Source organism: Magnolia sinica, chromosome 14 (genome assembly GCF_029962835.1).
Source record: "Magnolia sinica isolate HGM2019 chromosome 14, MsV1, whole genome shotgun sequence".
NCBI lineage: Eukaryota > Viridiplantae > Streptophyta > Magnoliopsida > Magnoliales > Magnoliaceae > Magnolia > Magnolia sinica.
Genome location: NC_080586.1, coordinates 76,725,408 through 76,869,586, shown reverse-complemented (window position 1 = coordinate 76,869,586; position 144,179 = coordinate 76,725,408). Strand labels below are relative to the sequence as shown.

The window sequence follows — 144,179 nt, the reverse complement described above, 5'->3', positions numbered from 1 at the left end:
CTCCCTACGGCCATTATCGCGTTTGTTAGAGAGCAGATGTCGCTCAGTAAGCGTGGTGCTCCTGTGTCGCCTGATCGGGTGCAGGTTTCGGAGCTCTCGACATGCGTCCTTCGACCGGACGTGATTTGTCCAAGTGGTGAGCGCCTTTTCCCCATTGCCGAGGCTGCAGGCCCTCATCATGACGGCTGCAGGTTCTCTGGCATGAGTGCCCCCCCTCGTGAGACGCGTGGCGCTTTCTCAGTGGTCCATCGGGATCGCGCCAGTGCTGCTCTTCCATGTGGCATTTCTCCGTCCGAGTTAAGGCCAGCTGATCGCCCCGCTATCGGCGATAGCCGGTCTCCCGTCATGATCGAGGCCTTTCCCTCGACACGTGTCGGTCCCTCTTCTGATCTTGTTGGAGCAGCGGCCACGTGTGTAGCCCAGTTGCCGATGATAGAACCACGTGTTCACAGAGTTTCTTCCCATCACTTTGCTTCTGGCCGTTCATTCTCAGGGGGTCCCTCCCCTCGGTCATGTGGCAACTCTGGATCTGATCGGATACCATTCAGACCCGACTCCCCCTCGTCGATGGGGGTCGAATCCAATATCGGGCATCTTAATGTTTCATATTGGCCGTCCATTTCAGACCTTCTCGAGTCCGGGTCTCGGGTCCTACGCCTTCCAGATCCAGACCCATGCAATTTAAATCTTTCACTTCTTACAAATTCGAATGCTAATTGCAAGATAGGTATATCTTCCAGAGAGACGTCCGATCTTCCCCCTTCCGCTTTGGTTTCCCCCGTCCGATCTTTGACGAATTGAGGTTGTGTGGAATCCCCCCTTAAGAAGGAATCTCCAAGATTGGGAGATATCAGAATATGCGGCCCTCATGGAGTGCATTAGTAAGGTTATTCCCATCCAGGGAGATTGAAAAATTGGTGTGGATCCAAGATAAATCGGGCCTCTTCTCGGTTAAATCAGCCTATAATTTTTGTGCCGGGAACTCTCAGACGATAGAAGAAGTGTGGACTGAAAAGCTGTGGAAATACAAGATTCCCCCGAAGATTGTTGTTTTTGCGTGGTTGGTAGGTAAGGGCAAAGTGTTGACGGTAGATAATTTGAGGAAAAAGGGTATGATTCTTCCCAACATTTGTCTTTGCTGCATGGTGGAGGAAGAGTCAGTTAATCACTTGTTTATTCTGCCCTCTCATAGGTCAGATTTGGTCTTGCTTCCTTTCTTGGTTCAATCTTTCGTGGGCCCTCCCCAACTCGACGGGTCAGTTGCTTATGGCCTGGCATTGGGTTTCCTTTTGTAAGCAGAAATCTATTATATGGAGATTATCGCTTGCGGCTATTTGGTGGGCGGTGTGGGAAGAGAGGAATGGGAGATGTTTTAGAGGGGAGTCTAAAGGGCGGGAGTCCATTATGCAAAGGGTTCAGTTCTATATTTTCGAATGGGCTTCTATTGATATTCCTCTAAAAGATCGTAATGTTCTTCTGAATGGAGCTAACTGACTCGCTATCTCAGCGGGCTGGTTACTCCCTATTTCTCTTTTAATGAAAGTTTCTGTTATCTCTCAAAAAATAAATAAAAATCCAAGTTGTTGACCAGTCGGATGGTTTGCAACAAAATATCAGGTCGTTTTTAGCGTTTAAGTATGACAGTAGACAAAAGTCGCGGTCCACCTCCACCCCTCTGCGGTTCGCCCATTCTTCCAGGAATCCCCCGGAACCAGAATGCTCAGAGCTCGACCAGGGCTCTTACCAGTCAGACAACCCATCCTCCCCATCATTCATGCCCTCTTCCCCGGAATCTTCTCTTTGCAACTGGACCGAGCATAGCCTTCTGACGTTATTTCAAGAACAACCAAACACCGACGTTATTGAAGCGGAACCTCTGCAGGTCTGCCTCAGAGTCACTTCTGAACCTGCTCAGGTTGCAGACAACCTTATTGAAGACGATCCGATTAGAGCTAAACTCATTGACACCATTCACAAGAAAAAGTGGATCAGAGATGCCATGGGGCATGTTGGGAGGTATCTAGGTCTCTCTTTTGGCGACTGCCCAGAAGACTTTTTAGCTCTCCTTCTCTGCGTTGAGAACCGTGGTAGGCCTCTATCAGCCTTGAAGCCTCCAAGAACTCGTCGTGCCAGATCTGGGAGCAGCAGAGAGTTGCTAAGTCTTGCGAATGGTCTTTCACACTGAGAGGTCTCCTTCGGTAGGGGGAGGAGCTAGGGCAACCGGGGAAGTTTGTTTGATTAATGAAGTTGCTTTCTTGGAATGTCAAAGACATCGGATCCAAGCAGAAATGATGCCTTATCAAGGACATCTGCGATCGCTCCAATCCAGATGTGGTCTGTTTTCAGGAGTTGAAGGTTTCTAGTTGCGACGAGCGGCTCCTGAGTACCCTATGGAAGTGCAGAGACTTCAAGTGGATCTCTCTGGATGTTATTGGTAGCGCAGGAGGTATAATTGTTGCCTGGAAGTTCTCCATTTGGTCCCTCCTCTCCAGTTGGACCGGTTCCTTCTCAGTCTCGGTGATTCTTCAACACACATCTTTGGGCTTCTCGTGTCTTCTCTCCTCTATTTATGGCCTGAATCTTGATTCCTGCAGGCCTCAGTTTTGGGAAGAGGTGTCGGATTCCATCCTCAGATTTTCAGGGCCCTGCTGCATCATGGGCGATTTCAATATTATCAGATACCCGGACGAAAAGTCCCATGGTCATGGCGTCGCTCCTGCGATGGTTGCCTTCTCTCGGTGGATTGAAGATCATGACCTGATGGACCTCCCGCTGCTTAGCGTTAGATTCACCTGGTCCAATGGTCGGGCCACTCCAACCTCTCCAGACTTGACAGGTTCCTCGTATCTACTGCTTGGCTCGACTCGCACCCCTCTTCCTCCCAATCCGCCCTTCCCAGAGTTACCTTGGATCACTGCCCTATCCTCCTAGATGTGGAGGATCAAAACTGGGGTCCCCAAGCCTTTTCGGTTCAACTGCTCGTGGTTAAAGATAAACGGCTTCAAGAAGATGGTCGAGGATTGGTGGTCGACATCCTTGGTTGAAGGTTATGCAGGGCTCAAGCTTAGCTCCAAACTGAAACGTCTGAAGGCCGCGCTGAAGGAATGGAGTTTCAATGAATTTTGTGGTAAAGAGCAGGAAGCCGACGCTTTACTTGCTGAATTGCAAAGAATTGATTCTCAGGCTGAAAGGATTCCCATGTCTACAAACATTATTGCTAGAAGAATTTTGATTATTCAAGACTTGGCAGGTAGGGCGTTGCAAAAGGAAATTTCGTGGAAGCAAAAGGCTAGAGTTTCTTGACTAAAGGAAGGGGACCATAAAACTGGGTTCTTCCATAGTGTGGCTAGTATGAACCCCAGGAACAACTGGATCAGCAGTCTCTTCGTCAATGGTACCTGGATTGAAGACAAAGCCAGAATAGTCGATGAATTTGTCCGTTATTTCGCGACTCTCCTCAAAAGTGATGAAAGGCGCAAACCAATTCTTGGTAATATCTTTTTTGAGAGGCTTTTGGACACTGATGTCGATCTTCCAGAGGCCCCTTTCTCAGTCGAGGAAGTCAGCCGCGCTCTAGCCTCTATGGCTGGGGACAAGGTCCCTGGCCCGGATGGCTTCCCCATCCTTTTTTTCCAACATTTTTAGGAGGTAGTCCAAGGTGACGTGATGGAGTTCTTCACTGAGTTTCATGACAGAGGCAGGTTATCCAACAGCTTGGGGGCATCCTTCATCGCCCTCATTCCAAAGATGTCAGGGGCAACATCTCTTAAAGAGTTTCGGCCGATCAGTCTTCTGGGAGCCCCCAACAAAATCTTAGCTAAAGTGTTGGCTAATCGTCTCAGTAGAGTGATCGGAAGCATTTTATCTGGCAACCAAAATGCCTTCATTGCTAGCAGACAGATAGTGGATGCAGCCCTCATCGCTAACGAGTGCCTAGACTCCGCTTCCAAATCAGGAAAGAAGCACATCATCTATAAGTTGGACATCGAAAAGGCTTATGACCACGTGGACTGGGCTTTTCTTCAGTATCTTTTGAATCGGATGGGGTTCGGCAAGAAGTGGAGAGGCTGGATGGAGGAATGCATCGGGTCCGCTCATTTTTCTATTCTTCTTAACGGATCCCCTAAAGGTTTTTTCAAGAGCTCGAGGGGCCTTAGGCAAGGCGATCCGTTATCCCTATTTTTGTTTCTCATTGTGATGGAGTCCTTATCCAGAATGTTGCAACAAGGTCGGGCCGAAGACGTCCTCCTCGGGATCTCTATACTAGGCATGCGTGACCCGATCACTCATATCCAATATGCGGACGACTCCCTAATTTTTTTAGATGCTAGTACCGATAAGGTAGAAAATCTTCGGACTGCTATTCGATGCTTCGAAGTTGTTTCGGGGCTGCAAGTCAATTTGGTGAAATCCAAGCTATTCGGTATCAACATGGATAGCAACGAGATCGTGGGCATGGCGGCTATTGTCGGTTGCACTGCGGCTGCTTTCCCTACTTCCTTCGTTGGTCTCCCCTTCTGTGTTGGTAAGCCCCCCCTTAAGGATGTGGGAGAAAGTCACTTCCAGATGCGAGAAGCTGCTGGCGAGATGGAAATGTCGATATCTTTCATTAGGTGGGCACATTACCCTGATTAAAGCCTCCTTGTCCAACCTCCCCACCTACTTTATGTCTCTTCTCAAATGCCTGTGCGCGGTGCTGGCCTCGTTGGAAAGATTAAGGTGTGACTTCTTATGGCACGGAAGGGAGGTCAAGCAAAAATTCCATTTGCTCAAGTGGAAGGAAGTCTGCTGTTGCATGGTTGACGGGGGGGGGCTGGGATTAGAGTGCTCAAAGATATGTATCGTGCGCTGATGGGAAAGTGGATTTGGCATTTGGGAGCGGAATCAGGGAGCTTTTGGAACTCTGTTATCAAGCTCAAAAATGGGGAATCTGACGGTGGTTGGTGGACCAAGGAGTCATCCTCTTACAAGGCGTCCCCCATTTGGAAGGACATCCTCAAGTTGAAAAGGGAGGTGGTTAGAGGTATTGGCTTCCATCTTGGCAATGGGGCAAACATTTGTTTCTAGGAAGATAATTGGATTGGGGACAATTCCCTTAGAGTTCGCTTTCCAACCATCTTCTCTCTCGCCTCACAAAAATCAGCCTCTATTTCTGACTGCTACGAGATTATAAGAGGAAAGCCTGTTTGGAGTATCGGTTGCAGAAGAAATCTCCACGACTGGGAAATTGCCGAATACGCTGAATTATTGGAATGCCTTTCAGCCATCCTGCCTTCTTCTTTTGCTGCTGACGGTTTGAGATGGAACCCTGACAAGAAAGGATCCTTCTCTGTCAGATCTCTATACAGCTTCCTGACGGCCATCTGCCCCACATCTCAGCCCAGTCATGCCCCATGTTTGTGGAATATGATGCTCCTCCTAGGAAAGTGGCTTTCAGCTGGCTTGCAGGAAGAAAGAAGATTCTCACTATTGACAACCTTCAGCGCAGAGGGATGATCATTCCGAATATTTGCCTTTGTTGCATGCGGGAAGCAGAAACGGTTGATCACCTTCTTGTCAACTGTCCTTTCATTCAACCTGTTTGGGTGGGTTTACTTCGCTCTTTCCATGTTAGTTGGTGTCTGCCGGAGATGACCGACACCCTGCTTTTATTGTGGCATGGTGTATAAATAGGCAAGTCCAAAACTAAGCTTTGGAGGATGGTGCTCCTTGCGGTTTGGTGGTTCGTGTGGGAAGAGCGAAACAATCGTTGTTTTCGGGACATCGCTAATTCTGCCGACTTTGTGCTGTCTAAGGCTAAAAGAGCCTTAATCGAATGGGCTGCCCATGTTGCTTCTTTTAAAGACACTGATGATCTTTTTCTAGGATTTTAGTTTTGATCTGCTATCTCAGCGGATCTTCCTTGTTTCTGTTTTCTGTTTTTTCTTTTATGAAATCGTCATCTTTCAAAAAAAAACTTTCTTCTCTAAACTGGGTGCAAAACCTTTAGAGACTTCAAATCTATGATTTTATCACTCTGGAGATTGAATGCCTGTTGTCATTTGTAACATGCTGTACTTCTTCCCATTGTATTCATGATGGGACCTAAATGTTGAATAGTTCTGATCATCCACACACTGGCCTAACTGACAGATTACAAATACTCTCCAGTAGTCCATGAACCACCAAATTAAGTCTCTTTACAATTTGAATCGATCCAGCTCTCTTAAATTTTATAATGGTCCAATTTGAAGGAACATTAATGCATGTACGCATGCATGCATGCATGAATGAATGTGCCTGTTTGTTTTTTCTCTTCTTATTCTTCTTCTTCTTCTTCTTCTTCTTTTTTTCCTTCCATTCTTGCATTATTTGTTTTTGTGGAAGTCTTATTGTACCTGTGCTCACAGATTCCATCAAATGGCTTTCAATCTCTTTCCAAGCTTCAAATTCTGGATTTGAGCGGCAATGCGGCTTCCTTACCAGTGCCTTCTCCTCTCTCTAGTTTGCCACAGTTGCAGGAGCTATACCTCAGGTCTGAATCTAAAACTGTTGTTTTTGGTGGTTTCTTCAACATGAAAGAATTTGGCCATTGCTTAAGATTTTAACTCCACAGGCGCATGCTGTTGAAAGAAGTCCCATTGGATATCCCAAGCTTACTACAACTACGGATTCTTGACTTGAGCCAGAATTCCATTCTATCGGTACCTAAGGTAACAATATGCTTGATTGAAAGCTCAAACTCTGCTAAAAAACTGTTTTGTTGATTTCGAATTTGATGACTGAGGGTCCACCTTGGCGAATGTCTGGTGCTGAGGAGGTTGGATCCAGTGCATTGGTTACCATTTAGTATATTGACACTGCCAATTGGCTGGGTTCTGACCAGACTGAGGTTAGCCTGAGTTAGGACGGCCCAACCTGGGGTCCTGAAAGTTAGGTCCAAGATTAAAGGTCTTAGATTGGGCTCAAGTGGGTAAGAATAGAAAATGTTGCTAAAATCTCTTTACCACTCCTGGACCATTGATAACCCTACTAATATATGATATCAACTCTACATGAGACAGGAGTGGCAAACGTTCCACGAATGTGGATCATAGCTATAAAAAAATTGAAAACTCGACTTGACTCGATGTCTAGCCAGGTCGAGTTGAGTCGAAGACCTAAACAAGTCTTTACTTGACTCGAATCGAATCAATATTTAGTAATTCAATTAATATTTTTTTGAATAATTTAAATAGTTATATATAGATAAATATTGCCGACTCAATTAATTGGGACAAGGCCTAGATGTTTATGATGATTGATTTTTTTTAAAGGATAATGGTGATCATTGATTGATTGACTGACTGATAAATATCAAAATAATGAAGTGATAAGCAAACAATTGATAGTTGGCTTATTGTTTAGAGTGTCAGTCCTGCTGCTTGAGGTCTTCGGTTCAAAAGCCAGTTATTGAAGGGTTGATACAGTTACTTAATAGTAGGCAATGCACACCAGATCCAGTAGTGAGACCAAAATCTTATTTTACCAACAATAAGAGCAAGCTGATTTTCCACTGGTTCTTCTGAGACAAGAATGCAAGTATGTGGACTCTTGGATAGGGTTTAAATTGGGCTTGGGCAGAGCTGATGCATGTTTATGACCAACCCACTAGTAAGGACCCAAGTCCAAGATCATCTGGAGAGAATGAATCGAGCAGGGCCAGGTGTCAATCGTGTTCAAGTCACATTCAATAAGTCTGGTCATGGCCAGGCCAAGCGAGCTATTGGGCCTAGAGACAGACCTATCCCTTCACCCATCCTGATTATTTGTCAGGCCTGAGAATTTACAAGCCCAAACCCATTCTGTGGTCCTACCGATTCAGATGCTCAGCCAAAGCCTGCTCCAAAGTGGGCTGGGCCTCGTTGTTGCCCTAGTGGACTAGTTTGGAAGACTTGCCGGTAAGAGCTTTTCTAAGCCCACACACATGTATAAGTCAGCTAATGCACATGCCAGCACATATGCCAGTGTCATGGTGCAATATCCAAGCCATCCATCAGGTGGACCTCACCATGCAGATGCTACGGTCCACGGGTAAATGTGGTCCATTCAGTAGGTGAACCATGGTATTAGAAATCAGTTGATGGGATAGAAAACTTGGGCTGGTTTTTTTTCTTTTTGCAACCATACGTTTGTTCAGTTAATTGTGGCCCAGATGACCAGTGGACTGACCTGGTTCTTGGGATAGGGAATCTACATAATGGTACCTTCTGATGGATGCTTGAATATTGCACCTGTCTGCCGTGCTGGCATATTTGGTGGCGTGTACATTAGCTGACTCGTACGCGCATGTGGGCTTAGCAAAGCTGTGCCCATAATGAAAATGTTCTTCTTTTCTTCATGTATTGTATATTCACATTCAATTCTCATAAAAAGTATATTCTCACTCACTAGAGACTGAAAATTGTGTTCTGATTCTTGGAAACAGGAACTCAAGAATTTAACCTCTCTCACTGAGCTTTATCTGTCTGACAACAACATCGCAGTACTTCCTCTGGAGCTGGTCAGATTACTATGCCTTCGTTTACTTTTCTTTACTGTAACTTAGACAAGGGCATGCCACTACAGGAGGGTTCACCTTCTGATAATCTAAACTGACCATCTGCTGAGCTCCATCATGGGATGTGATGGGCCATGCCCCAATATCTAACCTATTAGTTGATTTCAACCATCTGGTCAGAAATGGATGATTACAATCCGGCAGTCAGTGTAGTCGGGTGGGGGAGATTTTCTCCCTTTCTCCATGGCTGGCATCATATGAACGATTTGGATCACCAAAAGGTGGGCCCAGCATGTACAGTTTGTTGGGCAAAGGCAATGATCATTTGAACATTGTGCATGTTCTCTAAATATGATTATTCCGGCTTTCTACTTTACATGGATTTAAGATGGGAAGTTTGTTGATCAGGGATTACTCGAGCCCAGCCTACAGGTCTTGAAACTTGACGGGAATCCTTTGAGAAGGTATGCTACGAACTTTTGCTATTATATTTAGTGAGGTCTCAAGTCCAACTGGTTGGACTATAAGTTATGGTCCACCCAGCAGATAACATCCAACCTTTCATGTTTGTGTGACATCCTACCTGTCGAATAGGTTGAGCTTATCACGAGGATTAACTGGTACAAAAGTCAGCCACATCCGATCATCCAATGGACCACACTTCTATTTTGCTATTTACCCATTGCTATAAATTTTTTTCTATGGTGTGGCCCATCTCATGAGTAGATGGGGGATATTTTGCATTTGGAAATCCTTATGGTGGGGCTGCCAACCTATTGGAAGGTTTTGATGTCTCATGAACTTAACATGTTGGAAGCTCTCCTCTGGGTGGACTATAACTTGTTTTTTAGCCATTTGGACTTGTGACGTCATATTTATTTATTCAAGGCAGAGTTGATAAGCCTTACCCTATCTATCTGCCTATGTTCATAAGGTCACAGTCAAACTATAAATAAATGCATCTTGAGTGTCTGATTTCCTGGTTTTGGTCGGCCTAGGTTGGTTTATCGAAATTAGAGTTCCATGTCTAAGTTCACAGCCCTGCAAGCTGAATCAATCAGCAAACTTTATTTTATTTTATTTTTACTTGGACTTTGTTTTCATTGATATCCGTTAGGCTTGTAAGTGCCACCATGTGCCTCTACACATGGTCTCCTAGCTCATGTATGAGAAATCTGAGCCTTGGATCAGGTGCACTCCCCATGTAGATGACCTGGCCTAAAATCAGGTTGTTCTGATAATGATGTGAACCTCATTCGTATGTTCAATGTGGACCATTCGTGTTGTTTTTAAACCATCCATTCTTTTTTTACATGTGCGACTCATTTAATAAGTTTGCTGGCCTGATTTCTTGGCCAGGTCATCTGCATGGGGGGCAGGGGCGCCTGTTGTAGCTTGATGGATGAATTCTGAGTTGAGTGGGTGCATGTTTTTGACATGTGCCTCTCACACATGGCATTTGCATGAGATCCAAGCCACTCGTCCTTCGGCCACACAGTCAGGTTGATCTGACCATCGGGTGGGCCATAAGAGTACAGTGAATGTGGACTGTTGGTTTATTTCTCTGAACCATCCATTTCTTCTGTCCATGTTAGCCTACCTGATGATAAGATCAGCTTGATTTTTAGACAAGGCATCTTTGCAGTGAGGCCTGTCTGGCGAGCAGCTTGGATCTTTCACATGACAAGTTGCCCTTACCAATAGTTCAAGTGCTGAAAAAATGCACTAGCTTGAGTGCTCTCAGCAATCCTCCCTCAGATTTCCCACACATGGCCTTGTGTAGAGTTGCAAGCAGGCTTAGCAAAGCTCCAACATCCACCAACCCTTCTTTGTTAGGTAAGCCATGGTTAATCCAAACCAAAGCTAGACTCTACTAGGTGCTACCTAAGTCAATTCATCCTTCTAGGTGAGGAATTATATGACACTCAATCTGCATCTTTGGGCTGTTCTGACAAGTCGGGCCCATGGTTCGGTAATTTAACCATTGTTCTGTTGATTCTCACCGGGGTGGAGAATGCTTCCCAAAACTCCATATTGTAAGATCCCAGCAACCAATCTCAGGAATTTATTCAGTTGAATGTAGACTGATGTTGTATAGGGTGGCAATGGGCTGCGTTTGGGTTGGGCCAGGTTAGGCCTGGGCCTGGCTAGACAATTAAGATCCCTGGTCCAAGCCTGAGCTTGCAAAATTAGTTGGGCCCAGGCCTGACCCTTCCAGATCCAAAAATTAATCAAATCCCTATTTGCCACTTGAATGTTCCTAATCTATTTGTTGATCAAGTGGGCCACACATGACATTTTAGAGAATGAAACCAACAGTCTACGTTAAAAATGGATGAGCTGCCCAACTAAGGATTGGATTGGCATATTTGTGGGCTAAAATGACCTGAACCCAAGCCCAACCTGAAAATTGATTGGGCTGTGCTTATGATGCCCAAGACCGGCCCATTGCCGAGTTAGAGCCTTGCTCAAAGTTGGGTCAGGCGAGCTACCCAGCCCATTGCCACCCTTTCTTTTAATCGCCTGCCTTCTGGCCATCAATTGAGAGGTTAAGATTGTCCTGTCAAGGAGATTTCTAAGGCATGATCCATCAACAGTGGGACAAAACAGACCAATCATCTGGATCAATGAAACATGGGCTCCACTTGTCAGAAACAAGTTAACTAGTGACTTTTCAACATTGATATCCGTTCCCGTGGGAGTTTGGCTACCGTTCATACATTCCAAAACTAGATGGCTTTTAATGCAGGGGCATTTTCACACCGGGCTTGAGTGGGGTGGCCTGTGGGATGCGGGGGCACACTCTGGGTGAGTTGATCATGTGTAGCGGGTGGCTCGTGTGAGGCGGAAACCATGTGATGTGGGGCCCACGAGGGGGTTCAGCCGAGGACCTAACTCATGGGATGTAGGGCCTGGGCTATGAGATAAATGGATTGATTTGCCACGCTCCATCAGTTTGAGCTTTTAGAGCAAGTGGTTAGTTGTTCTATATTAAAATGGTATCAGAGCAGGATGTTTCCTATTCGAGACTTCTCACCCGTGATGATTAATGTAGAGACATTTTCACACTCGGCTCGAGCGAGGTGGCCCCTGGGATGTAGGGGCACACTCAGGGTGGGCCGCTCGTGTGAGGCGGAAACCATATGATGTGGGCCCATGAGGGGGGTTCCGCCATGGACCTAACCCATGGGATGTGAGGCCTAGGCTATGAGATAAAGGGATTGATTAGCCATGCTCTATCAGTTCGAGCTTTTAGAGCAAGTGGTTAGTTGTCCTGCATCACCTGTGGTCAATTGCAACTCCACTTGCATTCTTACTCAATTGAGGGTTCCCTGCTGTTATTTAGGGCCTAACGCCACCATCTTTTCAAGATGTACAAAACCTGGTCCAAACTAGTTGCATCTGTTGTTGTGTAGGCTAGTATCATGTATAGATGGAGACCCAAACCCTTTATTTGGTGGCCACCACTATGGGTGAGTGATGCTGTGAGAAGCAACCCTCCCAGGAAAGTTAGTTGTCCAGTTGTTGGCCTGAAATGGGAGGCTAAAAATGAAATACACCCAAAACTTCAATTGCATGTGGAACAAGTCCACACCATTCGGATGGCTCGATTCATCAATGTAGGGGATTGTTTTGTCATTTGTGCGGCTTGTGCCTTCTAGTAAAATTCCATCTTTCATCAGAAGAAAAGGAAAAAGGTCCACCGCCCGTCCATGGTGAGGCCCACCAGATGATCAATTCAATCCCTGAAAAGGGGTGGCAGCTTTATGTAATGCCAGATGATATGATGCATCTTTTTTTAGAGATTTTGAAACATAAACCCGTCTTTCAATCCATTGCCATAAAAGCCCCTCCCTTATTGGTAGTCCCTAATAAACCCTTATCTTATATTCTGTTAGTAAAAAAAAAAGTCCCTACCGTTAATCTGCCATACGGACTGTTTACCATTATCTTGTATATGACTTAAATGTCCGGAATTACTTACCTTAACAGTCCTGGCCCCACCATTATGTTTATATGCAATCCAATTTGTTCATAAGGTTATTCCCTGCAGGATGAAGGGAACATAAAGATCAACCCAATCCAAAACTTTTGCGGGCCCCAAAAAGTTTAGGTGTCCAATTCCCCACATCTCGTGTGCCCTGCTTGAGATTTGAATTTGCCTAATTTTTGGCTCACGTCCTAGCGTGTGTTGATTCAGTGGATTGACAGTGTATGCCATACAGATGACACTGTGGGCCATGTCATTTCCATGCCCTAAGAGTCATTTCCTTAAGGGCAAAATAGTCATTTCCATCTGTCAAACTAAAAAAAATTATGCTTTTTATTATTATTTTTTATTTTTTAACCCTATGTAGAAAAGGTAGGAGTTTTTGGCAATGGGCCAAAACATAGGGTTTTATATGTCAAAATCCTTGTTTTTTAGTTTTTATTACTCTGGTTTGCCTTGTACCTTGTATAGAGGTTGAGTTCCCTATTCATTCCAAACTTGGTTTCTGATGTGGGGCCTATGGATGGTCTATCCAAGCCATTGATCTGATCGCCCCCATCATGGATGGATCCTTCCGCCAAAATATCCTGAACTGGAAGATCCTAGCCATCAAATCTTTGGTCTTTCCTTCATTGAATGTAGTTTGTTCATTCATTTCTTTTTAACTATGTATTTGCATGCCAACAATAGGAAGGTTAAAGTTGACCAATTGAGAGGATACTCTAGAAACAGTCCATCCATGATGGGCCCATCAGATCAATGGCCTAGATTAGACCAACCATGGGCCCCACATCTACTTCAGTTTGAATAGGGAGCCCTTTATATTACTCATATTATTATCAAATGAAACAAGTGAATTGGATATGAAGATGTTTTTTAAGCTCTAAAAGCACATTTTCTTCAATTGTTTTGCAGCATTCGGCGGGCTATTTTAGATCGAGGAACCAAAGCCATAGTGAAATATCTGAAAGACAAAATTCCAGAACAGTAGTTGGGTTGCCATTTTCTCGTGAGTGCTTTGCTTTCCTGCGTCATTTGCTTTCTCCTTTTTCTGGATTGGAGGAAATGTGTGATCTTCCATGTGAGCCTTTGCAGTGTCCTCAGGCCCTAAGTTCATGGGGTCTGGGGTTCAGTGGCCCAGACCGTTGAGCTGATGGATCGCCATGGATGGGCCAGGACCCAAAAATCCAACCATTGGTTTTCTTTTTTCCCATTGGCTGTGGTTCATTGTTGTATTTTCTTGTTTAACTATATGTTTGTGGCCTTCAATGGTTAGGATTGTCCCGTCAGTGAGACTTTTGGGCCCATCCATTGACTGGGGTCCATCAGATCTGGATGACGGAATCATGGGCCATGCTTTGCACAAGTTCGAGGCCAGGAGATGATATAATTCCTCATTTTGTTATGATGGTGTTTGATGATTAAAAAGAGAAAAAAAGAAAAAAAGTGAAGAGTGTTTGTAATTGTATTAATGTGTGAAACGATTTGAGAAAGAAAACAAATTGTATTAATGTGAGAATTTATGGGTTTGCTTGTCCATGTACCAGTGCATTGCATTTGATTTCTTAGAGCTTGTTTGGCATGTTCATTTTTCCATGGAATCAAGTTGACAGTTATGATTCTATAACTAAGATCATGAAACATGTATATATGCAATGATATTAACTAGAAAACCATAAACTAAAAAAGAGATTGGCCACATACCTCATGCTATGCTGATCCAACGATCCACGACATTCCTTCAAGCAGTTGGATTTGATAATGGATCACTCCCTTGTCCATGCACGTACGGAGGCCCTTGGCTTACCTTTATCCCAATTTTCCTTCAAGTGTGTCTGAGGGATGGGTGGCATTATATGTTTTAATCTTTGGTTGGAGAGGGGTTAGGAGTCTCTCTTGTTTATTGGCTTGGATCCTCTTCGAGTATAGAAATGAAGTTCAGCATAGTCTCTCTTTCCTTATACATGTTAGCTTGTCTTAATGTGAAGTTTCTTTTTATAATTGGGCTTTGAAAGTGATCGTATGCATGTGCGTGCGCATGAAGAGCTGTGGAGCAATTCTAATTCCTAGAAGCACTTGATGATCGTTGAATGCATTTAATTCATGCCCACATTAGTTAGCAAGTTGCTAATGATAGGGCATGCACGTGGAGAGCACTTGGTGAGAGATTAGTGAAGTAGTATGGCACATCTAATGGGTAAGAGGAAGAGAGAAACAAGGAGGGAAATGATGTGAACTAAAAGGATAATAAGAGGAAGAGAGACCGAGAAGAGGGAAAGGATGAGGAAATGGTGCAAACTGACGCGGAGAGGGAAAGGATGTGAGCTATATGTGATAGGAAATGGTGCAAGCTATCAGGAAGCAGAAAAGGATGTAAGCTATATGTAGAAGGAATCGGTGTAAGCAACGGAGGCTCTTTATAGTTATTGAGTTGCTTTTTGCGAGTAAAATCTGAATAATGTAATGTTGGTTTGTAGTTATACTTTTAAAATTTTCATGGTTCATAGGCTTGATAAGACTAATTGCAATTGTAAAAATTGTCACCAGGTAACCGCTTTTGTTGTATATAGCAGAGATTAAAAGGCATTTTTATATGCTACCTCATTGATTTTACATCATGGCCCCTTAAAAAGCTTTCTTTAAGATGCTTCATCAATTTGGGTAATTTATTTTCATTCAGGTGCATTCTGTTAGATCCCATGAATGGAAGTTAGATTAAGTAGGTTATTTTTTTAAATAATAAAAATGTAGTTCCAACCAAAGTGCCTTTTTAGCAAACAAGTGTTGGAAAATCAAAGGTTAGGATTGTTTATTGATTGTACGGTCATTGATGTAGAGGTTAGATGATGGGCTCCTCGGTGTGATCTGATCTGTCCATGCACCTAGATGGAACCTAGATGGAACCCATGGTGTGTATAGCTTGAAATTTGCTTGATATGGAGCAACTGAAAATACTTGTAAATCTTAGAGGGACCCACACCATCCCATGGTTGAATTTAATAAAAAAAGAAAAAAAAAGAACCCTTTCGGGTTAAAAAGTTAAAATTTAATAAGAAACTTTTCCACCTACTATCAATTTAGGAAATGTGTTACTTTTTTAAATAATCAGTGAAAATTTAAATTTAGTTGATCATCCTTGTATCCAAACAAACAATCCTTTAATTTTATGAATGCAGATTACTTGCTGACTTAGTGGTGATCCGACGTGGCAAGATTTGATTGGGTCATATGTTGCTGTCAGAGATGGGCCTAGTTTGCATGGGTCTCATATCTTATAGCAGCATGCGGTTATCACTTCGGTACTGCTTGCCTTTTTCAAAGGTTGCCATTTATGTAACTTGTACACATGACATAGTTTTGGCTCTGATACTAATTATTAAGAACTTAAACAATATGTCAAAAGTACAATGACCAATATAATGTGTAAAGTTAGACTATTAAACCATTGGGATTATAACAATTGCCAATAGAACCTGCTACCAACAAATATCTTTGGTGGCAAGCCGTGGTAAAAGTTATGTGGAGCCTACCTTGATGTATGTGTTTTATCCTCGTTGTTTATGTGCTTCGTCAGCTCATTCTAGGGCATGAGCCCATAAATGAGGCAAATCCAAATCATAAATGAACTCCACCATAGGAAATAATGGGGATGATGATGCACACCTTTGAAACCTTTTTAGATTGCACCCTGATGTTTAAGAGAGATTATTCTTTCTATCTCCATCACACAACCTAAGGACTGAGACATAAAGGGTTTAGATCATCGAAAAATTGTCCTCTCCTTGCAACAACGTGATTGGTGGCTTACTTTGTTACGATAGGGCATAATGTATTGTATCATTTCCCACTTCGAGATTTACACGGCTCTTCATTTTGCATAAAGTGGGGCCATGGTTTGATTGTCCAGATCAATTAATTTGTTGGGCCCGCCGTGGATGAAAGATGCAAAAAAATAAAATGGACACAGATCACCACTATCTTCAACTCCAAGTTCCTGTAGTGGGAAGCTAGGTGGGGCTATCTTGATGTTAGTGAGAAATCAACTTTACCCATCCATATTGGTTGCTTATGTTAGGGCATGAGACCAAAAAATGAGGTGGATTCAAAACTCAAGTGGGCCACATAAGAGGAAACAATAGGGATGGAATGCCAACATTTTGAAATAAATGTTTTCCCTTAGTTTGGATGTCTCTCTCTCTCTCTCTCTCTCTCTCTTGGTTGAATTTAGTTTCACATTGAAAAGTAGTTAAGAAAATTAAACTTTTATATTAAAACCCTCTACTAAGTCTTTGTAATGGAAAATAAGAGTATGTCGTGGGTGCAACATCACATATGCAGCCGCAAGGACCGCGGCCGTGGTTGTGGTGAGGAGAGGCGATGTGGTGTCTACAAAGAGCCGTCGCACACCAATTCAAAATTAATGAGCAAGCATGTGCGGACATATATTAGATATGTAGCTCGCATGCGCTTCAAACCCAAAATGCTTTCTATATTTTCTTCATAAAGGCTCGTCATCTCTTTCGTTTTATCATATGGAAGAATTCTGTCACCTTTCCTTAGTTTTTTCATTGGGTACTCTCCCTCCAATTTCTTTTGGAGCAAATCAGCAAGGGCAACTTGGTTCATTTAGCTAGGATTACTTGTGCACCTGATCAAAGCCGTTGATCTTAAATGAGAGCTGTTGTACCTTAGAAGCTGACTTTGATAGGACCGAGTGTATTAGGAATCTTCCATTTGAGGGTAAATCTGTCTTTATGACTGCGATTATAACATGCCTTAGCTCTTCAGAACATTCTTTCTATTACTTATTTTTGTTTTTCTAATTTTCTGCTATCTCTACATTTTAGAGCCAACAAACTTTGGGATGGTTTTAACGGTTAGCATTCCCTTTCTCACTTCTCCCATTTTGTGGCCCACCTAAGTTTTGGATCAATCTAATTTTTGCACTCATGGCCTAAAATGAGCAGGCAAAGGAAGAGACATGGTTGATTTCTCACGGACATTATGGTGGGCACCACCTAACTTCTCAGCACATAAACTTTTTATACCACCTAACTTCTTAGCACATAATCTTTTTATAGAACCCAAGCAATCCAAGAAAATTCCTTAATATGATTATCTTATTTTTAATGGGTTTTACTTATGTCCATACTTTTAGTGGACAACTTTTAAATGACACATGGAATGCCCATCATCAATTAGGATAGTTCATTTAAACAGAACAATTGAGATGAAAGAATCACGCCGATCAAATGATCCTAACCTTATAAATAAGGTCAATTTATTACAACCGTATACTTTTTATGGTCCATGGATTGGATGGTTGAAATCATTAAACCAAGGTTTTACTTTAGAATCATAATCAGCAGAGAGTGGGATCTATCGAATAGATGGTTCAAGATGATGATCGGACCTATTTTTCTTTATCAACTCAATCTTAACCGTACATCTTCCATGCCATCGATTGGATATTTAGGATCATTCATCTGGCTTGATTTTTACACGATGGCTTTGTCTCTACTTGTATGAAAGAATGGACGGTTGAAATTGATGATTGAGTGTCCCATGCGCGATTCAAAAGGCTCAGGAAGGTTATCAAGGCCCATTTATGAAATGAGCTTGCTCTAAAATACAGGTGGGTCACACCAGAGGGATTGGTTGGGATAGAGATGCCCAACGTTAAAATCTTCCAGATCAAGTGTGGGGCCCACCATAATTTCCATATGCTATCCTGTCCATTCAAAAGATAGGCACACCAGAATTAACGGACATCCTTACCATCATGCCATTCCAAAACTCAGCTGGGCCACACTGTGTGATTATTGGGTATGATTTAAGATAGTGTGGCCCACCTGAGATTTGTACGTGTGTGATTCTTAGTCTACAACAAGGAAATTATGGGGAACACCTGATAGATGGATTAGATGTTATGAAAATTGTAGGATTCTACGTGCATTGCAGAGGTAACGGCCTCATGTTAAAGAGGAGAGTAACAGAGAACAGATTTCATCTCAATCGTCCATCACTTGGACCATGGCCCGACTTGTAGAAATTGAAAACTCCAGAAAACGTTCGATATCAGAACTTAAGATCCTTCGTATGGAAGCGGATTTCGTTGTGACCCTGCCACAAGGGCTGTGGGGCCCGCAGTGATGTCTGTGTTTTATATCCATGCCGTCCATCCATACTTCTAGATCATTTTAGGGAATAGACCCAAAAACGAAGCAGATCCAAGGCTCAAGTGGACCACATCACAGAAACAGTGGGGAAAATGATACCCACCGTTGAAACCTTCCTGGTGGCCCGTAAGAATTTTTTAACGGTGAGCGTTCAATCTCCACTGTTTCCTGTGGTGTGGTCCACTTGAGATTTGGATCTGCTATAATTTTGGGCTCATGTCCTGAAATTAGCTGTAAAAACGGATGGACGGTGTGGATATAAACAAACATACATCAAGATGGGCCCCACAGCGCAGGTCACCAGGCAATCCACTTCCACTTCATATAATCTGATTTGACGGTTGTGATAAAAAAACATTGTGTCCCATAATTTGGACGGCTAATCTGATCTGGTACGTGCCACGAACACAGTTCCTGAGTGGCCACGTATCAACTATCACACACTACAGGAGTATTGGTAGGAAAACGCTTGCGTGCACAGGGCAGGTATAGCTACTAAGGTCACTTTCCCTGACCTGGATAAATGACCTAACGTGCATGAAATCCACACCGTCCACCAGGTGAATCATCGGCTTCTTTTCTTGATTCCAAAATTACAAGGTTGATTCAACACTCAGGTGGGCCATCCCATGAAATTATACATAAAAATACCTATAGATTCTCGTTGTATTTCCCACCGGAGTTTTAGATACATACAGTAAATTTTGGGTCGTTATTTCATCCTGACGAGGCACATCAGCTGAATGGATTGGATGGTATATAAACGGAAACGGATTGGCTACTCCCCCTGCCACCAGCCCCGTGGCTGATGGTCGGTGCGCTGTGGGCCCCACCATGATGTATGTTTTTCATCCATTCCGTTCATCCACTTTTAAAGTTATTTTAGTGCTTGATCCCAAAAATAATATAGATTATAAATCTTATGTGGACCACACCACATGAAAACAATAATTATTGGATATCCACCATTAAAATCCTCCTAAGGCCTACTGTACTTTTTATTTGACATCCAATCTGTTGATTAGGTCATACAGGCCCAGATAAAGGGAAAAAACAAAAATCAGCTTGAACCAAGGCTTTTATGGCCCCCAAAATGTTTGTAATGGTCGATGCTCATTCAACACTGTTTCCTGTAATGTGATCCACTTGAGATTGATATATATCTCATCTTTGGTCTCATATATTAAAATGATCTTTAAAAATAGATGGACGGCGTGGATGAAACAAATACATCATGGTGGGTCCGATAGAGCACGACCATCAGTCATTCGCTGGTGTAAGGGGGAGTAGCCAATCCGTTTCCTGTATAAACACCATGATGGGCCCTACACAAAACTGATATTAGGCGTACCATCCCAACTTTTTTCCTAGGGTTATGACCTATCTGAATTCTGGACGGTCATGATTTTTGGCTCCAAGGTGATGATGGGGCAATGTACCTGATGGACGGTGTGGATCTCATGACAGTTCCACCCACGTTGCTCTCGGACGTACGTAGAGGGAATTATTTCCATTCCCTAAAATTGATAGTTTGATAGGCAATGTAGTGTCCCGATGATCCTATTGCTTACAATATGGACCATGTTTCGTTTGATCCAGACCGTCAATATGATGGGACCCACTTTTAATTGGGTACACTCCAAAATTTTTCTAGATTAGAATGTTCCAGGCAGTCAAATACTGAACCTTTCATCAAGACCGTTGAAATACTGTAGCCAAATGATTGACGGTTTAGGATCAATCAACCACAGATTTTTCTTCTTCTTCACCGATACAGTACCCATCAAATAAACGGTCTAGATCACTGAAAAATGGGTCCCACATGTACGAATTGGGGTGCCTGATGCATCCCAACCCTAAGCGGTGGTGTCCGAATCGGGACGATTATGACCAACTTTAGAGGTGGGAATGTCCCTTCTCTTCAAACTACGCGGGCTAATCTGGAAATTGTTTTGCGCGACAGACGATTTCTACTATAAATCTTTTTCCATAAAGCCTATAAGAAGATATTTCAAGTTATCAAAACCGTTCATCTGACGAAAAATTCTTTACAAAATTTACTCCAGAAAATTCACCCTGAATAGATAATATGGACCGTTGATTCATGGTTTCTAATTTGAACCCGTTGAAATTAATCAACGGTCCCAGTTCAACTCAATTAAAATGTGTAAAATATCATCCATAGTGTGAGATACCTTTTTTCGTGTTCCTTTATTCAAAAATAAATAATGATCGGTTTGTTTTTGTGAAAATATTTATTTGTGGGACCCATTGGGCGGTGGACGGTGGATGTCCGTGAGTCGCGATACACGAAGAGAAGTCCTTCGGGTATTTATTGCTCGGCTCTGCATTTCTGCGGGACAGAGAACCCGCCAACTCTCTCTCTCTCTCTCTTCAGCGCTTTCTCTGTCCCTCTCGCTCACGTTAGCCGAGACCCGAAGACAGCAGAGGCAGCTCTGAAAATAGAAAGAGAAAGACGGATTTAAATAGCCTTCTCTCTCTCTATCTAGAAAACGGAGTTCCCGTGCTTGGAATCTCCTTTTTTCCTCCATCTCTATCTCTTTCCAACTTCCAACGAATCCAAACGGACGTTCCGTTTTCCTCTTGTTTTCATCCAAACGCTTGCATTTTCCCTTTTCCAACATCAGATCCTGATGTTTGGACGGAATCGCCGATTTTCTGGTTGTTTTCTTAGAGATTTTAAAGGAACTGCTGAAAGTTCTTCATTTTGGGCATCGGATCTTGTTCTTACGCCCTGATCGGCGGTTTTTGGTTCGTTTTCAACTATTTTACAGAAATTGCTGTGATTTTTTCATTTTCGGCATCAGATCTTGTTATTTTATTTAGATTCCGGTTTTTTGAGTCATTTTTCATGGATTTTTATGAAGGACTCGCTGCAATATGATCATCACTGGTCTCAGATCCTGCTCTTTTGCTGTAGTTTGTTGATTTTTATTCGTTTTTCATGGATTTGATAGAAATTTCTGTGATTTTTTGCTCCTCTGGTCTCAGATGCTGCTCTTTTTCAGTTGATTCCTGCTTTCAACTCATTTTTTAAGGCATTTTAGAGAAAGTTTAATAATATTTAGTTTCTGTCAGCAGATCTTCTTCAGACAATTGGTTTTGGTTGTGTTTTTGAAACATCTTACATTCATTTCGTTTTCGTTTTTGGCAGCGGATCCCACCTTCGATTCTAAACTGCTAGTTTTTACTTCTTTTTCTCTGAATTTATTACATTCTTTCCATGTCTGGATTCAGATCCTGTTCATTTTAGAGCTGAAATTGTTGCATTTTTTAATGTAACTTCTCATATACTTTTTAAAACCGGTGCTAGTCTATATAATTCCAAGGCAATATTTGAAGCTTTAACAGGCAATTTGATCAATCTTTGTTCTGGAAGCTGCTGATCTGATTGTGCGATGCGCCGGGTTGCATTTGGAGCTGCTGCTGCTGCATTTGCAGTGAAATTAGGGGTTTACGATGTTGATGCATTTGCAAAAGAAAGTACTGGGTTGGAAGCTGTGAAGGAGAGAATCCTATCGAAGAATGGAATTGTTCCGAGCCGAGCAGAGCAGGAGTCTGCATTGTCAGGAAGCAGCTCAGATCGGCCTCTCGATCTGCTTGTAATAGGCGGTGGTGCAACTGGTTCAGGAGTTGCACTTGATGCTGCAACCCGTGGGCTTCGTGTGGGGCTTGTGGAGAGAGATGACTTCTCGTCTGGTACATCGTCGAGATCTACCAAGCTACTTCATGGAGGTGTGTGAGATTTTTGCTCCATCTTGATTTGTTTGGTTCTTGTGGGGCTTAGTGATGACACACACACACACACACTAGTAATGCGTGAGCGTTGCCTGTGGGAGGCAATTCAATTTTAAGTTGGGCATACCTGATGGGCAAACCCTGGCCTAATTCTATGAAAGATAACACCTGCACTGTGTGACCCCACTTGGACTGATCACTTACAAATTAAATTGCATACATGGTGGCATATAAGTATTCAAATTAGACTCTCCAAATTATAGGTCCCACATGGATGCTTTACGAACCAAACAGTAGAAATATTGATTATGTGACTATTTTTTTTTTTGAAAGGTTATGGAACTTTTATTAAAAGAAACACTGAGCTAGAGCGACAGCTACTACCAAAAGCAAAAAAATAAAAAATAAAAAATAAAAAATTACAATCCTCTAGGAATTTTATTCAAGATTCCCAATCCACATAAAAAAGCTTAGCTTTACAAAAAACTTCCATCGTCGATCTAGATTCATTTCGAAAACATCTCCCATTTCTTTCCTGCAAAAATTGCCCAGAGGGTGGCCAACAAAACCAGCCTCCAAATAGCATTTACTTGTCTCCCAAGCGCCACACCGTGCCAAGCCAAAAAGAGATCTCCAATCGAACTTGGCATCACCCATGACATTTCAGATAGCCTAAGGAAGCCGCTCCACCCCATTGTGCAATGAATAAAAAAGATGATAAACTGATTTTGCATCCGCCATATACATCACACACATTGGGGAGCACCATTGATCTTCTTTGAAGGTTGTCCCCCTCTACGGTTGTCCATGGTTAGCACCATTGATCCGACCAGCTAATTGAAACCCACCACTTTCGTGGGATCACCATAGTGCCACATGTGAAGAGAGTATTTACAAGACTCACCCCCCTACAGAGACCACAGCGTATCATAGAAGGATCAGATTGAAAAGCCACTTGACCTATCCTTCAACCATACCATCCGGTCTTGATCATCTCCCACCAGACAACAGTGATGGAGGCGATCCATGAGGGCCACAAAGTTCTCCACTTCCTCATCCGTTAGGTCTCTTCGACAAGAAGACTGGATGGCAATATTATTGTTGACGGAAAAGCATCTATAGACCGGAACACTTTCCTGGTGAGAGAGGTGCTAGTCTTGGGAACACATACTCGAGGGGGATCTCCCCAAATGACACGTCTTCCCAAATCGGATTCTTTCTCCATTACCAAGGGAGAAGCTATCCCCCTCACTAATCTTTGCCTCAAACTGGAGACTCCCTTCCAAATCTCGAAATCTCTATATAAAGAAGAATGTTTGATCACCATCCTCCTCCTTGGCATCAATGCTTGTCTGCAATAACCTTCCTCCACAAGGACTCCTCTCCTGACCCAAATCTCCATAGCCATTTGCTAAGAAGAGCTAAGTTCACCTTCTTCAAATCCCCAATGCTAGCCCCCCTCCCTCTTATTTTACACTTTACATGTCTCTTCCTGTAGACACCCCACTTGGGATAACACAACTGATTTGTTCATCTTTGAACCTTAAAACCTAGCCCAAAACCAAAGCCTAGTTCGAAGCTCAATCTAAGGCCAAACACAGGCCCATTTGGCCTTAGGACCTTAATAAACCAAGAGTGAAAAGCGTAAAGGAGTGCCTAGGTCTCACCAGAGCTCCTAGTGAAAAATGGGCCCCATCCACGTGGCGCCTGATGCTTCGCTTGCCACATGGATTGCTTTGAAATTTGAAATGTGGGTAGGTGGAGGAGAGAGAATTCTAACCCCCGCCTTGATCGTATCGCTCGGGCTGCAATGACTACTCTAACCCTAGTTTTTTTTCCCGAAAACTACATCCTTTACCATCCCTTCAACCAATAACAAGATGCCACATGGCACACTCATCCCCATAAGCCAATTTTATCAAATTGCATATGCGATTATGTGCGACCGCATATGCCTGTGCGCATATGCGACTGCACAATTGCATATGTGACCACATTTTTTATTTTTTATTTTTTGAAAAAAAAGAACTTAGGAGAAAATTTCCATTAAGTTAATAGATAACTAATTTAGTAATTTTTCATATATAAAATTTATTTGTGAGAAATAAAATCAATTATACAATGAATGAAGTACATCAATATTCAACAATATAGTTAACAAAACAATCAGTAAGCCATTTATTGTACATATGCAATTTACAAGTTACATCTTAATGTTTATACACTAACAAAATAATACTAATAGTCTAAATGTCTAATACTATATACATTGATCTAGTTGCAATTATGGCATTTGATCACCACCATCGTCATAATTGTTGTCATCTCTTTCTTCTATGTATACTTCATCCTCTTTTGTTTGTTCAACATCTACACGCATTAGTAGTTCATCAACATCCAATGGTTGATCTTCAACTTAATCATCTTCTTCCATCTCCTCAATCTTTTTTACCGATTCGAATGCAACTTCTTCAACTTGGGCCCATGTCAGCTCCTCGCTAGTAAAGATTGAGTCTTCCATCTCTACGAGCCACTCATTATCTGCATCCAGCTCGTCTAAGCAGATAAGGTCATAGAAATCAGACTTTTTTCGCCTAGCCTGGAATCGTTCTCGCATCTTCTGATTGTATTGGACAGAGACCAAGTCGTTAAGCTTTTTTCGTTTAAGACGATTCCTTTTCTTGGCGTGAATTTGCATGAAAGAAAGTGTGTTAACTTATTTATAACTTATAAGTTATAAATTTTAACTCCTTAACTATAACATTTTCCAAACTTACTGCATCAAACGTGCTTCAGTTGTGCTATCACAACTGCGAACAGAACACGTGAGTCCAAGAAGCTTCATGGCCAACTTCTTTATAGTTGGATACTTCCTGTTTGGGTTCACTTCATGGGCAGCTCGCCAGTCAGCTGAGAAAAATAGTTTAAGTAGGTTGGACTTTGTATATTAGATTGTTAAAAACTATTTGTAAGAGTCTAAGATGCTCACACTTGGTAATTTCATTGTTCTATACCTGATGACTATATCTCTTGAGAATATGCCCTCATTTTTCGTATAGAAGTCTAGTAGAACTGAGATCCCGTCATGTTTCTTTTTATCTGGAACCATTCTTTCCAACACATCAATAAATCCCACCATATGCGTCGTCTGTAATTCTACCGGATCAGGCGAAGCGAATACATATGTTGGATTAAGGATGTAGGCAGCCGAATATAATGGAGATGACATTGCCTGCCCTATCTTCTATCTATAATATTTTAAATGAGCATGTAATCACGCTCTTTATAGTTAAAATAATTTATAATTTTATTTCTTACCATCTCGATCGCATTATATATGTAACTCATTGGTGGCTTCTCATCTCCGTTCACCAATCACTACACAATGACTAAGGGTTCAGAAGCTTTTAGTGCCTTTATCACTTGTGTCAATTTTTTTTTTGCTAAAGGATGGTTTGTTGGATTAGCTTCTCTCTAGCTTTCTTTGACTAAGGCCCATTTGTCCAATTGGCTGACACTACAAAGCTTCGAAATTCAGATTTTTTTTAATGCAATCTTTGTAATATTAAGAAGGCTATAGCGAAATGGGTGATTGCTGGACGTAACAAGTTACACCCAATGTGTTTTCTCGTTTGATAGAGAAGAAGGGCACCTTTTTACATAAAGACCAAGATTCTTCTAGCTATTACAATCACTTTTAAGTATAACCTACATATATCTTCTAACATAAGATCAATATAATTGGTTGCACAAGGAGTCCAAAATAAACGACGCGTCTTCTCCAGAAGTAGATGACCGATAGTTACATACGAGGCTATGTTGTCTGTGATTACCTGGACAATGTATTCCTCTCCTACTTCCTCATCAACACCATTTAGTAATTTAAACAAATAAGCTATTGTATGAGGATGGCTTGATGCATCCACGAATTTCACGAACATTGTCCTTGTTGGACAATTCACCATAAAGTTTGCTAGATTCCGATCGAATTTATCAGTCCATTCGTCGTCCATGAGTTAGGTTTTCCACGAGTCCTTATATTTGGCTATGAAAGATCATGTATAATCAACCTCGACTTTGAGGCATGTCTCCCTCACTTCGTGATATGAAGGAGGTTTAAGGCGTGATATGAAGGAGGTTTAAAGTCAAGTCCAGATTGACCTATTGCCTTAACCATAACCTTGAAGCTTTTCAACTCAACAGTGTTGAAAGCAACACCGACTTGGCATAACCACTTAGCGATATATTGAATCAATGTTTTCCTATCTTTTTGTTTGTATCAGTTTTCTAATGAGGTATGAGCGAGTCCTTTGCCCCGACCCCTTTGGTTGACTACATCTTTGGGGTGTTGTCTACACCATCTATCCATGTGCCCATGCGCACGAACACTTTTTGAGGCCGATGGTCTAGACGGGCCTGTTGACGTGGGGGGATAGGGCTACATTCATCCACATCAACTAAATGTATATTCTCATATGCTTCTTATTCCATAAATTCCTCTTGAAGTACGACACTATTGTATTTCTTTTTTTCTGTTTATCCATGTACTCCATGATTTTCCTTCAGATTTTTGGAGTAATATTGGGACATGCACTTGCATTTGATCCAGTGTATGTGCAAGGTGTTGCTTACCCCAATGCCATTGACACTTATAAACATGCATCAGTCACATCATGTGGGTCTTTTCAATAGCACTACGATAGTCCACACACTTTTAACCCGAGTCATTCGACTTGGGTTTCAAAGAAGAAGACATGGTGACACTTGTTGTCAGTTGTAAAGATTAGAGAACAACACTTGTAGAGTTGTAGTTGAAACGAGAGAGAGAGAGAGAGTAGAATGTATGTATGTATATTCTACAATCTATAGATTAGAATGAATGAAGAGAAATATAATGTATTAATGAAGAGAAATATAAAGTAGACTGAAGATTGTATGTATGTAGAATTGTAGATTCTAGAATTTAGAGAATGAATGAATGAAGAAGAGAAATAGGATTAGGATGTAAGAGAGAGAGAAATGTAGAATGAGAGTGCTTGGTTGATCTTCCTTGAATCTTGACTGATCTTCTAAGAAAGAGAAAATTTCTTCTTGATTGATCTTCCTTGAATCTTGTAGAGATTAGGATTTAAGCTTGGAAGTTGGAACTTGGAAGTAGGAGATAGGAATGTAAGAGAGAGAGATTATAATATTGGAACTTGAAAGTAGGAATGTAAAAGAGAGAGAGATTATAATATTGGAACTTGAAATCAGGAATGTAAGGAGCAGAAGAGAGTAAGAGAGAGTTTGGAATGATAATGTTGCAAATGGAGGGGGTTTGGGTGCCTTTTTATAGGCAAAAGTTGATTTCGACAAAGGGATATGCTAATTTGATGTTCTATGATTCGGTCAGTCTATTACATTTGTTGTTTGTTAGTCTATTATTGCCTAATTTTGACAAAGGGATTTACTTCATTCCATAATGTGATTGTCACCTGTGGGATCGAGTTCCAAAACTGTTGAGAACAACTGACCGCCACATTTCTCTTACAAATCCTTATTGAGGGCTTTGATCAATTGAAAGTTTGAATAGTGATGTTGGTGTGCAATTTTGCTAGCCTATGAAATGACCCTAGCTGCATCGAATGGTGCCCTAGCTTCTATCTGGGACAACTTCAGATGCTCTACGCCTAAAATCAGCCCTCCGTGACTACTCTGCAAGAGGACTCTTCTATAAGTCTCTGTGCTAAGTGCAAAACACCCAGTGCCAATCTGTCAAGGTACAGGCGCTAACGCCTAAGTGCCAAATGCTTAGCTTCCTCTACCACAGGAACCGGACTGCATGATTCTCAAGATTTAACGAAATGCAGTCCCTCTTGTCCAATGGGAAACTGACATGTATCTACAATCGTGTAACAAACTTTTGGAGGGAAATCAAGACCCCTAAGAACTATAAATATCCTGTAATGCATCATTCGCAGGACTTCTTCGACATCTCTTGCCTCTCTAGACTTCAAACATTGACGTTCATCTTCCAGTTGAGGTGAGCCTGATTAGTCTAAACACTCCTACTCTTGCTCGGAATATGCCAGATGTGGACCTCCCAAGGGAAGCCTAAGCAACATGTGCTAGACTTCTTGAGGAGAGGGCTCTGCGCTTAGGCGCAGACCTACTACAACATCTATGCCAGGCGCAAAGCACCATTCTCTTAGTCATTGTTTAAGGATAATAGGCACTATGATAGGAGATTGGTTTTTCTTAGCTCTTCTCCCTGCGCCGGGTGCAGACCCCCAAGCGCTAGGCGCCGAGGATCCTATTACCAAATGGCAGGTGCTAACATGCAATTTGATGCGTTCCCTTATCATTTTTGGCATATGAGATCCCTGGCATTGTTGGAATGATCATGCTTGTCTATGCCACAACGCTGCATGGCTATTTGAAGCTGATGCCTCTCAGGATATGTGATATGCATCATTTGTTAGTATCCCGATGCCCAACTGACTATACGAGACGCCTATGGGCCGAAGGCTATCGCTGGTACCTCGGCTTGATTGTTGATTTGGATATTCTAAAGACGAAGGACTATGGATTAGGACTGTATCATTTTCATTGGTTATTTTGTACCATGTAACATATTAGTTTTCTCTGGTTTTTACCTTTTATTAAGGGTTTTTTTTTTTCCAATGAATGTAATTAAGGGCCTGTGCTAGACCACAGCTTGGAATGTATTATGTTCCTAGATCAATAAAAAATTCTTGACAGGGCATGATTGGGTGCATATCCTTACAGTGAAGTTAATAATATCAATCCTAAATTAGACAATTCTTGTAAACAAGTGATTATTGCCCTTCTAAGCCAAGTTCTGCATCTTCTTTGTAACTCTTCCTTACTATGCTGATAATTTTTTGCTAGTTTGTTCCATCGTTCCTTTTTAAAAAAAATTGAAAAAGAAAAGCCAGGGAAATAATAGTTCTGACTAGTAAATTTATTTCATGCAATCAAGTCGTATTCTGGCCTTTTGTGAAGTTTGTGTTTAAACAGGTGTACGTTATTTGGAGAAGGCTGTATTCAATCTTGACTATGGGCAGCTGAAGTTGGTCTTCCATGCCCTTGAAGAGCGCAATCGTGTTATTCAAAATGCTCCTCACATATGCCGTGCTCTGCCAACCATGACTCCATGTTTTAGTTGGTTTGAAGTAGTCTACTATTGGGTGGGACTGAAAGCTTATGATCTGGTTGCTGGGCCACGTATCCTGCATCTATCGCAATATTACTCTGTGCATGAGGCTGTCAGTATCTTTCCAACTCTCTCAAGAGAATGTAATGGGCGGAAACTGAAAGGTGCAGTTGTCTATTATGACGGGCAAATGGATGATTCACGTCTTAATATTGGATTAGCTTGCACAGCTGCATTGGCAGGTGCAGCAGTGCTTAACCATGCAGAAGTAATCTCTGTCCTAAAAGATGATAATTCTGGTCAGGTCATTGGTGCCCATGTACGAGACAATTTGACAGGTATGATTCTTGTTTTCACTTTTAGTGCTGGTTTCCTATTAGCTGATAGCTAGTCCTTTGGTGCTTGCATATTCACATAATTTTTCTTAACGAGAATGAGGGCTAGGCTTCTATGTTAGTTTTTCACCATTTGAAAATGGCTGTTACTCATCATCCCCACATGCAGCACTGATACACGGTACAACTATCTAGACCATCCAAATTGTGGGTCCCATTGTGTATGGAGCATATCTCTAAAATCACACAAAATTAAGCACTCCTAACTATCCAATTAATGGTTAGGACGTTGGTGGGGTCGTGGCTGGATCCTTGGATACCACTGGTATTGGGGGGATTCTCAAGGATTTTGATGGCCATATTTTACTGCTGTGTTCCGGGCCCTTTCATCCTTGGTCATCACACCGGGTGGAAGCTACATCTTAGAGAGAAGCCCTTTGCATTTTGATTACATAACCTTCCGAGGAGATTATTGTCGAAGGTCATGCTGCTAACGTCATCGGCTGCACACAATCTGGGTCTGAACTGCAGGGGCGTTGTTCCTTCTTTAATGAAATTATAATTCTAGCCTCCAGGTTAAACATTTCATTGCCCATGTGAGGAGAGAGTTAAATGATGTAGCATATCTTTCTTGACTTTTTGGCTAGATCCAACTGTTGTATCTGTTCTTATCAGTTTAAAATCTGATACATGGGCCATTGGCTCACATGACATTTAATTAATTTCTTGTGGGGGAAGGCCCACTGTAGTAGCTTGATACTGGGGCCCTCGAGCATCGCCCCTGTGTTGCACTACTGCGTTGGGATGCTGCACCCCTATAAAAAAGAAAAAGAAAAGTCAAATGATCTAGCTGAAGCTCTAGTGATAGAATGATCAAGCTGATTGGCGCCATGTATTGGGAATTTTATTCCTTTATGCTAAGTTAATACATACTTTAGTTGCTTGTTCCAAAAATAAATAAATAAAATAAAATAAAAAAATTCTGAGGATGGTTAAAAGCAAAGTAGTTGGCTGTCCCAATTTAAAGTGAAAAATCAAACGGTTAGTATTATCATCTCATTGTAGTTTTTTGGTTATGTTCAGTATGTAGTTGGATCAGGGATTGGGATGGTTTGCCTCACAACTATGCCACATTTACGTATGAATTAATGTCACGACCATTTTTTAAGTGGTGCAAAACTAACATAGGAGTCTTGTAGTCATTTTGGCGTTTGGTTAAATTGATGCTTTTGCACAATTGTGATTTTCAAAATCACTTAGGCATTAATTATGTTTGGTTAGGGGGTGCATTAATTAATTATTAATAAAAATATTTAAAACAACGATTATTTTCCTAGTGCTGGGGAGGTGTTCCGCTCTCTCAATAGAGTTGTGATCCAATGCGAAGCCACTCATGTGGGGGATGAACAAATGTCAGAGATCCATGCGTACAGTGTGGGTTTGGGCCATTAATCAGGTAGGAGGCACTGTGGACGTGCCATAAGAAAAAAATCAGGGTTTTAAACGCATCACGTGAGCCAAGAGCGACACATGTCCACTGAATCTGGACTGTTAGACTCCTCTCTAATAGTCCATTTTTTCCCTACAAGTTTGACCTGCTGGATCACAGACCAACATTATCTTTGGTCCATGGTGTGTTTATGGTGTACCCTACCTGACGAATGGCTCAGATCTCTGACAAATATTCCATATGCACAAATCTTTGGACGCATGTTCTGCAGATGATCAGAATTTAATGACAAACAGAATTCTGATCATCTGGTTGCAAATGGAATATCTGTCGGTTAGGTTGCATACGGAATATTTGTCAGTTACCCTGCTTAAAATGCCAACCACAGTTACTCTGCCATGGTAGGCCCCACCAACTGCAATTTGGCTGTACACCTAAATGCACCCTAAAGTAAATGCTTGTAAATGATACTAATGATAGCATTAACATATGGAGTACTTGGGATAGTGAGAGCAGAATTTTAGAGCTTCAATGCTCATTATAGTATTTGAATGTATTTTATTTGATCCAGTGCTTAAGCCCCGTCTGATTCTGTTGCAGGAAATGAATTCAACGTATATGCAAAGGTAGTTGTCAATGCTGCTGGTCCTTTTTGTGATGCTTTAAGAAAGATGGCTGACAGTACCACTCCAAACATTATCTGTCCAAGCAGTGGTGCACACGTGGTTCTTCCAGATTATTACACACCTGAAGGCATGGGGTTAATCGTTCCTAAAACCAAAGATGGCCGCGTGGTGTTTATGTTACCATGGCAGGGCAAAACGTTGGCTGGAACTACAGATTCTGGCTCTGAAATAACCAGCCTCCCGCAGCCACGCGAAGAGGAGATTGATTTTATCATGCATGCCATCAGTGACTACCTGAACATTAAGGTATGCATCCATGCATGTTGTGACAAGCTCACGAGTTAATATTAACTGATGCAGATGGGCCACCAAAATGTAGTTTTTGATTGCTTTTTATTCCGTGGGCATCTGCGAACCAACATATAAAGAATCAGTACTCAGGCTTTTAGCTTGGCCAAGTTAATCAGTTTATCAGAATCCAGCAACAAGTTTCAAATATGTGGCATGTTGATAGTTTGAAAATTCTACCAATTCTTTGATATACTTGGATCCATTTACGGATGGAAGGTGCTGAAACTACCTCTGTTCTGCTTTTCATTTACAAGGAATTATATGATCCTCTGCCTGAGGATATTTTAATATCCACGGACCTTAGTTCATGCAACAGTACAAGTGGGGACCACAATTCTCTGATCCGGGCTGTTGATCTAATGGGTCCCACCAGTGATTTACTGTACACCAAAAACCTTCCATGGTGAAATCCTAACCTTCAATTTGTGGCCTACAAATAGGCAATTAATAAAGAAGTACAGTAGTGGTCCATATTCAATGGAAAAGCAACCAAAGGTTGGTCATCTAGGATCTACACGTCTGGGAATTTTTTTAGACATGTTCCACCATAGTGGGACCCATAAGATCAATGGCCTGGATGGCTGGATCACCAATGTAGGTCTCTCTTCTGAGAACCTGCAGCCTGAGATACCATACATCTCCTCGGGCCAAGGATCACAGGATTCATTTTATGCACTCTGGAAACACTCCCTTCTCAACCACTCAGAAGATCGTCATCAACCATCTAAATTACCAAGAGACACTTTCCTTCCCAATTATCTCTAAACCTAACCCTTGCCCTCTCTAGGGATAATTGACTTTTTCTTTCTTCACTCATTCATCTTCCATCTCTGCAAGTCATGGTTCCTAACCTCACCCCAAAATGCTGAAGCCACCTATCAAATTTATAAATTCAAACTGGAGTTGAACTTGGGAATCACAAGGCCAGTTTCGTAATCAATTTCGACTTCTTTAATTCCTTGTATCTTGTCATCCTCATGCATTTTCATGTCTTTGAAATACCAATCTGGTCATGCATTTAATTTAGTCTTTCAAAGATTATGCAACCCAAATGCTATGGGTTCTAAGTCTTTTGAATTTCAGGTCCGTCGCTCAGACATTCTCTCTGCATGGAGCGGAATACGTCCACTGGCCACTGATCCTTCAGCCAAGGACACTGCAAGCATTTCCAGGGATCATATTGTTGATGTTGATCGCCATGGTTTGATCACAATCATGGGCGGTAAATGGACTACTTATCGGAGGTATTCTTCGTCTGAACCAACCAAAGTAGTATCAAACATACAAGCTTGAGAATTGGTCTCATTTTTTGAGTTGAACTCAGCTGAGTCAATTGATTTTAGAGAATCTTGGCTTCTGTCTGTTCCAGATTGACTGAAGTCAGCTTCAAGTTAGCCCATGGATTCTTTTGAACATTATGAAAAAAGTAAAGAAAGTTGAAGTCAGCCCCAATTTTATGCAGTGGAATGAGTTGAGCACTTGAGCTCAATATTCGAAATCACTTTGGTTGATTCATAACTCGATTTTGTTTGTCCAGGTTTTGGGTGCAGATTCCAACTTAAGGTCTATGAAAAACTCAGTCAACTTTGGTGGCCCAAATTGTTCAAATGGTGTTGGATCACACATTTACTCTACCCAACTGTAAATGTCTGGCTGACTTTGGTGATCAAAATTATTCTAATGGTGTTGGATCACACATTTACTTTGCCCAGCTGTCCATGTGGGCCCAACTTTGGTGACCCAAAATTGTTTTAATGTTGTTAGTCCTCATTGTGAGTGGGTGATGCCTAGGGGTGTACATCGAGTCGAACCGAGTCGAGCTAGGTCACTGGCTGACCTCAGCTCGAACTCGGCTTGGCTCGGTCCTCGAGCCTGACTGGCCAGCTCGGCTCAGTTCGGTCAGCAGCTTGGGCCAGCTCGGGTCGAGTTCGCCATTGAGGCATTTCCACAAACACCTGAACTGCAACTTCAAAATCCTACTGTTTTACAAACAGAGGCAATGGTTTTACAGGTATTTTATCAAACACCTTCTGAGTAACATAAAAACCAAGAAAAACAAAGAGAAAAAGGGTATTTGTTTCATGTACATACCTTCCTTGCCACCAGCCACATTTCGTTGAGTCATTTTATCAAACAGTTGGTGAGCAACATCAATGGCAAAGTAACCGAGTCACCGAACTGGTTCGATCCGGGCTGGATTCGAGTCGAGCTGGGGCCTGCTCAAACTCAGCTTCGAACCGAGTCGAATCGAGCTAGCTCGGTTCGTGTACACCCCTAGTGATGCCTCAAAAATCTCTCTGGATGTACCTCATTGTTGGGCTGGGCCCATTTAAAGGAGGACATTAGGTGGTTTATTTATTTTCATCTGTGACCTTTTGACAGGGGAGATATCAGGGCATGGCCTGTTTACTTGTTGGGCCCCAACGTGTCAGCGGTTTAAATTTCCAAATTTATACTCTGCTTGTGCCGTCTCTAGGTCAAAAATGAAAAACATGGTAATCTTTTGATTGAGCATGATACAGTAACTCCTTTTATAAAGGCCATCACCTCTTCATTAACCAGCGGAGTGGGAGTTTGGATATAGAAAGGACTGAATGTTGAAGTTCCATATTTTTTCTTCATACGTTCTAGAAGAATAACCAGATGCCAAAAGGGAATTTAAACAAAAGGAATTTGGCAATTCAGAATATTGCTCGTGTAGGAACTTGGAAGAATCGGAGACCACCTTTTTGTCAGCATGGTCAGTTTGGGCATCTGTGAGAATCCAACTGGCGATCAATCAAGATATTCAGTAACAGTAATGGTGGCCATTTTGGACCTATAATGATCAACATTTTTTAAAGGAAGAAAATGTATCAGTCCCATCTTAGACCATTACAGGCCATTTTTCAGAATGGGCGTTACAACCCCGTATTGTGTAATGGGTCCACCATTACTGTTACGTAACTCTTTTTGAATACCATGTGTTCAGTAGATTTGTGTCTGAGGCTGTTGCTGGATGTCATAATGGTCCATTCTCTAAGCGCGACAACCTTTTATGGAAAGTAGTCCCTTTTGCAATTTTATGGGTTATCTGGAGTGAAAGAATGCTAGAATTTTCGATGGCAAAGGATTGGCTTTGGAGTCCTTAGGATCGATCATCTCCTTGGTTCAGGAATGGGCATTAGATGCCACGATTCTCTAGGATCTCTCCAATTTCCGCTCTTCAGAGAGTGGGAGCCTGTTGTGTTTCGCTGATTTGTTCTGGTGAATTGTTTTCTTTTCCTTTGGTGGTTTTGTATTAGATCTTTTTTTCTTCTTTTCTGGCGCTTGTTGCTCCCATGTTGGGCTGGGGTGATGAGAGGGGTCACGTGCCGGCGCTGCATGTGTTTTGTGGTGCTTTCTATGCTGTTTTGGTTTTAATGAATTTTGTCATCTTTTTGAGATAAAAAAGAAAAAAAAAACATTACTTTAATGTGTGCCATGCCTACTACTGACATTTGTCCATCTATTCTCCAGGTCCAGGTTATAGAGCCTTGAGTCCTAAATTGATATTTGCTACTCATTGTTTTCAGCATGGCAGAAGACACGGTGGATGCTGCGATCAAGCATGGCAAGCTGGAGCCCTCAAACAGCTGTGTAACCGCTCATCTTCCCATTGTTGGTGCTTATGGATGGGAACCGTTATTTTTCACGATGCTGGTACAATCATTCGTGCGTTTAAAGAGAACCCATGATGGAAGGGTAGTGCCCAGGACAACCGACACTGCTACTGCCAAACATCTTTCTTGCACATATGGGAGCATGGCAGAACATGTAACTGCTATAGCACAGGTTAGAAGAAATACCCAAAGAGCAACTATCGGGGTGTTGCTGAGACAAAATTCCATATGTTTGGGGCCCATGGATTGGTAATCAGGACCTGTCGTGCTTGAGGGATTGCTCTAAAAATCTTCTTTGGCTTATTTTCTGTCAAATGTGGACTGTTGCTGTTACTTTTTTCATTAACTGTCTATTTTCAGGCCAAATATTGGGGGTTTAGGAACTTCTTTTGTGGGAAATTATTGGGCCTGTTGATGGGGGCCATATCAGATCAGTTGTCTGAATCATTGAGCCATGGGTCCCATGTGTACAGCATCATTTCGACTCCCTATATTTTAAAAAAAATTGGCTTGACTCAAGAAATTGAAATTTCAATATGAGTTCAGTCTAGCACACGGTAGTAAAAAATGGTTACATAGCAGATATTATACAATGGTAACGGCGGGACCTGTTACTTGATATATGTTTTTCCTTTTAAATTTTTTTGACTGTCATAGGGCCGTAACGGCCATTATGGCTTGTATCATAACAGATATGGCTGGCCATTAGTTACTGAATACCTTGGTCTAGCACGGCCTACATCACCTGCTTTGGAATCGATCTGTTGTCTGTACTTGTATTCTTCGTGTCCTAAAATAGGTTGTTTTCTAGTTACTGTTATTGTCTATGCTGCCTCATCTGATTTTTAATGCCCCATTTGAACTGCAGAATGAAAATCTCGGGAAAAGGTTGGTCCATGGCCATGTGTACCTAGAGGCAGAGGTGGCATACTGCGCGAGGAACGAATATTGTGAATCCGTTGTCGATTTCCTCGCTAGGAGGACGAGGCTTGCCTTCCTCGATGCTGATGCGGCTTCATGGGCGATCCCGCGAGTCATTGAGATACTCGCTGCCGAGCACGGGTGGGACAAAGTGAGGCAGGACCGGGAACGGCAGGATGCCGAAGCCTTTCTCCGCACCTTTAAAATCGCTGCAGTGGGTTCACCATCATGACCCGGTTTGATGCGGGTAAGGTCACAGAAAGAAAATTATAATTTCTTTTTGAAATTTCCTTTACTGATAGAAAAATAAGAGGAAGTTAGTGAGTAGATGTGGAACGGTTAATAAATTTACAGATGATGAAGAAACAAAACCACAGAAAGAAAAATAAACCAGCAAAGCAAATTTATGGAGAGAAAATGCAACAGGAATTCATTTGCATTATAATCATGAAATATCAAACATTCAGGTTTTCTTTTATTTCTTTTATTCCAACAAAAGGTATTGTAAAAGCTGATATGTTATTTTCTGTTCACAATATGTGCGTCGTCGTGTGGTGATCCATACCGTAGTTTAAGAACTCTACTCAACTCGCTATCCAGCCTGGTTGGGTTGACTCGATGACTCAATTTGACTTGACTAGATATTCAATAATTAGTCTAGGTAGAACATTTGACAAATAATAGAAGTTTAGTATTATTATGTGAGTCTAAGAATTGGCTAACAAAATCTAGTGCATGGCCTACTGGTGGATGCAGTGTGGAATGTAGTTTAAAAATCTGAAAACTCAACTTGACTCAATGTTCATCTGGGTCAGGTCGACTTGAAGACTCGACTTGTATTATAAATAGAAAAAAGTTAGGAATAGGAAAGAATATTTAAAGTTATTAGATATGTATTACTATTGAAAAAACTCTTTATGGGCTACCATGCAAAAATCATGCTGATCACATAGCCAATCTGTCCTTTTTCCAAGCCATGTATGGGATGGTTAGGATTGCCTAACAAAAGCGACTCGTTAGAATCATAAGCAATCTATGATGATCCCAACAAATGGATTGATCAAATTGTTGATTGGATCATATCAAACCATGTATTATATGAGATCTATTTCCTACCCAATGGACCGTCTAGATTGATCTATTGGATTTTCCAAGTGTCCCAATGCAACGAGGAGTGCTATAAGTTTAGGAGCCATAACTTTGTAAGTTATAATGCTCATGGTTGCTTCAGTCCACTTGGACAGTGTATTTGATCGATCTGAACTCTCCATTTAGGCTAGAACACATTTCTTAGGGTGTCATACAAAAATTGTTCTGATCAGATGATCCAACCTACATTTGATTTGGCCTTATCTTCTACAGCCATCCACTTTTGAAGCCATCCATGGGATGGTTACAATTGCTGAAAAGTGTTTCTTTAGAAGCATAAGCAAACCATGATAGGACCTAACACTAGATGTATCAAATTGTTGATTGGACTTATTTTTTGTGTAAATTATCTTGACCGTGAATATTAAAGACCATTGATCAAATGGTTTATATTTGTTAGAAATTTATGATGTTTGCATGGAAACCCATAAAATATGTGCTGAACCTAATAAACAGTCTAGATCAATGGATTGGACTGCCTAAGTGCCCCAATGCAACTAGGAACACTATAACTTACACGGGAGCATCTCTACTCATTAAAAAATTTGAAAATAAACAAAGTAACGAGTAGCTTGTTGATAGAGAGCAGTTTGTTCATGTTGTGGAGTTCATGTTTGACTTCCTCCGCTTCTTTTCCATTTTATAGAAAGATGGTCTGACAAGGCGAGTGACTCAGCCAGGGTTACAGCGAGTTGTGTTGAGTGAGTTAGGGGGTTGACTCAACGAGTCTTACCGAATCAGGGCCTAGTCACTCTCAGAACCAATTTTATAATGGTTCAGCTTGAGATTTGAGTCAAGTCAGCAAGTTTTAGAACTTGGTGTGGATGCAGTTGTTGTAGGTTTCAATCTCATCATCCACACTCTCCTTTCCCTTCAGAAATGTATGACTCAGTGGATGACCTGGTTTGAGTCATGCCGAGTCGTGTCAAATTGGCCAAGCTGGCAAGCTGATTTGACAAGGCCTTCAGTCGAGCTTGGCAACAAGTTTGTAAGTGATTTAGCTCAATTTCTCACCCAGTCGAGTTGACATGGTTGAGTTTTGAGTCCAATCGCCGAGTTTTAGAACTATGATCCAGACCAAATGCTTTAAAGCCTTATTCACCTTTTTTTATTGGACAAAATGGTCTGACCTGGTCCGACTGCCACTCCAACTGCTTGGCCCTATTTGGCCTATTTCGGCAAGGTTGTCTACCCATTACACGTTATGGAGTCGGAAAGGCCATAACAGCTGTTACGAGAAAAATGACCCGTAAAGGCTGTTATAGCCCCTGTAATGGCCTGTTACGCTTCCCGTAAAGGTTGTAATGGCCCATGTAGATACAGGTTTTTTGTGTTTTTTTTTCAATAAAAAAAGACTGTAACAGCCGTTACGGCCCCTATAACAGCTGTTATACCCGTATCATAAAGGTAACAGTAGTGGCTGATATGGCCACAGTTGCTGTTACAAAATACCTTGATGTGGACAAAAGAAAAACACGGGTAGGATATCTTCAGCATGGACGGGTACAAACCATGCTTCACATTTCAACACCTTTCGATAGATGGGGTTTTATTAAAATCATGCTGTCTTAGTATGTGCAGAATCCACGGTGGTTGTGAATTTTCTACTGCCGCATGATTAGGACTCTTAAGACCAGCCCAGCCTGCGAATAAAACCTAGGTTAGAGCTCTGCCTGGGCCTGTGACAGGCTACAACGAGTAGGCCTGAGCCTGGTCTATGGTGATTGCCCCCTGCCAAATTCTGACCTGACCCCAGCACGTTTACCTCTGTTCATAATTGGAAAACCCAGAAAACTCAACTCGATATATTTCCGGGTCTGGTCAACTCATAGACTCGAGCGAGTCATCAATCAACTTTACTTGATATTGTTAATTATCATATGATGGTTGGATTGGTCTGCTTCGTGATAAGACAGGCAGCCTTCATGCTGGATGCTATAAACAGGACTAGTGGGCCCGATGCTATTCTACAAGGACTTGCAAAACAGTCCTGAGTTCTTTGGTGAGGATTGCGTGAATCAACTACTATTATTCCATGCAAATGGTTCCGCTTGTATTTCAACGAACAATGACATTCTGCTATTTAATAAACTGTGACCATAGCTCTAAAACTCGGTAACTCAGCTTGAAACTTGACTGAGTCAAATTTAACTTGGTGCGAACTCACTGGAAAACTTGCGGGTAAGAGTGCCTCAGTCCCAACTCCAGAAGTTTCATTGAGCTGACTCGATGCTGTTCAAGCTGGCTTGAGCTGGGTAACTCACCTGGTCAAGCGGTTTTTCAAACTCAAAACTGTGAAATAGAGTGCAACCTAGGCGGGTTGGGTCGGGTTGACTGGCTTGAGTTGTGTAACTCACCTGGTCAAGTGGTTTTTCAAACTCCGAACTGTGGAATTAGGAGTGCAACTTAGGCTGGTCTGGGCAGGTTGAGGGTCAACCTGAGCCCAACCCAAGCTGGTCCAAATTCCAACCTGAACCTAACCCCAAATCCTCTATACTCGAGACAACCCAGTCCAACCCAACCTCAGCCCGACCTAACTTGACACGAATTTGCTCAACCTGAACTCGTCCCAAATTCAAATCGGGCAGGCGTTTTCAAAGCAAACCCAACCTGGTCAATCGGGTTCGGGTTGACCCGAAATCTAAATTGCAGCCTTATGTGGAATTGAGTATTTGAGCTATTTTATACACGTAATCTTAACTAAAACGAGGCCGAATTCCCTCTTTTGAACTACATTTGTAGATGTGGAGCTCATGGTTACTCCATCCAACCCATTGATCTGACAGCCCCTGTCATGGATGGGCCATTCCCCCAAAGTTATACAAATCAGAAGATCCTTGCCATTGAAGCTTTGGCCTTTCTTCCATTGAACGTGGTTTGTTTGTGCGTTGCTTTTTAATCATGTATTTACATGCCAACGATGGGGAAGTTGGAGTTGATCAATTGAGAGAATTTTGAGCGAATGGTCCTTACATCATGGGGCCTATCAGATCAATGGCTTGGATAGGCCACCCATGAGGCCCACATCAACAAACTAAGGAAGTTTCCTGTTGGGAACGAATAGGGAGCTTGGCTTCAGCAAATGTATACTCCACTGCTGTCAGAGCACTATACAGTACAATGCATTGATCTTGACTGTTAATTAGGCCCAAGGCATACTACATGGCCAACCATGCAAATATTGCACTTGTTTAACAAACACTAACATTTGATTAATGGCCTTTAGATATGAATGGTCAAGATCTTTTATACGAAAATAGGTCAAATCAACAATCTGATCTATTTGGTAGGGGCCATCAGGAGTTTTGTTATGATTTTAGTTAGGCAATCGTAACCATCCATCCATGGTGTCGTAAAAGGACGGCTACAGAAAAGGGGATATGGGCACGTGTAACATAAAAACTCTGGGGGGCCCTACTGCGATGTCCGTGTGACATCCACTCCATCCATTAGTTCTGGCAGCTCATGTTAGGATGAATCATGAATGAGGTAGATCTAAAACTCAATTGGGCCACACCTCAAGAAACAGTGGCAATTGAATGACTTGGGGCCCACAAGTTTTTGATGAGGCTGATATTTTTATTTTCCCTTCATCCTGGTGGGAATCACCGTATGAACGGGTCGGATGGCAGATAGACATCATGGTGGGCCCCAATAACATTTCTTGTGGTATAGCCCACTTGATTTTTTGATCTTCCTTGTTTTAGGATCACATAGATGTCACACAGTTATCATCGTGGGCCCCACTGAGTTTTGTACCACAAGGGCTGTCTGTCCAAATTTATGATGGGTTGGATCATCTGATTAGTTTTGTTCTTTTTTCTTTTTCTTTTTTTTGCATAATAGCCCTTGAAAATTGAAATGTCCATGAACTTAGTGGACGGTTAAGATCGATCTATTTGACTGTAAATGTGAACATATGCAACTAAGAGCACTATAACTTATAATGATAGTAAAGGACCGGAGCATCTCTATTTATTGCTACTGTAATTTTATTTTTAAAAATATTTAATTAGCTAAATATATGTCGAGTCAAACGAAAGACTCGTTTGAGTATCCGACTTGACTCCGGGTCTTTAAACAATGATGGGAAATGAGTTGTTTGGGGCCCACGAATGATGTGTATGGAGAATCCAAACCATTCATCTGGTGAGCCTCCTCATGTTCACCTTATATTCCAAGATTTATCTCAATCCAAAATTTAAGTGGGGTACAAAGCAGGGAACAATGTACTATCACACATAAAACCTGTATATTTGAAGTCCACCTAAGCTTTTGAATGGCTTGAGTTTCAGCTTGTACCATCATCCTAATGGAGCTCAGCCAGCCCACTGAATCGTATGTGATCATTCTCATTGTGTGTATTAATGAGTTGGATGTGATTCATTTCGTCACAAGAAAGAAATTTTCATCGCACAAGTATTTCTGTTAAAAAAGAAACAAATGTGCTATTTATGCTTGGAAAAAAAAGGATGTCGCTTAGATGACTTTAAAATTCTTTAGTTAAGAGTTTATAGGTAAAAGATGTTATAGGGATTGTTTGGATCCCAATAATCGTCTGTCAATTCTTAGTAGGATGTAAACACTCTAAGGGTCATAGGGGTTTTTACCATCCTGATAATTTACTAGTAATCCGATTATAGGTCTATTAGTCTTATTATTATATATATTTTTAGATTTTGTTAGAGAGGCTTACAGCTAGTCAGCTCCTCCATTTTCTCTCCCTCAACTTCTTATAACTACTTTATAGCTTAAAGCTAAACAAGATAGATGGTAAACACTTTAACTTGAAACTCCTATGTAATTTGTTTACAACTTAAAATTTTATAGGCATTCAAATGATGAATGCTTAATATATTTAAGGGTAAAAATAAAAACAAAATTTGAAGCATAGAGAAACGGATTATACTATCCATCATTTCTAGGAGATTAATTCTCTTATTTCAATATTAATGGAAAGTATCTGCAGAGTTTCTTATCTTTTGATTATTATAATGCCATTATTTTTTAAAAATTAACAAAGGTCATAAATGAATTTTCTAAAATTTAATTTTTGTATCCAATTTGTACATACTTGAATTTCCCCTTTTGTAGACTAGGAAAGCACATTTTGAAAGGAAATTTTTTACATATATAATTGTTAGCTTAATTAAAATATATTATATTGGTGTGAAATATTTGAAGTAAGCTTTTTTCCAACTGTTTTCAGAACTTATTTCTTCATGTTTCAGGATCATGGTAGGAAATTTCAAGTGCACAATAATGAAATATTGGGGGAAATTGAAAATGTAAGTGAACTTTAGGAATTTTTTCTAAAACATTTATTATTTACTTACACTTTTCTTGTATTAGAGGAATGTGTTTTCATTTTATATTGCATTTTGATCACAAGATTTTTGTGCTTTGCTAATTAAACACTATCAAAACTAGGAAGTTGGAATTATGACTCGGACAAGTCAAATTTGCAACTTGGCCTAGTATTGTCGATTTTGACAAGTTTAATTAAAGGAAATAATTAAACTTGGAATTAGACCATAATCATTCCTGGGAGCCGTAATTGCACCATAATAGTTTTTGGGACTTGTAATCGCAAATTAGTAATTTTCGAGACTAATAATCGCACCGTAATCATTCCTATAACTTGTAATCACATTGTCATCATTCCCAGGGCCTGGAATCAAACCGTTATTAATATCGGGACCTATAATCACTCTGGAATCGTTATGGGACCTAAAATCAGACCTTAATTGTTTCGGGACCTGAAATCGGACCGTAATCGTTACCCAGACCAGTCATTTGTGTCAAAAAGAGTAAAACCTTATTGTGTAGTTTTAAGCTAAGATACAAACAGTTGTAAAATTGACAGTTCAGAAAAGGATAATAGACTGCATTACAATAACTTGAGAAATTATGTTCTTGATGCGTTAGGAGTGTTATGGTGGCACACTTTGTGCAAGTGGAGGCCATGATTCATACATCTAAGAGTGTTGGCTTGATTCTCCCACATGGTGTTTTCTGAATTTTAAGATTCTAGATATCCAACCTTCAATATGTTTTTCTATACCATGGTTGTACCTATTTTAGGCCACTCGCTAGGCCTTCAATTATGGGAGAAATTTCTTGGTAGCCCCATACATATTGGGGCCCATCGAATCAATGCTCTAGGTAGTCAAACATCTCCTCCTTCACTTGCATCAATGGGTAAATTAGGACATATCCAAGGCGCCTATGAACATTGGTCTAGGATAGTTCCAACTTTCGGTAATTAAATGTGGCTATTGAACATTTTCCTGATCAACTATTCTTTAATACTCCATTGCTTGCAACCAATGCAGTGGCTAAGATTAGTTGTATATGTTTTTAAGGCTATAATTCATCTAGTAGCAACATGATAAATATCCTTGTTTATTTTTAATTGTCTCCCGCTGGGTATTGGCTTATGTGGTCAGAGTCATTGGTTGCTGGTCTGCTCTCCTATTTAGAAGAAATCTTACTCTCTTCTCTGTCATCCTTACAGGTTTCTCAGCATCCTTGCAAGCTTTTTCATTGTCTTTTAAGGCCTTAACCACACCAGAAATACCATATCTACTAGAATTGGTGTCACCATTCATTTACATTGAGTGCGTTTTCAAAGGTTTGGAGATTTGAATCCTAAACATATCACAAGTACTGCATTAATGGAACTGACATCATCACTCTAATGGCTGAATTGAGCGTCCAACGTTTTCAATGGATTAGAGATTTAGAATCCAGTTATAACTGAATAATTACTTGTACTTTTTTAAATTTCCACAATTGGCACGATGACTGATATGATGTAAGTGCTTATATGGATCATACCATTAAGGTTGAGACTAAAGCGAAAGGGTGTGAACTTTACTCTGCAGAATAAGCAAGCACGACAAGCATAGAGCACTATTTAAACAAATCTAATTTCAATTGTGTACTGCAATTCTCAATTTCTATTACTTTTTTCTAATATTTATGTTCTTTAGTTGGCTATTCTTCATGTGGATGCCATCCCTAATGACATTATAGACTTTTAAATGAAAAAAAAAGAAAGAAGAGAAATAATATAAATGAGTATCCTAATGTGGTTGCATGAAATTCATCTTTTCATAAACATTTTTTTTTTTTTTTTGCAGTTGTAAAATATTATATTAGAACTAAAAATGATCTATACATAGTATTCCTTGGTCATATGGTAGAGATGGCAGGTCTCTGCTATGCATTTTACTAAACTTTACTAATGTAAAAAAAACTTGTCAGATTGTCATAGTAATTGCAAACTGTGTTGAGTTGAGGAAAAATTTTCCAACCCTGAGTTATAAAGGTTAGCTAATTCCCGTGACATGTTGGGTTTTTATTTTTATTTTTATTTTATTTTTTTAAACAATGCATTGCATTGCGTTTAAAAATCTAGTATGGTTTGGAAAGATGTTATAATGCCATGAGGAGAATTACTCAATGGTTTAGAAATATCTTCTCAGGTACAGTCACTCTATACTAGTTTTGAAAAGATGTCCTAATGCCTATTATAACAAGAATGGTCTCTCTCTACCATCTTATGTAAAAAATAAAAAATAAAAAACCTGTTGACTGAAAAATGTTAATTAAAAAATAATTTTCACTGTACAACTAAATAATGACTTCTAGTTATTTAGCATGTTTTTTTGATCTATCATATGCAAGTTCTCAACAGTCTCTGCCTATGGCTGCTCAAGGTCAGCTCAAGCATGACTAAAATGCAAATCTAAAGCTTGAGCTTCACCCAAACCAAAATGATCCAAGTTCCATCGAGCAATTTCTGTGAATCTTAATGATAATGAAATATCTATTATTATGAGTTATCTGATCTTGGCCTAGTTAATAATCAGGACTGACTTTTGGACCGAACCCAACCTGACATGCTTAATGGTCTAGGTTCGAGCCTAATCTATAATGGGTCAGGCCCAAATACACTATAGGCTAACGGGAGTACTTCACAGACAAAAATTCCACTTTTTCATCTATCCTAATTGATGGTTGGAGGATTATGAGGATTAAAATATAAGTAGAATTAGGATCATTTGCAACTGTATGTATGCAAATTAGGATCTTCTGGCTGATGTGATTTCTGAGGTATGACCAATCCACAGGACATTAGATGAATAATATGGTTCCAGTACATGGGAAAACAAAATTCAGATACAAAGGGAGGAGAGAATTAAAATAGTGTTGTAAATGAGAACGGATTTAGTGTGATCGGAGGCATGAATATTTTGTGCCTCGACATGTAGCACCATCCATTTGAATTCGTTGGTGAATTTTAGACCATCGAAAAGGAGTCATTTGAATGGGTCTCTTAGCTGAACTAAATTAACAGTTTTGCAGATGCGGAGGCATGAAAAAGTGATTTCTACGAAGGTGCCGAGTCAATTCTCTTCATACATACATCTTGGAGAAGAAAATCTCTGAGTTGATGATGCAAAGTAAGCCACAGATTCAGAGGGAAGTATGGCCTTGCGAAAAGCCTGCTAATGTATGGGGTATGAGATCCTTATGAGGCTATTTGTAAAGCCTCATAATGCTATCAATAGCTCAACATGTAATGCTTCCCATTTACCACACCACACATCTTTTCCTTGTACATCATCAACACCACTCCATCAGGTGGGCTGAGTTCTCAAAGTGGGACCTACCCAATAGAAATTGAAGATATACTTTGAATTTGCAACTGCAAACAACTGAAGACAAACTTTTAAAGAACAACAAAGTCTTAGCCTTTGGGTTGAGGTTTGGTTGGGCTTGGGTTGAAAATCCTCAACCCAATCTTCAATGCAACTGAGGTTGGGTTGGGTCAGGTCTGTGTTAAGGGCTTGGGCAAGCCTGGGCACCCAACCTTCAACCCAACTGAAGCCAGGTTTGGGTTAAGGGCTTGGGAAAGCCTGGGCACCCAACCTTCAACTCAACTGAGGTTGGGTTGGGTCGTGTTTGGGTTAAGGGCTTGGGCAAGCCTGGGCACCCAACCTTCAACCTAATTTAGGTTAGGTGGGTCGGGTCTGGGTTAAGGGCTTGGGCAAACTTGACCTTCTACCCAACCAGGTTTGGGTTGGATTCAGGTTGAGGCTTTGGGTAACCCAACCCAACTCTAACTTACCTTATATGTAATACATATAAATGTGAGTTAGACTAATATGCATTATATAAATGTAAAATCATAGCTTAGATAGAAAATATGGTTCAAGAAAGTTCGAACCACATGATCAATGAGCCATAGTTATTTTTGAGCATGGCATGCTCACATTGCACACTGCTTGATGAATGGCACTGATATTTGGGATCTCTCATGTGTTTTACCCCTCACATGAATGGCTCTTCATTGCATAGCAACTCATGCTTCTATTAGAAGAGTTTGTTCTGCCTCTGTCATGGTCCAGAATCAAGGTTGCGATGCTGCCCACTGGAGCCCACATGCTGAGCGGTCCAATAACATAGGTTTTTTATAACTGCCCACTGGGGCCCACATGTTAAGTGGTCCGATAACATAGGTTTTTGATAAATTGTAGGTCTTGATAGGGTGGCAATGAGTCAGGGCTGTAGTGCCAGGGCCGCCATTCCTAATCTTGGCCCAAGGGCTAGCCTTGGGCTCTGGCACTATCCGATAACGAATTGCTCAGTGTGGTCCAGTTATCAAGTGGGCCTGTTTTTTTTATATAGAAAGAATGGACAGTTGAAGACACTTTTTAATTGTTCTATAACGTCCCGGTTTAATGTATGTTTGCTTTGAAGATGGCTGTTAGCCATTGGACCCAGGTTCATGTTTCAAATAATTCAAACTACATATATGATGAGATTTATTGTGAATGGAGGATGAATCCAAAAAAACAAAAAAAAAAAAAGGCCTAGCCAAGGTCAGGGTTAGGGTTTAGGGTTCCTAGCCTGGCCCATTGCTATCCCTATGTCCTGGCTAGAGGCTCCCCAATTGAAGAAATACGCACACATGGGTAGTATTGAGGTGTACCTATTCATGCAACTACCTCCATATATATGGAAATCTGCCATCCCATCCATTCCATCCGGAGTGAGAGAAATCCAGGACTTGTAATCTTCCCAAGGGGATCAAACCACAAGTGGACACGGAGAGGAACATCGGATCTCTGCCGTCCAATTTAGTTTATCTTATCACTTCTGATCAAATACAATTAATCCCACCCATCCTAGTGCAATTCTCAGAAGCATCAATTCAGATATACATTTATCTACTTCTGAGATCAAACAAAAAAATTTCCGCAAACATGATCATGCTGAACCATTAGGAAATCCTTGATATTGATACTTAAATATTCTTTAAACATTCATTGCAGAGATCCGACCGGTCCATTCCATTTGGGTCCTTAGATAAATCATCCACATATCATCATCAATGTCTAATAACACAAGTCTTCTTTCAAATTACTATATAACCCAGTCAAATATGTCAATCATGGCCATCTCATCATAACCTGACCTAATGGTGCAAAGTATGAAGGAAACTAGAGTCACCTATGAGACCAGCAAGCTTGCACAAGAAAGATGTAATTGATCGACACCAATGATTGACGTGCTGGCCATACAATTGATCAAATGATAATTTGTCTCTGCAGCATGGTATCTGCCTGCATAACATGTCATACGCTAATCATTCCAATCTCAGTAAGATCCCATGCTGAACTCCTCCTGCACTAAGGCTGGGGTACACTTCATATGTACATGCATCTCATGTAAAGGCAAACAAAACCTTTAGATTCTCCTCATGTTAAATAGAATTTCACAACCAACAAAGTTTATTATGCCAAAAAGGGCAATACTCCTGCATTAGTTTTGCACCAGTCTGAAATGGTGGTTACTCATCTACAACCATTCGGACCATTCAAATTGTGGTTCTGTTTGTGGATGGACCATATCACTAAAATCACACTGACCAAGCAAATCTAACCATCCAATTAATGGTCATCAGATAGATGGTAAGACGCAAAATAGTGGTGACCCAAACAAAGGGTAAAATCAGAAGGTTTGGATATGTTCTATCTACAGTTGGGCAGCAATTTAGATAGTTTGGCAATTTGTTTATGTTCCATCTACAGTTGGGCCAGCAATTTAGATGGTTTGGATTGCCATACATACGGTGACTCAACCGCCATCTATAAAATGGTGAAAACACCAGAATATCAACAATATCCTTCTACTGACCATAATACCTCATGTGAGCAAACATTTTTGGAGTGAAGTAATTACCGAAAACTGAGTGAAAGATACCTTGTTTCAACACTGAGGTCTTGGCATTGATTCCCTAGTGGGGGTGGCTAACAGTGACGTGTGATCTGACAGAGGGTGTACTAACAAGCTAACAAAAAAAAAAGAAGTAATTACCGAAAACTTTATTTTTCTCTATAAATAATCATTCGAGTATCTTACAACTTGTTTCTTTCGGAGGATTAAAGCCAAAAAAAGTTTCCTTTGAAATACAGGGAAATAATGGCTGGGATAAATAGCCATGCTACAGACTGTACACTTCTTCCTTCACACCCACACCCTGCCCCCCAATGAGTTCCCTCCATTTGGTAAAAGATGCTAGAGCATCACCATCTCCTCCCCATCTTCATTGTCATGATCTTCCTCCTCTTGTTGGCCCGGTGCTTGGCAGCGATTCTCAGCTTTCTCTTGGCATTGCGCATAGGATTGACGACGGCCATCAGCTTCTCTTCCTGTCTTCTCTTGTCTCTTTTTGCCTTGAGATTCTTCCTGATCATATTATAAACTTGAACATACTTCTCAACTCCCAATATCCTCTTAATGTTGTCACGAACATCTTCCGCTAATTGCTTAACTTCATCTAAAGAACAAAATTCGCCAAAAAATCAGGTGGTAGGAGTAATACATACTGACAATAATTCAAACAGAAATCTAGTCAAGGAAACCTTCACAAAGTCTAGAGTGCAAAGACACATGGAATAAGATAAGCTTAACTATTAGTGTGCAAAATGGATGTGTGTGAGCTCGTATCCAGTCATCGTGAATTGAAGTAGCATGGTTAAAAACCACAAAAAATCTACTCAACTCCCAAGTCAGTCAACTCATGCACTTGGTCAAGGCTTGAAATCCGGATAAGATCACAATTAATATTTAAATATAGTAAATTGACATGGTTTTTCGGTGTGCTACAAGACCAAATGATGGCTTCAATAAGGCAAAGAATTTGTGGTTAGGGTTTCAAGTGACTGAAAAATAGATGAGTGGAAGACCTAAAAGTAACATGGCTTGGGTAGCAAGTTGGTTTCAGGTTAACCTGAAATCGATGAAACCTGGGTCAGATTATCACAGCACTCAGGTCAAGTTAGTGTTGGAAAACAACAAACCAATTTGAAATCGAGTTGGGCTCAGGTTGAGCAATTTCGGGTCGGGTTAGGTCGTGTTGGGAATAATCACAGCTATTTGGGTCGGGTCGGGTCGGGTCGGGTCAAGTATGGAGGCACCTCAGGTTGGAAATCCAGTTGGGTTACGTTTTAGGTTGGGGCCTCTTGAGGTAGGGTTGGGCTTGGGTTGACCCTCAACCCCACCCAACCTGCCTGAATTGAACCCTTGGACATGGCTCAAGGTGGTGAGAACCATGCTAATAGGAATATGAATCATGGTGAATGGATAGGATCTGGATGGAGGATCAAGGAAAGACCTTAAAGGTTATGCTTCAAGTGTTGAGAATGAGCAAGGTTGAGGAAGTGAGAAGGGATAAATAAGCATCATGCATAGCAAGGATAGGTGATGGCAAAGAATAGTTATTGCATGTCCGTATAGTCATCTTAAAGTACTTTCTTAACAAAATCATGAGCCAAGTTTCATGCCAAATTGGGTGGGACAATTCAACAAAATTATAAAGAATCAGCATATCATAGCAATGGTGGTGAGAGTAAATTATATAAGAAAAAGCAATAAAACAACAAAATCTCTTTTGCTATCTGTGGAATAATAGGGTGCTGCCCCAAGGTGAATACTGTGATCATATTTGTCACAAGTCTGCATGTTCTCATCAATCGGGATCATTCAACTAATTTCCATCTCTAGGATTGCATGTTGCAGAAATGACATCAATATGCTGACCATATAGCCAAATCTATAAAAAAGAAAATACCATGTTATGTTAACAATGATAAAAGATCAGGAAATGGAGCAGTCTTGTCAAATGAACTTTAAAATGATTCACCCATGTGGCATACATTAGAGAAATCCTCTTGGTATTAGTTTTGTGTTTTCTGGATATTATATGCATGTAGCCATCCAGTGTGAAGCATGGTTGCCTCATTTATCTGTCAAATGTTGAATGCTGAGTTTAAATTTTCTCAATGACCGTATTGATTCAATTAAATTTTTAACAAATTCATTAATTTGCAAATCACTTAATGCAGGAACAGTGTGTAATTGTGAAGAAGCAGACGCACGAGGTATACATACTAGACATCTCCAACTCGACAGGAGTATATGTACAACCATCCAAATCTACAATTTTATATCTATAGAACTATACTGCATACTATTGAGAATTATTAATAGATGGATTATAATATTGATATGAGTTGCTCGTAAATGTAACTATACTGCATACTTTGATATATTAATTCAAGATGGACCCTCATTTTTCTTGCTCAAATCTAATAAAGATAAGTCAAACTCCCAAATAGAAAAATGGAAGAGAGAGAGAGAGAGAGAGAGAGAGAGAGAGAGAGAGAGAGTTTGTGTTATATTGGTATGTATCAGCCACATCAGTGCTATCGGCAGATTTGATGTGAATCTTGGGCAATATCAAATCACATATCCACGATACATAATACATATGGGAGGACACCCAATAATTTGAAACTTGGTGTAAAGTAAATAATATAGTAGACAGTTGTGTATTCTTTGTGACAAAAACAAGTAAAAAAAAAATCTAAAAGCTACCACAAGATAATGTGGTAGTGGAATTGAGTCCCATTACAAACTAAAAGACAAAGTCAAAACCAACGTGTTTAAAAACAGAAGAACACTAGCCAGTTTGACTTTGGGTTTGATATTGGTCTAGTTCTAGGTTTTAAGGGCTACACCTGGTTTGGATGGTTGAGAAGGTTCAACTAGTTGATTGGTTATATTCTTAAGGGTTATTGTTGTGTAATGTAGAAATGAGGTGGCTAACGGTCGCCGGTTATGATTAAAAACACATCCATTCATTGCTTTCCAGCTGGTCGACATTGTCTATGCAAGAATTCCAACACTTGTTCCTGGATCATGTGGGGAAAGATCAAGAAAAGATAAACAGGGATTCTTTCAAAATCATCTATGATGACTATTCTGAGGACGAAGAATCAATCATTGCCACATCTCTTGATAATGCTAAAAAAAATTGATCAATTGCTTGAGAAGATAATGAGGAAAGACTTCAGATACAATATGGATGAATTAGAAAAAAAAAAAAAAAAAAGATCTAACTCCTTATTAACTCCAATAGCAGCATCCCTAAAAATGGAAGAATGAAAACATTTACCGTTTTTGTCCATTAGCTAAATTTGAGCCTTTTTAATTAACTTCTTTTTTGGCTATTTTTTCACAGATGAGACTTATGATGTTTGTTTCTATTTCAAACAACAATTAAAGCTCCATGAAAAACAAATGAAGTGGACGTGTGTTAAAAGCAAAAGCATCACAGACCTAGAAGTGGACGTGTGTTAAAAGCAAAAGCATCACAGACCCATTTGAAGTAGGTGATGACGCAAACATGAGGATGAGTTCCCCAACTGGGTAAAATGATCTGATCCAAAGTAGTAGGTCACTCAAATCAAGAATTTGAGTATTAACATCAAAACATTGAACAGCCCGAAGATAAAAAATAAAATCCAATGGAAGTTAGGACGATTGGGCAGCAAAGACATTCCAATTCTTCACCCATGGGGTGTCAAAACTGTCAACTTCCATGGGGCATAACTTTGTGTACATCCATCTGTTCTAAGTGATCTTTAGCTCGTTTGAAAGATTGTTTCAAGATCTATGCAACTGGTTCTAAAAGTTTTCCGAGATTCAACCATTGTGAGTCACAAAGTTAGTCATGAACATAGCTATAGATCTTAGTTTTTCAAGGTTTTTTTTTTTTTTTTAAAATAAAAATAAATTAAAATGTTGGTTACAATTAAAAGTTAGTTGCTTTAATTGAATCCAGGGCTCAGAGAAGAGTTAGATTAGGGTTTCTTTTGGTCTTGCACGCAACATGTAAGAAGAGAAAGTAGCTTTGACCAATAAATCTATGTTGGATTGCTTTTGAAAATTCCAAGAATGATTTGTTGGTGCACTCTCCTTGTTTTCATTAGCCTATGATTCTTGACTGCATTAGAATTCCAGTCAGTTTAGCTTTAGCTGGTCATGTGAACCTACGGGGTAAAAAAGAAGAAGAAGAAGAAGAAGAAACTTCTTGACATTTTTAGACGACTTCATAATGAAAGAAATGGATATGGCTTACTGTGAGAGAACAATGACAGCTACATGTTTTCTCTGTGGCAAGCTGCTCAATCGAAGGCATTCAAACCTCAATAGATACTAACAAGCTCAGATGCACAATGGCATCACATCTAGAGACATGCACATGTGATTCCATTTGACTTCATGTTAGCATATGCAGTGGCACACATGGGTGGTAGCTCAATAAAATGTGCACAAGAAAATGATTTCCTCTAAATTACCTTACAATATGTAAGCAATTTCCAAAGAACTTATTGCATCTAAACTAGTTCTATGGAGCAACATGCTGAACTTACCGGTAGTGACTTTCCCAGCAAATCCTTCACACACTTTATACAATGGTAGCAGCATGTGGAATGCATAGTCATGGCAACCTTCTGAACCAATCTGTGATGAGATCATTTTGAAGCAACTGAAGACAACCTTCAACTGCATTATGTCATGTCATTAGCGACTACAGCACAGACATGGGCATGTAAAGTTTGGGAGAAAAAAAAAATGCAACTATCATGGAATTTGGTAAGGTATATGTTGCAAATTATTCTAATGGAACTTCTCAACCCCTTAAATAGGCATACCTGAATATCCTCCTTTTGAAGGGCTAACTTCCCCATTCTCCTAAGCAGAGGTGCAACTAGCAATGATGGAAGATTCTCACTTTTGTTTTGATCATTTACAATTAAATTCCCACTTGGATCATTGCTTGAAACGGATTGAAACATGACTATTGCTTTTCTCGAACCAAGCAATTCAAAAGCCTTACAAAAATGGTCTCGCTCATGCAGCTCGAGGGTAGACCAAAAGACATGTGGATCGGTGCATTCTCTCTGTCTTGCAAAGGAATGTAGACCACATACTGCAAAGACGAGATTTTGAGTGATAATGTTGCCAGAAGCATCATCAGTCAGCTGGGACTTAAGCTGGCAACAGAGGGAAACAGCTATTGCAAAGAGACTACTTGGCTTCATTAGTGAAAATCCCAGGTCTAACTTTCCCTGATCCAAACTTCTAGCCTGTGTTACAACTGCAAAATATGAGGCCACGAGGCGGCTGGATATGTTTCGTAACCACATGTGTGGATACAGCAGAAATTTACAGATTGCTTCCCATATTCCCTGAAAAACAAAAGAAGAGAATTGAGTTAAAGATAAAATAGTTCCTGGGATGATACAATCCAATTACATCAAAACCGAGCACAAAAGAGATAGAAGTAATAAAACACATTAGAAAAGGGTTGATAAATATTTAGTTGCAAACAAAGCTAACAACAGAAGTCTTCAGATGAAGCTGCAAATACATGCAGTACATTAAAAAGATCCAAGACTGGAACAATGAAATGAAGCTAACCTAAAGCAAGAATATATAATCCAAGAGCCAATAAATGAATGTAAAATGGTGTTTATTGCCCATAAAAAGTCATTGTGTTTGGTTGTCAGCGTTTCGAGCTCTTCAAAATCATGTAGTCATTCATCTAGATCAGAGACTGGATCGTGGCAATATTTGATGTTTAAGATTGATCGTCTGTTGAGTGGGCCATATTTCAAAAACCGTTGATATGAAATTTGGTCTGAGTTGCATTCTCGATGTACTCTTTGAGATGGTCTGGTTGGATCAGACAGATTCTTTCCAGATCTGGCAGGATTGAATGGTGGCCGTTTAGGATGATTTTCGGCAGGACTGATTTATCTTAGATCAGATTGGGATGAAACTTGTACCTGGCCCAATTGGCATACTTTGAAAAGTGAAAACATCTATTGACTCAGGTTTACCAAAGGATGATTGAAAATGGTGAGCTTGTAAAAAAATCCATGATTGCCGCTCGGTGAGATTTGGGCCTGACATTGTGTATTCGCTTATTTGGACATGTTTTGTGATCTTCTGATCGTTGTTTGGATTAGACATCCACATGTGCGGGGTATGTGAGGCCCATCCATGCTTGGTGAGTGGTGGCGCCACATGTCTAGCCCATGATGAGCCCGCACACATGATCATGCAATCTTGACTAATGGATTTAGATTTCCCTTTGATCGTGTGGTCACAGGTTTAGCCAAGTTGCACGAGTCAGTGGGATGATGGTTTAATACCGGACATTACGTAAGGTGGATGCTTAATCGATCTGTTGTTGAGAACATCGTACAAGTTTGCTATTGACCTTGCATTGATTTGATAAGTCCATATCTCACTTATTAAAGGTCCAATTGACCTAAAAATTTATGTGGGAGCATAATTCTACGTGATGAAGTCACTGGATGGCAGAGATCTAACTGCTAATGATCAGATCTGTCCAGGATTGAATATGGACCATTGGATCCGTTTTAGATGGATCTCATTCGTTTGATATTGAATCGCACTAAAACTTGACGTGTAGCCCAAAGATGATGTGATGAACACATGTCAGTACAGATTGAATAGTGGGACACCCAATCATTCAGTTTTGCTAGGTCAGCCCTTATTGTGCATGTTATGGAGTTCTCAGGGTCTCTATTAACTAGGCATGATAACCCCAAGAATGTTGATTTGAGTAGTATCCTAAGGCCTTACAAATGTCAGAAGGTGCCCTAGTTGCATTGTTGGATACACAGCGCAAGCATAAGGGAGGACAAGACAGCCTTGGTTAATGATGTCCTTGGTTAATTGGGGCTATGTGTTAAAGAGTTCAAAGCGATTTCTTAATCCAATCTTCTTCGTAATTGAAGAAGAGCAGTTGATGATTACTGGTGGCTGTCCCCTAAAACTGGCATTTGGAGTGCTCCTTCAAGATAACAGAGGCTCAACTTCAATGGTTGCTCTTTGTATCCTAAAGCTTCTAGCATTACTACAATTCAAGCTATCATTTTTTCCCCTTGGCCAGCGGGGTGCAATTCTCAAACACAGTGGAGTTCATTGCCATCAAAATTGAGTCAGAGATTTTTGCTAGTCAAATGTACAAGCGAGTAATGGAGGGTGATTCCAGTGACGTAACTGCATCTAGAAAATGTGCTCTTTTTTTCAGAACAAGGCCAAAGCCAAAGAATACATCAAACATAAAAGGAAAGAAAAAGTGGAAAAAATGGAAACTATCCTACAGCTTTACAAGTGATCGCCCATTCCATTACATTCAATTTAGCCCCTATTGAATACATCCACTGCCTGGCTTCTACGATTCCAAGAGCACCTATTGTTCCTCTCCTCCCACACAGCCCAGATACCAGCCAACAAGGATAACTTCCATATTGCCTCACCTTACCAATTTCTCCCCCCACGCCATGCCTAGAAGAAGTTTTCTATAGATCCTGACATAGTCCAACTCCTCTTTGCATCTAGTTTTTACTTGCAGTAGCATTAGTTTGTTCTCATGTTCTATGGTTAGTTTTTTTCACCAGATCCTGCAAGAGAGTCTCTATGACTTCGTTACAGCAGTGTCCTTAGATCTTCTCTTTCTAAGGAGACTCTTATCATTGATTCTGTTTCTTTCTGCATGGAGGGCTTGCTTAATAAATTTTGTCATTGATAAAAAATAAAAAAACACATGGAGATCGTGTTAGTTCTAGGTCAATGGGTATATAGTTAGTGACTTACATGGTGAGTGAACAACATAGCTGCATCGGTGTGAGCAGCTGAGTTAGCATATCATAATTCATCAATAAGACGATGACCCAACTTATTCATGCCTGCCTCTATCCAGAGAAAAATATGGGGCTTGTTGAGTAAATTGGCTAGGCCAGTTGCAAGTCCTGAACCTCAATGATTACCTTTGCCCTAGCAAGGCGTATCGATGCTACTTGAATGTGGTTCATGTATTGGGTACACCCTTCCAACCAACTGTCACTATCTCTTCGAATCACAGTTTCAATTCAAACGTAAGTGCCTTCTCCGACTGTTTATACTTGCTGACATTTTGAAACAGACGCTTCCTCACCCCCACACCAGAATTTGATACCACTTCTAATTTAAGGGCAATTTTTTATTTTTTTTAAAGGATGTGAGTATCATAGTTGTACTAGTCCCTAGAACATGAAAGCATGTCATAGCCGATTATATTAGAAGAAACACCTATGAATTTAGGTGTGAGAAGATTTAAACAGTTGGCAATACCAATGATTCACATGATACCTTCTCTACTATGAGTGTAGATTTTGCATGACATCGTGAAGTCACTGACTAATAAACCTATGGAACTATCCAACTAACAATAGCAGGATTCCTTGAGTTGAACAGATATTAAGTATGCCCACCAGTCCCTTGAGTGGAGATGAACTATGTATACTGCCTTTTTTTTTTTTTTACACACGCACACAAACCCCCACACACTCACGCCTTAGTGGAATTTCACCACCTATGGGTACTCGAACCCTTGACCAGGTTTTGAGACTCCTGAGAGTCTACCACTTGAGCAAGAGTATGGACCCGAACTACGTATACTGCTGAGTTGAGCATGTTTAGCATAGATGGTTGTTTTGTCTGCCAAAAGTTTATGGCGCTTTCGTACATAGGCTTAGGTCACTTCTTCTAAAGTAACACAAACATTTTAATAAACTAATGAAAAAAAAAAGGAAATATGAGCTTTAAACGTATCGAGAAGAGAAGTATGGTGATAGATTGTCCTTTCCCTAACAATCTAGGAACAACAAAGAGGACCATAGAAAATCCTCTTAATTACAGACACAAAAAACGTTTAGGCGCGTCATTCAAGAAAACACCCTTCCCCTTAACCCTTGGGAAAATGAATTCTGATGGTTCAGATCTGTTATTGAAAACAATATTGTTACATTCTTTTGAAATGGACCTAGTCGCCGCTAATAGAGTCAAACACTGCCTCCTTTTCCATGGGCACCCCAGTTACAAGTTTGGGAAACCTAGAATCTACCCTATAGGATCGGTCATGCCACCTCAAAGTGGGTCAAAAGACCCCCTTGAAATATCCAACGTCATTGTGCGATGGATAAACAAATAATTTGTTGATTTTTGTATCCTTACGGCACGTGATTCGCATGTTTGTGAATATATTTCTATTTTGCAAATGGTCAATGGTGAAAAGCTTTACCATCCACCCAATAGGCCACCACTCTTGGTATGCCATCGTTGTTGGCGAACCATGCAAGTTGGATATTGAAGCCATAGGACCTCGCCTCAACTCCCAAATGAATTTATTGTAAATCTTCCATGGGAATTGATCCTCTGATGCACCACCTATCCCTATTGAGGAAGAAGGGCTTTGCACTTTGGTTGACTGCTGCAACCGAATAAAGTCCTCAATCAATGCTAGTGGCTCATTCGTCTGGGTGACCCACATGGCCTCATCTTCACACCCATGAAAATTATGAAATGAATTTACTATAGATCACCCTAATTCCTCATAAATAAGATCCTATATCAGAGGGAGAGAAAACAGAGAGTGAGAGCCTTGGAAGCCCATACCCTCTAAAGGAAGAAGGAAGACTTCCAACTTTGCAATTGAGCACCCCTATTAAGTCATGCATCACCTCCTCGCCTAAGCACTCCAAATCTTCTTTTCTTTTTTTTTCCAGATTGATCTTACACCCTTATTAATTCATGCACCACCTCCTCAACTAAACACCCAAAATCTCAAGTTTTTTGCAGATTGATCTTTTGACTAGACACTCCTTCAAAGAACCTCAATAACTCCCTCAAGTTAACCACCTAGACTCTATTCCCTTTGTTGAAGAGAACCATGTCATCCATAAATTGAAGGGAAACTCAAAAACTCGTGTTCTCCACCTTAAAGACCGATAATACACTCCTAATATGCCTTCTCAACCATTTTGCTGCGAGCTTCTAGCACCTCAAAGATTAAAAGAAGAAGGAAAAAAAAAAAAAAGTGGGTCTACTTGATGGACGCCCCTCAACACATTGGAAAAGCCCTTAGGTGACCCATTAACCAAACCACAATTAATGACCGGGTCCTGCACATTCTGACATCCACATTCCCCTCTCACACAAAAAGTAACCTCCTCAAAATGTGACGGCTTCCAAGTTCCAATTTACAAAATCATAAGCCTTCTCCATGTCTTGCTTGCAAATAAAACCAGGTTGTCCTTGTGGCACCATACAGAAAGTTCGTTAACCGCGAAGGAATGTCAGCTTAGCATCTTCGTGCAGGGACTTCGTAGATGCGCATTCCTAGATCTATATGCGTGGATGTAGACAACACGAGGGATTTGGCAGGTGGTGCTGAGAGTAGACTCGGTGGGAGGTGAAGACAGAGGTGATTGTGGGAGAGTTAAAAGGAAAAACAAGAAAGTCGGAAAGGAAGTCGAGTAAGATAGAAAATCCGCAGGTATTTCCAAGGTTGTATATATCAGGTTTTTCGGAGGGATGGATGTCGATCAACTTCCCCAGATTTTTCGAGAGGGCGGGCACAGTTATGGACGTCGTTGTGCCAAGAGAGAGATCCACGGGCTCTTATGGGGGATTTGCCTTCGTTCGCATGAGCTCCGAGGACGAATTACCCGAGCAGTATCAATGCTTCATGGAGGTAGCATTGGCAAAGGGCGTGTTTTAGGTTGGAGCATCAAAATAGGGAGGGAGAATCGATTGGTTTAAAATCAGTCTAAGGACGTAAGGTACAGAAGAAGATTGGTGAGGATGCTTTTATGACAAAGGACCTTAGGCCTGTTGTTAGAGTAGGGGGAGGCAAGCCTCAAACTTACAAGGACGTAGTTACACGAAACCAAGGTTCATCGCTGCTGCAAAGGACATATTTGAGAGACGAATAGGGAACCGAGTCAAGGTAAGTGCGTGGCTTTCTATGGAAACATCTAATGGGGAGAAGGTGCAATTGAAAGAGGAGGCTATTCCTCAGTCCTGGGAATCTCTATGCCAATCAGTGGTGGCTTATTGTAAGGATGGAGCTATGATTTCTCAAATCACAACCTGATTGGACAAGTGTTGCCACCTCTCACCGGAGATGTACTCGATTAAGCCCATCGGCTATAAGGAGGTTTGGATCTGCGTCCAGCCGAAGGTCAATTTGGACCTTTGGTTCATGGCAAAGGCAGTTCACAGGGATGGTCCAATTGTTTGTTTTTTCGTATGGGAGTTCTCCGTTATTGGGAAAGAGGCTTGATTTTTTATTTGGAGGGTACTGCTGGAATTCTAGTTCTAGGATTTCTTTTGCGTGGTTGTTTCTTACTTGGGAGAGGCCGTTGCCATCGATCCTTTTATGGAATTCGGAGAAGAACTAGGGGTGGTGATAGCGTGTCTGGCGAAAGAAGGGATTGGAGGATCTAGGTTCAGTCATTGAGCCGGTTGGTGAGAGGAAAATATATTTGCAAGTCCAAAGAGAGATAGCAGGCAAATCTCTACTCAAATGGGGAGATGTTTGGAGGTTAAGAAAGGTAGATGGGCACCCGGGAAGCCATGGTTGTCGGTCATGAGTTGCTGAAAGAGCATGCTTTGGGTGCTCTGGTAGTTTCAAGGGACTCATGCGAGTAGGAGAGCGCAAGAGAAGGGGGTAGGTGAGGTCGCAATGGCTCTAGGTGCGACATGTGGTTCCCTGTGCTTCAAGGGAGTACAAGGGGGTTCGTGTGCCCCTCTGAACCTTTTAAAGGCTGCAGGCTTGGGTTCCATTTTAGCCCTAAGCCTTCCACATGTTAAGGTCGATCTTTTGGCTCGGGACGCGCGTCGGTCGAAGATCATCTCTTTTCAGTCGCATGCTTCCAATTTTCAATAGAGCAATGGAGATGACAACACGTGGCATTTAGATAGCGAAGCTTCTGATGATGTCAGATTCTCCTACGAAACACGTGTGAAATGTGTTCAGGCCCCCTTGCCTCTTATTGCCTGTCGGCATGTGCGGATATTAACTTAAACCTCTCACACGCCTCACAAGCCATCGCATGCGAAATTACCGATGCTATTTAATCGTGACTTCAATCTCCTCCTTGTGATATGAAGGGAAATTGCCTAGGGGTATTCAGGAGCTCTGTAGATCATTCGGGTGAGTCTTCTCTTGCGATCGTAGTTCCCATCGAGGTCGTTACCGTGGCAGAGGACATCTCCTTTGATCTAGGGGTAGACCTAGCAAGGAGTGGAGGAAGAGAGATCGGTGCAGTTATTCCTAAAGAAACTCGGGAAGTGGAGGAAGGGGAATTGATGTTGGATGGTGAGGCTTTCGAAGGGGAATTGTTCGAGGAAGCCTTTGAACTAAGAAGGCGCGTACACGTGTCTCTCACTATGGTGTCAGGAGAAGTCCTTTTGGATTTGAAGCCAATTGCGAAGCACAAATCTAAATCAAAAGAACACTTCGGTTGGGCTAAGGATGTTTTAGGTAGGGTGGGGGTAGGGTGGGAACGTCCTATGGTACAAGTGATGAAGAAAGTCCACGATTTCTTCGAATTTGTTCAAGCCAAAGCCTCTCAATGTCTACACGATCTTCAAGCCATGAAGCCAAAGAGATCTCTCAAGGGTATGAGGTAACTATTGAGTCTGGATTCTGGAATGCTCTATAAATTATGATTTTACAGTCAAGGACAATGGAGGTAAGAAGGTGAGGTTGGGGAAAGGTGGTGACCCATGTTAATTTTGTCTTGGAATGTGCGAGGCCTTGTTTGTAGTGTGAAGAGGGCTCAGGTTCGTAAAGTCTGCAAGAAGTTGAAGGTTGATATCATCGCGGTGTAGGAATCCCAACTTCAATCGGTTAGAGGCGATGGGAGCAATGGGGGTGTCATAGTTGCCTAGCATTCTAACATATGGTGCAAAGTTGATTCTTTCACCGGTCAGTTTTCTACCTCAGTTCTACTTCGGGACGTGTCCTCTAGTTTACATTGGATTTTTACATCTGTATATGGCCCTCGTCAGTATGATTTACGCGATCAATATTGGAAAGAGCGAGACAATGTCAAACTGAAGTGGGAGGTTCCTTGGTGTGTTGGCAAGGACTTCAATGTAGTTTGTTTCTCATTTGAGAAGTCCAGAGGGGGTAGGGTGACCAACAGCATAGCGGCCTTTTTTTATTGGGTGGGCCAACACAATATGGTGGACCTGCCATTGAGTGGGGCCAAGTATACATGGACTAATGGCCAAGAAGTGGTTTCCATGTCGCGGCTAAATAGGTTTCTCTTGTACGCGGAGTGGCTCAAAAAAATTTGAGCTAGTCATGCAGCACGATCTTTGTAGAGTTACTTCAAACCATCGACCCATTGTGCTCGACATAAGCTAAGGGAATTCGGGTCCAAAGCATTTTACATTTGAAAAAGCCTGGTTGGCGGTGGAAAGGTTTCGACAAAAATACTCGACTCTTCCACAATATTGCTAGCGCTCGGGCTCGTGCGAACAGGATTTCCAGTTTGGTCATTGACGGTTCTCGCACTTCATACAAGACCAAAATTTATAGCTCAATAGTCTCATTTTATGCAAAGTTGCTGACCACCGATAAGTGGGGGAGGCCAAGACTCGGTAACCTTGATTTCCACAAGATCTCAACCAATGAAGCTTCCTTTATTGAACATCCGATTTTGGAGAATGAGGCGAAAGTGGTGGTGGATTCAATGTGTGGGGACAAGGCCCCAGGTCCAGACGGCTTCCCAATTATGTTCTATCAGTGTTTTTGACATGTTGTTTGAAAAGATGTTATGGATTTTATAGTTCAATTTGTGGAACAGAGTCGCATCTCTAGAGACATGGGCTCCACTTTAATTGCTCTTATTCCAAAGGTGGAAGGGGCTAAGAAGTAGAAAGATTTGAGACCGACAAGTGTCATTGGAGGCTCTTATAAGATTTTGGCATTGAGGTTGAAGGTGGTCCTCTCAAATGTTATCTCAGATAATCAAGGTGTTATCTTAGACTTTAGGTTCACGTTTGGTGTGGCGAATGTGCTATACAAGCCCTTTTTCCGATACTCACGCACCTTGCCATAGATCGGTTCGTTCGGGTGGCGGATTGCTTCTCACTAGTGGGGAACTCAATAATTTGGACTCCTACCCACTAGAATTTGTCCGATTTGGAGTTAAAGGAGTTGGTTGGCCTTTTGGATCTTCTGAAGAATGGTGTCCCATCGATTCAGGATGAGGATTCCATTCTTTGGTCGAGGCAAAGTTCTAGCATGTTCTCAGTTAAGTCATTCTTTAGTTTGATTACATAGTTGCAGGATACCCGTCGGCTGCCTCATCCTTTCCACCAGTGGTTTTATGGTGCTCTAGTGCATGTAGCAGTCTTTGTTTGGTTGGTGGGTCGGAAGAGAATCCTTACCATTGGCAATCTTCAAAGGCGCTCCTTGATTCTCCCTAATATTTGTCTCATGTGCATGGAGGATGGGGAATCGATTGATCGCATGTTCATTCGTTACAGTTTTGTTCGTAGAGTGTGGGACCATTTTCTCTCGTTGTTTAAGGTCAAGTGGGTGATGCCAAAGTCGGTGGAAGATCTTCTGTGGACTACATGGGGGTGGGAATAAATTCGGGAGGGCTATGTGGAGATTAGTTATTATGGTAGTCTTTTAGGTTATTTGGGGAGCTAGAAATGGTCAGTGCTTTAGGAATGTAAGTGCGGGGGTTAACAAGGTTATTAGGATTTCCAAAGGCCTCATATCGAAGTGGGCTCCTTATGTTAAGGATGCCTCGGCCGGCTCCCTCTTTCAAGTTTGTCTTTTGTTGTTGGGTTGTATTCTTTTCTCGTTTCTTGTGAGCTTTTTAATTTATTATTTATTTTTTTTTGAAGATTGCTTTTTAATAAAATGTTGTTATCTCTTTTAAAAAAAAGGCCTCCAACGAGAGTTGTGTCTAATCTTTTGGACTTTCAGTCCTTTCTTAGCATGATGAAGGAAGCCCCAATCTATTTAAGATCTTAGAATTCTACACCTTTTGTAGAATTCTAAGACGAACTCCAGCTAGTTTTCCTTCATCTCCTCTTGAAACACTTTAGAAGAAATCAACCTAAAAACCATCAGACTGGTGTTATCTCTTTCCAAAATTGCAATAATGTTCTAGACCTCACTATCCCCAATGGTTCGTTCCCATCATTCGCTTCTCTTCTCCTCACCCTGCATTATTTTGTGTTCCCTCAGTCCTATAAATGGATGTTTTGCCTTAGACAAAATCATGCATGCTTCCTCCCTTCTTCCCCCTTTCCGCGGCCCAATGATCATGTCCCTATAAGGCATAAGCCCGCCTTTTTCTGCCACATTTGGTTCTCCCTTAGACATGTTTCCACATCACTCCCACTTACCACATAAAGCTTGTCAGATTAGCGACTCTACCTGCTTTAGTGTGGGACTACACTCGTTTTAACTTGCAGTGCATACAATATTGAGTGCAATCAAACAGGTAGCACAAAGAGGGCATGCCATCGAATAGTTGATGTATGCCATGCAAAAGCTCACCATAGCCACATTAGCCAATGTTGGGTGAGGCATGGTCTAAAGCTTTGTATGCAATACCTAAATTGAGGCAAGATGGGCAATGGGCATTGATTGAAAATGACAACATAACAAAACAAGGGCCATGATTTATAATTTTTTATGTGCAAAGATATGGAGCAAGTGAGCAACAATTCACAGAGAATGTGTAAATTAAAGAAACAACTATGAATCACCAAATAAAGTAAACATAATCAATTGAGTCAGGTAGGATTTCTCACTCAAAACCATGTTAAGTACTCAGAGACAATGAAATACAAGAAGCACTTTGCATTACTAAAGAGTCAGTGCACTTAGCACTCGGGGATTAGAGCTCTCAGGTACACAGGAGCAACAATTCACAGAGAATATGTGTAAATTAAAAAAACAACTATGAATCACCAAATAAAGTAAACATAATCAATAGAGTCAGGTAGGATTTCTCACTCAAAACCTTGTTAAGTACTCAGAGACAATGAAATACAAGAAGCACTTTGCATTACTAAAGAGTCAGTGCACTTAGCACTCGGGGATTAGAGCTCTCAGGTACACAGAGCTCTCAGGTACGCAGGAGCAACAATTCACAGAGAATATGTGTAAATTAAAAGAAACACTATGAATCACCAAATAAAGTAAACATAATCAATAGAGTCAGGTAGGATTTCTCACTCAAAACCTTGTTAAGTACTCAGAGACAATGAAATACAAGAAGCACTTTGCATTACTAAAGAGTCGATGCACTTAGCACTCGGGGATTAGAGCTCTCAGGTACACAGGAAGCTACATCTTGACTGATTAATACCCTACACTAGGTGTAAGGCAAGTTCATATAGGAGTCACTTGTACAGATAATTAACATGGGACAAGTAACAAAACCCATAAGAAAACATACAAATGAGAAAATACAGAATATAACAAGCAAACATAAAAAGGAAAGTATGGTGGAAGCTGTATTCTAATTGATATCTACCAAGAACGATTTTGAGAAGCCAATAAAACATGCCGCAATACTAATACAGCCTCAATGATACGAAAATTTAGTGATGTTAACACTTCAGCCATTAATTGTGTCGAATTGATTGACCAGAAGCAGTTAGAATATCCTACTTAATAATTCAACAGTCACTTTTCTTTTCAATATATATTTCACAAATCCATCAAATTTATTCAGTAGGTAGAATGCATTTCCTGCCAGTTTGTCCTTCTTCAAAACTAATGATATAATGTCAATTATTGTTCATAGTTGCTAGTTAGAATCATGAATAAACTAGATGGGAAATGGAAGAATTTAGAATAGTTGAATAAAGTCATTGACGAAGACAATATTTACACATTCGAGACAAATTTGAAAGAATAATCAAACAGGTTATAAAGGACTAGCAGTTGTTCCATACCTGAAGATCTTTTTGTAAATACAATTCTGGGTATTGATGTAGCATTTTTTCCAACATCACAAGTGAATAATAAGCCTCTCTCCAGAAGGGGATTGTAGCTTCATTAGAATTACTCACTTCATTATTCATAGCCTTATCAAGAGCAGACATCATAATGTTATGCGCTACTTGGATTATCTTATTGATATGTCTTTGGAATTCTTTCCCCAAGACTTCAACCAGCAATCCTAGGACCTGTACACCTCTTATAGATATCAATTAAGAATAAAAACTCCACAGGGAGAACAAAGAAATCATCATTGTAGAAGACGAAGAATAATGCTCTTACTGTAGAACAAAGATAGCAGCATTGGCGAATAAGGCTACTAAAGGAAAAGATTTAAACAACAAAATAAAACAGAAGCAAGACGAAGAGCAATGCTCTTATAAACATTTTTATCATCTCCTATAAAACATAGTTTTGAATCTATAAAATATATACTCTGGTTATAAATATCAAACCTTCAATCTCCTTGCATTAAATACATGCCCAATTCATATAATCCATTGAAGAACATCTAATTGATAATTTTGTGTACATGGTTGGCTTTGGTAAAACCAAATCTGGAAAGAGAATATCTGGGCCCACAAAAGTCCAAGAGTAGCCCCACTATCTGTTTGATAAGAAAAAAATATGGGCTCCGCAACCTGCACAGACTGTTTTTCTAGCGGTCTGATTAATTTGAGAGCCCCACATAAGTTGTCAATTAGTTACTGGACTCCACAATGTAGTCAAACATTGGATCCACAAGCATAAAAGTCTTCAGTCCTTGAGTCCATAACTTAGTAAATTAATTAACAGAGCTAATCAATGATTAGTTTAGCAAGTTTTCCATCTGTATTTTTGTCACTTATGTTGTGGGCCATTTTTCAAGTATTGAATGATGTCTAGAGACTAAGTTGATCCCATTAGATAACCTATTGAGCTAGCACGCAAATGATCCCAAGATCATATGATTCTAATAATTTGAGTGGCTTTTGGCCAATATGTGGAAGTGTTTTTTTTTTTTTTTTTGGTTATTGGATAATTGCCTGGTGAGTTGTATGGTGGGTACAGGCTTTATGGATATTTAAATCCTTTTTAAATACCACATTGTAATAGACGGTTAGGATTCAGGGTAAGGAATTTTGTATTTGTTTAATGTGGTGTAGTCGCGAATGCACAAACTCACATAGAGAGAGGAAAGTGGTTTACAAGATTAAGGGGTGAAGACTCGTGTGTGTGCATGTGCGCGCGCATGTGTGTATACATGCATACGTCCGTACGTGAATGCATGCATGCATATGTACGCATATGCATATAAACAATCTTTTCTTTCTTTCCCAGTTCCCATCATCTACAACTTGGCATGAAATTAGACTATTTGACCAAAAAACCATTCTCTTCTTAGCTTGAGAGAATACCTCAGCCAACACATCTGACTTACTGTTGAAGACCATGTCATTCTGCTCCTTCCTATCGACAATAGACCCACTCCCATGACAAGTTTGGAATATTATTGTAATTGAACCTAGCATAACCTACAAGATCGTAAACGGAAAAATGAATCCCCTCCAAATATCCGTCGCAATGGAACAATGAATAAATAGGTGATCAATATCTGAGAGTTCTTTTGAGTATCTTCAGTTCCATCTACGGTGCAGTCCATCATATAAAAGCATTGAAACATGACCCTAAATCCAGTGGCTATAGTCTCAACCTATCCCACAAGTATGGTAGTCATATTGTAGCAAACTCTCAAAGAATCTACTTTTTCTGACTTCTTATCCTCTTCTCTCCCACATCCTGCAAACACTTCCTCTCTCTCCACGTGCATGGCATGTGCTAAATCTACTAGTAGAAACTTAATGCCACTGAATAGTCATACAATTTGGCAATCACTAAGGCAGTCCTTTTAAACTGAATGTTTCAAGCAAAATGGCCAATGGATGCACCTTCTGCATTGTTCCTATGTGTAGAAGATGTGGTGGTTTTTCTTTAGTTCATGTGAAGTCTCCAGGGTGATTCTTGGAACAACAAGGAGCTCTTTAACATGTGGCACTTCGAACAAAGAGGGAAGAAAAAGGAGAATCCTATGGTGGCTTGTACTGCTACCTGTGCTTTGAACGGTTTGGCCGGAAGACAATAATCGGATTTTTAGAGATAAATCAAGTCTCGAAGCCAATGTTCAAAATATCGGTATTGCGCAATGTATCGCATCCTTGGGATACAAATACGTATCGGTTATCGCACAGGATACATCGTTTGTATCGCGTAATTTATCGCACTTTTTGGGAAACATTGGGAAAATGGTTGAATTTTTCAATGAAACTTCAAGGATTATTAAAAATTACCTTAATACACACTTTTAAATCATAAAATCTCAAAAAAAAACTAAAAATAAAGATACACATAATAGGTTTCCTTTGTATAGGATCCTAAGTTATGCGTTGTCCGATTGAACTAAAACAACTATATTCAAATATGTTGCATAACATTTATAAATGCATCAAGACATGTATATCCACACCATCCATCTGTTTTGCTACCTTAATTTACGGCACCATACCAAAAATGAAGAATATCCAATTATCAAGTAGACCATGCCATAGGAAACAGTATTGATTGAAGGCCCTACCATTAAAACCTTCTTAGGGCTCACCTTAATGTTTTCTTAGTGTTTAGTTACCATCCAATCTGTTAATAAGTTCACATAAGCCTGGATGAAAGGAAAAAACCAATATCATATTGATCCAGAACTTTTGTGGCCCATTAATAGTCAATCACCACTTATTCCTTTGGTATGGTCCACCTATTAATTAGATGTGCTTCATTTTTTGGATGATACACTAAAATGATTTGGCAAAACGGATAAACGATATGGGTACAGAATACATACATTAAGGTGGGCCCCGCATTAAGGGCCACACCATCTTGGGTGAGTATTGGGTCTCACTTGATCCGCTCTCCAATTCCCGACGTTGATATCTTTACTTTTTGAAAAGTCTTGGCTCAAAAAATAAGGCAGATTGTGTGGGCCCCATGCATTGTATCCATGTCGTCCATTCATTTTTTTGGATCATTTTAAAGCCTTAGAAAAAAATGGGGCAGATCCAGAGATCAAGTGGACCACATCAGAGGACGTACGTAATATGATGGGACCCTGACTGTGGGGCCACCTCGACATAATATGTTGTATGTACACCGTCGATTCATTTTGGCATATTATTTTAGGGAATGAGCCAAAAAATGAGGCAAATCCAAATATGAGGTGGACCACACCACACGAAAAAGTGGTCATTGAATGGCCACCATTAAAAAAAAATTAGGGGTTACAAAAGTTTTGGATCAAGCTAATATTTATGTTTTCCTTTCATCTAGGTCTGTCAGACCTTATGAACAGATTGGATGGAAAATAAACATCACAATGGGCCCTAGGAAAGCTTCATTGGTGGATATCATTGCCACTACAACTTCCCGTCAATGTGGTCCACTTAAACCTTATATTTACCTACATTTTGGGCATATACCTTCAAATGACCTATCAAAATGGATGGACGGTGTGGATAAAATGCATATATCATGGTGGGCCCTACAAAGCCCCTGACAGGACCATCCGTCTCCAAGGCTTTCAATCCGCACCGGGCGCAGATATCCTGCAAAAGGCTTTCGCAGGAAGTTCCTACATTGGGATCCTAGGTGGGGCCGGTGTTTAAATTATCTCCGATATTATCTTTATCTCCAGCTCAGCGATACCGTTAACACTAGTAGCGATATCGATAACGCTGGTAGTATCGGAAATTCTAAGTATTAGCAATGTATAGCTAAGTATCACCAAATTATTAGCAATGTATAGCTAAGTATTGCCAACGTATCAATATCACTAATGTAATCACCAATATTTTCAACTATGTAAATTTTAGGTGTCGCTTGTATTGCCAATGCATCAATATCGTCAATATTTTCGACTTTGTAGATTCTAGGTAATGCTTGTATCATAAGTGTATCAACGATATTTCAATAATATCACAAGCATATTGATATCATCAAAAAAAAAATTATTAGATAATTTTATTTCAATTTTTTCATAGGCATATGGTTGTATGTAGTGTTCAATTTGTCACTAATAACATTGATAATATCTCAATATTATCGATATCGCAACATGCACGATATTGAGACCACAATCTTTTGTTTCTTTTCCAATTGTTGATGATTTCTTGGTGAAATATCATGTGTTGTTGATATTTTGTAATATCGATGGATGTTTAGATGGAAGGTTGAATGGTTAAATAGGCCGGATGGGATGGTTGGGCTGATTTCTTACAACAACACATGCTTTTAAGGCCTCATTAAATGGAACTTGTTATGTATGCATTCTTTCTGCAATTTTTTTTATTTCTAAATATGCAAATATGTACATTTTAACATCTCCTAAAGTTTCACTGAAAATTCCACCATGTTTCCCCGCATTTCTGATTATCAGCGATATCGATATTGTTTCTATATCCCTAGCCAGCAAAACTTGTAGCGATACCGATACTTTGAACACCGGGTGGGGCCCATTGTGAGGTTTGTGAGAAATCCACCCTGTCCATCCATTTTGCAAGCTCATTTTAGGACATGCGACCGAAAATGAGGTGGATCCAAAACTCAAGTGGGCCATATGAAAGGGAAAACTGGGGAAAGAGTTTCCTACTGTTGAAACTTTATTGGGCTCCACCTTGATGTTTATATGCCATTTAAACCGTTTATGAGGTCATTCCCACTAGGATAAAGTGAAAACACAAAAAACTTATCCTGATATGAAACTTCTCTAGCCATAAAAATGTTTCAACAATGGTCATTGAATCCCCATTGTTTCCTCTTGTGCGGCCCACCTGAGTTTTGGATCCACCTCATTTTCGGTCACATGTCCTAAAATGAGCTTGCAAAATAGATGGATGTGGTGGATTTCTCACAAACATCACAGTGGGCCCCACCTAGCATCCCAGCACAAATACTTCATGCGTGAAAGGCTTTCGCATGAAATCCACGTCACCGCGTGATAAAAAAAGGCTCGGAAGCCCTTTTTTAAGCAGAGAGGGTTTTGGCCCCTTGAAGCAAAGAGGGTTTCGGCCCCTAAATCCCTAATTTCTCTCCCAAATCTCCGGATTTCTCCAAATTTTTTTCACATTATCTTCCGGAACTTCCGAAATCAATTCCCTACAAACTATGCGCTTCGATTTGAATGGCCCACTAAATGTAGCTTCCGATCAGGGCAATCTCTTCTACAGGTACGGAAATCCACATTGTTGAAAGTTTCTCTCTTTTATTTTATTTTTAAAAAAAAAAAATCGATTTTTTTGGATATTTACATACAATAAAAAAATATCGTAGTATCTTCCGACAAGTTTCATATCGCTGGATTGTGATATCGATATTATCGGCCAATATATTGGCCGATCGTATCGATATTGCGAACACTGCACGAAGCAAGAAACCCTCGAGGCAAAGTGGTTAGCAGTAGTGTCGGCCAGGGAATACAGTGCCTTCGCTGGTTGCCCTGTCGAGGCTTTTGATGATAGCTTTATGGATAATTCTTCCTTAACTTTTATCAGATTATTCCACATCATCTTTCTGGTATATTTTCCTCTCGTGTTTTAAGAAATTTCTGGTTATCATTCAAAGTGGCCATTGTGCTCAATTCAGCCCTGTGCTACATTGAGCAAAATGGCCACACGGAGCATTTTGATGACTCTCCATTTTAATTACTGCAGAATGCATTTGCCCATTTTTCAAATAAAAGACAATTGGAGATTAAAGTTGGCACCATCTAAATATGGTACATTAGAAATTTACACCCTATTTCAAATGGAGCCTGAAGCAATATGTTTTCCAACTTAAATGGAAATCCTTAGTAGGTGACATAACATAGTCACCGGATCAAGAATTATTGCATGCAGAAACTTGAATGATATTTATAAAGAAAAAATATATTACTTAACTGAACAAAAAAAAAAAAAAACTTCATTAAAAATAGAAAGAAACCAAGTAACTTACCTGTGCTGCAGCACTCCACAAATGTGGCTTTTCATCCACATACCATGAGAGGTTGTACTGAAGAATGGGATGAAGTGCATGCTGGCTAGTGCGACCAATCAGTAGTTTTATTGCAGCACCAACCATGGAACGGACTTTGCTATCACTGTCATTAGCCAAACAAACAACCAGATGGAGGAAAAAGGTCTGAGCCTGACTATCCACAACGCTCTTTGGAAATTTGATCAGAATCGCATGTATCATTTCAAGCACAGCTTCTCTTCCAGAGGGATGTTCATAGCTGCAAAATTTGAACTACTATAAGACAGATTAAAATTTAATCGAACCAAGAAGTCAAGAATAAGATGGATCCTTGCCTCAGATTAGCAAGCAAAAAGTCCAGATGTTGTTGCAAGCGCTTATCGGAAAGCTGATAGTCCAGCAGGAATTGCAATAGAATTTGGCTGCACTTCTTGCGAATTGGTTCAAGTTGACTCGTGATCATCAACTCTGCAACTCGAGTAACAACATCATAGATCTCAGGGACAACCAGCTTCCGGCCAATAATTGCTTTTAAAAGCGAAAGGGCAACAAAGGAAGGATTGGTCTCAAGATCAAGAAAGAGTGGAAACTGTATAAGCATATGCAATTGATCACTCGACAAAGAAATCCTAGTGCTTCGCAAGAGCACTGTCAGCAATTTTAGGCAGGACTCCATTAAAGGACTGCTAGTAGTTACTGATTTTTGGGCAAAATCCAAAAGCAAAGTCTTTATCTTATCAGCCTGCACTTCAAGAGATGGCAGGGGCAGTCTTATCAATGGAGCAAGACATTTGAGAGCTACTGATAGAACATCTTCATACTTGGAACTCAAGCATTTTCCTAGCAATCCAACGAAAGGATCTAACAATGATAACAATTGGTCATCTTTCTTGTCAAGCTTCATGTTTTTCAAACGATTATGCAATACACCAAGAGCAAACACTCCAATCAGATGAGAACTTCGGAATTCACCAGAAACAACTTTGCCAGGATTTCCTTCTTTGATTGTTTCGTTATTCCATAGTTTATCAGTCTTGGTCATCAATTTGTTCTTCTCTTTCAAATTTACTTCTGTAATAACATCTTCAATGAGCCCATATATGAAGATAAATAGGTCGATCTGATCAACAGATGGATTGCATTCAATACCTGCAGCTATGTGATGTAACATTGTCTCAAGTTTAACCTTCACTTTTTGTGTGAGATGCTTTTGTAGATGAGCTTGAATGGGTGAAAACAGCTTCGAAGCGTGGGTTTTGAATGTAACACTCTGTGATATAAGCTTTAAAGTGTCAAAGGACTTAGTCTTCCTAGTTTCTTTCATTTTTGAAGCAATTTTCTCGACCTCTTTCTCTTCAGCAACACCTCCAATAATATCATTTTCAACTACTGAAAGGACCTCTTCCAAGCAGTAATCTAACTTTCCAACGCTAGTGTTCGAAAGAGCCTTTGATAATATGAAATGTAGAGTATATCCCAGAACATGAAGCTCATATCCTCTTTTCAAGGTGGCTCGCAAAACTTTAATTATGAACTGTAAGTATTCCAGTCCCAGCTCTTGCAAACATGCAGCCAAGGCAGACCTGGCCTCATCCCGTATGCTTTCCAAACGATTCTTCAGGAAATTAGAAATCCGATGAATAATACTTGGAAGTTGTGATTCTAAAGTGTCCAAAGGTAACAACTTTAGTAATTTTAGAGAAGCAAGGCTACTGGTGACATTGACTCTCTCTGTGTCAGAGGTCAGCAACTTCTGTATTTGTGGAAGTACCGTCTTCTGTAGGGAGGCCTGTATTTCAGTGGGGATGCGAGAGGTAAAACTACAAGCCAATACAGTGGCAGAACTCCCTTTAACGATATTGGTATCTGAAACCTCACATAAATTATCTTCTCTGTCTTGACTGCAGTCGGTTTCAGAGAAGTGAAACCTGTCCAGAATGGAGCATATCAACCGTAGTAGGACCTTACGTTTATCTGGCTTCAAGGTCATCTCCCGGAAACATCTCATTAAAAATGTGTGGTATGAATCCCACTGCATGCAACCAGATATAGAAGCAAGTGTTTCTAAGCATGCATCTCGGACATGCTCTCCCTTCCCTTCTTTTACGTCAAACATCATATTGAAGAAGAGTGGAACAAATACTTTCATTGTGATTCTCTGCATGTAATAGAAATATTTCATCAGGGTTGGACAGGAGTCATCCTGATTATCAATAAGAAGAGGAAAGTTTTTACCTCCGAAAAATTCCCAGCAGTTATGACATTTCTGAAACGTGACAACGCCCTTGCTCTTCTATGTTTCTGTTATATTAAAGACAAATCATAAAATAAGGTACCCTGCTCTAGATAAATTGATGGAAGAATGTAAAAATGAATTTCTCTAATTCCACGAGTAGATCCCAGCCTTTCCATGCAACCTCATGGCACTAGCAGGAACAACTGTGAGAGAGGTGCAAATGAGCCAGGTCGATTTGATGAGTTAAAAAGGATTTGTATCTAAAATTGGACCTTTTGGGTCAGGTCTGGACCCAATAGCATGCTGATAGTCAAATGGGCAGGTCAGAAACCTGTGAAAGTTGACCCACTCCGGACCTCACTTTTAGATGGGTTGGATTTGGACCATCCAAAAATAGTCCTGGCCTGGGACCTGACGGGAACTGTAATGAAGGTAATTTTCTAAAATGTAATAATCTGCTTTTAAAAAATGTAGTTGGCTGCTTAACTAGATGTTTACAGTATATAGGGAAACAAATCAGACCAATCCAACTAATGCCTAGATAAATGGGTTGCATGTGAATCTGCATAGTCTAGACCCAATCAGACTTGAGACACACCCAGCTTATTTTTACTCGGAACAACCCATAGACCAATGGATTGAACCTAAGGGCAGGTTGGCTCTGGAACTCCTCTCAGCTCAGAACTCCTCTCAGCTCAATCTGACCCAACCATATGCAAGATCCAAGCCATCCATCAGGTGGATCCCACATTGTATACACCCTGGCCTAAGAATCAGGCTAATCGACTCAGTAGGCGAACCACAGTGCATAAAACAAATGGATGGCTAAATGCAGTGGTCCAGACTCCAGAGCATGTACACGGTGAGACACGATTGACAGATACCTCAGATGTTCCACACAGAGGTGCCAGCTTGAGGTGCCAGCTTGGGCCATGGCATCATGTACAGGGGCTTCAACACAAATTTGTGGAATTAGCAAACTTCTATACAGGTAACCTACCTGTAAGTGAAGTATGTTGTTGAAAAAATCTACTTCGGCATCATCACTGCACAAAGGTCTATATGAATTTAGGGCCGGTATTCCTGGAAAATTCCAAACCATATCTCGTAATAAAGAAATCCATTCCTGAAAGCATAAACAATCCATGTATTAGCCTCAGTAGTAATAGAGTGATTCAGGGGACTCAAATAGTAGACATTAGAATACCTTTTGGACAGACATCTCTTTGCTCATTGCTTCACCCATATGCAGCAGAAAAAATTTATTTATGAGGCGTTGAATGCATGCTTCAGTCCAACTCCTATTAGCATTGAATGTTCCCGTGGCTATAGGCATCATCAGAGCACGTGTTTCATCATGTAACTGCATATCCTGACAACCCATCTTTTCACGCTCCAAAATCGAGGCAGCAAACAGAATAAACGAGAGCAGTGCCCTTGAAGCACTTTGTCTTAAAATCAGTTCCCCAGAAGACATATCATACACACAATGAGACAATATAACTAATGCATGACCTTCTTTGAGTGAAGAAAAGAAGTTCAGTGTTATTGCTTCATAAGCATTGACTCTAGTGTCATAATCAAATTCACCAATTTCAGAGACAGATGTTGCATTCAATTCGCGCAAGAGTTTGGCCTGCACTCCAGCCCACAGAAAGATAGTAACCAAGATGGAAGAATTCAAAAAACAGAAGGCATTCCTTGCTTAAGAAAAGTCAAGCAAAAGACTAACAATGCAAAGGTCAGATTGTGATAGTTATTACCAGAAAGTCTAAAGAAGGGTCAGTTACAGAAAGACCATCAAGAATATCACAGATGGACAACCGTATATTCAGTCCAGCAGAAAGAAGAAGTGGGTAGACTGCATTCAGAATCTGACTGATGCTTTCACAACCCAAAATTGGCAAGATCCCTTGAATGATATGCAAACCTTCAACACACTCATCTGAAGTGCACAACTATTGTAAGTTTCCTGGATTTATGCTTATAAATTCAGGGGAAATCTTGATAATGCCATTTTTGTAATAATACTCACCTGAGTCTAGAGCTTTCCTTGCTAAAAGCGGAAGCATAATATCAACGAATTTCCTTGCTTCCAATGGATCCTTTATATACTTCACTAGTAGTTTGAAAATTCTAAGCTCTGTCTTTCCAGGCCACATGGCAGATTTCCTAATATCCCAGCAAAGGAAAGTCAGAAGGGAATTGAAGTAGATACAAAATAATAAAAATAAGCAGGATTTTTTTTCAATGAATGAAGAGAACAAATTAATATACGAAATATGTTTTTTTTTACGACACAGGGTGTCCCCGCCCCTTTTGAGGGGCGACCATTCCCTGCGGATACACGCAATCACCTGCAACCACATGTATCGGGTAATGCCGACGAGGGGAACCCACAGCTGTAGGGAGCAAACCCACGGTAATGGCTGCTCGCCCAAACCTCATCGGGTACATAAGGAATATGTTTTACCGCTCATGAAAAAAGATTCTCGAGCAAAATAGAAAATTCATCTTACACATGAAAATCAATGGAAACCTGACAACAAGCATATCTCAATAAGAAAAATAAATGATTTTCTCAATCCAACTGAACTCCCAAGCATACAAACATAGAGATCACTTGAAAACACCAAATGCATAGTTCAAATACAGCTTTATTACCAATTTACCCATCAAATAGTATGAAAAAACATTGACGCATACAGAAATGGATGAAAATTATAACATTAGATGAATATTATCCTGGAGTTCAAGTATCAAGAGCACCACAATATACAGGAGAATCTTAAAAGACAGTTGAACTGAAATTTTTTCAAAGTGTTAAACAAACTTTAAATGATTTTAATTTATTCAATGATATAATAAAAGCAGAAGGAAGAAATTTGTAGCCAAAATAACACTAAACAAATCACCAAAAATTATAACAAAAATTAATGACATGCACGCATAAATCACTAGACTGTTTAAGTTTGAGACCAATATTGGCTAATCAAGTCAAGTTTTCATCACATATGAACACCAAAGTGGACAAGATTGTTAGCTCAATGGATGAAATTAAGGTATCCCATTTTTCTTAAATAGGAAGAAAGATACCCAGAAATGCACAAATCAAGACATGTTTCAAGACATATGGACTGGCATTAATCACTCCAAAAACCAAGGGCTATTACAACTCACAGACTGAGCTCCATCCGTCACAAAAGTGAACAGTAGACAGCCAAGGAGCATCCATCCCAAAACTGTAGTATATATTAAGACCCCAAAGCAGTAGCAGATATACATGAGGAGATATGGCAGCCTCCAGTTAGCATCAGAAACTCAACACCAAATTGATCCAAAAAGACAATTAACCTATCAAAAAACGGAAGCACAACTAAGCTCCTTGAAGCCTTGGAAAAAGAATGTACAATGTTCCTTCTGTCAACTTGAAAATTTCCCTTATCCCTACTCTTCCCAAACAACCATAATTTGATCCATTAGGATGCATCAAGCCCACATATCCATCAGATAGATCCCTGATGGACCCCACAAGCTGTTCCGATTGAAGAACATGCCCATACAAGGAATCTTGATTAAATATATGATAATTCCAACCATCCAAATTAAAGATCCGGACCATCTGATCATCCGGATTGAAGACCTGGACCACATAAATGGTCCAGGTTGGCCTACTTGAGGACCTAGAACAGATCAGGGTTTGATGGCACACCGTGACCAAAATCAATGGTGTGGTTACACAGTTTTCAGAGTTAGTCATGACTTTTTAAATAAGTTCCCTTTAGTATTTTGTATGCCACTTTTCAGGTGTTGAAGGATGTTGGAATGGGAAAAAATTGATCCCGCTTGAAAGTCCATTGAGTAAGCTCTCAAACAAGACCAAGATCATGCAATTCTGATATCATTTGAGTTACGGAGAGTTTACAAAAAACTTGTATGGTCTTGACAAGATTTAGGGATATATAAATCAATTTCATATTAGATAGTTAGGATTAAGAGTAATAGATGGATAGGATCATTTCAGGTTTGTTTTGCTTTGAGAAACAGTATACCTCTACCAATATATGATGAGATAAGCCAGGGGCAAAAACTTTTCACACAATTAATATTTTGAATTGCTGAAACTAGGTTTTTATTAAGGGGCATCAGAAGGGTATTGAACCAAAAGGGCATTCAGTAATTTACAAGGCAAAGCCATTTGCTGGCACGTTTCTGCTTTTAATAATGAAAACAACTTTGATACTTGGTGGCAGAGTATGATGGTTGATATGCAGGCACAAAGAAAATTGTAGACATGGAGTGTCGGAGTATCAACCATCACTCTACTGGAGGATCAAATAACTGCCCTTTTAGACTTGCTTCTCCACACCCTTCTCCCACGTTATGCAAACCACTTCCTCTCCATGTGCATTGCATGTGCCATATCTAATAGCAACCATATAAGGACTTCTATTGACGATGCTTGATTATTTTCATAGAGTGAATTTGTTTGTTCTAGATTTTTATTATTATTTGTTGTGATAGATTCAATATTTCTATTGATTTGATGCCTATAGAAACCCTTCAGTGTGATGTCATTGGGTTTGCATGGAGTGATTCCCCATATTTATCCGTTTAATCGCTGTTTTATTTCATTATTACTAATATTGGTAAACAATTTGAGCTTCAAATTGGTATGCATTAATGCGAATCCCCTATTTGAAAGTATAGATTCTTCTCCAATCTACCCATATCAATTTTCGTATCCAGCTATATGTGTCAGTTCTTTCCAAGTGAATTTGTCCTTGTTTACTTTTCCCTTCACAATTTCTCCAAAGCCTTTTTCTTTCCCTTTTTTCCACAAATTTTTCTCCACTCATTTTCTTTTCCCTTAATTTTCTTACTTTTCCCAATTAGCCTAAACTGTAAACCATACCCAAATTTGCAAGCCCTAATTTAATACAAAATCCAATTCAACCCACAGTACCATATCACCCAAAATCTTCAAATGAACAGCAATTACCCCAAATATGAATCTTGTTCTGCCATTCTAACCTATCAAGGGCCAGACCTTCAATAGAACATAGGCCATGAAGTCTTTTCTTACTACCCCTATAGATGCAGTAATTTAAATATGAATACTATCGACCGATATTAATGGCATCACACATGGGCGATACGAAACAAACCTTTAGTTCATGAAACACCCTGTATCATGCAATATTTTACGAAATATCAATACATTGCGATATTTTGATGATACCGCCTTTAAAAGTTACCTCGATATGTATCAATGATACCTTAAGTGCGTTAGGCCCCCTCTGAAAATATTGGAAATTTCGACAAAAATCCTTAAATATCCATTTTTTTTTCTTACTATTTTATTATTATTATTATTTTTTTTTATGATGACAAGGTGTCCCCGCCCCCCTTTTGAGGCGAGACTATTCCCCACGGATGCACGCAATTACCCGCCAACCACGTGCATCGGGTAATCCACGGGGAGTTTTTCCTTTGATTACCTTCTTAAGGGGATTTCAACCACACTCCTTTTCTTTTGTTTGGAGAGAAAAGGGGCATTTGAGTGAAAACGGAGAGCGTGCAATACTGGAAACCAAGTCGGTGAGTTTTTGTGAATTGAACAATTTTTTATTTAAATTTCTTAGAATCAGTGGAATGAAGTTCCTTTTTTTTAGAGAGAGAGAGAGAGAGAGAGAGAGAGAGAGTGGAATGAAGTTCATAATCCACGATTTTGCATGCCTAATCATGGATTTTGACCTCCAATTTTTTGATGTGAAAACAATTTAAAAAAAATTTGAAAAAATCCAAAATTTCCCCCATTTCACCCATTTAACTTGCAATTAGAATGCAGAAAAATCGCATTAGAGCGATTGGAGGCCAAAAAATCACTTCCGCAAAAGAAGCAAAGTTGATGTCGGAGAATAGAGAATAAGCAAAGTGGCTTGACTTACAATACCATCCCTTGCAAGAGATGCTGATCAAATGTGTACTCGTACACCATCCACTTCCAACAACACAGAAGAAGATTAGACACGTTGTAACGCCCATACTTTTCAGCACTCGGGTATTACCATGAAGATCTAACTCAGTATAAATACAAATCTAGTTTATGTGAACGTTCACCTTCATTCCTTCATTCTAGCCTAAATCTGACCATTGGGAGTAATTTTCATCCATAAATCAAGCCTTCCATTTGTTGATTTTTAAGAAGGACCATCACATCATTAGATAAACCTATTTTTAGGATTTCAATCTTCTTGATAGATAAATCTAATTGTCTATCTTAGATTTCGAAGACTGAATGACGAGATCCACCGTTCATCGTGTCCTTAAGAGCCTGATTGTTAATACACACCTAAACCACACAATCTAGTTGATAAATACTTAAGCAACTACCTAATTCCACCTAAAGTTCCCTTAGGAACCATTATAAGTACTAATGATCATATTCGGATATGATTTGACCATTAGATTGTCGAGAATCAACAATTAAAACAAAGTTTCACTTGGTGTGGCCCACCTGAGCTATGGTTCTACATCAACTTTGGAATAATGCTCAATTGGCAGGATCAATTTCACGTGTTATCACTGTGGACCCCACCTAAGTATTGGTATGTGCACTTGCGCTGAACACATGCCTGGTCAAATCGGGTGTTAACCCGAATCCTTTCAAAAAAGAGAGGATTTCTCTCTCCATTTTTCCCGCCGAGCGGCATTTTAAACGGATAGTGTCCATGTTTCAGATGTGTGGTCACTGTTAGAGTCCGTCCGGGAAATCCAAACCGTCCATCTTACTCTAGACGGAATTCCGACCAAAACCTAACTATTTTCGCACGTCTCCACACGCATGCACACATAGATCTTTAGCACAAAAGATGCATGCGTGCAGTGTATTTCCGAAAACAAAAACCATTTTATTGCCAAGCTGGCAATCCGTGTGGTGGCCTCTCCTGCAATCTTAGCCCTTCAGTGAGAAGATCATATCCCTCCATTCGCAACAAACTGATTAGGGTTTCATGAAGAAAACCTATGGCAAAACTTCCTTTTATCACTTGTTTCTAGAAACCTGGCACCAGGATTAAATCCAGGCCGTTTATTTTTCATCCAACGAATTGGGAGAGCTAGGGCATCTCTATAAATCAAAAGTTTTAATTAGCAACCTGATTTTCACTCATCTTTTACAAAGACCCTAAAAAATCGGCCATCATCTTCAAAGCTCAAACCCACTGGGAAATTTGCGTCAAAGCTTCGAAAGATCGCTTCAACAATCTCCATTGCGCCCATCCACATCATCCAACAACATCATGCATACATGGCACATGGGCATTATTAGGTGCCTGGTTGACTGTTTGAAAGACTGGTGTATTGTTCGAACGACCTTTATTGTATTTAGAATGGGTCGACTATTTAAAAGACCCCTTCTTTTGCATAAATGGGTTGACTATTTGAAATGGTCATTCAATTGTTCAGCTGGATGTCTATCCCCAGGTTGATTGCATTTCATGCATTCATGCATTAATCAAGATTAAATTACAGTTTGGATGAGTAGCTATTAATGTTATACTTGTGAGATGTGGATTGTATCTTCTTGTGTTATCCTTTAAATTGTAGTTTGGATGAGTTGTTTATGTTATACTTGTGAGACGTGGATTGTATCTTCTTGTGTGATACTTATGAATTGTAATTGGATATTGTAGTTTCTTGTATTCTACTTGTAAAAAATGAATTGTGTTCTCTTGTGAAGTGTAGGTTGTATCTTCTTGTATTCTACTTGCGAAGTGTAAATTATACCTTCTTGTATTCTATTATGCAGTGTAGATTGAATAGTGTATCTTCTTGAGTGTTATTTGAATACTATTCTTAACTATTGTGATGCCTTGGTAATCTTGGGGGGGTATACCTCACTGGGATAGCCATTGACGCTATCAAAACAAATTCAGTTGGTGCAAGATGAGTAGATGATGTGCAAGTTGGCGCTCAAGTAGAGCACAAGGAGCTATATGATCTTGTAGCTTAGAATTATTACTTTTTCGGTTTCTTTCATAATTGCTTTAGTACTTTCTTTTATATTTGTATATTTGAGTCATTGATTTGTATAAGCCCTTTGGTCAACCACTTATATATTTTGGGATGTATATTTTAGACTTTCCCTTTATGTGTAATTTTCCTTTCTTACGTTGTGATGCTCATTATATATATATATATATATATATATATATATAGAGAGAGAGAGAGAGAGAGAGAGAGAGAAATGTGGGATATCATTAAAGGTTAACACTCAGGATTTCGGAAAATGAGTTCTAAACTCAGGTTACAAAATCCGGGGTGTTACACGTGTATTGGGCTCGTGGATTGACATCGGCTTTCAACTTCAAGACATTCTTTTCAGGCCAAAAGGAATTTATGCATCCAGGCCATGCATCCATCATATGGTTCCCAGATAGGCCGGGCAAGAGCCAATTGAAAAGCATGCAATCCAAGGAGTCTTGATTAAACATATGAGAAATCCAATTGACTGCATTCAAAATATGAACCATCTAGTCATCTGGGTTAAAGATCTAGACCACATTAATGGTTCATATTGGCTTGATTGGGGATATGGATCAAGGGTTTTAATGAGGACATCGTGTACACGCATGCCCGCACACCACCACCCCTACGCACGTACGTACGCAAAAGGAGAACCCCACCATCGATCTGGCTCGATGACAACATCCAGGGAGGGTCTCCTAGTTAGAAGACAAGTTTTGGTTCAAAAAAAGTGGGCCCAATAGTCAAGAAAAGCCCATCATGGGATCTCATGATCTTGGCCCCCTCGTCGGATTGATTTCATATTTTAGGTTTTGCTTATTGTTATTATTTAGAACATTGTGAACACTTTAGATTTCTTTGTTTGGTTTTTATTTTAGTTTACTTCATCGCCAAGTAATAGGTTGCGCACATGGTGCGAGTTTTGGGTATAGGATTTTCCCTATAAATAGGCACCCCTTGTAGTTCTTTTGATTCATTGAAGTTAATAAAAAAATTCCTCCTTTATTTTTCTGTTCTCTTCGTGAGTTGTGGAAGAATTCAAAAGTGGGTGCGAAGCCCTCCCTTTTCGAAGGGCTAACTACCGTGGTGCGAAGCCACATCAATCCCGATTCACCCCCATCCTCCATCATCTTTTTTTCCATATTCCCCCACCATCCGTACTTCAAATTCGTCCCTTTTGTTGCATCAGATTTCTTCATTACAGTAGGTTTCCAGATTTCGGCCCACGGGCGAGCTGAAACTTCGGCGGAGCACCACACTCAGACCAGAGCTCGGATCGACGTCAGATTTGGCGGTTTTGCAGCCCAAGCTTGGCCGACCAAGGCCTAGGAATCCGTTTATAGATTCCGTCCCCCACCACACGTGCGGCCAGCCTCACGCGCACGTGCGCCCGCACCTGGCTCGCTGTCCACACGCAGGGACTGTCTCAGGTTTAGGTTTCTTCCTATTTTCCTCTCTTTTATACATGATTTCATAAATCCTGACCCTAGATTACATTATCCCTAATTGATTTGCCCCTTTTCTCATCCAAGAGTTCCTTGAATTGAGATTGGGGAATCCCTTGGATTAGGGACTGATTCTTATACATGCGTGGGTGATTTCTATTTCCCTTTGAGTATTGTTTGGTTCATAATTTTCATTGATCCAGCCCTAACGTGTGTAGGCCTGGATCTGCATGGATTCCCCTTTAATTGAATGTTTGGATTTTCATGTGGGATGTGGAATTTGTGTGATTGTTTCTGAATTGGTGTGATCTAAGCCTGAAATCTTACATATCATATTTAAATTCACGTCCTGCATCAAGTTTGGCAATAGATTTGGACCCAAATCAATGGTTCAATTTCACAATGGGGTCCACAAGTCCACAGGACTCATTAGCTAACTAGTTAAAGTTAGCCATGACTTGTTCAAGTTTCCCTTTAGTATAGTATTTTGTAGGGCACTTTTCAAGCGCCAAATGTTTGCGGAACGGCACGAAATTGATCATGCTTGAACCCTATTCAATTAGCTTCCAAACAAGATCAATGTCATGTAATTCTAATATAATTTAGTGAGTTAAAACCAATTATGGCAAGCTTGTACGGTTGTGACACCATTTAGGGATGTTTTAGTCATTTTTAATATCGTATTAAATAGATGGTAAGGACTAAAAATATGGATGCACAAATGTGAAGCGATGCAACAATAGATTCGAGTGCAGAAGTTGGAAAGAGTCCATTTCAAAATGTTATCAAGTATAAACAACTAGGAAGCAAGAGCGGGAGTGCAGGTCCGAAGTGGGAGAAGCACTTGGTTAGACGGATTGTGCAACTAAATTAAAAGTAAAAAATGGCTAGGATTATATTTTGTTTCTTTTGCTGTGAGACAAAGTATGTAAGAACTCTATTGAATGATGCTCAAGTTTTTATTGAATGATTGGGTTATTATAGCTTTTGTTATTTCCTGCGAAAGATTCAAAACTCCATTGGCCGATGCCTTTATTGGGATTTGCACAAAGCATTCGTGTTTATGCTTTTAACTGCTGTTTTTTTTTTTATTATCATGATCTAGGTTGAATGTATCTAAATTGTCGCACATTGGTGAAGGTTCTGAGCTTCAAAATTGGTATCATTCATCCTCTATCCATTTCCAATCTTCCTACCTCACACTGAAAGCAAGGGGAAGGAGAAAAGCAACACCAACTTGGAAAGCAAATAGAAAGGACAAGAGATGGGAGTCAATGAATAGTAGCCACTCCAAACTTAAGAGGTGACCATTCTAATATTATTGAAGTAAAATACAAGTTACCTACATGTAGTAAAACATTTAATTTTCAACAATTCAAAAGGTGTTGCTCCCGCATCAAACTCATGTTTCAGGCTTGCACTTCCACTCCCACTTCCTAGGCATTTACACTTGCTAACGTTTTAAATGAATGCTTGTCGATCCCACACCTAGATCCCTCCTGATTACCTCATGCTTGTGCAACTAGGCCATGGGTCGTGCTACCTCTAGGTTCTGTTTGGACGCGTGAAAAGCTATACTCAAAACATGGATGTTCATGTCTGAGGGAGGCTATAGAGTTTGGATGCAGGATTCATTTAAGACAAGGTTGTCAATTGGATAGTGCTGCCCATAATAAGTAAATATGGCAGTGTCCAAGGGCAAGCCAATAAGACAGCTTTCCATGGACAAAGGAAAAAGCTCCTCCACACCCCAACTGCAACTGTACTCCAGCAGATGCAACCCAACACCACATGGCCCTGATTCCCAGAGAGAACGTATTGACATCATAAGCCCCACTTATTTAAGTGCCTGGTTTGGAATGGAATTATTAGGGAAATTTTGGTACCAATGCACATAAGTTTGTCTTAAAACTGATGTGTTAGTCCATAAAAGTTTCATGGTATGAGAGCCATGACCCTACTGCCTATGCCAAACTACTGCTAAAGCATAGTTGTCACTATAAGAAAAACAGCCGATGCCGTGTGTATTTCATGAAACAAAACAAAAATAAAATAACAGTTAGAACTAAGGGCTTCCAGAAGTTTTCAAATAAGAAAAGCCCTAGGGTCAAGTTGTTTTGTCCTTATAGGAATTGACCTCACTCAAAACTAATAAGAAAGCCCCAAACAGAAAGGGAAATTGCCCAAGATTTGGCATGCCACTCGTGTTAAGATAAATTAAATAAAATTTGTTATATTACATTTGCACAGCCCAAGATTTGACATGCCACTCATGTTAAGATAAATTAAATAAAAATTGTGATATTACATTTGCACAGATCATTTAAAAAGACACCTGAAACAGATAGAAAATTGTTGAAATCATTCATCAAGAGCACAATCCATGATGGCAAGAGCAATCTTCAAACCAGGAGAGAAATAATTAACAAGGAAGAATGGCATCAAACTAAATAAACAAAAATCCATACCTCTGGGTTACTTTGTGGCAATGGAAAAGAGTGTGCAAACTGATGATCAGTTCGTCAATGTGAGGCAGTATAATTCTTTTTACGGTGCAATCCTCATGACCTTCCAAATCATTGTCCATGTGCAGGAGGTTCTCAATGAAATTAAGAACACAAGTTATAATAGCATCAGAAGCAGTCTTCACTGTCAGTATTGAGAATATATTAGGGATAAGACTCTTCTCGCAATCCAAAAGCAAGACAAGTTTGGGGCTTCTACTCATTGTAACAAAGCATGAAAACAGTGAACTTGGTTTCTCGCTGCTAGAACCCTCCTGCTTGAAACCGGCAATCAAAGGTTTCACTGACATAAAGAAGATGTCCCAGAATTGGGAACCAAAATCATGATTTTCATACTTATTGAGAACAAATGAAATGATCTTCAGGCAGAAGGATCTCAAATCCTTAAACTGCTTAGTAGCGGTATTAGTCTGCAATAGGACAAAATTAGGAAGTTATCACTTTTTCCACCAACTCAACAGCACTCTTGGAAAATAGGATAAATAAAGAAAATTTTAAAAATAAATAATAAATAATAAAAAAGAATAGCAGTGTTCTAAAATAAGACTGGACAAACTGCATCAACTCAATCATACAGCAACCAAACCTCACAAGTACAATTGGTCAATCTGGTTTTCTGGCCAAAACTGGTGAACTTACCTTAAACTTGATTCTTCAGAACTAGGCAGCAGATCCATTTCAGTTTATGGTTTTTTAGATCATTTGTCATTTTCTCAATTTCACCAGTTGATCGACAACAAGATAGGATCAGGCCAACCAGATTGACCCACGAACCAGTTTGAACACCAATCCTGCTTCTGTAAAACTGATTTTTAATAAGGTTTCTGAACAATAAATACTTAGCATGATCAAATCTTACCATAATTGGATCTTCTGTAGCACCAAATGACTCATGTGGAGGCAGGTCAAGAGTAGAATCATCCCCAACAAGAGAAGAACCACTGCTCTTTGCATTGATTAGGCTCAGTGTGCAACTTTCCAGTATCCGCACAACAAATATCATCAATAGATTAAGAAAAGGTTCAATATGTGATTCATCAAACGTTCTCAAAATATCTTCAGTTACATGCAAGAATCCACATCTCTTCTTCCAAGAAAGATTTGTGATCGTATCTTCAACAAAATTTCTTACAAAGTTGGATGCCTGAAATTCATCTAGAAAACTTTCACATGAGCTCCAAAACCGATTTTCAAAACCCTCACTTCCATAAGCAGCAGGTTGTAAGTGCTTTAATAGCAAGGAGAAAAAGAGTGGGAGCTCATTAATGTCAAGTTCTGACAGGAAACAAAGAACTGCCTTTCGGTGACTCACACCTGCATGCTGACAACAAAAATAGATCTTATGAAGCACTGAAAGAGAAGGTAATGGTCTAAACTGACAAACATCTATGTATTACCTCATACGAATTCAGTGATAATATGAATATTTTGAATTTTACACATAAATCCTACCTTCCGTGAGCTGAGTGTCTTCAATTTTCTGACTTTCGGCATCAGTATCCGGATAACTAAAGGGATTAGATGTCCTCGATGACGTTCTTGAATATGATGGTATTCTTTTGACAAACTCCAGGTTGTGAGCTCCTCCCGTAAATTTTTTGAAGTGATCAGATTTTTAAGATGTTGATTGTATGGGACCAGAAAATCATCTTTCCAATTCAACAAACAATCAAGAACTTTCAATTGTATGTCAGAATCAGTTTCATCAAGAAGCCTGCAAAACAATGTAGCGCGGACAGAATTCAAATTATTAACCTTACAACAGTCATAAGCGGATCCACATCAACTTACCCTATCTAGTGCCATGATTTGAAAATGTAAGAATAGAAAATAACAACAATAGTTGCATGAAAATCAAAGAAACAACATGCACCAAATATTAGAAATTAATGCAAACAAACCTATTTATCATAACCTCCTTGAGAACTTGGCTTCCATATAAAGACTTAGGGTTGCGCATCAGTTTCAAAAGGTTAAGCCATTCTTTAAGGACCACCCTCCATTCCTTGCCTTTGCTAGAATGCCAGTTAACTGATCTGATGCTGTAATTCCAGGATCAATGGAAAAGCAGATAATGTGCAATCAGATATGCATTCATGCAAAAGTGCATGTTTAAGCATTTTAAAAAACCATGAAATGATCAGTAGCAGTTACCTTGTAATATCATCATCATTGGACCCCAAAAACTTAAAGAACAAAGGTATCAGTTGTCGAGATCGAGACTCCGCAATTGCTGGGACCTTTTGGATCGACTGCAACAGAATAACCAATACCATGGTGCAGGGCGTGCTATCGGTATCCAGGGTAACAAATGAATTGAAGCACTCACCCAGAGCTGAAAATCAGATCCAATATTAACATTTGAACTTTTAGAATGGTGCCACTAATTGAAATAAGGATAGCCATTTGGTTATATGTTGCATCACAATGCATATAGATTAATAAACAGAAGTAAAAAATCCAAAGAGAGATGACAGGGATGAGAAATTCCATCATGTTAATGTGGATGGTTCTTATTCATAGGAGCCTTCTAGCCGTGATGTAGCTCCAACTCTAGAAGCTCACTCCCACTTAACAGTCCCAGTGCTCATATCCCAATTCCCAACCACCACTGCCATGATTTCAGCATGGAGAACTCCAATTCAATCAATTTGTACTGTCCACAATTTACTTCTCTACGAGTCTAGATTTTGAAGTTTCTATGAAAACAATTTCTGAACAAATTAATTCCTATATTAGTAAAAGCAAATACATATTCTAACTTCTTTAATATTAACTAACATAGATGCTACCTCGGCGCTGCTCCATTTATTTTTTTTACAGCTGTTGCTTTCCCACTCCAGCAATAAAATCAACTCACAGTCACATATCATGTAACTAATGGAGGATTTATGCAGGAATGGTAATAAGTTTGAGAACATAAAAGGTTGGTATCTGAACAACGAAAGTTGGATCTGCCAGCTTGAAGGGCTCCTACAAATAACCTTTGACATTAGTGTAGTCTAAGAAGGAATGACAGTTAGCATTTATAATTGAGTTTGCATGAGCAAATTGGTATGAAGATTCTAATGACTCCGAGACCTAAGCGATGTTGAAAGGCAGTTAGATTTTACCTCACTTCTAGCATTCTCGAAAAGAAGAGACTTTTGCTTAACATTACTGGATATGTTACATGTGCTTCAAAATCCAATGCTATGTATTCTAGTAATTTCAGATTCTGTGTTTTGCAAAAGATTTCCTTTTCGCTTAGTCCACAGGTCATGAATGATAAGAGCAGGATAACCAACTCATTAGCCATAGACATCCACCAATTCATAAGCTTAGGATAATGTCTAGATTCCTATGGTCTGTTGGCCACAAACACACGCATGCAAGCACCAACGCACCCACTCCTGTCCGCATGTGGTGTTAATAGTGACTGAGGGGGTCGAAGACCAAGAAGTGAGTTATTACCAAGCATTCTTCTTATGGCTCGATGATGCTGGCTGATCTAGGCCACGACCCATGGGCTAGTGCCAAGCCCAACAGCCGGTCCATCAATAAGGAGGCCCAAGCCTCCTATTTAGGTGGCTAGCTTATTTAGATAATTAGCTAGCAAAATCAATTAATTCTTATCCTTTTTATTTTGGTTGTGGGTGATTGCGTGTATCCGCAGGGATTAGTCTCACTTCAAAAAAGAGGTGAGGACACCCTGTGTCTTCAAAAAAAAAAAATTCTTATCCTTTTTATTTATTTCCATATTTGTAACAAGTCATTGGTTGTCAATGACATTATGAGTTTTCCTTATGTGTACGTTTCAAATGCTTATATAAGGACCTAGGATGAGTAGTACCAAGGCACTTTGAATTGAATTAAAAAAAAAAAAAATCTAGATTGTTTTCTTCTACTTTGTGTAATTCTTGTGCTTAGCTTGGAAGTGCCTACGCTTGGGCGGATCCTCCCCATCAGCCAGTTGCGCCATTAGATCCAATCTCCTAGTCTCTATGGAAAGAAAAAAGAACACGTGCATGCGAGCACATGCGCACACGTGTATTACATGCGTACGTCCATTTATCATCATCATCTAAACCTTATCCCAGCTAATTGGTTCCATGCATACACATGCGTCTCTGTGTGGGTGGGCGGGTGGGTAGGTGTGCACGCATGTATTGGCATACATACATACATATGTATGTGTGTCTGTATTTAAAAGTTATAGCATCTGGCAGATTTCTACCCTTTCTTTTTAATGAATATCTGTTGCCTTTCCATCTCAATCAATAAAATCATAAATTAGCAAAAGAAAGAAACGAGGTTCCATGTATCTAACTGTAACACAAAAAGATTCTAGTATCATATATCTTGTGGGGAAAAAAAACATGCCATATCACAAGCTATGAAGATAAGTTATAGCTCATAGATGATTACAAAAAACAAAAAAGAAAGGAAAAGAAAAGGAAGAGATAAGTTAGCTCATACCGCTTGACTTGATGGAACTTTCAGAATCCGATCTCTCATGATCACCAGGAGAGGCCAGATACTTCACTTGTAAATTTCCAAGATACTGAACAAATCTGTCCCAAACAAGCCCAGCATGTTTGTTTAATAGAACTGCAAGGCACTCGGTTGCTGGCTCCCAGAGATGGCTGAATCGATTGTGGAAGATGCCAATAATTCCATTCAATAGAACGGGTGCATATGCTTCAGAGATCCTGTCCGCAGCAAGGTCCATCTGTATTTTAGAGATTAGGACTGCAACTTTCCTGCTTGTAGAAATTGAAAGAGGAGTTGCCTCAATCGCAAGGAGGATCTGAATAACCTGTTTTTAAAGAAAATAAAACCAAAAGTAATTATCCATGACAAGAAACAACAACGGGATGAGAATAGAAAAAAAACATACATTGCTGCAGTGTGAATTTTCAGCACATTGCTGAGATCCTTCTGTTTTTAGTTTCTTTTGAGCATGATGATCACCCGTAGACAGTTGACAATCTATAGGTTTGTAATGGCACAATATCCTTAGAGTTGATGTCCGAATTGCCTTATCTGAAAGGCCCAAGTTATCTGCAAATATGTTGATTGCATCGACAGCTTTCTCGACCTCAAGATCTGGGTGAAATATATTATGACTCGGATGTGTTTCCCATGTAGTCCTGTCACTGGTATTGTAAAATGATGGTCAAAGATTACAAAATGTCAACATATGAATCACACTAGTTCAATACCTCAGAGAGAGAGAGAGAGAGAGAGAGTCCCTCAGAGACAGAGAGAGGGAGAGGGAAGGAGAACCAAAAACACGAATCACTAGTTAACAATCTAAATACAGTTTAAGAAGAAGATGTGATGAAAAAAAAAAAAAACACACCAGAATTCAACAATTATATCAACTTTCAAGGGCAGATGATATTACCCAAATATTGAGTCCAGAAATTCAGCCACAGCACACAACACCTGCGCAGATGATTTGTATTTTTTTGCAAGTTGCAAGAAGTTGCTTGTTTCTGAAAGTCCAGACTGCCTACCTGAAGACGATTTATGATAAGATACCAAGGCAGAACCAACTAGGCTTAGCCAAATTTTCTTCTCGAAACCTGCAATTTCATCTGAAAAGAAGCTGATGTAAATAACATGCTATAAAGCATGGTCTGGGATAGATCATATTGGAACAATCAGAGGACAAAATATCTCACCAGCTTCTCTTGTCAGGAGTTGATCAAGAGCATTTACTAAATTCATTATCAAAGAAAGGTCTGCTCGTGAACCAAAAATGTAAGGGTAGCAGCTGACAGTTCCCCAGAGTACAGACAAATTGGACTCGTGGACAATCGATTGATCACTTGCTGTTGCAATATCACTAATCAACCTGGTCCAACTGCAGATTGTCTCTTGAAAGAAATTGCATATTCGTGAAACTTTATCTTCAGATACTCCATCAAAGCCATCAGACAGTTGCAGTTTCCCTTGCAGTCTCTCAAAGAATGTCAGCATCAAATAAAGAACTTCTTCAGGGGAAGCTTCAATTAAATCACTCAGCGCACTGAAAACCAAGATACCAAATACAACAAAAATATGAAAACAGATCATAAGCTTTAGCAAGCACCTCAGCAATGACAGAATGCCAGATATTACCTTATTATATAACTTCTGAAAGCATGGAGAATACTGGAATCCTTTTCAAGTAGTCCTTTGATAAAAGGTAGCAAACTGAAAACAAAACCATAAGATCATAAAGATCAAACGATCTAGAGATCATATGCATACTGGAATCAATCAATTAATCTTTCAAAGCTATTACCTCGAGTTTCTCAACTCAAATACTGGAGCCCACTGCAATGAAATCCTTGAGAGGGTTGATGGGTCATCAAGGATATCAAGAAGGCAGACCATTAACTGCAGAGTTCTACTGACAACATCTGAAGAATAATCCTCTTCCATCTTATTAGTGGCCGAAGGCATGATGACTGTCTCTATGAGGCTTAGCACGATCGAATGGTATTCTGTGTTTAATAACAATGCAAGACCATATCAAAAGTTTCTCAGTTCAGACCAAAGTAGAAAGAATATAAAGAATCAACTAACAGGAATCATTAAGAAATTATGGAGTCAAACAGTCAAAAGAAATGCATGACTTACCAAAAATTTTGCACCCCTTGCTAAACTGGATGGTAGATATAAGGAGAGACAGCAACCGACTCAGATATGAGAAGCATCGATTACTTACACAACCCAATATTTCCTCAGTTAAGCAATTCAACACCAAATTCAATTCTTCGGAATCAAGCTCCTCCCATAATCTTTGAAAAGCACCAGTTATAACCTCTACAACAGTGTCAGAACCTGCAAAAGAGCTATACACTCAAGGTCATGGTGCAAAATGAGGCAACCCAAACCACATTATTCCAAAAACCAAGTCAGTTTAACAGGAAATTGAAAGAGACAAACATGGCACAAAAAATATACAAATAGAAGCCGGGGATCAAAATATGTCCAAATATCCCTTCCACAAAAAAAAAGTCCAAATATACTGACTAAGCAAGCATAAAAAGAAAATGCATACAGCTTACAAACTATGGACCCCAAAGATTAATCAGATCAAGTGAATTTTTCCAACAGAACAAGAACTGCATATGGATTGGTGAAGAAGTTACTCGATCCCTTTCCATTGGGCAATCATTAGCACTCATGTTGTTGTATCTCTCTCTTCTTTCAATTATCACCCAATTGAATGAGAATGGTAGGAAGAAAATGCTCGTTGATGCCTTTCCTATTTAGCTAGCTTATGGTCTTTGTGGGGAGAACGGAATATCCACACTAGAGAAAAGGGTAGAGTAATTTCTTGGCTACAGGGCCCATGTATGAGAGAAGACCTCATCGTGAGAGAGAAGAAGAAAAAAAAAATTGTATGAGGGAAGACCTCATGGGAGATTGGGATTTGCTGATGTGATTGGTGTCATCGTGTCAGAGGGAAGGTTCCTTGCCATGACTAACGGCAAGACTGTAGTTCATCACAAGTTAATCAATCTCCAACATCAAAGTGACACTATGAAATGCTGGGTCCTACAAGATTCAACCTGTTCCATGACAGTTCCAATTGTACAAAGTTTAACTGGTTCATGATCATGATTAAGTTAGGACCTTGAGCGGAAGAGTAATTCCCAATCAAGTTTGAACATTATCTTTGCCAAAGTGTCAAATCTCACTTATATTTCTTGGGTTTGAACTTTTGTCTTTACTCATGAAATAATGAAGAAAATCTCACAGAAATGAAAGAATAAGAGAAAAAAAATTACATAAATCGCTAATAAAATAATTATAATCATTATTACTGGAGATAAAATCATAAAATACTGCCTTGTTGTTAACAATGGTCAATGAGAGAATGCTTTACTACCACCTTATTTTCAGTTTTGATGAAAGGCTCATCAGCAGGGTTCTTAAACAATTTGAGTCCACAGGAATGCTGCCCATCATCATCACTCTTGTTCCCAATAGTGGCAGGAGGTCTCAGTAAACTGTTTGATATGGTGGAGCATTGTAATCTCTTGAAAGGTTTCATGGTTGGAAGTCCGGGGACAGCCAGTTTCCGTCTCTCACCCTGTAGTTCACCTAAAGATGCCTTGGCACTTTGAAACATGAGAAGATCAGGTTGAAGACCTTAATGAATTTTGAGGTGATTTGAGGCACCGGTCTTCACATTGAAAGTAAAAGCAGGATGGTCGAAATTGCCTGTAATGATAGGAATTTCAGTCTTTTGGCACAAAGATTGGGATGAAAAACAGAAAGTTATTTTTTTCTATCACCTACATAGGGCTTCAGTTGGGCTCTAAGACAAATTCTGTTTTAAAAGAAAATTAGGGATGCGGAAGCATAGCTAGCTCTTTCACTATAAGTGAGTAACGATTATAAACGTTGCCCTTCCTGATCACCCTATTTGCTTCTCAAGGTTCCAACGTCAGTCATAAACAAGCTCGAAAAGGTATCAGCTTCTCAAGGAATTTCTTTAAGACAAACAAAAGATATAAAAGAGTATCAGCTCAGAGTGTGAATGACCTAGTGAGACTCTGACGTCCCAGTAGTGGAGCCCCACATTCTCCCTCCCTCCCTCCCTCCCTCCCTCAACCTTTTTTTCCTGTTTAAGAAGCAGGACAAATAGATCAGCCCTGACTTGGTCCATATTAGGTCGACTCATCCTGATTCAGACCGACTCATCCCAAGTCAAGATGACTCAAAAATAGTTGGGGCTGAGTCACCTGATTTGCAGCAAGGGATTTCATCTTGGACACTGGTGAAAGGAGAATGCTACATCGTAGGTTTCAGGGAAGGCTTTAAAGCTTAAAGGCCTAAAAATTAGCAAAACTATGATGGAGTAATTGGAATGCAATTTTAGTATGAATATTTATAGAAATGTGGCTTTAGTTAAATCAACAGTAAAGAGTTATTTTATAAAAGAAATAGTCAAAAGATTCCTCAAAGAGATATGTTCCATTACCTTAGCTCTAGTAATGATGTGATGCGAGGATGTTCCCAGTAGAATTAGAAATGGGTTGATGAAGTGGAGTTGTGCCTCTGGAGTATTGTTGACTAATTGCCACATGCCTACAAAACTTAAAAGGAAAATAATGGATGAGAGCCATTCAACCAGTTATGCTATTGTTGGTCTTGAATTCGGCCACACGAAACACGTGCGAGGTTTGCAGGCGTGCCAGAACCGATTGGGTCCGATTCAAACCGTGACCACCAACCCCTGGCATCAAGATAGAACGATGCTCGGTCATAGTTCGACCATACGTCTATTCAACCTACTGTTGAGTGCGAACAATATCCAACGATTGGCGAAGGTTGGGGCTCTTCCTCCAATGAGCTCTTTTTTTGGCTTAAAAATTAAGGACTTTCGAAGGTGCAGCAATTGTATAGTTGAACAAACGGAAATGGATGGAAGATGAATGTGGAAATAAGCGATATTTACCACAAACACGGCATCACCAACCGGACTGAGAGGAACTGGGTGCTTCGTAGAGCAGCGTGCTCATGAGTGAAGTTTAGGCAATGCCGACAATTACAACTACGGTTGGCCCAACGTATGAGCGTAGGCAGACGGTTCCCAAAACTAGGGTCTTCCCTTAAATCTGGCAAGCAGGCACAGAGGGAAGGGAATTACAACTACTAGCTACAAGAGTTAGACACAAACCGAACTCAATTCGACTCGGATCGACCAAGTATAATATAAATACTTGGTCAATGGTTGAGCCCTAATTTCTAAAACCCTCTTTCCACTTTATCCTCTCCTCTCTCTGTCCAAATGCCCCCACCTAGCCGGCCCTAACCCTAACCCTAACCCTGGCCCTCCCCCTCTGTCTCACACTCTCTTTGTCTGAATGCACGTCTAAACCCATCCCTGCCCTGCGCGGTGCGCGCCCGTCCCTGCCTCCGATCTGAGCTCATCCCTACCCGCGCGGTACTATCTCCTCTCTCTCTCTCTCTCTCTGTATTTGGTTGCTCGGTCGGCCACTGTATGTCTATCCATCAAGGTGTTCCGTTGCCGTATCGGTGGCATAACGGTGCCCACCGTTACCAATACGGATACGCCCCGTATCGGCCGATACAGGGTGTGTAACAGTGCAATTTTTTTGGCCAAAAAATTATGAAAAAATATCCATTAAATCCAGAATATTCTAAATATTCCAAATATGCATTTATTTATAATTTGGAACATGTTTATGGCAATGTAACAGTCCACTCTTTGGTGAGAAGTTGTATTGGATTGCCTGATGAATTTATGAACCTGACAACTTAGTATTGGCAACAAATCTTTTATATTTAATTATCTAACTATATAATATCAATATGAATTAATTAGAATGAATCTAATACCACTTGTGTACATTTTATTTCAGCATACAATCTAGGGACTTTTATGTCCAATTATGTAATTCATATATCTAACAAATTAATATAATTTTTCCCAATAAATCTTAAGAAAAAATTTGAAATTATATTCAAGTAAATAGTGTTGTCGATTTAGAACTGATTTGGTGGACCATTCGATGCCCCAAATCAACATTAAATTCATGCAATCTATTAACACTTATCTCACTAATGGATTGATGGATATTTATTGAACAGTGAAGAATGAAAAATATCAAATGATCCTATTTCAGAAAAATAAGTGTTTGCAAATTAACGGTGAAAATCATTTAAACAATTTAATTTTGGAATTGTGACTTGGCAACAATAGTGCCATAATTTAATTTATTAATTTTGAGTTAATGTATGCCTCGTGGACATTTAAAAAAAAAAAAAAAAAAAGATAACGATACATATATTAAAAGGAGAAAAAGTACAGAAACAGGGGCAGACTTCCGCTGAGAAGGCGGAAACAAACTAAACTCCAAGAAAAAGAAAATCAAAATCCTTTAAAACATCTACTTGAACAGCCCATTCTATCAACAAACACTTCGCTTTGGAAGCGTAAATGTCTATGGGATTGGAGACATTCGTAAAGCATCTACCATTTCTTTCTTCCCAAATGGACCAACAAATTGCAAGGATAGCCATTCTCCATATCTGGGTCTTTTTTTTCCTATTCTAATTCCATGCCAAGCTTTCAGAAGAAGGTCCGCTGATTCCGATAGACACCAATTGATTCTAAATCGAGACGTAAAATCTGCCCAAATGCTAGCAATAAAAGGACAATGAACGAGAAGGTGATCGACCGATTCTTCTTCCCCCATGCGACATAAACAGATATTAGTTAAGACCATCCCTCTTTTCCTCAAATTGTCTATCGTCAGAATTTTCTTTTTTCCAACCAGCCACCCAAAAGCCACTACCTTAGGAGGGGCCGAATACTTCCAAATATGATGAGTAAGGAAATCTTTTGTATAACTGTGGTTGGAATGGATCAAATTGTAGAACGATTTAACTGTAAAGATGGAAGATTTTTCCAATCTCCATATGATCCTATCTGCGTTCAACTGATTTTTTTTTTTTATTTTTTTAAGATGCGTTCAACTGATTTGGATCAGATTTATAAATACATTCCAGCAGAAGCGCGAATTCAGCAATTGGATCCATGTATATCAATGTACATGGGGCCCACCATGATGTATGTATTGTATATCAATGACATCCATCCATTTTATCAAATCATTTTAAGGCATGGTCCAAAAATGAGGTAGATCCAGATCTAAGGTGGACCACTAGTGGGTGAGGCCGTGAAATTGGGGTCCACCTTGATGTATTTGTATATCCGTTCCCTCAATCTATTTTGCCAGCTCATTTTAAAGCATGATCCAAAAAATCAGGCATATTTAAACCTTAGGTGGACCACTAGTGAATGACGCCCTGAACATATGACCCCCCTTGATGCATTTGTTGTATATCCATGTTGTCCATCCTTTTTGCCAACTCATTTTAGGGCATGGTCCAAAAAATGAGGCAAATCCAAATCTTTGGTGGACCACACAGTAGGGATTGAATTCCCACAATTAAAACTTCTATTATTATTTTATTTTTTTTTATTTTCAAGTTGCGACTTGTGTTTTCCTTAATCTAGGTCCATGCAACCTTATCAGCAGTTTCGATGGTAAATAAACATTACAGTGGGCCATAATAATTTTTTAATAATGGGCATTCAATCCTACTGTGCGGTCCACTTGAGATCTGGATCTGCTTCATTTTAGGGACCATGCCTTGAAATGATCAGGAAAAACTGATGGGTGGCATGGATATATAATACAACACATAAATTAAGGAGGGCCACATGCACTAAAACAATGCAAGTGCACAGTGGCCATTTAATCCTACTATGCGATCCACTTGAGATCTGGATCTGCTTCATTTTAGGGACCATGCCTTGAAATGATCTAGTAAAACTGATGAGTGGCATGGATATATAATACAACACATAAATCAAGGTCGGCCGCATGCACTAAAACAGTGCAAGTGCACTAAGCAGCGTACGCTGCAGATGAATTAACAAAATAAGGTGCGTGGTTGTTTTACAGCCATGCCACCCATTCATTTTTTTAGAGACTGAGAGAGAGGGAGAGAAAAATGAGAGGGAAAGAAAGGGAAAAAGAGAGAGAAGGAGAAAACGAGAGGGAGGGTGGAGACTGGAGAGGGAGCCGCACAAGAGGGGAAAGAAGAAGAAGCAGGAGCATCAGCACCGCAGGGAGCTGTAGCAACGTTGCAAGGAGTTGCAGGCACAGCAAGAAGAAGAAGTGGAAGAAGAGGAAGAGGAGGAAGCAAAAGAAGGTTACTTTTTTTTTTCCGTTTTTTCTTTCTTTTTTTTTTCTATTTTCTTTTAAGGTTACTGCCCGTAACAACTGTTACGGGCCCGTGATAGCCATTATGCCTTGTAACGGCCGCAGTTTCGATTCCATTTTCTGGACTTCCCCGTATCGTGTAACGGTAAACGCTGTTACTGTTACGTATCGGCCGTTATGGCTGATACGTAACTGATTTGGGACACCTTGCTGTCCATGGGTGCCTAGTGGGCCACTATCCATGGACCATTGCAGCCCGGCTCAATGTCAATAAATATTAAAATATAAAATATATTATATATTTTAAAATATATATATATATATAACCATAAACCACCCCCGAGCTCAGCCGGCCATTTTCTGTGGCAGGGCAGCCCAGTTCAATGTGTGTGTGTGTGTGTGTAATATTTTAAAACCTAACCCCTAAACCCCTAAATAATTTTAAAGTATATTATATATTTATATATATTATATTATAATAAATATTATTTTAAAATATAAACATATTATATATTTTAAACCCGAAGACCCTAAAACTCTAAACCCTTTAACCCTAAACCCTTAATGTTAAATTTAAATTATTGTTATTGTTATTGTCAATGTTAATTTAAATTGTTATTATTGTGTGATTCTTAATATTGTGATTGTTGTTGTTGTTATTGTTAGTTATGTTATTATTATGTGGTTGTTATTGTTATATTGTTAATGTTAAATGTTAAATTGTTGTTAATGTGATTGTTAATGTTAATGTTAAATTGTTGTTATTGTTATTGTTATTGTTCAATTAGTCAAATTGGGGAGGTAGTAGTTTTGATATTAAGGAGGATGAGGAGATCGAGTCTTAAGACGAAACTCAACCTGTAACAACATCAACATGAAAGAGGTTATAAATTATTGTCAATCTGTTGAAAGTGGTGTAATGTGTACTTGAATGTAATGTTGAAGGGGGTTATAAATGCAATGACTTTTATTTCATTCTCATATTATGCTTTTGTTTATCATATAATTCATATTTTATTACTGTTTTTGTTTATCATATCTCATTATTGCTTTTGCTTATCATATTTCGTTATTGTTTTTGTTTATCATACTTCATTATTGCCAAAATACTAATTTTTCCAATACATGGAGTGCAGATATGTCATCAACTCACCCTACGGTTCCTTAGTACACTCCCCAATGTCCGGATAAATGGAGATTTTGTGTCATTTGTGTCGAGCAAAGTTTGTTAACAAAACCAATCGGCTCAAGTTACATCTATCATGTCAAGGTGGAGACGCAAAATCGTGTTGTAAAGCCCGAAAGGAGGTCCAACTTCTTTGTAATACCCTTCTAAATTTAAATAAAAAACCTTCCACCTCATCCGAACATTCCACAAGAGTTGTAACTGGTGAAAGTTTTGATACAAGAAGAGTAAAGAGAAGTAAAACGGAAGAGGAAGATGAGGAAGCTAGATTATTAATATTGGAAGAAGAACAATTACAACTCAACTTGAAACATAGTATGGAAAAGGCTTCCAGTCATTAAATATGTCCTCTAAGACAACATGATGCCTAAGAAGGATCGAGCACGAGCAAAAAGAATAGTAACAAACCATCCAAGTTTCTCTCCACTCTCGCTGCATTTTATAGGGCATTGGGTACTCAGAATAAATCCGTTCACAAAGAAATCCTGAAAAGGCTAGTTCAAACTATACAAGAGCACGATGAAAAACTCCCTCCACTTTCAGATTCAAGAGAGGTGAACAAGTACGCATATGAAGATCTAGATAGCGGCTCGAGCTCCTCCTATGGAACATATTAAATTGATTTTCAGAACACCGTAAGGTTGTAAATTGTAATATTTTCACTTTTCTGTTTGCAAGCCATCTTTGATTTTCATTTCTACATATATGAAATGATGTAAATGTTGATGGATTGGATTTTATGTACAAACTCGAACTCGAACTCAGTTTGAAATCTCAAACTCAAACTCGGCTTGAGCTGGCCCGAGCTGATGACCAAACCGAGCCGAAATGGCCAGTCAAGCTCAAGGATCGAGCCGCGCCGAACTCGAGCTGGGGTAGGCAGTTGGCCGAACCGAACCGAGTTGAGCCAAGCTCGACTTGGTTCGGCTCAGTGTCTAGCTCTTCTGGCTACAACTAAGGTCGGTCTGCTGTGATCGTAGGGACGAACTTGAAGTAAACTACTCCTAGAGACTAAGCATCCCACGGCTTAAGAGCAGCGGAGACGGTAAGCTAAGCTAAGATAAACAGCGTTGTGCTGGTTGAATGATTTTGGGTTTGATTGTGTATTGGATTGATTGATTCTTGGATCCCTCTCTTCATATCTGTCTCTGTTATTTATAGCCTTCCCTAGGAGAGGTGCGAGAATAACCACTTGCCACGTGGCGCCTTTGCATGTAACTAGTTGGGAAAGAGCAGTTACTTCTCCTTTATTGTAGTTTGCCTTCGACAAATGCCCAGAACGTGCTCTAGTGTTGAGTTACTGACATGGCCTTAACAGTTACTTGTCCTTATCCAAAGTTAGCTTAAACATTAAAGCTTCTCGAAGATATGATGTCCTTCATATATTGGGCACATGCCCTAAAGATATCAAATATGCCACATGGCTCAATCTGCGCCATTGATCTAGTTCTACCAGATTTTAGTACGAACAACTATGTAGGGAACAATGGTAGTTAGAAGATAACATGAGCAGAGAATGTGTTGTTGGGATGGGGATGTTGGGATGGACATGTGAGAAGACTAGGAAGGATAGAATTAGGAATGTGGTCATCCAAAGCAACCTATCAATGGTCCAAATAAGAGATAAAATGACAAAGAGTTAGGATCAAATGATAGACCAGAAAATGACTTGTATGACGAATTGATACAAAAAAACAAAAAAAAAAAGAAGTGACAAACAACTTAGTTGTCAGATAAAAATTTCAGAGTTCGTTAAAATTGAAATGGGCATTCTGATCAAACCCCAACAACGATCAACGTGGGGATTGCAAACATCAAAGGTAAGATAGAAGACCTGGCGAAGAACTCGGACCACGGGGAGAGAGAAAGGGTGATAACGTACAAAGCATACCAACAAAGCAATCCAATCTCTAGCCTCATTTCCCACCAAAACTGTTAATGGCACGAAATAAAGGAGGTCCATACCATTGGGCATGTACAAAGATCAAACTCGAAGGAGCATAGCACAAAAGCCCAATAGTGGATCCCACAATATATCGGTCAACTTTGTGAGCCTTGACAGTTGTCTGATCAATCTTTGGGGCCCACACACATTCAATTAGTTAATGGACCTCCCAAATGTGTAGTCAAACCATGGGTCCACAAGTCCATAGAGTTTGATCTTCGGACCCTTAACTATAGTAAGTCTATTACTAGATTAGTTGTAGTTTTGATGATTTGTTGGGCAGGTTTTCTTTTCATACATTTGTCACTTATTTAGAGGACATTTATTCGAGTACCAAACAATGTTCGAATGATACAAAATTGGTGCCATTTGAAAGCCTATGTAGTTACTTCCAAATGTGCTCAGGATCATGCGTTTATAACTAGAATTGATTGGGTTGCATTCAAACAAGTTGCAAGAACATCTAGTCACTATGAAATCTGATTCTTCAAATCCCTCAACCTACCTATGTTGGATATGACTTGAAAAAAATAAAATGTGCAAGGATCGGTTAGATATGGCTCAGCCATGCTAAATATCATTATTGAAAAACTAATAAAATATAGTAAAAGTGATAAAATAGGTTAAGAATTATTTTTATAACAAAAATTTAAAAACATTTGCGTATGTAGTCATGTCCTCGTGCCCTGAAATTTGGGGTTCAAGCGAATCCAACACTTAGATTCTGGACCCTCACCCCCACTTGAGGACATAATTTATCTCTATTAGTATAACATATGATAAAGGTTCTCCTTTGCAATTTCTTAGTGTGTTGTAGTCCAGCATAGGCAGCATAGATTGCGAATGAGAAGGTTGGAATAGTTAAATAGGTTGGGTTGTTTCAAGGGAAGGAAAAAAAAAAAAGGCATGCTGCATCTGTAATGCAAATATTTTAACCTTGAAAAGCTACAAATTCATGCAGGGGTTTTCACATGCATGACATCAACATATTGATTGAAAAATCATAGAATCGAGTTAAAGACACTACTATAGGAGTTAGCTGCAATGTCCACCAAATCACTTGCTGCATAGACGCAAGGACTGGCCAAATGATACATATACACATTACAAAATAGAGGAGAAATACAGAAAGAGAGATAAATTCCGGAGTAATTCATAAGTAATATATTGTTAAACAAATCCACACACCACAATAAACATGGTAGGGACAAATCAAAATCATGAGCAACACATCATGACGATGAAGGTTAACTGAAGGACAAGGAGATCTTACCTGGTGTAAATTTGTCGCCAATGCCAATAGTAGAACTGTCTATCAACAACCGTAACACTTTCTTGGCTTTTGAGTGCAATCTTGATGAAGTTCCTCTCAAAACATGCCATAACAAAGAGCTGACTCCAACTTTTCGCTCGGATGAGGGTTTCTTTGCAACTTCAAATATGATCTTTCTAACACCTAAAGCATTCTAGCAATTACTAAGTCCAACTCCGATAAAAAAAAAGTAATGCATGGAAAAAAAGATCTACAAACATTGTCCCTGCATATAGTGTAGATATACTCACAAGAGTGAAGGCAGATCGGAGTGCACCAAAACCAATACAGTAATGATCCATGACAACATGTTATGTGTTACTTCATATGAACACCTATGAACAAAGTGCATGATAAAAAAAACCAAACTGTATGCATGTTGATGTCTTATACTTTATACCACATCCACATGCACTATAACCAGTGTTTTAATATCGGCCTTATATGTCCGACGATATATCTTGTATCCCACCTATGCGATACGAAACGTACAAGTGGTGGGATATATCACACATGTTTGATCTGGTGAGCATTTTCGATTTCCGATCCTTTTTTTCTGTAAATCATGTTAAATCAGTGTCAAATTGTTATAAATCCATGATTTTTCATGTTTTGGGAGTTTTGATTTTGAGATTTGGAGGAGAGGGGCTGAGTTGTGGAAAATTGAAAAAAAAAAAATCAATTTCTCGCAAATCGGTTGCAATCTATGTCCAAACATAAAATCAAACAAGTATGTAACCTGATCTAGTGATTCTTCTTTTGCTTTGAATGTATTGCTTGTGTTTCGCACGCCTTCTTACATTATAAATTATATGAATAGACTTTGAATATACTTGCATCAATTCAGTTAGACAGTGCATAGATTAGAACCCCATACAAAGAAAACCGATTATGTGCACTTGTTGTTTATAATGTTTTGATTTATAAGAGTGTATTGATACCTTTTTTAACAATCACTGAAGTTTTATTGAAAAATTCGACCAATTCCCAATGTTTCCCCATGTTTCCAACAACAGCGATACATTGCATGATACAACCGATATATCCCATGCAATAACCGATACGTTTGTATATCCCAAGGGTGCGATACATAACACGATAGCGATATTTCGAACACTGTCGCTACCTACTCAAACATTGAGATATAAGTTCCCCCGATTGGGAGGTGAGATGAGAAATGAGAATTATGAGATAGCTGAACTCCATATGAAATGGGAAATGGATTTTCAGTGAGCCATTATCTTCCAGGAAACAAACTCAAGAACCATCTCCCCGTTCAAACTGAAGCCCTTTCATGAATTCTTGGAATCTCCTCATTACAACCTTCCAAACACTCGAGGCTCAATAAAGGGCAAAGCATATGTGAACCAACTTCCATTCTATACTTCGATAACTTGTTTCCACATATGACTATCTATTGTGCCAAACCTCCAAAAGCCACTTCCCCAACAATGCTAGATTCATAAAATTTAGATCCTTTAATAGCACTCTCCATAGATTTATGGATTGCAAACTGCCTACCACACAATAAATGGAACTTTTTTTTTTCATCCATACCTTCCATAAAAAATCTCTTTGAAGGTTTTTAACACGTCAAATAATGCTAACAGGGAATTGCAGTAAAGATGAAAAATAAACCAACAAAATTTCAGAGGGCAGCTTTGATACAAGTGATGCGACCTCCAAACAATAGGTACTTGCTCTTCTATGCTAAGAGTTTTATTTCAACTCTTTCAAGCTATGGATCCCAGAACCACTTTGTCAGCTTACCCATACGCATCGAAGAGCAAGTGTGATCAAAGGCAACCCAGGTGCACGCGTAGGCATTTTGGGCCTATTATGCTTCACTTGGACCCCAGGAGAGGCATTTACTTTTGACGCACCTAGTACCTAAGTGCATCTAGATGCTCCTACAGTACATGTGGCTTTTTAAGTCGGGTACCGATAATATGTGTGGTTTTTTGCAGTTTTACTGACCAATAACGGTAAAAATAGATAAGATTCCTTCGAGATTAAAGATTGAGATATTCTTCCCCAAATTTCGACAATTTTCTATATATTTTATTTCTCATTTATCTCTTCTTCTAAATAGCATATTAAGTCATCAGATTAGACTTCGTGAAAGCAATTTGAGCTTTTGTTGGTGCCATACAAGAGATATGCAGTGAATTTGATAATTTAGGTTAGATTGATTTGGGACTTTAAAGGTTGGATTATAGGGTTTGGAAATTTTAGGGATTTTCGCAAAATTGTAGCTTTGGATTGGTGAAATTGAGGGAGTGGAAAAATGAAATTTTTGGGTTAGGATTTGGGAAATTTGGAAAATTAGGATTTAGAATTAGGGAATTTTGACAAAATTGGGGATATGGGGTTTTGGGCTAAGAGAAATTGAATAGGATTGACAGTTTTTTTTTTTTAAGACTTGTATCTATAAATCATAAAATATCAGTGCTTATTATATAAATTAAAAAATTGCGCACGGAATCTTGACACGTCCACCTAGGTGTTTCGGGCACCATAGGGGCAAGTGCATCTGGGATGCCCCGTGTGCCTAGCACCTTTAACCACACAAGATAGGTGGACAGAAACAAACAGTCTTACACCTGAAGACATTAACCATAACCTCCACACCTTCTAGGAGAAGGATGCCAAGCATTTCACTCTTTCTTACGCTGATTTTGAACTATTTCGAACCAACTTATCACTTCAAACCACCTTGTCACTTCTGAGTTTATTATCACATTGCCTTCTACAAATGCCTACAATCAGATGTCTTCGCAGCCAAACATGGTCAATCGACTAACAAGCATGATGATTACAATGATGACCATGATGATGAGATATGGATGTGGAAAAATAATCTGCATAACCTAATAATATATTAGATGTAGGATATGGTGACTGCAGTATGTAAGACATCTTGTCACATGTTTTTGCAATCCACATTTCAACAAATGTTCATGATGAGTTTATGGAAGTATACAAAAGAACAGCACAATAATATACCTTTTATAAGTTGCTCATTCGGTGCATTTCTCAGCAAAAATGAAATAGCCTCTGCCATAAATTCTTGGACATAATCTTTGGGGTAATACCTCAGACGAATTGTAATTCTTCAACATAGAATGCAAAAGGGGGGGAAAAAAGGAAAAGCACTTAGGGTTCAATTAGTTAGAGAAATATAAAATCCATGTTAACTGCATGCAAACTGATTGGAAATTAAACATCAGTAATTAGTTCTTCTAACTTTCTATTTTCAAATTGACCATCAGAATCTTGACAGTTTGTTAGTAGTATCACAGGAACAGCTTCCAGGGAATCTATGAGCACATACGTACGTGAATGTATAATCAAAACCTAAAAAGAGAAAGCCCAACACTAAGGTCATGAGGAAATAACATAGAGAAAAGAAATTTGTCAAGGCTACCTATGCAGAAAGGTGGCGTTGCCTCAATGCCATCTTTTTATATGTATTTCCATGGATGATTGTAATGAAGAGCATATGTGGCATTGCAGAGGACACGATTGCAAGACGCGCAAGAGAGGGGGGGAGAAGCAGCTGTAAAAAGTGGGAGCGAACTACAAACTTCTCATATGTATTACAAGTGTATAAGGACTGAAATCCTCTACGAGTTTTGTTTGTAAGCAAGGGTACAATGCTCAAGCTATGTGGGGCCTACCTTGTGTGCGTGTGTGACACCAATTTCATCCATCAGGTGCAGATCTCAACATTACACCTTGGGGTGAAATATCTGCCATTCACTACCCAGGCCACACCATGGGGAAATTTTGGAATGGGATACCAACCATAAGTTTGTGTGTGAGACGAACAATAGCGTGCAATTCCCATCTAACCCGTTCATCCAGCTTCACTCACCTGGCTGAAGAGATTCTTCAAAAATCAGACATCCAAAATGCAGGTGGGCCACACCGCATCAATTTAGGAGGGTTTCGGTGTAATTTGACATTGTTCCTTGTATTGTGACCAAGTTTTAGGTCAGGCTGAGTTTTGTGATGAAAATGTACATGAGGAGTTGCATTTGATGTACGGAGTAGATTTTGAAAGTGTAGTTTGGTATAGAAAGATAGCACAAAGAAGCAATAAGAGAAAAAAGAGATGGAGAATGAAAGAAGAATGAAGGGTTAAGTTTGGACGCACCCTCCACTTCGCTTGTATACATTAAGTAATAAAAACAATAAAAAGACCAATTTGCCCCTGACTTCTTATAATATGCATATGCTTTTTACACCTTGTAATGCACAGGCATTTTCACACCGAGCTCTAGTGAGGTGGCATGTGTGAAGCGGGGACACACTCGGGGTGGGCGGCCCATGTGAGGTGGGTGACTCGTGTGAGGTAAGACCCATGTGAAGTGTGGCCCGCGATGGGGGTTCGGTCGAGGGCCTGACCTGGGCTATGAGATAAAAGGATTGATTTGCTACACTATCAGTTTAAGCTTTTAGAGCAAGTGGTTAGTCGTCCTGCATCAAAAGTGGTATCAGAGTGGGAGGTCTCGTGTTCAAGACTCCTCACCGAGGGTGATTAATGCATAAACATTTTCTCACCGAGCTCGAGTGGGGTGGTCTGTGTGAAGCGGGGGCACACTCGATGTGTGCGGCCCGTGCGAGGTGAGTGGCTCGTGTGAGGCAAGACCCATGTGAGGTGGGGCCCACAAGAGGGATTCGGCCAAGGGCTTGACTTAGATGGGTCATATAGTTGTATGAACCACACCCATCATCAATAACCAGTGTTCGTAGTAATGATAGCATTAGCCGACATCAGTATCGACTTTGGTCGAAACGAAACATCCCGAAAGTCACTAGACTTCCAAGTGTCAACGAAAATATTATTAAATATCACATAACAAGTATCTCCATTATAAGTTATAATGTATTGATGGTACCTTTTGAAAGTATCATCAATACCTGCAATTGCAATACTGACAACCCTTTCCCTTCTTTCGGGTCCCTACTCAAGGCTTAGTGGTAGACCCTGTGTGTTTCAACATGGGGTCATGGGTTCGAGTACCCATGTGGTGTGTGTTAAAAAAAAAAAAACTTCTTTCACAAAAAGATAAATCAATGAGAAGTTATAGGAACCTGCGTGAATCAACTGACAACACCCACAACAAAGGTTATGTCAGGATGGATGATTTTAAAGTATATGAACTTGCCAACCAGCCTACAATACCTGCCTGGATCATCAACGTCCCCTTTATCCACAACTAGCTTATGATTAGGATCCATAAGAATATCAACAGGTTTGGCTTCAAGCAAAACAGTCTTTGATAGTAAGTCTGTAAAATACATTCACTGGGACAAATTAATTCCTGCCATGAACCTGGCCACTTTAGTACCTAGAAAACACTGCAGCTTGCCCAAGTCCCTGGTCTGAAAATGATGCTTTAGATATGCTTTAAGACCCATTTATGCCACTATCATCAATGCCTGCAACCACGATGTCTTTAAAATACACAACCATCACAATCTCAAATGGACCCTTACCTTTCTTAACATAAACTTAGTGATCAGCTTGTTTCCGTACCAATCAAAACTCTAACACCACCTGACTAAATTTCTCAAACCATGACCAAGGAGATTGCTTCAACCCATAAATTGACCTTTTTTTGCCTGCACACCTTATTCGACTTCCCCTAAGCAACACACCCACGAGGTTGCTTCACATACACTGCCTCATATAGATCTCCATTCAGAAATGCATTTTTAACATCCAACTGATGTAAAGGACAGTTCAAAATTGAGACAATAGAGATAATAACTCAGATAGAATTTAATTTTTCCACAGGGGAAAAGCTTCAAAATAATCCACACCAAAGGTTGGTGTGAACCGTCTTGCAAGACAAGCCTTTAATTGCAAAACAAGACCATCTGGAATATACTTAATGGGGTAAACCCATTTACGCCCCATAGCTCACTTATCTGCGAGTAATGACGTCAACTCCCATGTCCCGTTAAAATGGGTCCTTACTCTTGCTCGGGTGGTAGACTCTCAGGAGTTTCAACACCCGGTAAAGGGTTCGAGTACCCCATAGGTGGTGAAATTCCACTAGCTAGCGTGAGTGTGTGGGGTGTGTGTGCGTGTGTAACCAAAAAAAAAAAAACTCCCATGTCCCATTAAAATGCAATGCTTGCATCTCGTCATCCATAGACTGGTCCTAACCACTACTGGACAGGGCTTCCTAAAAGGAATGAGGAATAAAAACGGATGACAAGGAACACGAGACAAATGATGTACAAAAACATAGTTGGAGATTGGATGAATGAGTGCAAGATCGGGCACCTTTATGTAAAGCAATTAGTAGATCATCTAAGATCGGAGAGAGCAATGGATCTATGGACATGGAAGACCACGGTTGAGAAGCATGAAGGACAGGCAGCACACCACCACCTTTATTCCATCTAGTGCATACCTAGAGTGGCCAAGTAGTATATGGATTAGTAAAGAGTGATGTGTTGGAAACAGGTAAAACAACCTTACACAATGTGCCTGTGTCCTTTCCAATACTCAGATGGAAAGAGCGGAGTTGATTCAAAGAAGTAACATCAGGATTCAGGGCATACGAACTATTTACGGAGAGACAATATCAACGGTACCATGTTGAGACATGTAACTTGTCAAACACAGGTCCCAAACAATGAACAAAAAACATGCACCCAAAAACCTTTAGAGGGAGAGGAATAAAATGCACTCGGGACTTGAATTTTGAGAGGAACTTTTCTCTTTGAAACAGATGGGGGTATACGGTTGGTGAGAAAACATGTAGTCAGTATAGCACCTCCCCAAAAATACCTTGGTACATTAATCTTAAATAAAAGAGTTTGGGTTACTTCAAGATGTCTAGTGTAAGTTTCCATGCTTCCGTAAATATTATTGAAAGAATTCTCCCTCATTATTTGAATGCAGGATCTGTTTTTGTAATTGATTTCTAATCTCAGCATGAAATAATTGAAATATAGAAAAAACTTTTGCTCTTTCCTTCATAAATATAGTCAAGTAGTTCTAAAAAAAACCATCCACAGTAAATTCACAGTCGAGTCCTTCTACATGATGCTTTGGAAATCGATGAATACAAGAAGACATGAGTTTTTCAATGCTTTTTGGTTCTACAATGCTCCCTCCAAGGTGGCATCTTTCGTTTAGTTGGTAGAAGGAAGAGCATCATAACCATAGACAATCTTCCAAAAAGGTTCATGATTCTACCCAATATTTGTCTTCTATACATGAACAAGGCAGAGTCAGTTGATCATTTATTCATTCATTGCTCCTTTGTGCATCCAGTGTGGATGGCCTTTCTAAAGATCTCAGTGTCGACTGGGCGAGGCCACAATCAGTAGTTGAATGGCTTTGCATGTGGCATGGTGTAGTGCTTACTAAGGAGCGGCTAGTGTATTCGCGATTGATCATGCTTGCAGTCCTATGGAATATTTGGGGGGGAACGCAACCAGTGATGATTCCTCAACGAATAAGGGCCGTGGGAAGTAGTAATGTGGAAATCAAGGGGATGCTATAGAATGGGCATCTGGGGTTAAACACATCAATGTTCTTGATGTTTCATCTATGTTCCTGTAATGTTGGTATTCTCATTTTGGATGTATTCTTTTGTGTATTATTTGCTGTCTTGATTTTTATCAAGCAGCTTTTCAATAAAATAAACTCATTGTCCTTTAAAAAATAGCATATTTCTGCATTTATGTTCAATGCAATGCTATTTTTTAAGTTTCGAATGGAATTTGAATAACTAATATTTACTTACTTGAGAACAAGAACAACATCCCGCACAAGATACTTTTGCAAATACATCATGATATATGACCAAGATGTAAAAACCTGTAAATCAGGAGTTCCAGATCAAATTATTAATAACCATTGACTACATATATATATGAGTGGTTCAAAATAAAATAAAATAAAGTATATGAACTCTAACCTGCTCAAGGATGTCAGGTTCCCTATCACCGCCATTTTTAAGGAGGTCCACTAATGAATCTGCTATCCTCTGCATAAAGCTGCCAAAGATTTACAATCAGCAAGAACTGAAAATTCTAAAATGTAAGGCCATCAAAAACAAGATAAAGAGCTTCTGGCAACTTAAAAATCTCAGTTGTGACACCAATACAACAGGCGACTCATATCAGCCCAAACTGAGTTGATTGACACTTATCTATATTGGTTGAGTCGTCCAATAGAAATACGTAACAGCCAACCCATAAAAGTCACTTGCTGTTTCAGTGCAGGGGCTGAAACTTTGTATACCAAACTCAATCATCTTTAGTGTGAATTCATTTTCAATTGACAATTGGCAGGTCATTTTATAAATCCTCCTGTCCTTTTTTCTGAAAACTTATACTTTTTTGAGAAAGATAAAATCTAAAAGAATAGAGCAAGGCAAATCATATCAATCTCATCAAGTCATATCGGTTCCAGTCATGACCAAGTGAGCCATCAGTACTGAGTCTCTAAACCTTCGATCAGAAACGTCCATGATTTGAATGCAAGAAAATTCCATGTCAGCCAAAAGGCATCTATTACAAACTTTGCTCAGGTTGTGATTTTTGGGGTTGTGTTATTTTCTGCAATGACATTTGTCAAGGCAATTTTTTAATAAAACCAAATCAGTTTTCCTTCAAAAAAAAAAAAAAATCAAGGAAAGCAATCAGGCGGTTAGAGCAGCGGAAAGAAAACAGCATCTCAAAGCTAGCATAATTAAAACTTTAATGCTAAAGGGGCAAAAAAAGGAGGATGACACTTAAGAACACAAAAATTAGGATGAACCTATGAAAAAGATATGCACCAAATATCCTTTCTTTTTATGGACATGTAGCAAATGCCTTACAGAAAAAAGGATGTTACAAAGAAAAAGATAGGACACTTACGGCAAAAACTCCTCTAGGAGGTCCCTTGATAGAGCTGCAATCAACCTGGAGAAACATAATCCCAGTTACTTCGCACTCTCATCGAACAACATACTCTGAATTGACAAAAGAGGAATTCAAATAGGAAAAGGGCATATTCTACACTCCACATCAAATGGGAAAACTACTCAAACAACATTCTACATAATAGTGTTACATGCATCAAGATGTAATCATTAGAAATATCTCTCCATTCCATGGTATTCCGTAAAAATTGATGGTCATAACAGCCACCACCATTTCTGTTACAATACGGGCTGTAACGGACGTATATATATATATATATATATATATATATATATATAACCTTTTATCTGCCCCATAACGGACAGTTGCAGGGCCATAAAAGGCCATTTCTTCAGTAACAGCAGTAACGACCCCATAGTGCATAACGGTGACCACCGTTACCGTTACGTTACTGTTTTTACATACCTTGCTCTATTCTAAGTTTCTAACATAGCATGGCATGATGAAGGTTTTTAAGTTTATTTTTATGAATAACAGAACACTGACACCACAGAAAGGAAGCATTAAAGTGCTTGTAGTGACTGCCTACAAACAAGTCAATCCTACATAAAGCAATCTTAGCCAAATGATCCACCTCACGATTTGCTCAACTAGGAATAAGTGTGAAAGCTTCTTTGATAATACAAGCTAAAGTAGAAGTTCCAGCTCTCCATTTTGAGGATACCAAATCCTTGAAAAAGCTTCAAAAACATAACGAATGCTCTAAGATTGGAAAAGCAAAAAAAAAAAAAAAAAAAAAACAAGAACAAATCCTTGAAAAGCTTCAAAAACATAACGAATGCTCTAAGGTTGGACTTGTAAGAGTCCCTCACTGCCACTGGACCCAAATAAACAAGTTTCCTTATCCTCTCGGTCATCTCAACAAAGCCACCCACTCCCGCCATTCCCCAATTTCTCAAGGAGCAACCACCAAAGCTTAAGCGAATTGATTAGGAGGCCACCCATTTTGCACCACTGTTCTCTTGCACTTGCCTGCCATCACTCTCTCCTTCAAATCTCGTGAAAAATCAAGGTCTCCAAAAATCATTCTTGCATATGGCACCTTGATTTTTTGCACAAGCAGCAAGGAGATTGCGTTTCATTTCTTAGCCACTCTGTTATTGAAGCATTAAACGTAGTACAATAAGAGATGTTTTCTGTCAATAAAAAAAGAGAGATGTCTAGGTGTGGAAGGTATAGTCACGACAGTCAGGGATACATGATTGCAAAACTTTCAGGTCCTTTACGCATCAGAGATTCCATTTTGTGGAGGTAGCTGCTTTCCTTGAAGCATATAAAATGGCGGTTCACTTGAATCTCAGCCATGTTTCTTTTGAAAGAGACTCATCAAGTGCATCTTGTGGGCTAATGGGAATCAATATTCTTGGAGAATTGCAGACATTGTTGGGGAACCTAGAGTATGTGTATGGGGTGCTCTCCTTCAGTCAAATCCCAAGAGATGCAAACTCGGAAGCAGACACTCTTGCAAAAGAGGGAGATTTCAGATCTGATCTTTTGTTACATTTGTACAGCTAGTCCTTGTTTTTCTTTCAGCTGTTCTTACGGCAGCATCTTGCTGCCAATGTTCTTTTTTTCTGTTTCTTTGATGTTTCTTTTCCTTTGCTCTATTAATAGATTTCACACACTCATCAAAATAATGTTGAAGAACATACATTCTCTGAAATATCATGGCACAAAAACAGAATTTTTTTTTTTTTAAAAAAACATAATTCAGAAGAAAAAAAAAAAAAAAATTTGATAATTCTAACAGTCAACTCTTGTTTATACAAACACCTACAAAAGCGTACCGTAAGACAAATACATCAAGTAGCATGGTAATACAAACTGCTTTCACATACCTGAGAATGGGTTCAAGTGATAATTTCGCTTCCATTTTCAATCTACAAATAAGTTTTGAAACGATAGTTTCCTTTTGCAATAAAATCTGAGGCAACGTTTGCACCCATGGCATCATTTCTTCATAAAATGAAATGAAGTCCTCAGCAGTATTCAATTCCTGGTTTGGAGCACAAATAGAAAAATAAATAAATAACAAATATGGTTAGCTGAGAAAATATGAAAAAACAATGCAAAAAAAAAAAAAACAGAAGCAGGTGTTTTCAATAGTGCTCGTAGGGTAGCGTGTAGCGTATGCTATGTAATGTAGCATGGCTGAAACACCATGTAGCGTATGCAGGTAGCATAGCTCCCTAGTAGCGTTAGCTACAGGGCATGTAGCATAGCATAGCATGCAGTGCACGCACAATACCTAAAATCTCATTTTTTCTTTTTTAAGTATTTCTTCTATGTTAGTTCAACACCTATTTTAAAATGGCGGTGACTTATCCCCATCACACATGACACTACATTAGATCAATAGGGACCATCAAATTATGGCCCATATCGTGGATAGAGCACCTAGATCAATCTAGACCATCCAAATTATGGTCCATATCGTGGATAGAGCGCCTTGATCAATCCAGACCATACAAATTGTGGTCCATATAGTGAATTTGTGATGTTTCAATATTTTTTATTTTTTTAAAAAAAAAAAAGGTCACACTTAGAGAATGTCTAAAGGCATAGAGACGGAGAGATTTGAGATTTTGCATAGAAATATGTAGTTGATGATCCAAATTCACAGTCAAAAACTCATAGGAATTATGCATTTTGTAATTTTATCATATTTTTTTATTATTTATTATTAAAAATATTAAGTATCGTGTAGCTTACACTACACGCTATTAAGGGCCAAACGCTACACTATACGCTACACTGTATTTAAAACACTGTTAGAAGCATGTTCAAGGAAAACATCAGCAAAAGCAACATCGGGAGGAAGCATCAAATGATATCCACATTTAAAGAATGTTGAAATGCACAAGGTGCAAGGAAGATAATATTATGATGAAGCATTTTGGCTTCCTTGATGTGGTGAGAACCGGTGTTCGAGTTGTCGGTATCGCTACAAGTTTTGCTGGCTGGAGATAAAATATCGTTATCGTCGATAATATTGCCGATAACTAGAAAAAGGGGGAAATGGGGGAAACATGGGGAAAACGGTGGAATTTTTCGATGAAACTTCAGGATATGCCTAAATAGACATATTTACATATTTAGGAATAAAAAATTGTAAAAAAATGCATTACATAATAAGTTTTCATTTAATGGGGCCCAAAAAGCATGCATTGCCATAAGAAATCACTCCAATAGTAACCAAATTGAGTTCCTATCTTCCAGCTTCCTCATTCTTGCTCCACCCTCCCAATATGGGGTAGCAAACCTCCCACTTCAACAAATGAAACTTCTCACTTCTGCACCCTACCACAAGAAATCCCACCTTAGCCTCTCTAATTCTGTCCAAAACCACCTTAGGCACCAAAAAAGAGGCATGAAGTAAAGACGCAAATTCGGCATAGCAGTTTTGGTTAGTGTGAATCTTCTCCACAATGATAGATGCCTACTTTTCCAACTTGAAAGCTTTCTTTCGACTTTCTTAATAACCATGTCCCACGTTTTTCAATAACAAAATCTTAAGAGTTTTCCATCAAAAAATACAATTGCTAATTTTAAGTTTGTTGTTTATCTATATTTAAGATTGCAATGAAGGCTGCTTAAAGGCTACAATGACTCCAAGAGATATTCTATGGGAAAGGGGTGTAAGATCCACCTCATAAACTTTAGTAAACAAATTTAATGATGCCTCTGATTGGGAGACTAGGGATATTTCGTGCAAGGTGTCTTTGAAGGCATTGCCCGGTTGGGATAGGAGAAAATGGGTGGCTCTGAAAGGATTTATGGGTTGGGAGGACTTTCCCATTAATTTTCAGGTTAGTTCCTTGTGAAGGGGTGCTCATCAATGATTGTTGCAAAATCCTTGGGGGGATGATGGCATGAGATAGTGCACCACATCCCCCAAAGCCTTTCCAGCTTCCCCTTCATATTTTTTCGACTTCTAGCCTTGACAAAATCCTCACCAACCACCACCTAGAGAATAGAGGTCACCATTTCCCAAACAGATGTGCTCCATTTTCACATCATCTCACCATGCTAGTGAAATATCCTACAAATGTTTGGAGTGCTTCCTTCCTCATTGTTGGAAAACTGGTCTAAAAACTCTCCCTTGGACCCTCTTCTAGGGTTGAGGCATCAGGCTCACATGGGCATCCCATGCCATCGGCTTAGGCAATTCAAAAGGCGTGATAGGACTTTGTAACGATGGAGCGACTACGGCAACAGAAATGACAACGACATTTGTAGGGGAGCCTTAACTCAAAGGCCTCTTAGCTCATTCATCATGGAGAGGCAATTAGACAATGCCACCTAGGACCCAAACCATGGTGCTCTTCCCATAGTTGCACGTCCAAGAGCGGGAAGGCTGAGTTAGCCTTTCTCGCACAGCAAGAAACAACAGACTAACGATGAGGTATCATTGCTCCAAGCATTGGGTCCATTGAAGCTAGCAATGGGCAAGGGAGATCCACTACCAAACAGATTACGTATATGGCTACATTTACTGTGCAACGGGATACTCTAGCGGCTGCAACACTCATTCCTAGTCATCCGCAATGTCTTTTGTATCCCTTTATTCCCTCTTTTAATAGAGATTTTCCATTCATCAACACAAAAGAAAACAAAGAAAGAAGCACACACACACACACACACACACACACACACACAAAAAAAAAAAGGAAACATATTTTAGAGGGTAACGGCTAGACTTTTGTAAAAGTTCACAATTTTTTAAATGGCTATGACTCATCCTCCTCATATGTGGGATCCATGGATAGTTATCCACGCGATCCAATTGGTGGGTGACATTGGAGATAGAGCATCTCTCTAAAATCACACTGATCAAGAAATCCTAACCATCAAAATGGATAGCTGTAAAATGGACAGATAAAAGTAAAACAGTGAGTGGTTCAATTTCCATGGACAAACTCAGATGGTAGTTATCATCTTGTTAGGTATACCTTTCTAGCTATACTCCATCCACAATTTGGTCATCAACTTGAAGAGTGTGGATTAACAAGCCACTATGCCAAGTGTATGGTTGAGAAGTCGCCACCATGTGAATTTGGAGGTTTTGGGTGGTTGTCCGTTGTTTTCTATGGTGTGACCCACTAATGATAGGATAGGTGATGCATCCCATCATTGTGGTAGAGCTCAATGTGCAGGTTGAATGGCATGGATGCAACACGGTGGGCCCCTCATAGCAATGGAGCATAAGCAAGTGAGTAAGCAGATTATTAATTAGGTGAATAACTTTCACAGTCAGGCGAATAACTTTTCACTCAGAAGTGAATAACTTGTAGAATAAGCCTCCAACAACTTGTCAAGGAACGACCTCATTTTCTATATATATTTTAGAGTTCAGTAAGAAAAAGGGAACGCCTTTACTTTCAGCTAAAATAGTAACGGAAATCAAAAAAACCAGGGCATGGTGGCGCCTACCCGCCAATGAAGAAGGCTCTCTCGGAAGAATGAAGAACCATCCGACGGCTCGGATTTGATCGTGTCGAGATTGCGGTAGACATCAATCTCGATTTCTTCCAGTCTCTGAGCGAAATTCTTGAACTGAAAAAAGAAAAAAAAAAAAAAAAAGTAAGACCATAATCGTAAATGAATGAACACAAGCAGTTTGTAGGGTTTTGAAACAGCTTCAAAACGGGGGAAAACGATGATTAGGTCTTCTGAGAGCTTACGACGAAGCGCCTGCGGCCATGAGATTTGTTGAGGGATTTAACTTGATGAGACTGAGAAGGCGCCATTGCAGAAAGAAGAGGAGTGGAGGGGAGAGGGAAGGAAGAGAAGGAGAGCAGGTGTTCGTTAGGATTTTTCTGATCGATAACTGCTATGGCGGGAGAGGGAGCCGTTCGTTAGGGCTTCGTCCCCGCTCGAGTACTGATATGGCGGTTTGTCGATTTCTGCTCTTATATTTACGTGACTGATCCCCACCACCTGTGTCGTCATGCCATCTTTCCAGCTTAAAACTCATCATTTTAGGGCATCTGTACCATTAAAACGGTGGGGCCCACCATGATCCACTCACTAGGTGGGCCATGATTGTATTTAAGGGAAGCGGATTTCGTACTGAGTAACTCCGTACGCTTACCGTACTGAGTAAACTCCGGGATGTCTACTATGATTTATTTATTTTATCCACTCCGTCCGTCCATTTTATTGGATAATTTCATGGGTTGATCTCAAAAATAAAGCATATCTAGAGATCGAATGGACCGCGACACAGGAAACAGTGTGAATTGAACTTCTACCGTTCAAAAATTCTCGAGGCGGCAGAGGATCAAGCTTAGATTTATTTTTGTCCCTTCATCCATGGACGCAGATTGCGTCTGCCCGGACGGTAGGGCTCTGTGGGGTCCACTGTGATGTAAATGTTTAATCCACGCTGTTCACCACTTTTCTCGTATCATATTAAGGTATCATCCTAAAAATTAGACAAGTCCAAAGCTCCAGTGGACCCCACCAAAGGAAGTTGCAGTGATACTGACAGCTACTGTTAAAACCTTTCCAAGGGCCACAATGATTTTTTTTTACCATCCAACCTATTCATAAGGTCATATGGAAGCCTATGAAGTGAAAACTTAAATATTGGATTGATGCTAAACTTAGAGGTGCACATTTTTTACCCGATCTGTCGGATCCGACCCGATCAGACCCGATCAGGCCCGTTCTGAACAAAACCGACGGTCAAGATCGGGCCTGATCGGGTTAGAATTTACAGATCCGTTTATTTTCGGGTCGAGTCCGGATAGCCCTATGTCCGGACCGACCCGACCCGACCCGTATACCCGACCCGAACGGCGGGCGGGTGCTATAAAATATCTTTTTCAGTTTTTTTTTACCCTAACATTTCTAACCTCTTTTTTTTTACTGTCTCTCCATTTCCCCTCTTTTCTTACCCTAACCGCATCCGAACGACGGACGAGCGCTGCTGCCCGACGATCTGCTGCCTACCTGACGGACAATCTTCTTCGGTTCTTCCTCTCCATTCTCCTCTTCTTCTTCAACGTCCATTCTGCTACCTACCCGTCGCCCGACGCCAGTCTCCTCTCATCCTCCTTGATTGAATCAGGTTTTGGTGAGGATTCTATTTTGATTTGAATCTTTGATAGTTTCTTCTTATAAATCATCTTCTTATTTTCCAATGGTGGGTGTTGATTGTTGAATCCCCATTCGACTCGGTCCGATGCCCTACTCTAAATGCAAGGACGCGGATTGCATCGTACCCTGCCAATGTTGGGAACGTGCAAGAGCTTTGAGCTGGCACCGTGATGTGCGGGTCTAACTAAGGGTTGACAACATCCACCACTTGAGATTTTGTTCCATGCCTAACATTTGGTGTGGCAGCTAATGGTTCGATTGGATTTTATATTCTTATTTGATGGGCCCTATAAAAATCAAAGGTCCCACTTAAATCATAGATTAGCATGATTTTTATATATATATTTTTTTTGCTTGTGAGTCCAATAAGGGATTATACATCTAATGATCGGAGTGCATCTCTGAACATATCACGGTGGGCCCCTTAAAAAAATGAAGGTGGACGTACGCTCAAACTATTGTTAGTTCAAGAAAATTGTTTAGTTTCCGCAGCAATAGGAAGTGGATTAAGTATTACCCGAGTAACACTGTGGCGTTTCCCTAACCATGGGCTCACCATGTATGTGTTGTATATCTACACTGTCCGGCGGTTTTTACAGATCATTTTATTACAAATTTCAGAAAATGAGGTAGGTCCGAATCTCAAGTGGACCACACCATAGGAAACAGTGGATATTGAACATCCACCATTAAAACATTCCTAGGGCCTACTATGATGTTTATTTTTCATCCAACCTGTTCATAATGTCACACAAATGTGGATGAAGGGAAAACACAAATATCAGCTTGATCCAAAACTTCCATGGCCCCTAAGAAGTTTTCAATGGCAGGCATTGAATCCCCACTAATTTCTATGGTGTGGTTCACTTAGACTTGAATCTGCCTTATTTTTGAGTTCATTCCCTAAATTGATCTTGGAAAAATAGATGGATAGTGTGGATGTAACACATACATCATATTAAGGCTTATAGAATTTTACCATGTCAACCCACTGGGGACTTGATATGAACTGCACCACGCAACTGGAGTCCAGAGTAGTGACACTTTAAGCGTTGGAAGTAGATTAGGTGTCACCTTGACCTCACCCAACATGGTGTGTACCTGACCGTGGGGCTTAACTTCATGCATGTATTGTATGTACACGCCGTCCATCCGTTTTTCTAGCTACCTTTAGGCATGAATAAAAAAAGTAAACAGATAAAATCTTAGAGTGGACCCTATGACAGAGTTTCAATGGTGGGTGTCATTATCACTGGTACTTCCTAGTGTGCTTTTTATGGTCCTATGGACCCCACAAGGGAATGGCGTGACATGATGGCAGCAATGGTTAACTAACATATGGACATAGTTTACATATAGGGATTTGAGCCACTCATGAGTTGGGGTCATCATGTTGTTGCCTAAAAATCAAATAGGTCCATGCATCAGGTGGGCCACACGTATAATAAAACAACACAGGTGTCATATCCTTGTAGAACCCCTATATTTCTCTCCTATGGGTAGGGCTAACCAGATGAGTTTTAAAGTTGCTAAAAACCTCAATCATGTCAATGGGAGATGAGTTTTATGATATTCAAGCACTCATAAATTGAACATTTGGCATACATTAACTTACATTAATTAACTGACTAAATTGTAGACCCCACTGTTGTGAAGGCATAGTCCCAAAATTAGATTGTTTGAGCACTACCGATTTCCCCCATTTTTTCATTGTGGTTGTTGTTGCTGTTCTTGTGGGTTTGTGTGAGCACACCATCGGGTGATCAGTATCAGCCTCTAGTTTTTGTTTTTCACTAGCATGCCGAATGTATTTTCCTTTTACCTAGCTAAGAAACAATAAGAAATGGAAAAGATTCACATGCAATGAGAGAGACATCCATTAGCAGAGAGAGAAATGAATAGGGACATAAACATGAGGTGTCTGGAAATAAAAACAAATGAATGGCTTGTAGGGTCCTTTTCACCTTACAAGGTGCACAAGGGCTACTCTTAAGTACTCCGTCCACAAACAAATGCATTCATCAATGCGAGCTCATTGTGCCTTAAGGCCAAAGCAAGAGCCATCTTTCTAAATTGCCTAGGCCTACCTTGTTGGATTTCAAGAGAGCCCAAGACTTGCTTGGCCCGTAAAGAGATTTGGGATTCTGAGACCATACAAATAGCCCAAAAACAAAGTCTACTCCACGTGAGAGACGACTCGGTGGGCCAAAAAGCTCAATGTGCCAAAAAAGCTCAATGGAGCATTGGGGCTATTTGTATTTGGTAGCCCTAAGTAAGTGAGAAATCAGAAATATGATTCTGGGCCAAACATTTCATCCTATGTGTTGAATTTTATGTTTCATAATATAACAAGAAGACACTTTCTTCTCCAACTTGTCGCATATTTAGAAAATCCAATCTGTGCAAAAGGTGGGTCGCACTGTAAAGATCATCTGAGGCAAAAAAAATAAGATTAGGGGCTGACCCCAAATAGTTGGTTTCAGTGACTTCTCAGTTCTCACCCCTACTCAATTTTCTTAGAAGCACAAAAATCAAGTTGATACTCTGCTCAAATGGGCCAGGTAAAATCATTTTCAAAATCATGAAAATATTGTATAACTTGCATGTCTAAAGGTGCTTGTAGGGCTAACAATTGTATAATTAACTAATTGTATTACATTGCTTCTTCGCTTTTCTCATTATATAGTTAGCTTAATATGTATTACATTTTTTCTTCTTAAATTATTATTGTGACTTGTTGGTTTATAATTGTGACTTGTGATTGTTATTCGTAAGTTAGATAATTAGTTACCCGTTTGAGGATTTCTATGTGGCCATGCATAGATATGGTGTGTTTTTGGTGGCATAGAAATCGCTCAAATTGTCCCGTTTTTTGGACAGTTCAAGGTTAAATGGATAGTATGCTTTCATATAACCTATTTAAATGTTCATCCTAATCCACGGTCCATCTCCTCGTTTCTCTCTAGATATGTTTCTTTCTTTTCGTATCCAATGTCAAATATCTTTACATTACTTTAGATATTTGACATTAGAATGTAACGTAAGATCAACTTATCTGGAGAGGCATGGGAAGATGCTGCCGGATTTTCGGCGTAGATGTTTAAATGGGAATATGAAAGTATTGTAATCTATCTAACCTTAAATGGGTAACTAATTTAGGATTTAATTGTTACTTGTAAGTTAGATAATTAGTTATCCGTTTGAGGATTTTTATGTGGCCATACATAGATATAGTGTGTTTTTTATGACATAGAAATCGTTCAAATTGTTCCTTTTTGGACAGTTCAAGGTTAGATAGATAGTATACTTTCATATAACCTATTTAAATGTTCATGCCTAATCCGCAGTCCATCTCCTCGTTTCTCTCTAGATATGTTTCTTTCGTTTCATATTCAATGCCAAATATCTTTACATTGCTTTAGATATTTGGCATTGGAATGTAACGTAAGATTAACTTATCTGGAGAGGCATGGGGAGATGCTGCCGGATTTTCGGCGTGGATGTTTAAATGAGAATATGAAAGTATTACAATCTATCCAACCTTGGATGAGTAACTAATTTAGGATTTAGTATAACTCTGTTAGCATTAGATTACTAATGCTAATATGATTTAGTATATTTCAACTATCAGATGGAAAGTGGGGGTCTTTCCAATACTCTGTCCTCGGCCCTTGGTGGTCGATCAATTACATCATCGATGATCCTTGAAGATGAAAGATTAGGTGTTGAACATGAAGAGGTGCCCGTCGACATGGTTGATACTAGTACCACACAGTCACATGTTGCGGGTAATACGAAAAAGAGGTCGGCAGTATGGGAAGATTTTGAAGAAGTAATCCTGAAGAACGACCAAATGAAGATACAATGCAAACACTACAAGAGTCAGTACGCTAAGTAAGCAGATGGTTCGACCACAATATTGAAGAAACATCTAGCAAAGTGTCTTAAAAAAGTAAAAAGTGGGGTAAGGCAACAAACACTTTCATTTTCGCAATCTACAGGGGGTCCATCAGTGTCCATGTACAAGTATGACAAAGAGTTAGTGAATGAGTGGACGGCTAAGTTAATTATTTCAGATGAAAGATTATTTCAGATGGTAGAGAGTGCTGCTTTTGTTGGACTAGTCAAATGCCTTAACCCTAGATACGAGAAGGTCTCTCGTACAACAAGCAGGAGGGTGTGTATGAAGATGTATGAAGGCGAGAAGGTCAAGTTGAAAGGAGAGTTAGCCACGATTTCCTAAATTAGCCTGACATCAGATTTGTGGACGACATCCAATCAACGAAAGGGGTATGTCTCTAACTGCTCACTACGTTGATGCTGAATGGAGGCTTTGTAAGAGAATAATAAACTTCCGTTATTTTGCGCCTCCTCATAGTGGTTTGATGATTTCATACTACATACACAGCTGTCTAATGGAGTGGGGAATTGAGAAGAAGATTTCGACAATTACACTAAACAATGCCTCTGCAAATGATAGCGTGATAATGAATTTGCGCAACCAGTTTAAGGCCACTGGTGACTTGTATTTTGATGGAAAGATATTTCATGTTAGGTGTTGTGCCCACATCCTAAATTTAATTGTACAAGAAGGCCTTAAAACAATCGATCCCATGATCGAAATATAAGAGAGAGTGTGAAGTACATATGGGGGTCACCTTCACGATTACATGCATGGAATGAGATCGTGAAGCGGTTGAATTTGTCAACTCAGAGAACAATAAAGTTAGATGTCACGACACGTTGGAATTCAACTTTTAAAATGTTGAATTCAGCGATAGCTTTGAGACCTGCCTTGTCACGCCCCAAACCCGGGGACGGACAGCTTCCGTGATGCCCCGAATTCGGTACTCGACTTCCATACACCAAGTCCCGAGTTCGGCGCACCACAAGGAAGATTTTTAACTGAATTTTTTTTTATATACATAGTAATACCTGAGCATGAAGATTCATGATCAAAATACCAAGCAACACTCTCCATCATAAGTCCCGATGGTTATAAGTATAATGCTTTGCAAAAGATACGTAACGTCAACATTGTCAAATTAAAGAATAGATGCAATGCATCAAGAAAGCTAAGTCTTCCAAGCTACTCCAACCCTGAAAAAAAATGAGAAATAGGAGACTTAGGCAAAAAGCCTAGTGAGTACACACGTGTGTGCAGTATGTCCTACAAGCAGGCAAGATAAATATGCTACAAGGAAATCATACCACAGTCATAACCATATTACATGCATCTGTAATCACGTCGTCATCATCATATTGTCATGCCATAATTATACAATATCGAAAATACTGACAAGTCCATGAGTCATACAATATCAGAGTACGCAATATAAATCAGCATGTAAATGATAAGTTATAAAAAGTCAAATATCAGATGTCGAGGATGCAATGCAATATGTGGTGCGAATGAAATGACTATGCTGGAGTGAAGTCGGGATGGTAGTACGTAGTATCGCAGACTATGGGGTCTATCACAAGGGACTTCTATCCAAGATAGTCCCATACCTAATTTGGATAGTCAGACTCAATGTGGTAAACTCCTGATCTCAGGTTAGTCGCTCGCCCCAACCGAAATCCTGGCCATTGCAAAGGTACACACAACAAATAGGTGCGCACCCAAATGAATAGTGAATGAATGAATGAATGAGTATGCAACTCCCGCTCAATAAGTCCACATATCAAGAAGCTTCATCCTGGGATCATCACCGAGGTTTAGTACACTCCAAATGACACTGTTCCTTTCCCAACAACACAACCCAAGTGAGTGTAAGAAACCTCACTATTCACCTGCCAATATCGCTGGGTTTAGGGCATGACATCGATAGCGGACCCATTCACAAGCTAGTCATACTCAGCTTAACAATGCCCCCTACCCTTGGGCAGGTAAGGCCACACCCCCTCCCAACCGACCACGACACAGTGGGAGACGCGGCCTCCTAGTATTCGGCACTCGGGCGCTCATGTATCCACTCGGTCTCGACATTGGGGCGTCTCCTGGCCTCGGAGGTTTAGAAATTTTCACCCAGGGACATCTATGGCGCCCGTATGCTAGAACCAAATATTTCCGGTGTCCCATCTGGCCATCCACGATATACCTGTGGAGGCTACGGCCCTGATGTCGCTAGGGCACACAATGCAAGATGCATGAGTCATACAATACAGTCATGCATCAATCCTGCGCATACCGTGCACTTATGTGAGATAACCTCCGCCTATCAAGGAGTCTCATAACAATCTGTCCAACGACATATGCAATGGTCAACCACATCTCATAACAAACATGCAGATGATGTGTATGGGCATGTATGATAATGCTGCGCTGTCACATACTCATAATCAGTATCAATAACCGGCCTCAACAATCGGCTTCGACAATGTGGACATTTAACCAAAATTGTCCCCAAGGAATGACCCACATAAATATCAATACATACATCATGGTGAAATCACACCACATCGGTCCTCAGATACATCGCTTCGGGTCTCACACAAGGGTCGTACATTCATCGCATTGGGCCTCACTCATGGGCCGCATATACATCACACTGGGCCGTATCATATGTGCACTACACATCGCAATGGGCATTGGCTCATGGGCCATGAATACACCACATCAGGCTTCACGACCCATGAGCTTTAAATACACAATAGGTGGGCCCTACACATGGGCCTCAAATACATCACAATGAGCCTCATCATATGGGCCAGAAATATATCTCAATGGGCCTTGCCCATAGGCCACAAATACATGGCTACACCAATTATGATAAGTCTCATACTACAACCACTTCACACGTCACATAGTTAATGACTCATATTTGGTGCTGCATAGTTAAGGGCCAAGAGCCACGTTTCATCGTACCATTTACGGTTTAGCGATCACAGCGTATAGAATCCAGGACCTTAATAGCATTAGCTTGGGTAATATAACTCTACATCACATTCGGTTAGTGTACAACTTAGTTATATGTGATTCAAGTGGCGGTATCTATATCGATAAGCACAAACTTACGTCATTGAATGGCCATCAATGCCACTTGATTTCATACGATTAGGTGGCCTTGTACGTATTTCACATTCATACAATTAGATGACTACGTATACTACATGTACTCCACCATTGCCTATGATTAGGTGGCTATACATACATCAAATACCCACATGATCAATGGGCCAAACAGGTAATATCACACCCTCACACCACTAGAGTTTATATATTTGTTATAATTAAACATGTTTTTAAGAGTTTAAACACAAGTATCATGATCCTATTACTTGGGGCCGCACTCTAACCAAAGTGCCAAGTGATCAAGGGATGTCCACAATCAGCCCATTTAAAGGATTAATCATCATTACTTCAAAAATTACAATACCAGTTCATCATACATTCCACATATGGAATTTACAAACTCTTATCGAAGATGCCCAATGGTTGGCCCAAACAAGGCTATCACTGATGGGCCCACATGGCATTCACTCAAAATGAGCCTTAACATTCTTGGGCTCACATATCAATGGAATTCATAATGGGTCCTATGCAGTAGAGTCCATGGGAATTTCCCATGAGGTTGAGTTGTGTGTGACCCACCTACGACTTAGGTCTGCTTTGATTATTTTAGTCTAAGTCCTAAAATGATATGAGGAAGTGGATGATCTGCATGGATTAAATAGATACACCATGGTGGCCTTAGGTTGGATTCAATAGTTAAGTACTTATCCTCACAGCCTTGTATTGTATGATCCAATTCAGGTTAGATTGACTGTTCTGTAGGATAATGGCCTAAAGGAAACCCGGTATATGGGTCGATATCTAATAAATCGTCAGGATGGCCCATAATGAATTTTCAATGATGAGAGTTTAATTTGCATTATTTCAGAACGTACGACTATCTAATCATTGGATGGGCCTAAGTCTTGGTAACATATCGTCAAAATAGTTGATAAAATAGATAAACGATGAGGATCTTAAATATAAATCATGTCATAACCATGGTGGATTAAGTGGCATAACACCTACATCAAAGTGGGTCATACCACATACAAGTTGAGAGGGTTACCCTCCCTTAAATATTCATAATTATTTGTTGGGCCACAGAGGTGTGGTTCATAAATCCAGCCCATCCCTTATGTGTGTCCCACTTGGTTGAGTGGTCAGACCAAGTTTCAGATACATCCAAATTTCAGGTGGACCTAACAGGTGATTTACATACTCGAGCTTCGAGTTGTACAGACAGTTAAGGAGATCAAAGTTACATGGGTGCAGAGAGATGTATTTATTGCATATACACAGTTCATCTATTTTTATTTTTTTTTTATTTTTATTTCTTCTTTTCTTTTTTTGAGATCATTTTATAGCACCATCCAAAAATGAATCATATCCGAAGATTATCTGGACCTCACCACAAACAGTAGTGGAGATAATGATTTCACCGTCAAACAATTTACAGGGCCCACCATACCGTTTATTTTCCATCCAATCTGTTCATAAGGTCACAAAGACCTGAATTAAGGGGAAAAACAAATTTCATACTGCTCCAAAATTTCTGACCCAAAAAGGGTTCCAATGGTTTACGTTCAATCCCTGCCACTTTTGTAGTGTGGCCCACTTGATAGTTAGATCTATCTTATTTTTTTCTTCTCAAGCCTTAAGACAAACTTGCCAAATGGATGGACGGTTTGGATATAACACATACCCCATGATCAGATTGATCCAAATCTCTTTTTTTTTTTTTTTTTGTAATTATTATTTATTATTAATATATATATATATATATATATATATATATATATATATATATATATATATATATATATATATATATTTATGGTGTGGGCCGCCTGAGTTCTGTGTACGGCTGAAATTTGGGGGTGACCCATTTTTAAATGGGACCCATCAAATGCAGGGTGTTGATGTTCTACATACATCAAGGTGGGGCCTATGGTGGGGCCCACCTCCTTCCAGCGTCAGTGGAGACGCTGGCAGCAACAGCGTCACCGTTGTTGAGTTTTTTTTTTTTCTTTTTTTTAAATATGGGGCCCACAATAGGACGATCCAGTCCATTTGTTATGTGTGTCCCACTTGATGGAGGGGACAGTCCAAGTTTCAGATGCATCCAAATTTCAGGTGGAGCCCAGCAAGTGCTTTTACATGTTTTAGCCATGTCTGCACATTATTTTAGACGGTGTGAGCCACCTAAGTTCTTTGTACGGTTGATTTTTGGCATGACCCCTTTTTAAGAGGGGACCCATCAAATTCACGGTGCTGATGTTCAACATACATCAAGGTAGAGCCTGTGGTGGGGCTCACTTCTTTCCAGCGTCAACTGAGAGCAGCAACAGCGTCATTGCTGTTTGCAACTTTTTTCTTTCTTTTTTTTATTTTCATATTTAGGGCCCATAACAGGACGATCTAGTCTGTCTATTACGTGTGTCCCACTAAGTTAAGGGGTCATTCCAAGTTTCAAATACATCAAAATTTCAGGTGGGCCCCCCAGAAAGTACTTTTATATGTTTTAGCATGTTTTCACATGAGTTTTGATGGTGTGGCCTACCAGAGAAATATATTGGCTTCATTTTTTGGCTCAACGCCTAAAATGATTTGAAAAATTGAATGGACGGCGTGGATTTAATACATACATCATGAGTGGGGCCTGTTGGGGACCCACAGCCCCTGCCCCTTTAAATCAAATTAATGGGACGCTGCTACTAGCAAGCAGCGTCTCTCTCTCTCTTTTTTTTTTTTTTTACATACGTGTAGGTGTGTGTGAGTTTGGCCAGCCCAATGGGCCAATGGTTGGATGACTTGGATGCCATACAAACATTTTGGTGGGTCCTACTATCAGTGGGTCCCACATGAACTCTATAATAAATTGATTTTTATATGTTTTCTCCTATGCATCCACACCATTAATAGCATCATCATCATTATTGCAATTATCTTCACCATCAATCATACTATGTTCACCATCCACACCATTAATCACATCATCATTAACATCATCTCCACCATACATAAACACAACAAAAATAAAATAAGAATGAGTAGGGTGGGTGTACTCACCTTGATGAATTAGATGGATGGTTGAGATGTATGGAATGGATGGAATTGATGGTTGAGATGGATGAAAGGTATGGGATTGATGGAGTTGATGGCCCACCAAGATCACTCCTCTCTCTCTCTCTCTCTCTTATGGAAAAATGGTGAAATGCTAAGGGATGGAGGGGTATTTATAAAGAAATGGATAAATTTTTGATTAAGTTAAGCTAATGTGATTAATATTAGCTTAGGATAGGATTATGGTACTTAATTCATGCTTTGCAATTAATGGTGGATTAAAGGAGCATGGGATGACATGGTGTGGTGTGGTCATGCATAATGTATGGCATGGAGAAAGATTGACTTTTATGCACATGAGAGAGAAGAGGTATGGGTATGTGACATCACACACATGGGTAGAGATTCTCTCACCCATGTGTGGCATGTACATGTGTGCTTGACATGTGTTGTGCACATGTGTGAAATGAAATACATGGTGCCATTCGCACATGATACACTTATTATTCTTCACGGCGTATCTCACTAACGGAGTATCATACCGATGCACGGGTGGTACCTCCACGATCGCGGCGATGGGGCGGTCGATATAAGATAGGTTTCAAGGTCTTGGGATTCCGGCCAGTTGGGTATGTACTATGAATGATCAATCCATATCTAGCTAAGGACTTCAATCATCATAAGCATGGAAAATAGTATCGAATGGACCAGGTGTTACATGCCTTCTCTCACTATGCGGAGCGTGATAGTGCGTATATTTGGCTACCTTCTGAAGATGACTGGTCAAGAGCTGAATCAGTTCGTAAGTTCCTTTCTATTTTTTACAACAGCACGAAGAAATTTTCAGGCTGCAAGTATCCAACAGCAAATATACTTCTGCCTGAACTTTGGAAGGTAAAAGATGCCTTGCGTAAAAGTAGTAGTGGACAAGACTTTTTACACTTCATGACCATAGGTATGCAGGTAAAGTTTGATAAGTATTGGTCTGAGTGTAGTCTGTTAATGGGTGTTGCGGTTGTTCTTGATCCTTGGTACAAGATGTTTATCGTTGGCTTCATATGTAATAGGTCGTATGGTGTGATGGGTATTGCTGAGGCCGAAAAGATTTCTAGTGCAGCCAGTAAATTATACAATTTGTATGCGTGTACCGCAAAAGAACAATCTCCTCATGTGGGTTCTAGTTCTGCTGTTGATGAATTGCAAGAAGACACGACAGATGATTTCATGTCTTACTATACATAGTTGAAAGGGACTCAAGCACAATGCATAGATCAGAACTTGAAGAGTATCTCAAGGAAGATATTCTAGTTCTAAATAAGGGCGATGATTTTGATATTTTGGAGTGGTGGAGGACGAGATCTGGTAAGTTGCAGTACCCTGTGCTCTCGTTAATGACACGCGATATATTATCAATTCCAATTTCAACTGTGGCTTCAGAATCCGCTTTTAGTATGGGGAGTAAGGTCGTAAGCAAGTATAGAAGCCCACTTACACCTGAATCGGTTGAAGCGCTCATTTGTACTCAGGATTGGCTGCGTCCGATGTGGGGGAAAGAGACCTCTATTGATGAGGAGTTCGATGAAGAGGAGAGTGACAAGATAGAAGAGACAGTGCCTGCAGCTGCAATATGATTTTAATGTCTTCTAATTTTGTTATATCATGTTATTTGTAATTTTGTTAAAACAGTTACATTTAAGTTTTATGGTTATGTTTCATGGGTGGATGAATATTTCTCCTTTTTCATTAGTATTATTCAATTAGATAAAGTTGTTTAAATCTTTTATTATATTGTTAAGTAATTGTATTCATTCATAACTCTTTTTTTTTTGTCCTAAGCTAACCAGATATACAGTAGATATGTCATCGGAAGATGATGCATCGGCCGATATTTGGGATTATGGAGTTCAAACCTACTCCCAGGATGGAAAGATAAAGTTGAAATGTAAGTTGTGTGGAAAACAGTTTGTCAACAAAACAAATCGACTCAAATTACATTTGGCTTGTCGGGGAGGAGATGCCGCACCTTGTAGCAAAGCTTCTCAGGAGGTCCGATATTTATTTGGAGTCATTCTCGATTCTAATACAAAGACTTCCCACAACCCTCACCCTGTAACTACAACCAATACAACTAACCAAAGAATATATAGAAGTAGGCCTCTTATAAATGAAGAAGGGTTTAGCAGAGGAACTGCAACTGGCTCTAGCTCTAGTTCCAGGCCTTCCACAACCACCATAGTAGAGAATAGGAACAAGATAAAATTTTAAGGGAGCAAGAAGAACGAGATTATAAAGAGGCCATCAAAGAAAGTATGCAAATGGCATACAGATCAAGAAGTACCAGACAACAACATCCACCTCCGAGACAACATGATGCTGAAGCAGGCACAAATAGACCATCAAAGTTTGTTAAAAGTCTTGCAGCATTTTATAGGCTATTGGGAATCCCGTACAAATCAGATCATAAAAAGCGTCTAAAAAAAGTTCTTGCATCTGTGAATGACGACGATGGGAAGGGATCCCCACCATCCGATTCAGCAGAGGTGAACGACCATTTTTTGGACACATCCAGCTCGGAGTGGCCCAAGAGTTCTCCTGCAGTTGAATCAGTAAAAAGAGAACCGAAGGATGAATCTGGCGACGAAGGTGGAGGTGGAGGAGGGGGTTACTATTATGGACAAGGTTCATTTAGTTACATGCCACAAAGGCATTCATCATATAGAGGGTTTTGAATGTATGAAAGTTTTACCTAATCTATATGTCAGTATGTATTTGTTAGGTTTTTTTACTTTTGATTTTGGACATGATGTTGGACACGGTTTATGTTAGCATATGCATGTTACCTAATCTTTTTTTTTTTTTTTCTTTTTTTATTATTTTTTAAATTTTAGCTTAAAGTGTGTTTGGTACCAAATTTCATGAAAATCTGCACCAAATTAGACTGATTAGTCATGAAATTTCATGGTATTTGCCGTAACCATAACAATTTTTTATCCATACAACTTCTTAACATCTTGGTTGCACTAAATATCGTGTCTAATGTGGCACAAAATATCATGATATTTTCATGAAATAATGGTGCAATCTAACACATTGTCTCAATAACTGAATTGCAAGTGTTTGGGATGGAAATGACAGGGATTGGAAAAGATGGGTTTGGGATGGAATGCTAGGAGATGGAGAAAAGAAATGAAAAACACCTTATTTTTCAAGTTCCCAAGAGGATAGAACTTGCTTTGATAACAAATAATGCATTTAGATTCAAAGCACAAAAGCTAAATGCCAAAATAGAGGTCTATGCATTTGAGTGAATGATCAAAAGATCATGATCATGAGTATAGTAGTGTGATCCACACGCATGAGAAACGCATGCAAAGTTTTAGAAGGAAACAACACACACAACCATTGCAATTCATGCAAAGAGAACAAGCTTCTTAATTTTTCTAAATATTCAAGATCTAAATAAAAGTCACACCTCCCAATTCTTGACTAAGTTCATATCTCCACCTTTCCTGTACACTGTAAAAAAAGATGCAACCTTCAGTACAACATTATATCTCTTGATTAGTTGTGAACGGGTGTTTCATGTTGGTTCTCGTTTACAATTTGGGATGGATAGTTAGGCAATATTTCGAGTAGATATAAACAACCTATTATATCTCTTGATTAGATGGAACACTTGCAATTCAGTTGACTTGTACATCCAAACAAATAAGTAGGCCACATTTGGAAAAACTTGTGGTTTGGAAAAACATCCAACTCATGGGCATGTGCCTTAAGAAGTATTTAAATGTGTGGATGAGGTTGCCCATGGATGTGGAGGATTTACCTTTGGAAGCCACCTCAGTTTTGCCCATGGATGAGGTTAATAACAATGCAATTTGGCAGGGCAAGGGACTGAATGCTTTTAGGAAAATTTGTGGCCTTTTTTTTACAAAAAATGTTGTAAATTTTTCAATCAACGGTTAGATATTTGTGGCCTTTTTTTTACAAAAAATGTTGTAAAGATATTTCACATGGTGGTCGCCACTTTGGATTCCCAAAAGTCAAAGATTAGATGATTGCAACTGTTTCAATTTTCTGCTATATATTGGCAATTGCCAATTTTCATTTGAACTGTTGTTTTTCTGGCCACCTATCAATTGCTAGGATGTCTGATTGTTGTGATTTTGGAAAAATGGATGGACAGCAGTGACAAACCCATGCATCATGGTGGATTTTCTGGAGCTATGCGTATTACTTCATGATGCCATGGATGTGCATTTGCATGGCTGTGTTCTTGGTGAAGACCGTGAAACGGATCCTGTTCACAGAGGTGAGGAGCAACGACAAGTATTCATCCATCCATCATTACCTTTTGCTTTTCATGTCTGTTTCACAGTTCCCCTTGTTTTTCTGGCTTGGCAATGTCGGGTCATGAACATCATCTGTTCCTTGTTATTACAACAGTCTCTCTGTAGGCAGCTGATTCTTTTTTTCATGTGATGGCAATATGCTCACCTGTTCAGCGATCATGCGGTCATGATTTATTGCAGGTGGGGCGCGAGGGAGCCATAGGAAGAACAATAATTTCTTTGTTGGAGAAATGCTACTTTGATGTGGACTTCATACAAATTCTATTTCAGCCTGGCTGTTCATGTACTGAACACATGATGAGAAATTGCTGATTTGGTGGGCCACTTTTGGATGGGATCACTGGCCTAGAGTGTGGTGATGGAACATTCGTAACCACATGATTTAGGGATTTGTTGAATTGCTGGTAATGTGGGTCTGTGCTCCTTAAACCGTCCCATTCCAGGCTGGTGTTTAGATGGCTACTGCAGTCTCAATCACACTGATCTCAGATTCAACAAGAAGAAGCGATGTCATATCAAGGTACAAACTCTCTCTCTCTCTCTCTCTCTCTCTCTCTCTCTCTCTCCTCTTTTTTGTTTTTCTTGGATCGGATCCGAACCTGGGCCAATCCGATCCGACTCGGTTTTCCTGACTGAGTTAGACTCGGAGCGGTCCAGGGCCACATGGGTTAGGATCAGATTGGGTCAGAGGACCAAGACTCGGTCCCGGTTCTGACCGAGTTCGGGTCAGGCCATGCAGACCTCGGATCTGGTCAAGTTGGGCCCAATCCGATTTGACTCGGTCCGATGCCCAGCTCTAGCTAAACTTTTCCGGCTCCCAAGAAGTTTTTAATGGTAAACATTCAATCTCCACTTTGTGGTCCGTTAAGCCTTTCGACTGCCTCATTTTTTATATTATATATTAAAATGATCTGAGAAAATGGATGAACGGTATAGATAAAATACTTACATCACGTTGGGCCCCACAGAGCCCTGCTCGAACAGAATCCGTCCGTGCGGAGGTAGGACGCAATCCACGTCCCTCTTAAATACGAAATCGGATCGCGTACCGTTACTCAGTACGCTCTTATCATACTGAGTAAACTTAGTTGGGCCACTGTGCATTTATTTGGTTTATCCACGCCGTCCATCCGTTTTTTCAGATCATTTAACGGGTTGAGCCCAAAATTAAAATATATACAAAGCTAAAATGGATAATATCACGGGAAAAAGTGGGAATAATAATTTCGGTAGTTAAAACCTTCGCAGTCCCACGGTGATATTTATTTGTCATCCAACCTGTTTATAAGAATGCATACACGTACGAAGGACGCGGATTGCGTTCCATCCCTGCCTGTACAGGGCTTTGTGGGGCCCACCATGATGTAAGTATTTTATCCACATCATTATCAATTTTCTCAGATCATTTTAATATATAATTTTAAAAAAAAGAGGCAGTTGAAAGGCTTTAGTGGACCACAAAATGGAGATTGAATGTTTACCATTAAAAACTTCTTGGGAGGTGGAGAAGTTTAGGATCAAGCTGATATTTAAGTTTTCACTTCACCACTTCCACATGACCCTATGAATAGGTTGGATGGTTAAAAAAAATCATTGTGGCCCTTAGAAAGGTTTCAATGGTGGCTGTCATTATCACTGCAGCTTCCTTTGGTGTGGTCCACTTGAGCTTTGGACTTGCCTCATTTTTAAGATAATACCTTAAAATGATATGAGAAAAGCGGTGAAAAGCATGGATAAAACACTTACATCACGGTGTATCCCACGGAGCCCTGCCCAAACGGATTAGTGGGAAGCACTCCGCGTCCATTAAAGAGCATCGATTGTCCATTGATTCGACCTAGCTGGGAAGCATACTGGTGTACCACACATCAGCGATCTAGCTGGTGTGTTGACATCACCAAGTTTTGTGGGTCCCATGATGAGGTATTTGTTATATCCAAGCCGCCCATCCATTTGGCAAGCTTGTCCTAAGGTCTGAGAGAAAAAAATAAATAAATAAGACAAATCTAAATATCAAGTAGACCACACTGCAAATAGCAATAAGGGATTGAACGTCTATCATTGAAACCTTTTGGGGGTCACATAAGTTTTAAATCAATATTATATTTGCTTTTCCTCTTAATCCAGGTCTTTGTGACATTATGAACAGATTGGATGGAAAATAAACGATATAGTGGACCCTAGCAATGTTTTAACGTTGAAAATGGTTATCCCCGCTGCTATTTGTGGTGTGGTCCATTTTTCAGGTCATGCTCTAAAATGATCTCCAAAATGGATGAACTGTGTGGATATAATAAATGCATCATTTTGGGGTCATGTAACGTTGATCTCCTTTGAACTGTTACTACAACTCGATCGAGGAGTGTCACCAGCTATATTGCTGGTGTGTGGTATGCCGGCCAATCCTCTTCCGCGAAGCTGTGCCACGGTGATACGGTGATGTTTGTAAGAAATGAAATGGATTACGTACTGAGTTACTCGGTAAGCTCTCATTGTACCGTGGAAACTCATATGGGCTCACCGTGAATGTATGTGGTTTATCCACGCCGTCCATCCTTTTTTTCTTTTTCTTTTTTTTTTTCCAGCTCATTTTAAGAGTTGACCCCAAATTTTAAGCATATCCAAAGCTCCAATGGATTATACCACATGAAATAGTGGAAATAATGATATTCACGGTTGAAACCTTCTTGGCCCCACAGTAATGTTTACTTTCCATCCAACCTATTCACAAGATCTCATGGACATGGATGAAGGGAAAACATAAATATAAGCTTGATACAAAACTTGTAGCCTACGAGAATTTTTCAACCGTAGGCACTCAATTCACATTATTCTTGTGGTATGGTCAATTTAACATATGAATATGCTACATTTTTTTTACTCAAGATTTAAAATGATCAGATAAAATGAATGGAAGGAGGTAGGGGTGTAAATCGAGTTGAACTGAATCGAGCTGACCTCTGCTCGACTCGACTTGACTCGGCCACTAGCTGACTTCAGCTCGAACTTGGCTCGGCTTGGTCCTCAAGCCTGATTGGCCAACTCGGCTCGGTTCGGTCAACAACTCAGGCCGAGTTCGAGCCAAGATCGAGTCGAATTCGCCATTAAGGCATTTCCACAAACACCTAGACTGCACCTTTAAAACCCATTTGTATGTGAAACAAAAGCAATGGTTTTACAGGTATTTTATCAAACACCTTCTAAGTAACATAAAAACTTCAAAAAACCAAGAAAAAAATGGTATTTATTTCATGTACATGCGTTCTTTGCCACTAGCCACACTTCGTTGGGTCATTTTATCAAACACTTGGTGAGCAACATCAATGGCAAAGTAACTGAGTCACCAAACTGGTTTAATTTGAGTTCGATTCGAGCTGGATTCGATACGAGTCAAGTCGAGCTGGCCCTGCTCAAACTCGGCTCAAACTTATTTTTGAGCTCAAAAAATCAGCTCGGCTCAACTTGAACTCAGCTTCGAACCGAGTCGAATCAAGTTTTTTCGAGTCAAGTTGAACTAGCTCGGTTCATGTACACCCCTGGAAGGAGGGGATAAAATACATTAATGATGATGAACCCAAAGAGTTAACTCAGCAGTCTGCCCAGGTCATCTGTTATGATTATATTGCACATGGGAAAAAAAAGAGGCAGGTCCACCGGATGTTTACACGCCATCCACACCGTTCATAAGGTCATTCCTTCTGAGATGAACTGGAAACACAAAAATATTAATCTGATTAAATTATTTTGAGGCCCACAAATGTTTTGACGGTGGACATTCAATTCTCACTGTTTTCCATTGCGCAGCCTGCTAAAGTTTTGGCCCATGTTCTAACGTGATCTGGGTGGATTTCATACAAACATCACGTGGCCCAGCAAGCTTATGTCACAGGCAATTCACATCCCATTGATTCAAACGGTGAAGCCAATCCGATCTGTGAACCTGCCTAAACGATGTGCCAGGACATCATCGTGATGAACCTGCTTAAATTTTGCGCCTTGATGTATGTGACTACATCCACGCCGTTCATCCGTATTGAAAACTCAATTTAAGGCAGTATCCAAAAAATAAGCAGATCCAGATATGAGATGGGCCATAGTATAGGAAACAGTAGTAGTTGACCACTGAAAGCTTCTTGTGGGCCACCAAAGCTTTGGATTAAGATGATATTTGTGTGGTCTCTTCGTACGGGTCTTTGTGACCTTGTCAACATGTTGGATGGAAAATAAGCATTATGGTGGACTCCATTTATTTTTTGATGACCGGGATTCAATCACGGTTGTTTCTTGTGGTGTGGTTCACTCAAGATTCAGGCACGCTTCATTTCTGGCTTTCTGCCTTAAAATAAGCTTTTAAAATGGTTTAACAGCATGGAGTTAAGGCACATAAATCACTAAGAGCCCCACAGGCAGGGGTCTTACACATGTAGGTGGATTCGGAGTCCACCTAATTTGCTCCCCATGTAAGTGGTTAACTGGTGTTTAAAGTATTGACGATATTAGCCAATATATCCACTATATATCTTCTATCCCACCTATGCGATATGGAAAACAAAAGTAGTGGGATATATCCCACATGTTTGAGAGCATTTTCGATTTCCATTTTTTTTTTCTTATAAATCATGTTAAATTGTTCTCAAATTGTTACAAATACATGGTTTTTCATGTCTTGCATGGAAAAATCATGAGAGCTTGGATTTTGAGATTTGGAGGAGATGGGTCAAATTATGGAAAAAATAAAATAAAATAAAATAACAAAATCAAAATTTTCTAATTTCTCATAAATCGGTTACAATATTTGTGTTCAAGCATTAAATCAAACATGTATATAACCTTATAGTAATTCTTCTTTTGCTTTTGAATATATTGCTTGTGATTCCACACACCTTCTTATATTTATAAATTACATGAATAAACTTTTAATATACTTGCAACAATTTAGTTAGATAATGTATAGATGAGGACCTCATACAAAGAAAACCTATTATGTACACTTTTCTTTTCTTTTTTTTGGTAATGCTTTGATTTATTAGCGTGTATTGATGTCTTATTTAACAACCATTGAAATTTCATTGAAAAGTTTGACCAAATTTCCAATGTTTCCAACAACAACGATACATTACGCGATAAAGCTGATAGATCCCATGCGATAACCGATACGTATCCATATCCCAAGGGTGTGATACATAACGCAATACCAACATTTTGAATATTGGTGGTAACAAAGATGGTGGTGGTGAGGGTGGACTCAAATTGCAATGTATAGCCCACACCACAACACCCAAGTTCGTATTGTGTACTGTCGGAAAAGCTTTTGTAGCCCACCATGATGATGTGTTTTATCCACACAGTCCATCCATTTTTCTAGATCAGTATACAGCATGAGCCTATAAATGAGGTATGTCCAAATCTCAAGTGGATCACACCATAGAAAACAACGATGATTGAACACCCACTATTATAAACATCATACAGCCCACTGTAATGTGTATTTGACATCGAGCATGTTAATCAGGGGTGGATGAACGGAAAACATGAATATCAACTTGATCCAAAACTTATATAGCTCTCGGGAAGTTCTTAATGGTGGGTGTTCAATTAACACTATTTCCTATATGTGGTCCACCTGATATTTGGATTCCCTTCATTTTTTAGCTCATGCCATACAATATATGAGAATGGATTAATGGTGCACATGAAACTCATACTCATTATTGTGGGGAAAAATCGATTTGGTCCCTCATACAAGAAGAGCAACAATTATCTACACATGATATGCCTTTGAGTTGAGGTAAACCCCAAGTTGGGGTGACCGAGGTATAAGCAGAAGGCCCATCAACACAAGAAGAGCAGGTCCTCCAGCTAAAAAATGAGCGCCGAGCAGAGCTGTTGAAGGATGGAGCTCAATAGGAGATGGCTCACCCCGCTAGCAATATCCACAATATAGGTAAGGAACTCGATAGGACGGAGCTCAAGCCCCGAGCTCCCCAGCATCTCGAGCTGACCAAGTCGACCACTGCCAGAGAGGCAATACGAGAAGTACATGAGAAATCTAGTAGAAAAGGATCCGACCTGGTATTGTCTGAAAATCACTCCAATAGATACACGATGAGAATCCCGTTAGAATAGGGACTCTCCAGCGTATCACATTAAAAGACAATATTCAAAACCTCCCCCCGAACTCTATATATATTACTTAAAACCAAATAAGGGTAGAAAAGAGGTGAGATCTAAGCCCTAATCCACATCATTTAGAAAATCGAAAATCTCGACTTACGCATCGAAGGATCCATAGCTGGTCACTGGTGCCCTTCGTTGTTAATATGTTCTCTATATTTTGCATGATCCATCGGAGGGTATAATTATACATCAATCTTTATCTGTTGGCTAGAGTACAACGACAAATAGATTGGTGTTGTTTATGGAAACTCGACAAAGCCATGTTCTCACCGTCTTCAGCTACTAGTGTTCCTAATATGACATCTGATAGCAAGACGGAAAGTGAAGGCCCCGATCGCAACTGAGTTCTCCCACCGGGTCTCGTCCACGCGAGGATTGGGCTTTATGATCACCTCCCCAGTCCCAGTCACCCCTTGTGAGCTGTGGTACAGAAATCCCGAAATCGGGGAAGTCGACTCATTTCTCTTAAGAACCAGGTCGGAACCCTTCGGATAACGTAAATGCATCATGAGGTTGTTGGAGAGACAACAGATGCCTCAGCCAACCAACAGGAAGGGGCAAAGGCGGCGATTGAGCAGTCCCACCATGTATAATCGTGCCCCAAGCAACATTAGGGGCAAGTACGAGCTGGGGAAGCCTTGTCACCCTAGTGCAGGCATGGGCAACCACAAAGCTCGCCGAATATGACATACATCATACCCTCAAAGATAAGAGACGAGCTCGGGAGAAAATCTCTATAAGCCATGATGGAAAATCAAAGAGAATTAGGACCATCTCGATAATATTTAGCAAGCATACCAAGCAAAGCCCTCACTATCTCATGATGCCCTCCCTGAGCAGACCAATCCACCGCTCACTGACGACATTACGCGGGCTCGGCTACCCCTAGGTTCAGAATGCCTCATATACAATCCTATTTGGGTTTGGGCGACTCGGCGGAGCACTTGCAGTCATTTAGAGCATTGATGGAGCTTCTGGACCTGTGATGTGTATGGTGTTAGTGCACTCATTTTTGCACCATGTTTTGTCAATCATGTGAATCGTTGTGTCGTAAAGTCATTTGAGCCTTTGGAAAGTGAAGACCGAAGACATCGCAAAGCAGACGCATCAAGGCAGCAAGAACATGTAAATAGGTGGCCTTGGTGACCCTGATGCTTAACCCAAAACAACCCTATAGCCTACTGATGATCTTGTCCCAATTAGATATATTAATTTGATCATCTCTTAACTTTAGGAGAACAAGGAAACATAATAAAGAATGCTAGAAGATTTGTGAAACTGTTGAATAAGAGATAGCCCAAAACATCAATTTTCGATAAGACTTCAATGACATCGAAGACTTCATGTTCGATAATATCGAAGATCTTCAATGACATCGAAAAATGGTCCAGATATGTCCGGTAAGAAAACATCATATTGTTTGAATTTTCTCGATGACACCGAACCCCTTCAATGACATCAAAGGCTTGATCTTCAATGTCATCGAAGGTGTTCGATGTCATCGAACAAGCCATTTTCTACCCATTTTTTTTTTATCATTAGAGCTCGAACTTTTTAAAAAAAGACAGTTGGTTCTTGGGTATTTTTATGGGTTTTTAGAGCAATAGAATGTAAGATGTTTCAAATGCATATTCCTTATTCATTGTTTATATTCCATTGAGTTATAAGCCATCTCCTTTAATATTACAACTTTAATGAGGATTCCAACTTCAACATTAAAATATGCTTGAACTCCTCCGTTTCCTAAATACTGGACTTAAGCGATCTTGGTGAACCATTGTCCAAATCATCCAAGAGACCTATCTAGTTGAATCCCCTATGATAAACAACTACCCACTAGTTGTAGGAGAATTCTCATCACCTTGGTCATCTTAAAGAAGCATCAAATGCAAGGAGATTGATCGTGGAGCTGATTGAAGCACGAGAGAGCAAAGATCAAGCAACTAAGGAGGTTCAATCAGACAAGTTAGTTGTCATTTTCAGATTCCATTGTTGTGCTCATTTCTTATGTAGGTTAGAGTACAAGAGTTTGTGTTTAAACTCACTTAAGTTCTTTTGTAGGACCTTGGCCTGTGTGACTTAAATCCGCGGTTTTTGTGAAGGACGTAAGTTGTTGGTTAGTCAAATAAAAATCAACTCAAGTCCTTATATAGGCCTCCAGCGGGAGAATATGTGTCAGATTTGGGAGTAGAATTATTGCTCTTGTGCAAGGCATAAATCTTAGATTTAGGATTAGGACATTAGCCCATGTAGCTTAAATTGTCGGCTTCGAGATTAAGACCCTTGTCCTTGTGTAGGACATAAAAGTTTAGGTTCTTGTGTAAGACCTTACTCTTGTGTAGCGCATGAATTGTAGAGTCCTTATGTAGGGTTCTAAAGGTTTGAGGTAAATCTGATTTAAAACTTTCCATGGAGAAATCCTGTACACTTTAGGGAGAGTGAGTCCGCTGGGAGTGGAGTAGGCACATAGTTGAACCACTTTACATGATTGTGTTTAAGATTGTCATTTGAGCATTTGTTTAATTATGCAATGTGGTTGAATGTTTAATTATATGCTTATATGATTAAATGAATGTTGTGATTGACAGGTACCATGTCTCATGCTCACATGTTTACTGTGCTATAGGCTATTTGTTTAATTTGCATATACTAAGTAGCCTATATGATTAGATTATTTATTAGTTTAAGAGCCTCATAGTTACATTGCTTAGTTTAGTTTAATTATTAATTAGTTAAAATAGGCAATTGTTATTTTTAATAGACATATTTTTAAATAGGTCCTAATCAGCCCCCCCCCCCCCCCTCTCTTTAGGACTTAGTTTACATTCTATAGCTCCGCCAAAATTTCACACTTAAAGCACTGCGGCCCATTACTGCAATTTCGTGGGGCATTCTCCCTAATACTCATCGGGACAGTTCGAAAATGGTACGAAAAACTGAAGCTGAAGTCTATTGACTCTTTTGCCTGGCTCAGCAGGGACTTTGCCACCCAATTTATTGGAGGCAAAGATATTTGCAAGTCGATGACTCTCTTTCTTATGTTAACTCAAGAAGACAACGAATCGTTGAAGGATTACATCACTTGGTTTAACACCAAGGCCGTCTATGTTGATGACTGCTCCGATGAGGTAGCCCTTATAGCCATGGTGGTTGGGCTTAAACAACGGAGTTCCTATTCTCACTTAGCAAGAGCTCTCGAAAGACTCTTGCCAACTAGATGAACTGGGCCTAAAAATATACCAGCATCGAGGAATTATTCAGCGCCAACAATGATGCCAGGGGTGAGAGCAACTCGGCGAAAGACAAAAAAAGAAAGGAGGCAAAGGAGGGACCTAACGCCAACCCCAAAAGAAAAAGAGACAACGACCAGGGTGGCACTCCTCGGGCTCCTCGAGTTCCATAGAGTCGGTTTCACCGGTATACTCTACTGAATGCCACACCATAGCAGGTACTCATGGAGGTTGGAGACAAGATAATTTTGAAGTGGTCGAACAAGATAAGGGCCCACTTTAGAGAAAAAAAACGGGTCAAAATACCGTCCATTTCATCATGATCATGCACGCAACACGACCAATTGCTCTAATCTCAAGTAGGAGATTGAGTCCCTCCTCCAGAGGGGCTACCTATACAATTTTGTTGCTAGGCACATAGAAGACCGACCAACTCCTCAGCAGGAATAACGAGAGGAGCACAACAACAATGAGCCGGTTAGGGAAA

At 39.9% G+C, this 144,179-nt stretch overlaps 3 protein-coding genes and 1 non-coding gene across 11 annotated transcripts in view; 3 read left to right on the top strand and 1 right to left on the bottom strand.

Moving 5' to 3' along the window:
* LOC131226274 (plant intracellular Ras-group-related LRR protein 6) overlaps nt 1–14,048 on the top strand; it is a 39,481-nt gene extending 25,433 nt beyond the window's left edge. For both annotated transcript variants that reach the window (XM_058222073.1, XM_058222074.1), the window contains exons 17-21: nt 6,390–6,514; nt 6,596–6,692; nt 8,447–8,521; nt 8,927–8,982; nt 13,425–14,048. In XM_058222073.1, coding sequence (XP_058078056.1) covers nt 6,390–6,514; nt 6,596–6,692; nt 8,447–8,521; nt 8,927–8,982; nt 13,425–13,500 — 429 coding nt within the window. In that variant the 3' untranslated portion in view covers nt 13,501–14,048. The remainder of the gene's footprint in view (nt 1–6,389; nt 6,515–6,595; nt 6,693–8,446; nt 8,522–8,926; nt 8,983–13,424) is intronic.
* Nucleotides 14,049–21,051: 7,003 nt separating this feature from the next.
* Nucleotides 21,052–44,889, top strand: LOC131226272 (glycerol-3-phosphate dehydrogenase SDP6, mitochondrial-like). Of its 4 annotated transcripts, XR_009161702.1 has the most exons (8): nt 21,053–22,444; nt 29,468–29,941; nt 31,989–32,320; nt 33,449–33,609; nt 35,920–36,178; nt 36,875–37,174; nt 43,308–43,364; nt 44,594–44,889. XR_009161702.1 is itself a non-coding variant. In XM_058222070.1 (7 exons), exons 1-6 carry the CDS (start codon nt 22,108–22,110, stop codon nt 37,157–37,159), a joined length of 1,848 nt encoding a protein of 615 aa, XP_058078053.1. In that variant the 5' UTR covers nt 21,053–22,107; the 3' UTR covers nt 37,160–37,174; nt 44,594–44,889. The 4 variants fall into 4 exon arrangements, 3 of the variants coding, with proteins under 3 accessions (XP_058078054.1, XP_058078053.1, XP_058078052.1); XM_058222070.1 differs by lacking the exon at nt 43,308–43,364; XM_058222071.1 differs by lacking the exons at nt 43,308–43,364; nt 44,594–44,889 and having other exon boundaries at nt 21,052–22,444; nt 35,920–36,255; nt 36,875–37,001.
* Nucleotides 30,561–30,756, top strand: LOC131226329 (U2 spliceosomal RNA). Its single transcript, XR_009161722.1, has one exon. It is a non-coding gene; the product is annotated as a U2 spliceosomal RNA (small nuclear RNA).
* Nucleotides 44,890–49,612: 4,723 nt separating the features above from the next.
* On the bottom strand, nt 49,613–118,704 carry LOC131226271 (uncharacterized). 4 transcript variants are annotated; one of them, XM_058222065.1, is made up of 31 exons: nt 118,454–118,704; nt 118,203–118,325; nt 114,608–114,765; nt 112,704–112,748; nt 111,758–111,836; nt 111,584–111,657; nt 106,815–106,921; nt 103,770–103,952; nt 93,232–93,435; nt 92,894–93,095; nt 92,728–92,802; nt 92,289–92,635; nt 92,009–92,201; nt 91,499–91,757; nt 91,078–91,417; nt 88,774–88,954; nt 88,521–88,661; nt 88,072–88,333; nt 87,479–87,940; nt 86,563–87,029; nt 76,654–76,790; nt 76,382–76,563; nt 75,826–76,254; nt 75,619–75,744; nt 74,618–74,683; nt 72,718–74,540; nt 72,362–72,641; nt 66,301–66,534; nt 54,153–54,689; nt 53,871–54,003; nt 49,613–49,930 (listed from the first exon to the last, which is right to left on the bottom strand). In XM_058222065.1, the coding sequence occupies exons 1-31, from the start codon at nt 118,517–118,519 to the stop codon at nt 49,677–49,679; spliced, it is 8,169 nt and encodes a 2,722-aa protein (XP_058078048.1). In that variant the 5' UTR covers nt 118,520–118,704; the 3' UTR covers nt 49,613–49,676. The 4 variants fall into 4 exon arrangements, with proteins under 4 accessions (XP_058078048.1, XP_058078049.1, XP_058078050.1 ...); XM_058222066.1 differs by having other exon boundaries at nt 92,009–92,189; XM_058222067.1 differs by lacking the exons at nt 111,584–111,657; nt 111,758–111,836; nt 112,704–112,748; ... (1 more) ...; nt 118,203–118,325; nt 118,454–118,704 and adding an exon at nt 110,110–110,239 and having other exon boundaries at nt 49,614–49,930.
* Nucleotides 118,705–144,179: the final 25,475 nt, after the last annotated feature.

Bases quoted from the DNA above. Each gene is read 5' to 3' on its own strand.
- LOC131226272 (XM_058222070.1), top strand. From the start codon at position 22,108: ATGCGCCGGGTTGCATTTGGAGCTGCTGCTGCTGCATTTGCAGTGAAA. The intron at 29,942-31,988 runs GTATGATTCTTG...ATTCTGTTGCAG, and splicing joins TGTACGAGACAATTTGACAG to GAAATGAATTCAACGTATAT. The intron at 36,179-36,874 runs GTTAGAAGAAAT...TTTGAACTGCAG, and splicing joins ATGTAACTGCTATAGCACAG to AATGAAAATCTCGGGAAAAG.
- LOC131226271 (XM_058222065.1), bottom strand. From the start codon at position 118,519: ATGGCGCCTTCTCAGTCTCATCAAGTTAAATCCCTCAACAAATCTCAT. The intron at 114,766-118,202 runs GTAGGCGCCACC...GCTCCAAACCAG, and splicing joins AGAGCCTTCTTCATTGGCGG to GAATTGAATACTGCTGAGGA. The intron at 87,030-87,478 runs GTAAGATTTGAT...GTCCTATTGCAG, and splicing joins CTACAGAAGATCCAATTATG to ACTAATACCGCTACTAAGCA.